At 38.3% G+C, this 133,469-nt stretch overlaps 1 protein-coding gene across 3 annotated transcripts; it reads right to left on the bottom strand.

Annotated features, from left to right (window-relative positions):
* Positions 1-13,028: 13,028 nt before the first annotated feature.
* On the bottom strand, positions 13,029-84,043 carry Lrrc8b (leucine rich repeat containing 8 VRAC subunit B). Of its 3 annotated transcripts, XM_058585047.1 has the most exons (6): positions 83,915-84,037; positions 38,303-38,357; positions 31,301-31,389; positions 28,607-28,708; positions 23,682-25,846; positions 13,029-17,709 (listed from the first exon to the last, which is right to left on the bottom strand). In XM_058585047.1, exons 5-6 carry the CDS (start codon positions 25,818-25,820, stop codon positions 17,437-17,439), a joined length of 2,412 nt encoding a protein of 803 aa, XP_058441030.1. In that variant the 5' UTR covers positions 25,821-25,846; positions 28,607-28,708; positions 31,301-31,389; positions 38,303-38,357; positions 83,915-84,037; the 3' UTR covers positions 13,029-17,436. The 3 variants fall into 3 exon arrangements, with proteins under 3 accessions (XP_058441030.1, XP_046317343.1, XP_046317353.1); XM_046461387.2 differs by lacking the exon at positions 31,301-31,389; XM_046461397.2 differs by lacking the exons at positions 31,301-31,389; positions 38,303-38,357 and having other exon boundaries at positions 83,915-84,043.
* Between the last annotated feature and the right edge of the window lie 49,426 nt (positions 84,044-133,469).

Genomic DNA, 133,469 nt, shown 5'->3' with positions numbered 1-133,469 from the left:
CAAGAATTCACCCCAACCTCACTAACATTTTTAAAGCAATTGATTAATGAATAGGAGTACAGGCACATTATACAAAATTCAAGAGAATATAAAATCAGAGAAACTGTATAGTTTTGCCAGTGTTTTTGTACACCCATTAGAGGTATTGTGTGGATATTCAAGTTCTGTCTGTCTCTGTCTCTCACACACACATACTCACACACCCCTTCAAATACAATCTACATTGCTTAACAACAGGGTTACATTCTGAGATGCACAGTTAAGAGATCTCATTGTCTGAACATCACAGAATGTTCTCGCACAAGTTAAGATGACTGTGATGTTACCAGGCAGTCTAATCCCACAGGGCTGCCAAAGTTTATAATTTATTTTTGACAGAGACATTGTTATGTGGCACCTACCTGTACTCATTTAACAAATATACACAATATTCTGTTGTTTTTACTGAGATACCCCCCAAGCTCTAAGCACTTATAAAGAGTTCTAGTTTAAGAATATTGATTTTCCTGAGGGGCATCTTCTTATGGGCTCATGCTGGCTATTGACTTTGTTGGTGGTAAGTATGTCTAAGACTCCAGGGAAGTCAATAATCAGGTACAGGGTCTGAAATATGGGAAAGAAAAAGGATCAAGGAAAGGGAGGTAAAGCTTATGAGTACCTATTTGTGTCAGGTGTGACTCCAAAAAAAGTTTAAGTGTGCTATCTTAATTTTCTCAGCTAATTTGGAAAAGCTTTATTATTTTTCCTCATTTTGCAGAGGAGAAAACTGAGGTATAGAAAGATTATGTGACTTGCCTGGGGTAACAGTTGGAAAGTTGAGGAGGCAGAATTCAGACGCAAATCAGACTGAAATAAAAAAAATCCCAAGCCTAGTGACTTATACCTGGGGAATGGACAAGAATATCAGATCCCAGGAGGGCAGACAGTGGCTGAATTCCCAGTTGCTTTGAATCCTTTAGGATGGGAAGGGAAATTAAATCAGAAAAACTAACATTTATGGTATCCAAAACTACACCAAATAGGCTAGTCGACAGCCCTTCTCTGTCTCTGCATCTCTTCAAACATGTCAACTCTTGATTAGGACACATTTTAAGTGGTCATAGATGCCATTTCTGAGACCAGCACACAGTGATGATGGCATTTGTTGGAAGGCAGATGTTCTGCACTGGGAAAGACCTTAGTCTATCTAGAGACCTCATTTCTGTGACTCAGTAAAAATCTATGATAATCACTTGGGTACTCACTAAGATTCTTGTAAATGAAAATTCCTAAATTAAAAAAAAAAGTGGATGTATTCTTCACTAATGGTGTTATTACTAACGGTCTTCAACAGTCCAAGCCTGTTAGGGCTTAAACAATAGGCACTTGTTTCTCACAAGTTCCAGAGGTGGACAAGTCCAAAATCAAGGTACAGCAATTCATTTCCTGGCTTGCAGATGGCTGGCTTCTCACTGTATCTTTACCTCAAACAGAGCAGGGAGGCATAGGTAAGCAAGCTGTTAGTAACTTCTTTTCCCCCCCACCCCTTATGATTCATCTAAGCTTAAACACTCCAAGGTCCCCTCCTACTACTATCACATCAGGGCATAAAGTTTCACATATGAATTTCTGGAAGATATAAGCATTCAGTCTGTAACACTAACAATAGTAAAAATAATGCATTCAGACAGAGCTTAGGTGTTAGCAAAGCAAATTCACATCAATTACCTCATTTGAACCTCAGGGTTGTTATCTGTGAGCTAGTTATTTTTATTTTCCCTGCTTTACAGATGAGGAAGCTGAATTGAGAAGCATTTGGTGATTCTCCCATGGTCACATGATAAAGTGGCACTGGTGGCATGCAAATTTAGGTCCTCTAATTCCAAATCCTGTGTTCTTGCAGCTGCATTAGGAACAGGCCATCTGCCCCTCATATTATCAGCAGAAGCAACAAAGAAAGAGCAACTACTGATATTTATTTAGTACTGTGTTATATGTCCGTCTCTTTGAAAATATTATCTTTTGTGGTAGATACTAGTATTTTCTTTTCTATCCCAGAGTAAATCTGAAATTATTAGGGTTGAATAACTTTCCAAGATCAGATAGCTGGTACACGATAGAATAAGTATTTGACCCAGGTCTGGCTGAATGTATGGATTATGTTCTCATTAAACTGCTCTGCTACAGTGGCCTTTAAAATGAAATGCTCTTTGAAACATGGTATGTAAGATGAAAATATTGGGCGTATTTATCAAGATTTTAGTTAGAAATGGATTTCTTGCCCTTTCAAAGCATTAGTGTCCTACAAAGTACTCAATTGAAAGTCCTATTTTTCCGGCACCACAGATGGAGGACAGATGTTTCTTTATACTCTAAAAGGTCCACTCTCTGTGGCTGACTAGAATGAGATTGTATCTTGTTCTGAATGTTTCAGAAAATGGGCATCAGGCAGATCATTTCGAATGAAAGCCAAATCAAAGGAGTGCACATATTCATGAAAAAACAAAAACCCCAACCAACAGGATGTTATTCAGTGGTATGAGCGAGAACTTTTCATTTCAGAGTTCATTTTGAACCCAGACATTTTCAGATGCATCCGCCCTGGGACTCAGCCTGAAGACGGAGAATCACATTTGTGTCTGATTGAGAATTACGTGATGGGCGAGACAGGGTGGGGGTGCTGCAGGTTTGTGTCATGCACCATTGAACTTTATTTTGGTGAGACTCAGAATTCCTTGGAACATGGACAGAAACTTCTCTGTGATTTAATTTGATTATTCAGATGAAGAAAAATGTTCAGTGAGTTCAGAAATGTTATATTGAATGTCTAAGTATATATTTTAAATACTCTTTGGAAAAAAGTATTCTTACCTCTAAGATGATTTTTCAGGTTTTTTTTTTTTGTTTGTTTGTTTGTTTTTTGTATATGAAGAATCATGATTGCAACACTTGGAAGTTTTTCTGGGCAAATAGGTGCACTCTTCCTGCACTTGTGTTTTGATCCAACTTAATTCTGGGTTAGGAAGTCTATTTGTAATCTGCAGAGAATTGTAGCATCGTAGAGCCTATAAGTGATCTTAGGGTGACCTAATGCAAGTCTCCTCACTCTGTTGAAGATAAACCTGAGGCCCAGTGAGGGTTAGTGACCTGTTGGATTCAAACTAACACAGCTGAAAGAGCATTCCCTGAAGGCCTAAAGGACCCTTATTCAAAATGGTGTTTGCAGGTTTGATTGAGGTTTGATTGAGGTTTTGCATAGTATTTAAGGACACCAATTCTGAAATCAGATGTGGATTCTATCTCAGATTTCTTTGCTTATTAGACACGTGCCATTTCCTTTAGCAAATCACTTAACTTTCCCAAACCTCAGTTTCCTCAGCTGGAGAATGGGTAAAAGATTTTCTTCCTTTAGCCTCATTGTACCTACTGCAACATAAAAGAGTGGACTCCAGTTATTCCTTCCTCATGCCATTTCCTTTAATGACTTCTCATTGTTTCCACCTTCTGTTCATAAAAGAATCTACTAGCATAAATCTACTTGCCCTTAGGTGTTCTGGCTAACTCAGTGGCCAGGACACACCTTGCTAATGACAGGCTGTCCGGCTTTCACTCATTCTATACCTACAATATGTAGTACTACACTTGTTGAAGGGATAAAGTATGAATAAGATTTGGTTTCTGTTATCAGTTTAGTGAGGAAAAATTAATTAATACCCTTACTACCTTGTTGTAAGGGTTAGGAATAAAAGCAACTAACTCCAATTTGGGGAAAGGAAGGTGGTCAGAGGTGTTATAGATGACATGATGTCTCATCTTAGTGTTGGAAAATGAATTGAAGTTTGACACATATTTGGATAGGGAAGGAAGGGACTTCTGGTAGAGGTGGCAGCCTGGGCCATGTCATGGACTTAGAAAGGCCAGTGGCATGGAGGGATGCCCTATAGCTCATGGTGGGCCTGTGGGAATGCATGTGGGAAGTCCAGTGCTGCCTGGAGCATTTGGATTCTTACCAGAAGAAAACCACTGGGGTCAGGTCACATTGCTACTTTGTGAAATCCCACAGGGCACAAAAGGGCAAGAACATTCACATTTCCAGGGAGTCACATGTAAATGGCTATACATTAGCCAAGATTTTATCTTCAAGGCACTGAGTCTCAGAGCCTCTTTCATACCAGGTGTCAGAATGAAATGTCAGTGGGGTTACATTTCTACCACTGACATCATTTCAATCTTGTCAGCTTGAATTTCTCTTTCTTTTTTTCACGTTTTTTCCTTTCTCTCTTCCTCTCTTCCAAGCTTCTACTGTCTATAGTTACAAGAGACAGGACATCACTCTTCGATTATTCTGCTGGCTGTGGTGAGAAGAGGCAGGGGTGCTCATGGTACAGGGTACCAAGAGGGCTCTGGCTGCCTTCCTTGGTTTTGGCCCATGAGTGGGTGCTGGGAGAGTGTTTGTTAACAATGGGGCACCAACACACCCCCCGTTTGTACCCTGATTTGGCTACCTGCTGCTTCCAGGGAGATGTGGGTACCTCCCAGGACATAGCTTGTTCTTTGTAGCTGTTTACTGGCCAGGGCCCTTGTGTTCCTGATGGATCAGATTCTTCTTTTCTAGCTCACTACAGGTTTTTTTTTTTTTTTCATTTGGAAGTGAATATCTCCTTCAAATATCAGCAAGTTGGGTGGTTGGGTATTTATGAAGAATCTTAAAGCTGGGCGTGAGACTTCAGGTGGACATGGATACTGTCTTCAGCATCGTCTAGTCAGGGAAACAGACATTAAAGAAACAGTAGTTACCTAAGTGATTAATACCTCAAAGCATAGTGCCAGTTGCCATGGTAACCTACTATAGAGGACCTAAGTAATCATAGACCTGGTTGGGAAAGTGCTGCACTGAAGATGCGAGTATTTATACTGAGAACAGGGTGAAAAGGAGTTAGCTAGACAAAGAGTGAGGAAGAGCCTCTAGGCAGAGAGAAATGCATTGCTCAGATGAAGGTGGGAAGGGCTGCCTTTTAATGAGCTCCTACCATCTTTGGAGGAAAACTCATTAGAGTTAGCCTGAGGTGAGCATCACCACCTGCCCCCCAAGCATACATTACCTCATGGAGTATTGCCAAGAGCTCATAAGTTTTGTTTGTTCCCATTGCCCCTAAATGCCTTCAATACCTAACACAGCATTTGCTTGGTAGTCACTCAGTATTTGTAGAATAAAGTTTATATTTACAGAAAAGGACTCTGAGGCTCAAGGATATAAGGTAGCTTTTGCTGATGAAAATAGGACTCTGATATAGCTAGGAGATGAATGTTTTCCTGGCAGCCAGTTGACAGCCTGGCTGTATCCAAGGAAACTGTCTTGCCTCCTCTTCATTCAGGTACAGCAGAGTCTAGGCCCAGGCCTGGAGTAGTCCTGGGCTGGGCAGCAGCGCACAGAGGCAGTGCTTAGCACACAGCTCCAAGGTAGTGCACTGCACAGCTAAAGAGCCTGATGGTACATATCCTGCCCTGAGACCTGAACCCTGCAAGGGCCACACCCAGAGTCCAGGCAGAAGCTGACACTTCCCAGTTTACCCAAGCCTGGAGGTATGTTTGTCTAGCTAGGAGCCCATTAGCTGACCTGACACTTGGCCCCAGAGCCCCATAGAAGAGAAACCCGAGAATTTCAAACTGCAGGCATCTGTTTGTCCAGGTCAGAGCCTGGGCAGGATGCCAATGCTACAGGGTCAGCCTCAGCTTTCAAGTTTCAGGTTAAAGCCCAAGTGGGCAGAGCTCCTCACAGGTCACCTGATTACCTGTACAACCTTGGGACATTTCTCTTTACTGTGAACTGTAACTTGAGCATTGTACAGGCCCTACTGGGAGGGTTCTATCTGTTCTGCCCTAAATATCTTCTCTTCACTGTGTATTTGTCTTTCCTGATGAGGAGGCCCTATGGAACTGTCCTTAGGATAATTCCATCTTTCTTCACTTGCTATTATGCTTCAGGTTCTTTAGTGAAGAGTTTTGTTCCTGTGTCACAAAAGTGAATCATTTCAAAAGCTGAAAAAAGAAACGTATGACACACTCAAGCTCTTAAGAAAATTACTCAGTATTAACCCTGATCAACACTTCCCACTCACTCAGCGGGAGTTGGAAGGCACCCTAGGGAATATCTAAACCCACCTGCTAGCTGGGCTCAGGACTGGGACCCTGGCATGCTAACAAAAAGGCAGATCACACAGGAAATGGCAGGATCACAGGGGCTGGTGCTGAAGCCCAGCCCATTTTTTCTCCTTCTGTGAGACTGTCTCTAGAGTCTTGCCATGGGCACTGACAGATTCCCTGAGTCACAGCTCACCCTGCAAAGTGTGTGACTTTTCTCCAGGTCCTTCTAGTCATTGGCTCAGTTGGGGCCTTCTCAGATTATCGGACACAACACCATTTGGCTCATTTCCAGCCTTGTAAGAAAAGCCTCTGTGGACACTCTCCTGTAAGCTTAGAGAATTTACATTCGTCACCAAGAAGAAAAAAGAAAAGAAAAGAAAAACTAAGAAGGGCCAATTTCTTTCATCTTCTAGGAAAAAAAAAAAAAGATGTGATTATACAAAGTCCCAGCAAAGTCACTTCCCTCTATCAGCAAAGCTCAGTAGAGGGGCAAGGAGACCCGCTCAGCGCTGCAGAACCCCTGCAGCATCGAGTCTTAGAGGCAGATGAGCCAGGTGACTTAAGGTGGCCTGACATGCCTCGTGCCTGGAAGAGCCAGCGTTGTGAAGAACTGGGGAAAATGCCACATGAGCCAGTGCTACGAGCAATGAGGTGTGAGGACATGGACTAGGCGTCCTCCCTGCTCAGCTATGCGGTCAGCCAGGAGGCAAAGTAGGGCCACTGCGACATCGCCGGAGGAACACAGCTTCTTATCTGGAACATGGCACAGATTCAAGAAGGACAGCATAACTTGTCCTTCTTCCTCATGCCCCATCAGGAGCAGCAGAATGAATTTAGCCCTGAATTGTGATAGGAATTCATTTCGCAAGTCAAAAATGTCTGCCAGCATTTTCCTATAATAAATCAAGGAGCTCAGGGAGTTAAACAGTAACTTCCATTCTCTAATAAAACCCACACTGTGAGGCTCAACAGCAACCCAAAACAAAACGACACAAAGTTATTAACAGCTCTTTTTAATAAAAAGAGTCTTTATCCAACATCACCCTCAGGGTCAGAAATCCTGCACAAAACTCCTTTCTTCTAATGAGAGCAAATGTGCTTGTAGATTTAGGTTAAAACATTAAAATAAAAGCTATGCATGTTCAAAATTAACCACAAAGTTTAAAAACAGTCATTTGGATGACATTAATTTATAGTAAAGTATGTATAAAATTGTGTGTGCGCGTGTGTGCGCAGGCGTTGATGGGTGTATCAATCCTTTCCCAGAATATGCAGAGTCCACCCATCATAAGGGAGAGAAAATTGGATGAGATGACAATATTTTAGGCTGTGCTTACAACTCTACCACTTGTGCAACATATGGCCTTGGCAGTATAGAAAAAGTGGAGATTTGGTGCTAGTCTCTAAGTCAAAATGTGGCTCTGTCATGGACTTGCTATATGAAATAATAAATAATCTAATATGCTTCTTTACCTTTGTGAGCCTATTTGTCATCAGTAAAATGGAGCTTGTGCCTACTTAATATGCTTTAAGCTTTACTGACATTATTAAAACCTGTGGCAAATGCTTTGGCATTTCTCAATATGGTAAGTATTGAGGGTGTCTCTTTTTTTAAAAAAAAAAAATTTCTTTTTAGTTGTTGATGGACCTTTATTTTATTCACTTATTTATATACGGTGCTGAGAATTAAACCTAGTGCCTCACACATGCAAGGCAAGTGCTCTACCACTGAGCCCCAGCCCCAGCCCCGAAGGTGTCTCTTACAGAGCCTAGTTTGCTTATAGGTGAAATTAGAACAAGAGCCTAAAGTGTTTTGGGCCCAATAATGCACAACACTGATCAGGAAGGCGTCATAACTAAAATGAATACAGTTCGTGAGAGAATGCACTGGACCTGGCATTCTATAGAAGACTGGGCACTAGGCTTGACTCTTCTTCGGATTTGGTTAAAAGCATAGTCTTTGCTTTTCATAGCCTGCCCAGCAGAGTGAAAAAAACACCCACAGATCTGGGTACTGTATCCACCTCCCTTGGTTGTGATCTCCAACAAGCCTCTTCAACTTTCTTAGGGAATTATTATGGTTCTTTCCTGTTGGAAAGTTCTATGGTTCTAGAACTACATTAGAGGATGAGGAGGAAAATAAAAGGTATGTGAAGTGACCCTTCAGCTCAGAAGACAGAAATTTGGGTAGATTTGGAGCAGGAGGATGCAGTAGGCAGAAAGAGAGCAGAAGAGACCATGGAGCTCTGAAAACCAGAGTTTTTTATTTTTTTTATCTGTCCTAATTAGTTATACATGACAGCAGAATGCATTTCGATTCATTGTACACACATGGAGCCCAATTTTTAATTTCTCTGGTTGTGCACGATGTAGCATTGCATCATATGTGCAGTCATACATGTACCTAGGGTAATGATATTTATCTCATTCCACCATCTTTCCTGCCCCCCTCCCTACCTCCCCTTTGCCCAGTCAAATTTCCTCCATTCTCCCCATGCTCCCACCCCCCCCTTATGGGTCAGCATCCACTTATCAGAGAGAACATTCGGCTTTTGTTTTTTGGGGGGATTTTCTTACTTCACTTAGCATGATATTCTCCAACTCCATCCATTTACCTGCAAATGCCATAACTTTATTATATTTTAATGCTGAGTAATAAATAGTCCCTTGTGTACATGTACCACAGTTTCTTTATCCATTCATCTGTTGAAGGGCATCTAGGTTGAAAACCAGAGTTTTTAAAACACCAAGGTGGGTATGAAAGGAGAAAATTCTGATGCTAAATAATCAGCTAAATCTATGTAGAAAAAGGCATGCAGATATGTAGGTTGAATATGACTCCTGCCTCTCATGAACAGTTTTGAGACCTTGGGATGGTTATAATTTGAATGTTGGATGGATTGATACATGGAAAGCCCTAGAGTATCTGGCATTATAATAGGTGCTAAGTGAAGTTTCTTTTATCCTCCATTGTATTACTTCCTTCTACAGTGATGGTCTCTAAGCTTGAGGAATATGAGTTAAATGGTCAGATTTTTTTTAAAAAATTCATTCTTTCTTTCTCAATTTGGAACCATGAATGAGGTCCATAATGTGCTTTGTTCTGCCTTGATATCACAAGCAAATTTTCCTTAGGCTTCTTAATGTGAACTGAATCAAGTTTTCTTCACTTGGCTACTTTTTTAGGTTCTCCCTTTTTGTAGAGTATGTGCCTGAGCAAGGGTCAATTTAATCTGAAAAGGTTAGCTTGATTGACTTGGAAAAGTGACTGGTTACTGCTCTTTTTCCCCTTTCAAGGGATATGAGCACTTTATGCATTATAATAGGCCTAACAAGGCAAGGATGGAAGACACCCCTTTTTTTCCCTTTGGGGAAAAACAACCAGGAGATGCCCTTCACTCAGGTGGCACTTGGTCCCCCCTAGTGGTGCAATTCAGAAACTCCAGGAGAGAAACCTTTCCACCTACTTTTCTCTCCCCACTCCTCTCTCTCTCTCTCTCGAACTTGTTCCTGCTCTATCTCTTTTAATTAGAGCTTGATAGTTAAACATTGTAGTTGGGTTCATCCGAGCAAACTCATACATGCATGGAAATTGATTTCAGTTCATGATCCCCCCTTTTCCCTCTGCTTTTTCTTTCCCTCTTTTCCTTCCAATCTTCCATTCCCTCTCCCATTCTCCTTCCTTTACAACTGATAGAAGAAAATTAGGCTCAACACTCCATCATGCAGGTGCTGCCTCCAACTTCCTTAAAAAGACCCCCAAAGCACAAGAAATAAAACCAAGAATCAATTAATGGGATGTCATCAAACTACAAAGCTTCTGCACAGCAAAGGAACCTGAAGAGAGAGCCTACAGAATGGGAGAAAACCTTGGCCAGCTATTCGTCCAAGGAGGGATTAATATCCAAAATAAACAAAGAACCCCAAAACCTTAACATCAAACAATCCCCCCAAAACAAATAACACAATCAAAAAGTGGGCAAAAGAACTAAGCAGAAACTTCTCAAAAGAAGAAACGCAATGGCCAACAAATATGTGAAAACTATTCAGCAATTCTAGCAAATCAAAACCACATTAAGGTTTTGTCTCACTTCAGTCAGAATAGCAATGATCAAGAATGTGAACAATAATGCATGCTGGTAAGGTTGTGGAGAAAAAGGTACACTCTTACATTGTTGGTGGAACTGCAGACTAGTACAATCAAGAGTGGAAATTCATTAAAAACAACCAACCACCACCAACAATCTAGGAATGGAACAATTGTATGACCCACTATCCTACTCCTTGGCCTTTTCCCCAGAGATCTAAAATCAGCATACTACAGTGACACAGCCACATCAATGTTTATAGCAGCACAATTCACAATAGCTAAATTATGGATCAACACAGATGCCCATCAATAGATGAATGGATTAGGAAATACACACACACACTCACACTGGGATGGGGATTGGAGGGAGTGAATCTGGAAAGGGAGAGCATAGGGCCAGGAAAGAAAGGAGAAAGGTGCTGGGAGGGGAGAGGGGAGCCCAACAGTTGTCAGACCTGCTCATGAGGACTGGGAGAAGAGATTGTCAGTTGAGGATATTTGACAGAAATGCTGTGAGATGTGAGAACCCCCCCCCCCTATACCCCTGATCCCACCTGTCCTTCTGATCAATCACATTTAAACTCTACTCTTGCTAGAATTTTGTTTCTGAAGAAGGGAATAAGAAAATAGTTCATATAAAGGTCCATGATTTTTACTAATAGAAGTCCTGTTTTCTCTTTACCAAATATTGAATATTCACGTTTTTAAATGCAGTGTCAGATTCTTAACCACTCAGGGAACTCACACCTGGGCTGACCCTACTGCTTGGGGCTTTGTGTTTCTAACACTTAATTTTAAGTGCTGGGAATTGAATCCAGGACCCCATGTGTGCCAGGCAAACGCTCTATCACTGAACCACATCCCCAGCCCTATATGCATCTGAGATGTCCTCCCTGAGATTGAGGGATAACAAATTCTCAAAATCTTATAGGGTAAAGGGGTTGTATTATTTTGTATGACAAAACTAAATGTAAGAGCAAGAGATTGGGATATTGTGGTTTAGCACCATATCAGGAAAGCCAGGTAGGGCTTCAAAACAACTATTCTAGAGTCAGATTTGCTTCATAATTCCACAGGTATTTTACCTATAGAGTTGAGGTCCTTATTCCAGAGGTAAGAAGGTTGGCTAAGATAATTGTACACATTGATAAAAAGCCCTTCCCCTCTGCCTGTGAGGGTTGTGGGGAAATGTCACTGTACTTGCCAAATAAGTAATGGATAGTCTGTGTAAGAGAGATTACTAGGAGGAACACAATGTGGGACCTGCAGAGAGCTGGATAGAATGGGTTAAGAAGTGAACAGTGAGGAAATGGGGCTAGGCAGGTTCTTTGGTGTTAAAAAAAAAAAAGCAGGAAAGTAGGAAGACTCTGTTGCTCTGTTGGGTAAAGCAAGCATGAATGTTATTTTCCCAAAAGAAGGAACCTGGAGCTGTATTTACTTCCTAGTGGGTGCTGCTGGGTATGCTTCTGATTGATTTATACTCCTTTCAGCAGCAGAGGGAAGTAGAGAGTAAAAAATGATATGGGCCGAGAACAATAGGCAAGTGTAAAAAAAAAAAAAAGCATAAAAAATTCAAGGTATTCATGGAAATACTTTTGGAAATCTCTGTAGCAGGCAGGCCACACTTTAAAATCATTGGTGATTAAGGGGAAGACAGACTTCAAACTCGAGACGAGAGAAAGATGAGAAAACATTGGATGAAGAGAGATTTGTATTTTCCATGAAAAAAATGGCTTTTTTTCCTGGATCCATCTTTGGCATGTGGCCTCTTACGTAAATGTGAAGCTCAAGTTCAAGGGCTGACTTTGTACCTTTTCAATAAGATGCTTTTCTCTAGACCTCGGAGATGAGGGGGACTGAGAATACCAGGCTGGAACAGAAGAAAACAGAAGCAGAAATCAGAACAAAATCTGCAGCTCCAGAGGAAACCCTGCCTTCCATGGTGCCCACGCAGCCTCTCTTCCTTAGTCAAGCCCTTAGTCACATTTCTGAGGATCCATTTTGAAAGAAGGACCTGAAGGCTGAGGTACACAAAGCCACGATGATTGCTGTCTGTGGGGGACATCGTGCATCCTCAGGCTGTTGGTCCAGCTCTCAAAACACCTACTATTCCCAGGAAGCCTGCTGATGCCTTTAGACAGGCATCTGCATTTCCTCCATGTGCTTCCATTCCCATGGCATCGGAGGTGGGGGAACCCCTTGCTTTAAGTATTGCACTTTCAGGGAAAAATTAGAGTTAAGTTCCCTCATAATCTGGTTTGGTATATATGTTTTTCAGCAGATAAAAATTCTGGGTATCAGCTTCCTAATGTGGACCTGAATCTGTGTGTGCTCAAGTGAGATTGTTTGATCTCAAATATCAAACCATTATGTGCATATTTTATTCAATAATTCCATTGTCTGAGTTTTACTCAATCTTCTCAGAATTGCTTCTCTTGCAGTTATTTTTTCTTTATCTGGTTCATTATTCAGTGTTGAACTAACACTAATGACAGAACGAACACCAATAAGGGAGGGAGAGGTAAGTTGACTTCTGAGTATTTGTCCCTGAAAAATTCCACAGAAGAGCACTCGGAAACACGGAACCTGCATGAAGGAGGCAGAGCCCCATCCCTCTCCAGACCCCCAGTTAATTCACCCCCTTTTCAGGTGCTTGCTATTTTGTTGAATATTTTGAAAACTCACAAGTAAATCCAAAAATCTATCTTTCTGTACATAGTAGCAGTACTGTGCAGGGTAGCCTTGGATGAGATGGGGAATTCCTTTTTGAACCTGGGCACTGACAAGTGAATGCAGGTAAAAATGAGTACAGTCAGCTTCTTCCAGCATTTATTTTCATTTGCCATTTATTTTTTATTTACTATAAAAATTGAATATTTATTACACAAAAGTACTTTAGAAACAGTAAAATTTACCAAAACCTACTGAATCAAGGGATTCAGTAGGAATTTAAACCTGAGGGCCAAAAAAGTTGAACAGAATCTTATATTTTCTAATAACTCATTACCAGAAGCAAAAACCAATTATATACACATCCAAATATGTGACAAAGATAAAATAACAAATGCTAGATTTTACTGTGAGCTAACAAAAGAAAATGTCTCTACTCAAGATTGGCCCATTATTTCACTAAGAACAAAACATTTGAGGAATTTAAAAAAACTGTCTTGAACAATGTTAACATTTAGGCTGATACACAACGTATGTGCACAAATACATCCATTCTAATTCTATAACCTTTTGTATTTTTAAAACTGCACCATCTCTGTTAGAGATAATGTATACCATGCAAAAAAGCATTCATACTTGTTTTTCTCAGCAACAGAAATAATTGTTAAATGCAAAATTTAAATATGAAGTTTAATTGTAAGCCATCTCAACTCAGAACTTTGGCTTATGTAGTCTGTGTTAATGTCTTAGTGTTGATGAAATTGTTTATGTAAAAAAATGTTGAAAGTAACTGTAGTCCATTACCAATGGTACTTAGTAGATAGCTCCTGCTATTACAGAAGTGATGGACAAGAGACAGAAAGAGACCAATTAAATAGGATTGCAGGTTTTTTTCATTGCTTCAGCATTTCATATCCAGCTAAAGATAAGAAATAATTACCATTAAGGGCATTTTGTAACCATTATTTCATATATATGTCTTCAGAATACAAATCAGGATACAAAACACCTTGTCCTCTCTTTTCACTAGTCTTTCTCTTGTTTCCAGAAAGAAATAAACACAGATACTGAAGCAATGTACAGTAAATGAAAACAAAGTGGACCTACAGGTTTATTTTCATGCTTTTGGCAGGGCTGAAGGATTACGAGATTAGCTCTAAATACTGAAGGGAAGCAAAAAGAACTATCCAGGTATTATTATAGGCATGGGCTTTGCCCCCTTCCAATAAATACATGTTCAGGTGCCACTGAAAATCCTTTAGAACTAATATATTCTGTTACTATACAAGTACTGATCGAATTTAACAAGGTGGGTGAGTGAAGAAGGCAAATAAAATACCTTTTATGAACAGGGTGTTGCTAAGAGAATATAAAAAGATGAACAGATAATTTTATTGAAATAATGTCAAATCCACAGAATTGTTCGATTATTTTAATGAACCCATCAATATTATGCAGTATTTTAATTAAACGTAGTATTTGAATCATGAAACACTTAAAGAACAGAAACAAAAATTTCTCCATCAAACAATGTTATGCAAATAAACCAATGCAGCACACCTATTGGGACTCTTTCACAGCACTGAGATCCTGAGGATCTCATTTACCCTGTTTTAACATAAATAATAAGTGACAGTAAAATATGATGACACTCAAGGGGGAAATGTTAAGACTGAGAGCAAAAAATAAAAATATAGTACCTATGTGACACACAGATATACCCTGATGTAGGTTAGGGGAAAGAACACTAAATCTTTGCAGGGATGATCAAAAAACACTTAATGGTTTTCTTTTAAATGTCATAAACTAATAGAACACTTAAGTTGTGAATTTTTAAAAAATTGCTATCCTTCAATTAATCTACAATCTCTTGCAATTTTGGAAAAAATATTAAATATATCCAAAACCAATAAATTACAATTTGCACTCATGGAATATGTGTGTCTCTGTGTCTGTGTGTGCATGCAAATAAAATGAACCAATGCTATTTTTAGTACAAGTAATAAACGTTTTAAACTTAATTCTCTATACTTAGATTTTGGAAAATACACTCTTGGAAATCAAACCCAACTAAAGTCTCGTAATTATAATCTAGCAAACTTCATTTAAAAATTCTCTTAAGTGAATATCTATGCTTGCAAAATAAAGATCTGCTCCAACAATGTAGTAAAGGTGGTATCAACACCGTATTATTTCATAGGTCAAGCAGTGGTGTCATTGTTTACTGTGTCAGTACTGTGTTGTTTCAAAAAGCTACTTAAACATTGATGTATAAGATTTAAATAAAAAGACATTTGAAAATTATGGCATCAAGAGCAACAGTTTGCACCAGTAACTATACCCTAGTATGTGGAAAGTAGCTTATGTATTCATTATTGGTCCTGGGAGCAATTTGCTTGAATTTATGTAAATGAGGAGGAAGATTTAACCAATGGCTTTTGCACTTGAATGGAATCAATGACTAATCCTGCAGGAGTTCTAGTTTGTCAAGTGAATGGTAGCAAATCTGAATTTTATTTTGAAAATACTTCCTGTAAAAGAGGATAAGATTTTTTAAAATACCAATTATGGCTAATTGTGTGGCCCAAATCAGTACATATGACAATTCTATTGGTAAGCACTAAAATAACCATCAACTCACATTTTAAGAAATAAGAATAACAAAACCTTGCATATAGTCAGAATCTGTGAAGTCCTAGAAGAAAGTTTGATCATTATGCCTGGTTCCCTGAGAACTTCAGTGTTCTGGTTAAAGGCAAGTTTTGGTAAGAAGTATATTTTTACACTGTTCCTTCCCATTCAGAATAAGCAATAATGTATGAGGCAGCTTTTGGTGCTCAGTATTCTTTACAGCTAAAATTTCATTTAATGTGAATAATTCTTTTCTCTGAACTTCATTCAGTCCAGGCATGTGCGGCAGATGAGAGAAACTGTATTTACTGTACTTTAATATTTTAAAGACTCATTTTCATCTTTCTGGAACAATGCAAGGAAAACATATACTGCACACAATTTCATGTTTACAGTACCCTTTACCCATCATGTCTTCCAGTTTTTTTCTAGATGCAGTTAACAGATTACTTCAGAGTTGTATCCAAAATGAGGTGGCATCATAATGCTTAGACCCATTGGAGAAAAACATATTAAAAATGTACATTTCCCAAAAGTGAGTCAGTTGATTTTATTCATTTAACATGATGCACAATAATATAAGGCCAAACACAAAGCTCTTTATAAAAAGGAGCAAAATGTATTCCAGAAGAGTTAAAGACATGAGATGAATTTCAGTTAAATGGATCTTTGTGAGCTCGGAGAGCTCATCTTAGACACTGAATAGATGCTGAATGTTTTATTTTATAATCATATCTCGAGATCATGCAGATGGAGGAAAAAAAAAACATTTTGCTTTAACATTTACTAAATCCCTAACAAAGTATTTTGAAATCAATTTTAAAATCCAAATCTGTCCCTCTCCCCTCTATCACAGTTTTTGTAAATAACTAAGAATTGTACCCGTACAATTACACAAAGACTAGGGAAGAGAAGGTAGTTGATGTGGCCATCCTCTCACAAGGAAACCCCCCGAATATTTTAGGGCACAAAACACAAGGCTTTTGTTATCCAAGAGTAATTAGTTGCAGAGTACAAAAACATTTTGGAGCAGAGTGCACAAAAACTTGAGAATCATAAACAGCCCAAACCAAGTATCATTAGTTCTTAAAGAAATGCTATGTTCTCTGTACCTTACAAAAATTATTCTCACAGATATGGAACCCGAGACCATACAATAGAAAATATTTATATATTTTATATAAAAATTTTTAACAAATAAAAAAAGGCTTTGATGATAGATAAGAAGAAATTTTCAAGAATTCATTAATTTTCAGGATGCCCTGAGGGTAACATGTCCTATGTACCCTGGCTCCCTGTTCTAGGCAAAGGCCAAAGATGGGCGTTTTCTCAGGGATCCTCATGGTTGATGAAAGAAACCAGACTAAGGAAGACTTAAGCAAGCTGCGAAAGGAAGTAACAATTAAGCCAAAAAGGAATTCTGCCAAGCATAATATACCCTGCCTCAAAAAAAAACAGTAGGAACACAAATCAAAGACAGTGGTGCATTTACATCAGGGAAATTTATACTGATGAGTTTTTATAGTTGTGGTGATAAATATCAAAACAGGAAGTCAGTTAAAACAGGTGTGCAAATAAAGAAATGAAGATGGGAGGAGGAGGAGGAAAGAAACCTATACTATCCTAAAGGGAAAAATTGCAAAGTAAAGATTCAGTAATTTCACACTCCTCAACCCATCCTCAATGGGTACTTCTTACATCTTAATAAGTTAAAGATCAATTATTCACAAAGTTCCAGTTCAGTGTTTATACTTTTTACCTGTTTAACTTAGGGCAAGATATTGAGTGGCTTTAATAAGATATTTGGTTAGGATGCATCACAATTATCACCCATGTTTCATCTTTATAACTTAGGAAAGTTTATTTCTCTTTTAAGCCCTGGGGCATACGTTTAAAAATGCCTTTGCAGCACAGGTCTCTGATCAACATTTATCTAAGCAAGTCTGCAAACGTTCTGTCACAGGGAGAGGAAGAGTATTGAGCAAACTATCCTCGACGATCAGACAGCTCCGTTTCAGGGCCTGACACCCTTCCAGCTCTGGAGGCAGCATTTCCAGGTAATTACCAATGAGCTCCAGATGAGTGAGGTTCGACAGCTCACCCACATGAGGGGACAAATCCGTCAGGCTATTTCTCCCCAAGAATAAACACTGTAGCTTCTTACACTGAAACAGTCCATCTGGCAGTGTCTCGATCTGCAAAAGAACAAAAACAGCTGGTGAGATTGGGTTGGATGGTGTAGGATAGTACATTCACTTGCTAATGCCCTAGCTACCTTTCCTGGAAACATGTCTGCAGGCTTCTAAGACACACATATTAATGGCAATAAATATGAGGTAGCTGAAGGAGAGAAAGGAAAATTAGGGTAGGGGTATCCCATGGAGCCAGGACCCAAATGTGTAAGCCCTGCTGTGCATGGGTGGGCAGCTCATTGGGCTCTGACCATCCTCACAAGAGTCTTAAAGAAAACATACTTCCATCCTCATTGTGCCCAGGATTAAAAAAAAAAAAAAAAAAAAAAAAGCCGGTAACTCAGGAGAATCATAATTATTCTTGAGTTCCAAATCAGAAATAAATTATTCTCAAGAGTCCTTGTAAAGATGAGCAACATCCTTGAAAACATCCTAAGGGCAGACACAAGGCTATTTCTTATACTTTTCTTTTTTCCTATCCACAGCCCTTTTTGAGATAGGGTCTTGCTAAACTGCCGAGGCTGGCCTCAAATTTGTGATTCTTCTGCCTCAGCCTCTTGAGTTGCTGGGATTACAAGTGTGTGCCACCATACCCAGTTCTCTTATACTACTTTTCTCAGTATAGATTGCAATTTGATTCTGTTTTTAAAAGAAGTCTATAGAAGTAGAGACAAAAACATATAAGATAGACATGTACACTTCAGTTCCTTCTACATACATACACCTCTGAATGTTTATCTTTCTTCCTGTTCTCTGGCATGGTTTCAGTTGAATAATTCATGTAACAGAGAGGCAATTTTAAATATGAAAAATAACCTGCAAACTAGGTCAACTCCTAGAGCTGCTCCACTTGACTGCTCCCCTCTATGGTGCATGGGTTGTGTGTGAGTTTCTAAGGGCACCACAGTGCATATATGAAGTAGGGTTCATTTTGGAGAGACCTCCAAATGAAGTTGAGCTCACATAGTCCCTTCAACTCATCACTCCACTGAGGGTGGGTTTGGGTCAGACTGCTAGACTAAATACTTCACCTATAATATTCCACATATTAGCTGGGGACAAATGACATCTATAAAACACGGTAGGTTCCTGGGTACAGGAAGTGACTTTGCTAGATATAGGGGCTTCCTGCATCCTCTGATGGGCTAATGCATACTGACTGGGCCAGTTCTGTTGGCAGGCAAGCTTCTGGAGCCATCCAGAACTCTCTTCTTAACAGGATAAATACTTTTCAAATGAACTTAAAAATTAGCTACAGTGCACTAAAAAAGTGTTCATTATATTATATAATAAGCTCCCTTTCCTATATAACTAACATATATTCAGTGATGAATATCCTTAAAAGTAAATCACCATTCTTAAGACCAACATTCAACACAGATCATCACTGTAAACACCAAATAGTAGGTATAAGCAAAGGAGAGTTATCTATACATTTATTCATTTCTTCTCAAGAGCAGATGCATACACACACACATACACACACACACACATATTTTAACATGGAGAGAGAGGAAACAGAAATGACAGAGACAGAAGAAATGCAGTTCTTTTTTAAAGCAACCCCTTCTGCTCAGAGACACTTGCAGCTCAGAAGCAGGGTCAAGAATGTACATGTGGAGGAAGATATTCAGGCCTGTGCTGTGTGTTCAGGGGTGAGGGTCCCTGTTGGTACTTAAGTGAAAACAGGGAAGTCTTGGCTCATTTGTATTCAGTAAATATGTGCTGAGTATCTCATATAAGTAAGTGCCAGGCTCCTGGCAAGGTGCAGGGGATGAACTTTTGAGCAAGACTGATGGCCTTCCAGAATATTCATCTAAGGCAGGCTGCCATGAACATCTCAAACTTGGCTCTACTGACATTTTGGGTAGGATGATTCTTGCTGTGGGGCTGTCCTATGCATTGTTACGTGTTTAGCAGCATTCCTGCTCTCTACTCCCCAGGTCCAAGAACCAACAATATCTCCAGAAAAATGTCCCCTGAGGGAGAATGAGTACCCCCACCCCCAATTGAGAAGCATTGGTTTAATGGGAGAGAAAAACATTAAATGATTGCACAGTTATTCTGCAATGGGTGGGATAAAAAAGAGTGCCCTGACCTGAGTTGTATCGGGGAATCCCAGGCCTTCCATTAACTTCAGATTGCCAGCAATTGCTTAATGGGACTGATTTCCTACTGGGTGATTACCCTGAAGCCATGCCCTCACTCTCTCTGTCTGCCTACCTGCTCTAACACATTCCCACCTAACTTCTTTCAAATCGCCGAATCTGTGATTTTAGTGGTCTTTTCATTGCTCACTAAAGGAGAAGGGCTTCACAAGGTAGGGGAGTGAGCCTTTGGGGCTAGAGGCTAGAAGGTCCCTCAACAGAATTACTGTAAATGAGTTGGGGGCTGTGGCTGGGGCACCCCCTCCCACTCCATGTCAGTGCCCAACTGAGGAGAAGGGCCTTAACTCACCAACTTGAATTCAACTTTCCTCAAGGAAGCTGGGGAACTTCTTAAGAAACTCTCCTTCAACTCAGGAATTTTATACTGAAAAAAACCTGCTTACAAACTTTAAAAAAGAGTTTGCCTTGAAGGTTATATATTTTTGCCTACATCAATAAATTTTATAAAAATGTTTCATATCATTAATTTATACCTAGTTCATTTAGTATGTTCCTTTCCTAGACTTTGACACATGAGCCAGAGAGGAGGAAGTAAGTATCCTACTGGTTTCCTCTCCAAAAAATGAGAAAAATTTATAGACCATTAGGGCGATGATAAACTTTATAAACAAAATGGTGTTTGAAAGCAAACTATAATATATAATATAAACATATATAAAATAAACTGAAAAAACTAGAAAAACTAATGGCTACAGCTCTGGCAACCAAATGTCTTCAGCAAAATGGACTGGGGACTCTAGTACAAATTATTCTCTTTCTCTGTCTCCATTTGCCATTGATTATTAAATATTCCACTGTGTCCCAAAGACTGAGTGGGACTTTCCTTCAGAATCCTTCTCAAGGTTAGATTTTCTTTCTTCCTTTTTTTGGAGGGAAGTGGGGGTCAATGCCATATACTACCTCAGGACATGTTCTTGTTTTCTTCTATTCTTCTGTGGTGCTGGGAATTAAACCCAGGGCCTTGCACATGCTAGGCAGGTGCTCTACCACTGAGCCTCACCTCCCAGCCCAGCACATAGTAACAAAACCGATAAATTCAATCATTTCAAGAAACAAGGCTCAACATTTCCAGTTTTAAGTAGTGATGTCAAAACAACAAGAAGCACTGTCACACTGTACCATAGAGAATTTCTATGTGATTCCCTTTCTGGTTAGAGTTTTGAGTTCATAAAAGGTACATAAATGTGGAAGTTGAAAGACCTGGGTGTAAAGTGCAATGGTTTGGAAGATTGAGCACATCTAGTTAAATCCCTCTCCCCACCTTGTGTTTCTCCATCACTATTGATGCCACAATAACCTGGTACCTCTGTCACTGGGAGAGGGATGGATCCTGCCTCTTCCTCTCTCACCTCACACTACCACACACACACTGCTGTTGCCCATAAGGCATCTTTGAGGTAGATATACTTGAGACATAAGCTCAGGGAAACAAGAACTGGAACACGTGGGCTCAACACCAGCTCCATCCTGGAAGCTTCAGACCTAGGTCAATCAGTCTGAGCCTGTTTCCGTGTTAGCAAAATAAGGGCAGTGGCCTAGAGTAGGGGTTGGCAAAGGTTTTCTTTAAAGGACCAGAAGAATAAATATCCTAGGCTTTGTGGACCTAAGAGGAAAACCTAAAGACATTATGTAGGTACTTATGTAACAAAAGAAAAAATTATATGCATTTTTAAGTAATAAAATTCAAAATATAACAATTACGCATATATTTTTTGTAATATAGGCCCAATAATGAAAAGAATTGGATTTATTTCTGGGCACTAAAATTTGAATTTCACATAATTTTCATGTGTCATGAAACATTATTCTTTTTTGACAATGTAAAAACAGGCTATGTGCAGATTTGACACTCAGGCCATAGGCTTCCAATCTCCAGACTAGATCAACAGTGTTCCTCTAATATATGAATCTTTGTCTCTTGTTTTAAAATCTACATTCCTACTTCTAAATCATAACTGGTTAGGCCTTTCCATGGGGTTTTGCTTCTTGGTTGCCCTCTCCCAGCCCTTTCAAGCACACAATCAAAGCCTCCTTTGAAGGAACCAGTTCAGACTAACTAGCACTTTCAAGTGTCACCCTAGTGACTGTCAGATGAATCAAACATGAACTAGGCGGGCAGACTCCCAGGTACTCCCCATTCTGACCCACTCCGCTATATGCTCTTATCTCTTATTACTTCTGGGCATCCTATTGCAATCCCCTGTGCATGACCTTTATCTTTCTACACATAGCCCCCATCCAGCTTTTCAGGGTGTGTTTCATAGAACATTCCTCCCACAAGTTACTAGGAGAAAGGTGTCTTGCTCAAACACATTTGGCAGATGTTACACACCATCTCTCCCTCTTGGAGAAGCGTAATGTATTTCACATGTTAAAGGTACTGAGGAACACTGCAGCAAAAATATGATTAAGAAAGGAAACATTTAATTTTTTTTGTAATTTTGTTTTGTTGTTGTTTATGGTAACAACTATTACATCCTGTGGAGGAAACCCTGGCTTGCCTTGTCAATGAATACCTATCACCAGGGCCACCTGGGGGACTGCCCAACACTGTTCTGTGTCTAAAGAACTCTCTGAGACTTGGCAGAAATCAGAGCTTACTTCCCACTGGAGAAACCAACACCACCAGATTCTCGTGTCCCCAGCTCTCTTATAGCTAGTATGGGTGTTCAGAAACCGTGCCAATCAGGTGTTCAGACTTGAATCCTGAATTGGCTTCAAAGCCTTGTAATCTAAAGATCTCTCATTTATCTTAATGGACTCTCCCCTTTTACTTATAAGTAAAGTTTCTGGTTCTAAAAAATCGGCATGAATTTTCTTCTCATCTCCCCATTTTGCTAACAACTACAGTTTTCAAAACCAACGTCTGATGATTATGATGTTCACTAGCCAACTCCATGCTCATAGCTATGTTTAGCAAAAAGAAAATGTGAATTACAAAAAGACTAGAAGATAATACATTTTGGGGTGGGTTAGAAGAAAATAGCAGTGCCCATTTTTCAAGTAGAGGAAGATCGGTTTCATCTCTTGGCAAGCCTGATTTATGTTCCCCTTCTCCCCATATGGACATTACCCTCACTCCCTTGCTCTTTGGAGTAGCAGGGATTTTTTCCTTCCTCCTTCACATTTTAACCTAGGAAACTACTCATTTATTTTGTTTTTTCTTGTTTCAGTGAAGTTACATTTTCCTTAACTTGGCTGTACTCTTGCAAATTATGGTTCATTTTTATACATGGATGCTGGAAAAAGCTTCCAAGAAGCCCCAGTATTGCATTATAGAGCCAGGCCTTTCATTTTGAATTGTCTTTCTAGATATTCATACAGATCTTGAGTCTTTTTTAACTGCCTTTCCAGAAGGATTTATGAATAATTCATAATCTTAGCATTTTTAAACAAAAAGTTACTTGGATGGCAGATTTGGAAGGCTGAAAATTAAACTTTCTGTGTGCTCAAGACAAAAAGTAAGCTCTACCACAATTAGTAAGTTTAAAACACTGTAACTATGATGTTTCTATAGAAAATGGAGAAAGAGAATAAAGAGAATTAACATTTGTCAAGCAACTATCATGTGCTAGAAACTGTGCCAATGTGTATATTTTATCATATAATCTGCATGACAAATCAAAACTTAATATAAGAAACTGATGTTCAGTGTTTTTGTAAATTGTCTAAGATCACATGGGCTGGGGCTCAAGCTCACAGAATGTTTAATATGTCATAAAGTCCATTTTCTTCTTCTATGTTACAAACTGCAAGCACAGCAGAGAGCCTCAAAAGACTGGCTGAATAAAGGATGGATTTACTTACATTGTTGTTGGTCACAGCAAAGTACTGCAAATTACTCAGATACTGGATTTCTTCTGGAATGAAGGTCAGGTGGTTATAGCTTAGATCCAAATAATATAGTTTGGTGCATAGAAAAAGCTGCAAGGGCAGATTCTCAATATTATTATGATCCAAAGAGAGCTGCTCTAGGTTAGATAATGCTCCGATCTGGGCAGGAATATAAGCAATGTTATTGTGCCACAGTTTTAAGCAGGAAAGATTCTGAAGATGCTGAAAGCTAATGATCTCTTCCACAGTTTTAAGGTTATTTTCCTTTAGGTCCAACTCATGCAAATTGTTCAGGCTAAAAATGGAGTGTGGAATGCGTTCCAGGTCACAGCTGATCAGTTCTAGGCTTTTCAAATTGACCATCTTTTTCAAGTTGTTCAGCACAACCAGTTTGCTTCCTTCATTGTCAAGGGACAGCTTCTGCAGTGAAGGCAGGAGGTCTGTGACCACCTGGGGGATCCGAGACAGGCTACTCTTCAAGTAGAGGGTCCTCAGGTTTTTTAGGTCCTGAAAGCCCTCCAGCTGCATGGTACTCAACTGCTCTGGGAGAACACAGCCTGACAGGTAAAGTTCCTTGAGATTCTTCAGGTGAAATACCCAGCGTGGGATTTTTCCCATTTCAGTAAATTTCAGGCGGAGGATTTTTAAATTCTCCTCTAAAAAGGCCAGTGCAGGATGGTCTACCACCAGAGATGAATGGTATATATGAAGCTCCTTGAGGTTGACCAACTGCGAGACTGCAGAGGGCAGTTTGACCTCAGGGATAAGCTCTAGGCTGAGCACTTCCATTTCTGTTAACTCGAACACATTGTCTGGAAGACCACTGAGCATAAAGAGATGCAGCTCTATCTTGTCCTGGGAGTTTTTCACAAGTTTACTTTTCAGTTTCTCAACCGTCCATTCGTTGTTAAGGTTGATCTGCTTCAGTTTGTTCTCACTGACCTCTGACAGGAATATGGAGAAGCGTTTGGAATAAAGTGGATCATACTGGTCAGCCAGATGGAGGATGAAGGCAAAGTCATTCTTGACGTCCGGGATATCACTGTAGTTGCTTTTTTCTCTTAACGCCTCAAAGGAATATTGCTTCAGGGAACTCCTCAGCATCCACCATAAGCTATAGGAGGAGGTGAGACCGTATAGTATTACCAAAATAACATAAAATGAAGCCAGGACTTTAAATATTTCTGCCAAGGAGTAGACACACTGGTAGCGCTTATATCCTGTAAAAGCCTGCACGTCGATTGAACAGTCAATTTCAAGAGTAATGTAGGTCAAAAAATATGGAACATAAGTTATGATAAGGACAAACAAAATGACTTTGACTATTATCTGCTTCAGATACACCCGGTAAATGATGTCCTTCTGCTCCACGTGCAGACGGAACCTTTTCACTTTCTCAAAGATGGCTTTTGCCTGTTCACCTTCCTTCTTGTCCAGGACACTGGAAGTTGGGCTTTCTATGCTGGCTGACTCCAACCCTGACTGTGGGTAAGGCAGGGACTGCTTGGTGGAGTCAACCTCAGCTGAACACCCTGAGGACGAAAGCAAAGTCTTGGACTTGGAGACTTTCAGGGGCCTCACTGACTGTTCAGCCACTGTTTCTGACAGGGCGCGGGTGGTCCATGGAGAATCGAAGCACTTGTGAAGGATGGCCACAAAATGCTCCAGCCTGGAACTGGTGCTGGGGTAGTGAAGCCAAAAGTTGCTGCAGGCTGCAAAGATAAGTGTGTGCAAGAGCACCAGGTAGGGGAAAAACTTCGCAAACCAATGGAGCTGTTTCTCGTAACAGACTGCATCGATGTAGGAGTACTGTTGTCGGTGGAGATCATTCTGGATTCGGAGGGGGAGCGGAAGCAGTGTCCCAGAATTAGAGGATGTGTTCACGCTGGCTTTCAGGAGGTCCCAAGGCACAGCGCAGTGATTGTCAAATTCCACTTTGCATGGGAGACAGCACAGGACCCTGCTCTGAGTGAGCTGGAGAGCTCCGGCCAGCACAGCCACCAACAGCATGATGAGGGTGATGTAATACCAGAAGACGTCCCACCATGGCTTTAAGATGTGATAAGATGACTGGGCGTCTGCTAAGCATTTTAGCTCTGTTAGTGTAATCATGACTCTCCTTTGCACGAGTACAGAAACTGGTGAGGAAAAGAAAAGAAACACTACTGAAACAAATACTCACATGTACATTTCATTCTAATGCCTGTATGTACATTCCCTACCCAAGTAGATTTTTAGCTCAAGGCTGATCATGGGGCACATGAACCTTCTGGTTTCATTTGAAAACACAGGCCATACCGACCCTGCACTGTAAAGTCCCTGACATGGGGGCTCATTTGGTGATAGGTAGAGTGGATCTGTAAAGAAATTTGGGGGTAGTTCTTGGGGCAATTATTTAATTACCTCCCTGGTTTAAACTCCAGGTTGGGTTACTAAAATCCAGGAGCCATTTTTTTCTTGTTTTCTTTTTTTAAGTGATATGGAACAAATTTTCTTGTGCTACCAATTTCTAATGGTAACATTCCATGTTCTCTAGAAGGTCTAAGTAAGCTCCTTTCTGCATGGCACCTCATGTCTGGAACATCATTTATAACCTAAGTGTTGTTCTAAACACAAAAAGGAACTTTTTTTTTTTTTTTTTTTTTTTTTTGTGCAAGGTTGGCTTTATAAGGGTTTCCCTCTTTGGCTTACAGGAATCTACCCATTTCTTCCCAAACTGTCACCGAATGTATCATCTCCTTTCCTCAGCTCTTGCTTTACAATTTAAGTATATGAGTATTTAAAAACACCATATTTGGGCTGGTGATTTGGCTAGTGGTAGTGCACTTGACCAGCATGTGTGAGGCCCTGGGTTTGATACTCAGCACTGCCCCCACCCCACCCCGTCTCCCCAAAAGAAAGAAAGAAAAACTGAGTATTTAAAGTTGGGAAATAAGAATAATGATTGAAAAAGGAACAGGGAAGAAAAACCCTGTTAGAATACTCAATCCTCGGGATTCAATACATTTTCTACTTTATAGTCAGAACAGATTCAACTTCCTCGGCTTGATAATGTGGCATGTTTAATGTCATAATGTCGCAGTGCTAACAGATAAGTGATTAAGGCACACTCTATTATTATTTTTGCCTTTAGAAAAACAAGACACATTTTATATCTGTACCTTGAAAAGGATTCAGACAGTTCTCCTGAGAATTTCTGTTTAGCCACATTTGTATAAATTGTTTAAACAATTGCTAATTAGTAAAATCCAGACCACCTATAAGTTGGTGCAGAATAAGATAAAAGGAAACATTTGGAGCTTATGAAGTGTCTGATAAGAAAAAGAAAAAAAGAGACCATGGTAGCACTGTTGCTGTTTGCTGGAGAGTCCAGCTCTAATTGTGCTCAGGGGCTGCTCTTGGCTTTCTTTTTTTTTTTTTAATATTTACTTTTCAATTTTTGGTGGACACAACGTCTTTATTTTTATGTGGTGCTGAGGATCGAACCCAGTGCCCCGCGCATGCCAGGTGAGCATGCTATCGCTTGAGCCACATCCCCAGCCCTGCTCTTGGCTTTCTTGAGTCTGATGTTTCTTTCCTGGGCCTGAGTTTCTTGTTAGATAACCTGTTACCTGTAGCACCCTCAAAAGAAACCTTTCTTGCTCTCATGGGAGACTAGTTCCTGCCTTTCAAGGAATCCCATCACAAAGGCATGCTGTTAATAAGCATCTTCTCTTTTGCAGGTCTGAACTTATTCCTGACCATCTGACTCTGAGCCCTATTCCTTCATGCTCTCTACCTTTTGCTAGAAATCCCATGATCCCTGATTTTAATTTCTGAACTGCAGTGCCACTTTCTGCCTATATTCTCTCTGGGCATTTATTGAATATATGTATTCCACTTCCTCCTAAGCCCTGTGACTTGATTATATAACTTCTCCAGAGCTTCCCTCCCTTACTCTAGGTTAGTGGGTATGACTCTCAATTCCTCCCATTCTGCATTGCCCCCACCGTGGTTAACCATAATTGCATGTCAAGACAAGACAAAAACCAAAAACAAGAGGATTACATGAGATAAATATGTAATTGTGGACTTAGACCCCAAAATACCATAAGCATGATGGGTGGGGAGAATAGTAGAAATATTGCTGGATGAAAGAACATGTTAAGAATATCTATGAATTTTAACTGACATGTATGCATAATTTCAGCTACTTGTATAATAGCTATTACGCTAAAACAGTGATTTATAGCCTTTGGCCACATTAATTTGTGAACCCAGATAAAAGGGTGACAGGTCTTTTGTGCCTGTCTGGTGAAATCACACCTGGAACTTAATGCTCAGTTATGGGCTGAAGACAGAAAAGGCAACAAAATCATCAGGAGCTGCCATCTAAAACCATTCTCGGCAGAGGGATACAGGGAATCAATGACATTCAGCTGAGATAAAGGATGACTAGGAAAGATGAGAACTTATCTTTACATTTTTGTGCAATTACCTCATGAATAAAAGAAATAATGGATTTGTTTCAGATGCAAACTGGGTGGGTAGAAGATTTAGAGAGTTGCTTCAATTTGTTGGTAGAATATCAAATCTTTGAAACAGTTTAGCTCCCTGTCACTAGCTGGGGCTAGATGAATAAAATGACCATCCCTCGGGGATGCTGTAAAGGAATTTCTTGCAATATATAAAGAGAATGAACCAGATAATCTCTAAGGGCTTTTCCAGCTCTGAGTTTATGGTGACATATTTGTCCTCTAAGGACCTGAGAATTAAATTCTTTTATGCAACTGAAACTGTGGAAGAATGAAACAAACAGTTCAAATAATGATAAAGGTATTTGGCAGACAACAGAGATTTACTCAACAAGGAATACTAGCCAACACTGACCAAAATAATTATTAAGTATTTATACTTACTAAAATGGGAAAAATGAATCAAATAAATCAGCTATGCTTCAATCAGGGGGTCTACACCTTTTGAAGTTTCTTAGACACACCATCTCTGAGTTTGTCTTCATTCTATGAGAAAGCATAAGTATCTTGAAAGACATATATTCATTCAAATGAACAAAAACATTGCAGAAACTGTCTTTCCAGACCCTCTCCATCAGGAGACATGATATGGCCAATAGATTATCATAGGTTAGTTTACTTTCAACTCAGAGGCACATCCTGGCAAAGCTGTATATACCAGTCCCCACCCATACCCATCAGACCATGTTCATACCCTGAACTCCCTTTTCAATTACAGAGTAGTTTCTACAGAAATTTAGGTCCAACATGTTTTAAAATTCTGTATATATAACACTTAGCTATTCCCAAATAGTTTGCATATGTTAATTTCTCTCATACACAGTTGGTCTTATTTGCATTTCTCAGATGGCTTGTCAAACCATGTAATTTCTGCACTCTAATTTAAAACCACATTTCTATCCAAATATATATACTCCAAAAATTTAGTCTACCAGTTTCATTAGAAAAAGTCACAAGGCAAGAAGACTTTCTCATACACAACTCAGAAATATGGCTAAAAATTCCCTGAATTTGTTATTACATATATTAGTATGTACATAGTTTTTTTTTTTTTTTTTTAAATTCGGTAGGTTAACAAAAGCCATTCTCTGCATATACTACAATCACTTGTGACAGATGAACTGCAGGAAAACTCTGAAATGCTATATTAAAAAAATTGAGTCTGAAAAAATATATTTTTAGTGTCCATGGAAACTCAAAAAAGTTGCTGGGAAGGTTTTATTTTCCCTTAAGATTATATATATATATATATTTTTTTAAATAAAATATTATGTATTTGAATTCTAGCAAAGAGTATTTGCCCCAAATTGTATGGGGTTAGAAAGCTCTATTAGAATATCAGACAACCTATCTGTGCACTAACTCAGCACTACCGGAAAATAAATTTACAACATAACAGCATTTAGAAGCAGACAGCAGGATAAAGACTTATGGAGCACTAGGGTGGAGTTCAGAGGTAGAATGTGTGCTCAGCAGACATGAGCCTTGGGCTCAATAGCCAGCACACACATATGCACACTCTGATTGTGACACACTTTACATGCTCTTCCACAGAACTACATCTATAATTTCCAGAATGCTACTCCCTCATCATGATGCTCCTTACACAAGTTTTCCTTTAATATTACAAATACATTTCCTACTTTATAGGCAGTATGTTTATGAAAGAGAGATATCAACCTCCAACTAACAGTAACAATTTTAAATTATCATAATAAGAAACTACTATCAATCTACCATTGAACCACTCCTGAACATGTTTGCTATATTCATTCCATCTGAAAATGAATTGGAAAGGACTTTCCTGTTTGCCTTTTTAAAAATTATGTACTTTTCCTGTAATCACCTAATTCAGATTTCCCTTGATGAGTTCCTTGTCAATAAGAGCAAATAAGAATTTATTGTTAGTGGAAAATACCTTGCTCAAAGCAACAAAACCATCAAAAAACAACTTCAATTGGAACTTACGAACTCCAACCCTGAGCCTTGTCAATGTCATATCACAAGGTAATATCTCAGTAAATCCAATGAGCTGTGCTGAGGTCTGTTTCTCAAAAGCTGGAGAAAAAGTTATAGAGCTCTTCCCCCAACATCCACATTGTAACTGAGTTCTATTATAATCTTGAAAAACAAGGATGCAAATGTAGTTTACTGCAACATCTCAGTTTTATGGATACATACCATGTAACCTATTCTCTTAGCATAAATATTTTTCTACTAAATATTTTTACTGAATTATCTAAGACTTAATATTTAAATACACAGCAACTTGATTAAAGGATACATGAAAACTTTCAAGCATTCTTACCTATCAAATGCTGCTAATTTTTCTAATTGAAGTACTTAATTGGAATTAGAGCCATTATACCTTTTAATACAGTTTGCATGTGCCCTAAACATTTTCCAAACCATATTTTGGCAAAGAATGAGGATTCAATCCAAATGAAATCCCTATTTCTAATACACAAATGCACTAAATTAGTTCAAAGAAATTATGTTAAGAGTACCAGATTTTATGGTCTTAATCCCATTCCTTTAGCTTTTAAATCTCATTAAAAAATCATAAAAGCTTTTCAAAACACATGAATTCATCTGACAATCTCATCCCAAAGTCTCTAAGACTGGAACAACACCACTCAACTTAGGCATCTTTATTTCCCAGTAGACCTTATTTTACTTTGAAAGCATTTCCAAAATAACCAGTGAAAAAATAAATAAATGACGATCAGATGGTATTTAGAGTCATTGTATGCTGAGAACAACATGCTTTTTCAAAGATCTGTCCTTTGATCCCAGAAATCCGGGGTTCCCTACACTACTCTCACTGAAACTTGATTTAAAAAATACCTTACATTCTGTCAAAACTATAACTATAATTTAAATTTGCCTCTTTTTATTTATCTCCTTAGAAAATAATGTATCTGTACCTCTGAATTATTTGCCCCTCTTCTTTATACTAAAATAACCCATTTAACTACACTTCAGAAATCTGAAGCCCAGCATTTAGCATTTTGCCTGTATTTATGTGATCACTAGTAGCAAGGATACTTGATATATCTGTTCCCTTATGTCCCTTACCAGTTCCTTCAGATCTTGTCAGTACACAGACTTTCAGATAACAAACATCCTTTCCAAACTTGGTCATAGTTTAGAGACCTAGAAAGAAACTAAGAGATAGATTTATCTGGTAGAATGTTTCTTTAATATTAATGTCCATAAAAATTGTGAGAGCTTATTAAAACAAAAAGTGAGCTTGCCATGGTGCCAAGGATCTCAGCTACTCAGGAGGCTGAGGCCGGAGGATAGCAAGTCCAAGGCCAGCCTTGGCAACTTAGCAAGACCCTATCTGGAAAACAAAACACATAAAGTGATAGGATCCTACCTTCAGAGTTTCTGGTTCATAAGGTAGTTCTAACAAATTCTAAATTGGTTGCTACTGGTCCAGGGATCACCTTTTGAGAATCACAGTTTTGAGAGAGCAGTTTTCAACTTTGGCTTCACATTGGGGGCACTTTTAAAAGAAACCTAATCACAAGCCCTATCCCCACAGAACAATCCAAGTGGTCTAGGTGAGGCAAAAATTTTCCTCAGGAGGAGAAAACTTGTAAAATAGATTGGCAATAAATTATCTGGGGAAAAAATGCATATCTTTTAAATCTTCTTGGCAATTACACTAGATGTCTACAATGCTCCATTCTCTCCCAACTATAGTTAGAGCTTCAGAGACTCGGGTATGTGAGGAGTAGAATAATGAGTCACTGGCAGGACAGACTGAAGGAGGAGGGACTAAAAAGTCTGAAAATCTGTTTCAATATGGGGTAAAGAAATAATATGTGTAAATTTTATAATATGCTTGAAAAGAAAGCAAAGAATGAAATAGTCACTGCTATATTTTGGATCTTAAAAATCTTCCAAAGGCCCTGTGTCAGAAGTTAGATCCCCCACCTTGGGAGGTGGTAGAACCTTTAAAAAGTGGCTCCTAGGGCTCAATGGTAGAGTGATTGCTGAGCATGTGTGAGGTACTGGGTTTGATCCTCAGCACCATATTAAAAAAATAAACAAGTCTCCATCTATAACTATGGGGAAAAAAAAAGTACACCTAGAGAAAGTAAGTCAGGTGAGTGGGTGCGGGGGAATGACCTTCAAGGGGATAATGGGATCCTGGACCCTTTGCTGTTTCTTGTGGAGAACCGTCCATGGGCTGTGAATGAACTACATCAGTATCATAGCCTAGTGAATAGGAGAATCTGGTGTCTGGGAACTTCCAGTGGAAATTTCTTTTGGCCAGGATCACCCAAACACATGTGACCCTATTCAAGCTCTGCCCCAGGTCCCACACAGCACAGGACATGGGGTGTCCTGCTGTAGCCACACAGCCTCTCAGAGATGGGTGTGACCTGCCAAGATGCCAATCAACCTGTTGCTGCAAGACATCAAGAAGCAAGACTCCACCCATGAAGCCTTATCCCTGCCTTTGTTGTACCCCTTTTAAATAAATCAGGGGACCATTTTCTAATTGTCCAGCTTCAGCTCCTGTGTGGGCTGGGCCTATCAGATGCTCTCCTTTAAAACTATTTTTCTGACTCTGTCTTTCGTTCTCCACTAATTATTTATGACTTATTTTCTCCCATGGTCCTTTTTCCCTCCTACACAGGAAAAAAGACACCCTGGTGAGGCGCTGGCAGCCTCCCCATAGTTTCTCTCTTTCACTTCCTGGCCATGATACCATGAGCAGTTTCCTCCGCCACATGCTCTAGCCATGATGTACTTCCTTGCAATAAGGCCAACTGATCAAGGACTGAAACCTCCAAAACTGCAAACCAAAATACTCTTTTCTTCTTTTTTAATTGATTATCTCAGATGCTCTGTCACAGTAACAGGAAGCTCACTAAAATACTTATTATAAATTAAAATTCAATACCATGTAACAACACTGGACATCTGATGGAGGTCCAGAGTGGGAGTCAAATGAATTCCAATTTTGTTCCTATGCTAATATAATACCTTACAGTTTTGTAGCATGTGGTGCATAGTAAATACTTATACAATAAATATAATGTACAAAAATGCAAATTATATGAAAAATTTCAGATATTTATACATATTCTAAGATGATAAAGACTTTGAGCTGGCCCAAGTGGTGAAAGAGTGGCTAGAACTCAGTAGTATATAGATGGAAGGACTTTTGATTAACTGTTCAGCATATTCTGCAATTTAATGGCTTTAAAAAACATTAAGGTTTTATTTCTTGAGATTTTGTTGGGGATTCTTGTATTTCATGGTGTTGGCCAGCACAAAGATGGCTGGAAGGTCCAAAATGACCTCATTTGTTCATTATACTGCTGGCTCATAACTTCTTCATATGAGAGTCAGTGTGGTGCTTTGAGTGTCCTCAATGAACATGGTGGCTGGATTCTAAGACAGTGTGTTATAAGCACAAAAATTAAAGCTGTGGACTTTTTAGGGCATAGCATTTGAAGTTACACAGTGCTGTGTCCATGAAAATCTATTAGTCAAGGGAGATACAAGGCCAGCTCAGATTCAAGGGGATGGGATGCAGAGAACACCTCTCAGTAGTGAAATGACGAAGAATTTGCAGCTATGTTTAATACACTACTATCCATAAATAATTCCATAAATCTTCCATAAATAACTTACATCTCTTCTCCACAGAAAGCACAGTAGCCCTCTCCCCCAACATTCATATACCATCACATCAAATTCAGGCTTAAAGGCCAGGCTTGTGTCTTATAAATCAGGGCAGCATCCTTAAGATTTTTAGAAGCCGCTCCATGCAGCAGAGATATCTAGGAGGTTATCATATAGGGTTTTATAGCTGTGTCCTTGCTTTTATTTTCACCTTGAGACCAAGTTTTGCTGGTAATAGTGCTCTGGATCTGATCTTTGGACCTGAGACCATTTCCTTCTTTGAGTATCTTTTGTTGAGTAGAGAAGGTTGCTAGGAATAAGAAACAGTTTTATTTCCATATCTAGAAAATTCTGGATTGGAAATATTTCCTCTAAAGTCTGCTTACAATCTGGACAGTTTGTTCTTTAATGCATCTCTTTCTTGCAAAACTTTGATCATAGGTGGTTAAAAAATGAAGTTATTAGTTGGTGCTTTCAATATTCTGCTGAAAAATCTCCTACCCTAGATCCACAAGGTTGTTAGGTTCATTTTCTATGTGATTTGTAGGTGATGGTTCAGCCAATTTTCTGCCAATAAAACATAAGAGTGCTATTTTATATCCTCCAATAGCAATTTCCTCACTGACCTTTATACACCATTAATACTAGTTTTACTACCCTTCAGACCTTCACCGCTTCCTTTTCCCAAAGCCAATGCCAGATGTTTTGTTATGGTAGTACCTCACTTCTAGGTACCAATTTTTGGTTTTACTTATTTATTTTGTGTAACAAGCCATACCAAAACTTAGTGATTAAAATAATGATTCGCTGTATCTGATAATTCTGTAGGATGATGAGGCAGTCTCATTTCGCTTGGTATTCATTGGGATGCTGGGGTGGCTAGAAGGTTCAACATGCCTCTATGCCACACTGGTACCTGGGCTGCCTGCTTGTTGCAGGGCTCAACTTGTGCTATTGACTGGGCCCTTGGCAGTCTCCGCATTGATTCTTTAGGCTTCCTCACAGCAAAGGGGAGGTTTTGAGAGGGAATGTTCTATGCATACAAATTCAGAATTTGCAAGTCTCTTAAGGCCCAGTCTTAGAAATTACTACACCCCCACTTCTGCCACATCCTGTTGATCCAAAAATATAACAGAGCCAGTAGAGAGTCAAAGGCAGGGAAACAGATGGGAGGAATTGCTAAGTATTTGCAGTCACTTTTAATTCATCATAGGATGCCATAAACATTTAAGTAGCCAATGGTTCCTCAGTAAAGTAGTCTTTGAGGAAAATAATTTAATGAGTGAAAACCAAATCTCTGTCCATATGAGGAAGGATCATCAGATGAAGAAGAGTAAAAAAGGACAGAGAAGCAGAATTAGTGAGGTAAAGAAAAAGCAAATATTTCTGGGGCACATAAATCTAATTTCATGGAAAGAAACTGACATAGTCAAATTATAGAGGGAAGGCAAAAAATAGAAATGTGTCACTACTATTTAGCAATTTCCTACCCCAAACTGTAAAGTAGAAATGGGTCTGTGAAACAATCATACACAATATTCTAAAGAGTATGAAACTCTCTGAAGCCCCAGGAGAAAGTTATTGATAATAAACTGCAGAAAAAAATAAATAAAATAAATAAGTAAGTTATAGAATGAATTAAGACCATAGGAACAACTCTAGAAATCCTAGTGGAATCTGAGTTCTTCTGAACTTCAAGGAACACCATTTCACTTTTCTTGGTTTCTGGTGATAACAGAATATATCATATATCTAATTTAGGTGAAAATTTTCTTTTTAGGAAAAGACCTCAATATGTAACAGTTACATATTGAAATATTTATACCAGAACATAGCTTCCAGTAGCTGGATAATTCTTAGAAGGTATTGAGGCTGGGGTTGTGGCTCAGTGGTAGAGTGCTTGCCTAGCATGTGTGAGGCACAGGGTTCGAGATTCTCAGCACCACACATAAATAAGTAATATTCTTAGAATGTATAAAACAGAAGCCAACATCAAATCCTCCAACTTTCATGGTTTTAAAAAATACTTTCCGACACCCCACTCAAGTAAGCAGGCCATAATAAAGTAGGGCCAAACCTCTCTGCAGTCTCTGGGAAACCACACCATAGCATTCCATTTCTTCTCTTCAGACTTCCACAGGTGACCTACCTGTCCCAAGAGCAGAATTATATGTTCTATTTAATCCAGGAAGACCCCATTGAAAACAGGGTTCATTTTCTATAAATAAAGAAACAATTTCAGACGCATTTTAGTGGCTTCACTATAATCATGGGCTTAGAACTAAGGGTCCTAATTTGAAAAGATCTGGGAGCTTAGTGGCATACATTTTAGATACCTAATTAGTAATAGGTCTTCCCATAAAACAAATGTAAAATTGTAAATAGTTGGAGAAATTTTCATTAAACTATAAATTTAAATGAAAGACATATTTTAGCTTTTGTCAGATCTAATAATACTTAAAAACATAATGTTTATTAATTGCAGAGGCTAGATACCACGAAGGCATACGAAAAGAATATTGTCTCGAGTCATCTGTGGGCTGTGTGTGCACTGTGCTGCACATTGTAGCCTAACAGATAGGATAATCTGGTGTCTAGGAACTTCCAGTAGACATTTCCTTTGGTTGACTGCCCAGAGTCATTGTGAATTTCTATTCCACTCTGCCATGTCCCACACAGCCTCTCTAAGATGGGTGTGACCTGCCAAGATGTCAATTAACCTGTTGACTGCAAGACATCAGGAAGCAAGACTCCACCCCTGAAACCTTACCCCTGTCTTTGATGTACTCCCTTAAATAAACTACAGGAGCCATTTTCTAGTTGTCTAGCTCCCATTCCTGTGTGGACTAGACTATCAGGGCTGTCTTTAAAACTATCCTTTCTGACTTTGTCTTTTGATCTTTTCTAATTATTCTAGACTTTAATTTCTTAGGAGGCTTATCCCTCTGAGCAGTCAAGAATACCCTGGTGAGGTGCTGGACACCCTGCGATAGAATATGAGGGCTTCTCTCTCCTTTCCCAGGATCATGATCCCACTGTAGAGAAGAAATGCATAGTTGAATGTTGTATACCACCTAATACTGTCATTTCAGTGCCCAAATGAGTGGGATGATGGGGTAAATCTAATAAATATTACATTTGGTTCTACTCAAATGCCCAGAGAATAGCTGGAACATCACTGAACGGCATCATCAACCAAAAACAGAGGGAGATTTTAGTCTGTTCATGCAATAAATACTTAGAAAGCCTGTTATGTACCAGGAGTTCTAAGAGTTAGAAAAATAAAGCTGTGCAAGACAGACCAACTCTTTGCTCTTTTGGATTTCACTGTTGTGAGGGAAGAGACAATAACTAGCACATAGCACAATACAGATCAAAAATGCCATAAAGACTAGAAAGCTGCTGTAGACCGGGGGTCTGGGAAGCCTCTTTAGAGGAACTACTATAGATGGAGAATGAAACAAAGCCAATCACAGGACAAGTAGAAAAGGCTCATAGACGAGTAAAGATTAGAACAGAAGCCACTCTGGCTGGGATGTCAGGAGCCTGGGGAAAGGAAGAGAGTGATAGGTTTCAGCCTAGGGAAAGAGTCTGTATAACAAATCCAGGAGTGATGGAAGAGCCACAGAGGGTCGGTCAAACAGAGGGTCAAGTAGAGGGATGGCAAGAGATGTTATCAGCTTTAAAAATTTTACAGTCAATTTGAAGAATCAGCATGGAAATATGGACATACCCAAAAATTCAAAGGATTTTTACCTTCATCTATAAAAAGAAGAGTGTTCAAAATGTAGTAGGTAACAGACCCACTATCCTCACCGCTGTTCACCTGGGCGATATGTCCAGAACTGGGGGGGTGCTTTAAGACACATGCTGTAATCACAACACTGGAAAGCTGTGCTATTTAACACCATGCACACTCATCATTCATCGTGTCAAGGTCAAGAGCCCTGCCACAGAGCTAACTTAAGGTTAATCTTGCACAATTAGAAGAAGAGTTTCTGCAGGAAGCACAGAAGATAGGGCTTGTTTATTTCTGATTTTGCCTACCCAAGGAAAGCACGGCCACTCTTTATTCACAGAAAAATGATGTGTTGATTCTATGCATTAAAAATGCTACCTAAGACAAAACTCAGGAGAGAGGGACTTAATTCCTCAGACCTTTAATGTCAAGAAAGTGACAAATACACCCCCCCCACACACACACAGGTATACTTTCCTGCTTGCAAAACCCACAAAGGACAGGAAAATGACATTTTTATTAAAATACATTCTAATTTCAATTTTAGCTTCACTGGTTTAAAAACACTAAAATGATTTTACTCAAAACATCTATAAGAATATCAATCTCTTTCTGTACTTACTTGCCCCAAGCTACCAACCTAATTGTAATTATTTTTACCATGTGTTCACAATTCAGGATGTTAATCTTACCCTATGAATGCTGGTCAACCAGAAACTCTGCAATTAGTTTCAATTTGAGGAATTCCTAAAGAGAAATCATAAACATATTGTCATATTTTATGTATCAGAGGACTACAAGATAATTTATCCACTTATATGGTTCTAATTTCTAACATATATTATAATTATATGAAACAAAGATGAAAAAGACAACTTCTTTAAAAAGTGAGGGGTGTTAAAGACATCACCTTCGGGTCCTCTCACAAAAGTTGTCGACTGATACCCAGGGAGAGAAATCACATCCCAAGTTACACATTTAATCTCAGCACAACAGTAATTCACAAAGCATCCAATTTTTAGTGGAGAATGAAATGAGTATTATTGCTGAGGCACCAGTCACTTTACTATAGAAAACTTCACTGAAAACATGTGTACTTCTTAGGATACACAGGGGACATGGCAGAAAAAGACTGGGTGTCTACGACAGTTTTCTCCATCCAGCTTTGACGTTGATTTTGTTGTTTGCTTACCCACTATTTTTGCAGTTACACCATTGTTCAATCCAGTGGCACAACACTTAGGTCTGTGTTTGTCTCCTATTATATATTATGGGCTTTCCTGTTGTTTAAGTTTCTCTTAAACATCATTTTTGATAGAAGCGTGATAGTTTGTACATGGATATGTCATAGTTTACAAACTCTCTTCCCTACTGATCATAGATTCTCTTTCTAAAATTACTAACAATGCTGTCAACATCTCCATACTCTGTTCATGTGATTTCTTTTACACAGAATTCCAAAACAAGAGCACTGAGTCAAAGAGCATGAACCTTTTAAGCCTCAAATTACAACAACTTGTTTTCCCAAGAAAGTTATACCGATTATCTTTTTTGCAAACAATATATCACAGCATCCTCGATAGATTTGAGTTATCACTTAATACTCCTCACCAAAATACACACACACACACACACACACACACGCTCAAAAGAAAACAAACAAACAAACAAAAAAGCTTTGCCAATTCCACACATGAAAAAAACGACCTTACTGTTGTTTTATTTTGCATTTCTTTGAGGTAGGCTGATCATTTTCCATCATGTTAATAAATGAGTGTCAGTCCTCTTTTCTGTTTAGATTTAAGGCCGAGGAATATTTTGCTGAGAAGATATAAATGTAGAACTTAAAGAAAGTGCTCATAATGATTACTTGTCATCTCAGGGGGAAGCCATGGCTGTCAAGCAAGAGGAACAACACAATGTGGCTCTGTTTCTTTATACAGGCAAAAAATGAAATCATTCAAACTAATTTTAGAAACTGTAGCAAAAGTTATCCTCTTTCTTCCTCCTCAGAAGAACACAAAAGTACCAAGCTGGAAGAATGAAATGTAAAAATACTAAATGGCAAAGCTTCTCAGAATAGAATAAATCATCCATATTAGGCAGGATAAAAAGAGGACAAAGACCGTCACAGCAATTCTGACAGACCCAGCTGCTGAGACAGGCGGCTGCTTCAGTGGCTCTCCAGCATGCTATGCTAATGAGTGTTACCAAACTAGCTTACTCTACCCCCCCACAGAGGCATTTTCTTCCCAGGGGCAGGACACATGACATGTGCATTTTAACTTAAAAAGTCAATTCTAAGGTAACCTAAAAATGTGTTCTGGAAGATTTGCACATAAGAAGCATAACACTAAAAATTTCCTTCTTTTTTTAAAGAGCTCCTTTCCTGAATTCCCAATAAGGAAATCTCCTAAGTGACTAAGGATTAAGGATAGCAGGTGACAATCTGCTTTCTGATAGAAAAACAAAAGGGCCCAAGGTTTTCACTGTGAAAGCAAATGAGTTTAGATGTTCGTACTTCCTTCTGGTAAATAGAGATAGAGGAGGTGGACCAAACTTACACTGAGATAGAGCAAACAATTACTGGAATCTGAGACGAGTTTTCCATTTGTGTGTTTGTCTTACTGTGAGGTTACATAAAATCTTAGGAAAGATCTAGCAAGATGTCAAGAATCTTTTTGTTGTTGTTGTTCATTTTGAGGTGCTGGGCATGGAAACCCAGGGCCTCACACATGCTAGATAAGGGCTCTACCACTGAGCTACCACCAGACTGAAGTCAAATGACCAGTAATGGGTAAATGTGAGGTCCTACAACGTCACTTTGCAAGTCTGTTCTGCCTGGAGTCATAGCAATATTGTACTCATTCACTCTGCCTTGTGCTATCTATGTTTTAGGCTTTAAGTTACATAAAATTAAAGTCTCCCCTATCATCAATTTGAAAAATTTAAAACCAAGAACTTAAAAGAGGGACTTTCCACTTCATCATCTGTTCTATTCTGGAATTGCCTCTACAAGCCACTCTGACCATCACAGACTGAATTCATGGCTCCCCTTTCTCTGTTCCAGGGACACATTTACAAATATTTCTCCCACACTACTTTATGGTATTTGTTAAGCTATTGCCTCAAATCCTTGAGAGCTGGGGCAGTGTCTTTCTTATCTATATTCCAAGGATCTATCCCAGTGTGTCTTTCCAGGGCTGGATTAAAGAGTACTGAAAGTGACTGGGGGGCAAGATAAGGAATCTGGCTATTTTCTTAGGATCAGTTGAGATCCTGGGAACTGGTGTAAGGGGGAACTAGAGGGGGTTCTTTGGCTAGCCTCTTTCCATACAATGTGTGGCTTTTTCTCTTTTTAAAATATTGTGAATAGCTGGGCGTTGTGGTATACACCAGTAATCCGAGTGGCTTGGGAAGGTGAGGCAGGAGGGTGGTAAATTCAAGGTCAGCCTCAACAAATTAGTGAAGCCCTAACACAAAATAAAAAAATAAAAAAAGGGTTGGAGATGTAGCTCAGTGTTTAAGCACCCCTGGGTTTCATCTCTAGTAATAAATAAAAGTTGGAAACAAATATTTAAAGTATAATGGTCTAAAGTGACATTGAATCTTTAGCTGGCCCAGAGTAACAAAAGATTAGCTTACCCTAGGGAGCTCCCATATCTGATTTTGCTCATGTCAGCACCATGTATATTCAGTAAGTCGTGTTGAGTGAATACATGACCCAGACCAGGTTTCATTACCCAGTTAGAAACCAGGTGAATGGAAGAGGACTAGCTTTCAGATCTGTGAACAGAATTGGTGCCTACAGACTGTGGGACTGGAAGGGTGACAAAAAATGTGGTAGGGACAGAGCCTCAGGTGTTTTCATGACCCATGGCAGGTGCAGAGATCAGCAGCAGAGGTTAAGCCTTCATACTTTAGGAAGAAGAAAAATTCATACTTGCCAATTTATACACCAAACATGACATCTCACATATCTGAATGTAGGACTGCTGTCAAATTCAGCATGACTGGCTGCTTTATAATGACTGCCAGTCATTTTGAATTAGTAATGGACCACTGGATAAATGCCACAGCATTTCTAAGTGACCTTAATATCTTAGTAGTTTATGATTTCAAAACTACTTTTTGCAACAGCTAGTCTTATAATGCAACAGGAATAAGGCTAAGATAGAACTAGCAAGTTATCACCCAAATGAGAATGTAATACATTGTACTGTTCTATGCTTGCTTTTTGTCCTGTTTGCTCCTCCTGAGATCATAAGCTCTGGGAGGGCAAGGATATTTCTTATCTTCTAAAGCCTGCCACATATTAGATGCCCCATAAATATTATAATTCCACCATGCCATGAGCTATGATCAAGCTGACAATACTGCAACATATTTTCAATAATTACCTGTGCATGACAAGGGGTGGTGGGAAACAGAGAGGGGAAGGCTAATATTTACTGGGTACTAGGTAAGGTGAGGTGGGTATTATGATCTCAGCTATGAAGGAGAGAAAGCTGATGAGGATCAGAGGAACTAAGAAACTTGCTCAAGCTCATAAGCAAACTCAGAATTCACACCAGTTCTGACTAAGAGCCATCTGCTACATGGCCTCTCCAAAAGCTATATAAAACTGAGTTTTTATATAGATTGTGACATCTCTCTTTTTTTAAATTTCTACAATCCATCTTTTAGAGAAAAACAGGAGACAATTTAAAAATGAGATTTACGCTGTTTTCTTCGTCATTGCTCAGTATAGTGAAGCAGAATAAACAAGAGCTTCTTCACCCTGCCTGCCTATTAAATAATTAAGACTGATGTGATATTTAGCCGGGGCAAGGATGCATCCTGCTACACAATTTCACAGAGAAACATTTACCCACCAATTTGATAACAAGATGAATAACTTGAATTTAATCTATATTTAAATGATGTTTTACATGGCTTTTCTTCCTGGTTTCCACCAGGAAGTTAAAATAAATTAACACAATATCACCTAAACATGATTGTATTTTTGAATAGCTTAATGAAGGAGCATACCTTCTGTATGTTAGTTACTTTGTTAGCCTTAGATTTTATTCTGAATAGCATTTGAGAGACCCAAAAGAGAGGTCAGTTGAATGGATAAAGGCAGAATTCTGTTTCTGTCATTTACCACCTGTGTTTGATCCTAGCTATGATAAGTATCAACTTCCTCATCTGTAAAATAGTAATAATGATGGCTTTTACCAAGTGGAACTGTTTTAAGAATAAGGGGATTATAAATCAAATGATTAGCACAGGAGCAGTTTCTAAATAAGCACTTGAAAACAGTAACTTATTAACAGAATAGTGTCATTATCTAAAGTTGGTCCTTTAGGTTAGCTTTCAAGTGTTATCATGTGAACAGAAATCAGAAACTTGATATTAAGGAGTTTGGTTGTCCACGTAACTTAGTGATTTCCAACCTTGGTTTGCAATATATTTGAGTCCAGTTACCAGAAAGTGCTGTGAAATATGTCAGTTTTCTCGATTGTTTACTCTATGGACCATAGGGAAGATAAAGTGTTGTGAAACTAAAACAATACGCCAATCCAACATTTAAAGAGAGTTAACCTGTACAACGCATCACTTTCTGATACAATATCTGCCAGCCCAGTCAAGACTTCTATCACAGACAAGTCAGACTTGACTAGTACCGACCCAAAACAGGGCTGTTTCAAAAATTTATAATCTCAGTTGCATAACAATATGAATGTGCTTAATGCCACTGAATTGTACACTTACGAATGGTTAAAACAGTAAAATTCGTGTTTTATCTATTTTATCACAAAAATCTATAATCACGGAAAATTTTATCGCTTTTAAATAAACAAACTGAATTATACAAATCAAATAGTGGGTCTCAGTGTCCTAGAAGAGAGGCTAACACATTAAAAGACTATTTTAGTGTGTCAAATTTGCTGTGTGCATGAATCATAGGTTACTAAATAATAAATATTTAATTATCAATTTTATTTACAACCTTCAATTAGAAGGATTTGATTAGAAGAGATTAGACGATTCTCCAAATTTGTCCAGAAAAGGTTTAGATCTTCTTTATTGGATAAATAGCCATATATGAAGCTAAGACATTAAGAAATCTTCTAATGACTATTCAGATCAGCACACATGCAAGGTATTTTTTTCCTTCACCACTGAAGGACCCATGTTTACCAAATTTAATAACTTTAGAGGGATTTGAAAAGTAGATGATGCTCTGGTTTAATCTTTTTCTTCTTAAGAGGTCAGTCTTCTGGAAGGCATCACGGACAGTGTGTGACGGGTAGAGGAGCAGCAGCTGGTGATGATGCAGACTGTGTGTGTGTGTGTGTGTGTGTGTGTGTGTGTTAGGAAATGGTGAAGAGAGCAACCATACTCCTTGGCTTTGGCCTTAGTCACAGCACACCTACTTATCCGGTGCTTACATGAAATGAATAGATCAGTCAGTCAATTCCCAAGACTTTCATAATAGAACACTAATTTTTGTAGGATTGCCTGGTTATTTCCTTGCTCTCTGGATATGTGGGGTCAAAACGCCCACCCAACACAGAAGTAGATAAAGGTAGTGAGAAATATCAGATGAAATGGCTGCTTCATCTCCCTGTGGAACTGTTGGAGAGTTATGGGAATGTAGCAATGTGGTTAGAAGTTCACATGAAGTAACCATCCCTGAGGCACAAGACCATGCCTCTCTAAGACCTCGCCTCCAGATTTGTTGTTAGGAGACATGACAACATCAAGTGATGGGAAAGGTGCTCCTAGCCTCTCCTGGTCTCTGCTTCATTGGGTTTTGGCACCTCTTTCCCAGGAATGCTAGCATTTTGACCCTGGAAGGCCAGACAGGGTGGATTATGTATTTTGTGACCACAGTGATCACTGAATAGGAAAACAGGATGCTTCACCTGGTGGCCTGCTGTGGGCTCTCACTCAACCTCACAAGTTAGGCCACCTCCCGCCTCATCATGCTACCTGAGCCACAGATTTTGATACAGTTTGAACTACTGCTGCGAGGGGAAGAATCCAGGTGTTTAAAGCTTCTGGTTCTCTTTCCATTTCATGTCACTGGAGTCTGTGCTTGGGGCATCTTTACAGAAGTTTTCTTTACTTCTTGGTCTAAAGCAGTCATTGCTAATCACAAGTTATTTCTGGGTATATGTAGAGATTGCTCTACTTGCTGATCTGTTGCTCTATAAATGTTTTGGAGCTGCTTTAGGTAAATGCAAACTGCTCAATTTTTATTTACTTATATTTTCATATATTTCGTTCCTAAGCCTCAGAAGCAAAGTGCTGACTCAATTCAGTCTTTGCTTTTCCAGGTCCCCCCCCCCCCCCCCCCCCGCCAGTGACTGGCTTTCTATGGTAGCAGTAAAAATGTACACTGGAGTGAATCCCAGGTCTGCCTCCACCACCATCTGCATGGGCTTAAGTCCAGGATTCTAAATTTTCAGAAACACAATCATACTGGCCTACCAGTTGATATTAATGGTAGAACAAATATTGTGGAAACACTTTGAAATCATTACAGTAGCAAACGTAAAGGGGAGCTTTTGTAAAGAAAGCTAATTCTTTTGCTGGTAAAGTGATTTTATTGGACATTGTTTAGATTGAAGCAAAGTAACCCAGGAAATGAGCTTTATTTATATCACTTTGGTTCCAAGGAAACAAAGCAAAGTGTTACAAGGTCACTGACATTCATAACATTTAAGACCTACAAAGAAGTCAAAAGGAACTCCACCCCACCCTCCAGGCCTTCCTTGTGTTACACCTAGTGCTCTATCACTGAGCTACACCCCCAGCCCTTTTTATTATTTTGAGACAGGGTCTCACTGAGCTGCCCAGGCTGGCTTGAACTTGTGGTCGCCTTACCTTACCTCCCTCCTTACTGGAAATACAGGTGTGCCCCACCATGTCCTCCTGCCTAAAGGAACTTTTAATAAAGGCTCAGGGGTCCAGGTAGAAGAAATACATGGCCCCAAATCAGAGAATGAGTCATCTCTTTCACTGTGATAAAGCACCCTGAGAACATTCTTCTCTGGAACTGTCTACCTTTCAATAATGAACTACTTACAATCCTACAAATAGGGCCTGAAAAAGAAAAGATCAACACCCACAATCTCTGGCTCAAAGGGCCAGTGACGTGGCCGTGCCTACCTACCCAACCTAGAGAAGGCCTTTTAAAACATTCCAGTGAGCCAATACTGCTTATCTCTTCCAGCTCCTATTTTTCTTAGAAGCAAGTGTGGGAAGTGAAGCATTAGGTAAGAGCATTAAGAGAGAAACAGGTCAGTTTTGAAAGAGTAAGGGATTATGCCACTTGTGTTTCTGGTAAAATGTCCACTTTCATGTTGGTGTTATACCATTGCCTCATATTTTCACCTTGATTAAATGCTGCAGGTGATCAAAATCATGGGCTGCCATTTGCTCCTTAGCTGGAACTGAAAAAACGTTGGCTTTTATTTAGGGTAAACAGCATGCAATCTTTTCTTTCTTTCTGATACCATTCTCTTTGACATCGACTAGCTTTCTTACAATTCAATCATATTTTATACTAACTACTTGGAGTAAGCACCAGACTCCACAAGTTTAAGGGCTCAGTTCCACAAGGCTGTTCATGCTTCTGGTGCCAGTCACAAGTCTTGGGTGTCCAAGCTTTCTGAAATTCTGTCTGACTGCTCTACAAATATGGAATTGCCATAATCCTCTCTTCAAGTCTGATAATTCACTAGAATGACACAGAATTCGGGAAAGCACTTTTGTTACCATCACCAGTTTGTTATAAAGGATGTAACTCAGGAAGAGCCCAATGGAAGAAATGCAAAGGCAAGATGCAGGTGCTGGGAGGAGTAGTTTTTCTACCAGCTCCAAGTGTGCTAACCTCTGGGCACTTTCATGTGGACCCAAACCTGGAAGCTACTTGAATCCTGTTGGTTAGGGATTTTTATGGAGATTCCATTACACACAGGCATCACTGATTAAGTCAGTGGCCACTGGTGATTGGAACTCTCCAGTTCCTCTCCTCTTCCCAGAGATCAGGATGAGACTAAAAAGTTCCAATCTTGGAATCTCATAAACGACTCTGTCTAGGGGGGTTCAGCACAAACTCAGGTATGGTTGAAAGGGACTCACTATGAATAAGGAAAAAAGCTCCTATCAGGAAACTCCAAGGAAGGAGCTCTGTGCAATGGAACTGGGAATAAAAACCAGAAGTGTATTTCTGGTTTCACTACATCACAGCAGGATCTGCATAAGAAGAGTCCACAGGAGGGCTTACAACTCAAAATGGTGAAAGAGGTTCCAGGAGGTTCACTTTGAAGGTCAAACTCACACTCAAGGTCATTGATGCCTGAGTCAATGACTTACAAAGTACTTCTTATGGGATGCTTCCTTGATCTCTGTCCAGGGCTCTTCACAATATACCTTTGAAGCTTCCTCTCCTTCCTTCTGTAGCACTTATCAACCACATATAAGCAATTGCTCAATTAGAAGTTTCTTTCTCTCCCATTGAGCAATAAACTGTCTAAGGTCTGGTTTGTGTGTATTAAACTCATCATTGTATCCCAGGGCTTATCATGCAAAAGCTGCTATTGCACAATAAATGAACATACAAGGGTTAAAATTAAATCCCCCTTTCTTGGAGCAAAACACAGTAACTTCTTATGATCTTTACATCATCTTGCAAGACCCATCTACCAAACAAGGTGACAGGTTGGTTTTCTGTTGCTTCAGAGTTCAACAGGACTCTGTAGCTTCACTTGGTGCTAGTGAGAAAAGAACTTATGTCCTCTCTGAGAATTTAAAGAGTTTTGATGGCTTTCCAAAAGGCAGAAGCCACAGTTTCCATCTGATAGTTTTAACACATGACTTCTAAATCAGGGTGGGGCTTTGTCATGGCTCAGTGACAAATTCAGCTACACAACATGCATAGTCTCCTGTGAGTGACGTAAGTTTCTTTTTTGTGTGAAGCAGTTGAATTTAAGACTATTTCTTAGCAACCAAATCCGAAAGGCAGAAAGACTGTGCCAAGAAAGCTAATGGTATGTTTTTTCCTGTCTTCTTTTTCCCCACCCCTCACCAACACACAAGAAATATTTTCCTATTTATATTTGACAACACCATTTGTTTTTATTGTGGAGAGTTTTATCCACTCAGGAATGGCAACAACTCAGCCCACTTTAGTTGAAAGGAGGTAGAAATGAAGAGGGCCCCAGGTATCACCAAGGTGAGGCAGAGATGCTGCATGTTGCATCTGTTGTGACATTGGCTGTACTCAAGAGCCATGGTCAGGATTCTTCTGGAAGCAAGGCAAAATTCCAGGTGATGAAGGGAATCGCAAAGTGTTAGACTGAGACCTGAGCCCCCAAAGTAACCTATGCTTTGGGGAAAACAATTATAGATAATATCATCATATCTTAAGGAAAGGAATGACAATCCCTGTATAGGAGTCATGAATTGAACCAAGAGAGGTATATAGGATTTGTAAAGGTGGTGGTGGTGGTGGTGGTGTGTATGCATGTGTAAAGAGATAAAGAATAGATCACTTGGTTAATAACGCAGCATACAATATTTTATGTGAAAGAATGAAACAACTAATACAGTAAGAGAAACCAAAGCAAATTGAAAGGAGTTAACATACATACATATGGGGGAGTAGAAGTTTTGAGACAGAAATGACGAAGATAAGAATGTAAAGTAGATTAGGGTAGCATACTAAAGTCTCAAATGTCAATTTAAGAATTTTTCAGGATATAATCCAGGCCCGGAACATAATAGGCACCTGAAAAAATTATTGTGTGGGGGGTAAAAATGTCACTTTTAGTACTAACCAAGTTTTTTATGAGCATAAAAGAATTCAGACTTGATCATATATAAGGTGAAAAATCACTGAAGGTATGTGAACAAGGGAATAATGGAAAAATACATTTAGGGACATATTATTAAGAAAAACATCAAGAAGAATTTATTGGAAGTAGTTTTAAGATTGAAAGCAGTAAGCCTAGTATATCTGAATACCTTGAGAAATAAAAAATAAATGAACTTCAAAATAAAAATCTCAAGTAGAAATACAGTCATACTATGACAACAAGAACAAAATAAAAATAAAAACTCCAGATTGGCCACTAAAAATGCAACTGGACAAAGCAATTAGATTTTGAGGAAGCAGGCTTTTCCTGAGTCTGAACCAACTTTTTCAAAAGAGAAATGGATTTGATTTGTGCTTTCGAGACTAGAATATAACTGAGCACTTGGGTGGAATTAAATGTTTTTATGGTAAAAAATATCCACTTTAGGGTCAATAGCCATATGTTTCATGCAGTGTTATAACAAACAAGAATAGTCATGAAAAAATATGCACAAAATGGCACCAGAGCTATTACTGACCATGCTAAACACACTGTAACTAAACCATCAACATAAGAGTACACTGGGCCCTTAATCATTGGAAAAATAATTAGGCATTATGTCACTCACCATGCAATCAAGCCTCTGTTTAAAATCAAATTACAATTCTTCTAATTATGGACCAACATTTCATTTTATTTCACAACTGTGCCTAATCAAACAGTTCTGTAGAAGAGATGATTGCACCACAAGGTAACTTAATTAATTTCAGTGCCAAAGAAATCTTTATTTTTCTAAGAGTGCAAGCACTAGTTTCGATGTTAGAAGTTCTGTTTCTATAAAAGTTACTACATGAACTAAATCTAAATCAAACCAAAATGCTCTCATCATTATGAAACAATCTTTTTCTCTCATAAACATGCTATTTAAATATTTCCCAGCAACAGGCTTGTGTGGACAAACCAGGAAGTGAAACCAAATATGATCACATTGTGAAAACCAAGTGAAATGAAAGAATACATTTGGAATTGGCTGGGGCACTATTAAAATTTCATTTAAAAGTCCATTCCCTTGGAAACATCAATTTAATCAAAGCAGTAATAAGAGGAATTTCAAAAGCATAAATCTTCATTTTGTTGTTTGGCAATTTCCCCCATCTTTTATGCAAATATCCTTTCCTGTAGCCTGGCTGGCTCATCTGAAATATGAGCACTCATCCAATGCATCTGGCAACTAGAGAGCAGGGTGAAGCTATCACATGCATGCTAGTAAATCTGCTCTGATACAAAAACAACCGTAATCTTTAATGGCTTGGTTTGGAGGAAATGAATCTTTTGCTTCTCAGGTAATAGGCCAATACCATTCCTCCTGAATGTTTTGCTGGAGTAAGTGCCACATCCTTTATTTTACTGTAAAGTATAAACTCCTTAAAAACAGCTCCAATATTTTACTGTTGGGTTACTTTTAAAATTAAGACCCTATGAACCAGACACAGTAAGTTAAAATAAATACCTATGATTTTAAGTGTCTAGGAATATGTTAAACAGGAGCTGGGGTTGTGGCTCAGCAGTAGAGCACTCACCTAGCACGTGCAAGGCACTGGGATCAATCCTCAGCACCACATAAAAATAAATAAATATAAATAAAGGTATTGTGTCCAACTATAATTTTAAAAATTATATATATAATATGGTTAAACAGAACTGGCTATTGTTTAATTTTTCTTCTAAGATGAATACTAAACAGAATCATCAGTTCCTGGGCTCCACTACCATACCACTTATTCCTAGGAGGTTAGGTGCAATATACTCATGTAAATATAAAATGGATTCTATTACTGTTTAATATTATTCTTAGTTTTAAGATTAAGTGGAATTTGAGAAAATTTAATATTACATACAGTGCAATATCTATACATACATTTCTTAATCTTAAAGAAGGTAGTTCCTGAACTATTCGTGACTTCAGCATTTGATCAGTAGCCCATATCAGAGACTGCACAAACACCACGCAAATATGAGCACCACTCTGCAGACTAAGGACACACCCGGTTGCTACATATCAAAATGAAGTTTAGGAGAACAAAATGCTGGATAAATATAAGCAGTGACTTCTACTGGCCTGTGTATGTATGTGTATAGACATACCCATAAAATATGCAAATCATGTGCCTAGTAAATTCAATAAATATTTAAGAACTTACTCTCTGCCAAGGACAGTGCAATTGCTAAGAAAGTGAGCCAATTCTATTGCTTGTGCTGAGGTAGAAGGAGTCAGTACTGACACAGGCTGGCACCTTTTCTCTGGGTACCTTCTTTTCTTCCTGTCACTCTCCAGCTTTCTTTATCAAATACTATACAGAGTAAAAACATGTATTTATTCAATTCTTTTAACAGGGAGAATTTATTGAGCATTTGCTAGGGTATGAGCTAAATATGACAAGAAGTGATATTTCATCTTATATCTACCCTTAAGCTAGGAAGAGGGGGTTTATGTGCCAAATGAACAGGGAACAGGAAGATAGATATCTGAGGAGTAAATGATACAGCTGAGTAACTCTGAACACTGGTATGATGTTTGAAGTACATGAAGCATCTTTCCATAAATAGTTATTTAAATTATGCCACTGACTTTAAGATAAGGATACCAGGTCAGAGAGAAGACATAAAGTTGCCAAAGACACATGGCTAGTGAGCAAGAGCTCCAGCCCAGAACTCTGACACCAGGTAGTTTCCCAACCATTCAAAGCTACTGACCCCAAGGCTAACAGTTATAGGTCAGGAGTGGAAAAGCAGCAGAGATGACGTGCCTCTGAGTCTTTAGGGATATACAGGAGCTGGAGTGCAGAGAGTCTAGATGAGGAAGGGCAAGAGTAGAGAGTTTCTGAGACGGGAAGAGCAATCAGGCAGCAGGCCCCACTGAGGATCTTCATGGCTGGCAGATGACTTCAAATAATTGAGGTCTTGAGGACATTCAGAGCTCATGACTCCAGAATGAAGGGTATGCTTGACTTGACTCACAAAAGAGAACATTGTAGGAGCATCAGCCTGGCAGGGCATGGGAGATACACCAGGCAGAGGCAGAGACAATGGAAGCAAGGGAGCCCAGAAAAACCCTGCTGCAGTAATTCAATCATAAAGTCTCGAGGAGTGGAACAGGGGAGTGTCCATGAGAATAACCAGAAATGACAGAATTTAGGAAGAGCTATGGAAAGTCAGTATTGGTTGTTGGGAGAGATGAGAAAAGGAAAGAGGAGTGAGGTGGGTTGGTGTAAGGCTCCATCTTAAAGTGGTAGTTACTACTCCAATGTTCAGTGGGAGACCCACGAGCAGGTTGGTGAATTTCTTCTTTCACTTTGAATCAAGGCTAATTATTAACATGGTTTTATACCTTTATTAGGGGCTTGGCATAGTTAAGTTTTGACTGAGTATTGCTCTAGAGAGTGAACCTCGTAGGAAAACTGAAGATGAAATGAAAAGGTGCAGTGGTGCATGCCTGTAATCCCAGCAGCTCGGGAGGATGAGGCAGGAGGGTAGCAAGTTCGAAGCCAGCCTTAGCAAGTCAGTGAGGCCCTAAGCAATTTAGCAAAACCCTGCCTCAAAAAATAAAAACAAACAAACAAATAAATAGGGGTGGGATGTGGCTTGGTGGTTAAGTGCCCCTTGGTTCAATCCCTGGTACAAAAAAAAAAAAAAAAAAAGGCTTGGAGTTGGCAATCTGGAAAAAAACAACATTATTTAAAATGAAAAATTACTCAGCTTTAAAGAAGAGTAAAATTAGGGCATTTGTCAGTAAATGGAGTTGGAAAATATCATGCTAAATGAAATAAACCAATTCCACAAAACCAAAGGCCAAATATTTTCTCTAATATGCGGATACTAATTCACAATAAGGTGGGGGGCATTAGGGAAGTGTATGTAGCATTACCTTAGATTGGTAGAGGGAAGTGATGGGAGGGGAGGGGATGGGATGTGGGGATAGGAAAGATGGTAGAATGAAACAGACATTATTACTATATGTATATATGTGACTGCATAACCAATATGATTCTGCAACAGTCTGCACACTCATATCCCATCTATGATTTATCAAAGTGCATAAATGCATTCTACTGTCATGTACAACTAATTAAAACCGAAATAAATAAATAAAAATGAAATAAATACAGCCTTAGTCCATCTCTTACATAAAGGAATTCATTTAATATTTTCCATTCTAAATATTTCCTTTTAAAGGTAGACAATTCATCTTTTTTTAATGAAATCTGAGTACACTAAAATATAAAGTCTGTATGTTATAAACTATAAATGTACATGTACACATGTATGCACACAAGTGTAAACACTTCTTGGAATAGCTTCTGCTTGGCTGCCCAACTGGAAGTGAACAGTACTGGAAGTACTGTTAAATAACTTCCAATTTCCCAATTGCAGGTGCTCATTGCCTTTCTGATCATGAACTGCCCATGTCTTTACAAAACCTATAAGAGCATATTTTTCATTTTACTTCAGTATTAAAAAACTACTCTCTCCCCCCAAGCTACTTTGACTTTAATTTGTGCACTAAACTACTGGTTGTAGAAATTGTGAACATATTTACTGTATTGATGGGGTTAATAGAACCATGAAGAAATTTCGGAAGTGGAGTGTTTTATTTTTTTAAAAATACCAATGTCTTTTCTTTGCTAGTTTTAATAGAGTTGGAAAATGTATCTTTGGGGAATGTAATTCTGACGACTTCTTCCTGTTTTGTTTTTCTCCACAGAATTTATCTGTTTAATGTACTTTAGTTATTTATTCTGTCTATTGTCTGTCTCACCTGAAAGGCAGTAAGCTCCAAGAGAACAAATCTCTCATCTACAGGGTTCACTAAGGTCTCCCTACCACCAAGGTCAGATAGCAGGGGCCTGGTAAATATTTGAGTCAATTATGATCCTGTGATCATTCTAATTTGAGAGCTTAACATGTGCATTTCCTTAGTAATTATGTTTCAATCTTCATGGTTCAATTTAATTTTGAACCATAATTTCTATTTGTATTACCCAAAAAAACTCTTTTAGGACCCATAATATAGTGCATGCTACAAGGCACTTAAGGTGGTTGGTTAACAAGGAATTAAATGGGGGAGAAACTGCAGCCAGGTGTGATTCAAGAGTTCAGGTTCTCTGGTGATTTCTCTAAGTATCTTAGGAGGAGTTGTAATGGTTCCTCCCACCCTATGCTGATCTCTGGTTTCTCTGATCTCAATTTCTATTTGCTGCATCTGTTTCAGTCCAGGTTTCCTTTTAATATTTTGATCCCAGGTGGTGACCTGAGTTTGACATCTGTTGTTTTCATTGCTTAAATTTTTGACTTTTTTTTTTTCAGTGTGGTTAGAGAATGTATTCTAAGCCTGTATTTCTACACAAACCGGAGACTCACATAATTAAATGATAAGGTAGATATTCTAGATTACTTTCCCTTCAAGGTTCTTGATGTCCTTCTCTGTCCCCATTATGACCTAATCATTTCCTTATCGCACAATTCCATGGGATAATCGCAGTGACCACTGTTGCATTCATTACTGAATACAGTTTTTTTTTTTTTTCTTGTCAACTGGGTTTAGTTTGTATGAATTATTATGTAGTCAAATACGAGATGGTACTACTATCATATTCCAAATGCATATTAAGGATGAAACTAAAATGTCAAACTTAGGAAAAAAGGGACACAGATTAAGTAACTTATGCTACAACTTTTCCATTTGATGTCTAAATATGTTAGAAAAAGTTGTGCTTTTGCTCTTTGTGAAATGAACTTGATATATAATGCAGGCTATAATTTTTTAAGTCATTAAATTGTGACTAACTTAATTCACAGGTCAGTAGTTCCAAATATACCAACTGTAACAGCAAGGTAATATTCAGAAAGGTTCTTGCCATCTGTACAAAAGACAATTCACTTGACAGCACTCCTTTCTTGGGCTATGACTCAAATCAGCTAGACTGGAAATAAATCTAAAGGGTACACAGCTGTCATGTAGCCATGAGTAGCCTACTGAGCAATAACTTGATTCAATTTTCCCTATTTGTATGACTGTCTTTGCAAAGAGGATTGCAATCCAACAAATGCATTTTCTCTCCTCTGTAAAGAGAGAGCTTTTTAGTGTCCCAGGGAGGGCTCTATCGGGTACCTTTGACCTTATGGGTTTTATAAACTGCACATAGTGATTTATGAATTATACAAAATGAGAAACTGATCTTTAAACTCAATGATCTGTGTGAACTAGTTACAAAATAAGGGTTTCAAATTTTGAGAATAAGATTTTATCAAAGGAGAACTGGCACCAAAATCTGAGGAACAGACAAACACCAGATGGAATTCTACCCATGTCTACTAGGTGTAGGCAACTTATTTCTTTTCACTGTAATTTGTCTTAATTACTATTTTAAATTTTTTTTTCTTTAAGAAAACCTCCAACATACAAGAGTAAGCCAGGAATGGTGACATGGGCCTGTAACAGCAAACTACTTGGGAGGTTGAGGCAGGAACATCCCAAGTTTGAGGTCAGCCTGGGTAACTCAGTGAAACCTTGTTTCAAAATGAGATAAAAGAAACTCCCTGGCAGAGTGAAGGAGTCAGAGTCTGATATCCACGGGTAATTGCAGCAGCAATCAAGAACCCTTTTAAGAAGAAAGGAGCTTGCATCTGCTGCAGCTTCCTTGTTCCTCCAATTTATCCATCCAAGTCACCATCCTATTGGATGGTGCTTGCCCATGCTCAGGGAGGGTCTCCACTCCAGTTTGCTATCCCACATGCCAATCATTCTAGACACACCGTCATTGACACACCCAGAAGCCTCTTAATCTTCTGCACATCTTAATCCAATCAAGTTGACAATTCAAATTAGCCATTACAAGTTCACTGCTGGTCAAGTTGATATTCAAATATGATCTTTACAGCATACTTAGTCTCCAAATAAACACAGTAGCAAAGTCATAATTCTGCCTAACATATAACAATCCTCTGTAAAACTGAAAATGTACTAGTTCTTTTCACAGAATAGAAGGAAAAACAAAAACATTAAGTACTGCTGTTAAGTCAATCCATATTACAGGATGAACAACAGGACAGTAACAAACATGGCCTCTTAATGCATGTGTAAATGTGCACAAACATATTCTTAATGGAATCTGGAAGAAATATCAATGGCAATTACATTTCTGTAATTGGTCACTGTGGCCACAGTTGGTATTTATGACTACCTTCTTCTACTATCCATTCTGTATTCCCTCTACTTTCAGCAAGCACCTCAGCATGTCTTGGCTCTTTACCTAGAGGTGTGACCCACACCTTTATTCCTGGAGGGTCTGAAATGCCTGGATTGGGTTGTTATAGTTTCTCAATGACCTTAATAAAAGGACAGGGTAATACAAGAGAATTTAGGAGGAGCTATGAAAAGTCAGTATTGGTTGTTGGAAGAGATGAGAAAAGGAGTATGCTTCCTTACCTCCATTGTGGAGTAACAGTCCAATGTCCCCTTGGTAATCTGGATCAATCACCCCTACCAGTACCATAACTCCTTTCTTAGCCTGTTGACTCAGAGGCATGAGGAGATCAAAGTGGCCAGAGGGAAGTCTTAACTTCTAGTTTAATGAAATCATTGTTGTACCTCTCAGCAGAAACATTCCTCCTTCTGGAAGTAAGACTTATAGGCCAGAAGAACATAAGGTTTCAGGGACAAGCAGCAAAAACTTTGCTAGTGAGTTACTTGGGGTAGAAACCAAGGGCATTTGGGCCAGTTCTTCATGCAATCTCCTTGTTCCTTTGGATCCTGCCTGTGCCTGACTAAGTAGGTACCACTTTCACTTGATGATAGAGTGCTGCTATGCATGTCCAACTTTATGGCTTGGTGGATCAGACAGGCAGTTCAGGTCACAGAGTAACCTGGTAGCCAATGGTCAAGTGTTCAGTTTCCACTAAGGCCCAACAGCAGGCCAAGAAATGTTTCTCAGAGGGAGAGTAGTTGTCTGAAGCTGATGGCAGGGCCTAGCTCCAAAATTCCAATGGCTTCCTCTGTGATTACCTATGGTGGCCTGCCTAAGGCTCCAGACAGCATCCCTATCTGCCTCTGACACTTCAAGTACTATTGGGTCTGCCAGGTCATATGGCCCAAGTGGCAGAGCAGCCTGCACAGCAGCCTGGACCTGTTGCAGAGCTTTCTCCTGTTCTGGACCCCACTCAAATCAAGCTTTTCTAGTCACTTTGTAGATGGGCTGAAGTAACACACCCAGGTGAAGAATGTGCTGCTTCCAAAATCCAAATAGGCCCACCAGGTGTTGAGCTTCTCTCTTACTTGAAGGAGGGGCCAGATGCAACAACTTAGCTTTTATTTTGGAAGGGATATCTCAGCAGGCCCCATACCACTGAACTTCTAGAAACTTTACTGAAGTTGAAGTTCCTTGAATTTTAGTGAGATTTATTTCCCATCCTCTGATATGCAAATGCTCCACACCCAGCAAGTTGAGCATGGTAGCTGCCTCTTTCTCAGCTGGTCCAATCAACATAATGCCATCAATATAATGGACCGGTGTAATCCTTGTGGAGGAAGAAAGTGCTCAGATCTCTGAGAACTAAGCTATCATGCAGTGCTGGAGAGTTGACATACCCCTGAGGAAGGACAGTGAAGGTATATTGCTGGCCTTGACAGCTGAAAGCAAATTGCTTATGGTGGTCCTTATGCACAGGGATGGAGGGAAAAAAAAAAGCATTTGCCAAATCAATAGCTGCATACTAGGCACCAGGAGATGTATCAATCCACCCAAGCAAAGAAACCACATCTGGTACAGCAGCTGCAATTGGAATCACCACCTGATTTAGCTTATGATAATCAACCCTCATTCTCCAAGACCCGCTTCTGCACAGGCCAAATAGGAGAGTTAAATTGGGATGTTGTGGGAATCACCACCCCTGTATCCTTCAAGTCCTTGATGGCACACTAATCTCTAATCCTTTCAGGGATGCGGTATTGCTTTTGATTCTCTATTTTCCCAGGTAGAGGCAACTCCAGAGGCTTCTATTTAGCCTTTCCCACCATAATGTCCCTCACTCCACAGGTTAGAAAGCCATTGTGGGAGTTTTGCCAAGTGCTAAATATTTCTATACTGATTATACATTCTAGGACTGGAGAAATAACCACAGGGATGAGTTTGAGGGCCCACTGAACCCACTGTTAGTTGGATCTTGACCAAAACACCATTGATTGCCTGATTTCCACAAGCCCCTTTTAACGGAGAGCCACAATGACATTTTGGGTCTCCCAGAATCGATGTGAATTCAGAGCCTGTGTCTAGTATTCCCTGAAAGTTCTGATCATTGCCTTTTCCCCAGTGCATAGTTACCCTGATAAAACAAGGTCCCTTTGGGGAAGGATGGGAGAAAGATTAACAGTAAAGATTTTGAATATTGTACCAAGGTCCTTCTCCTCAAGGGGGCCTGGCCTCCCCTTCATTTAAAGGGTTCCAGATCTGTAAACTGACTCAAATCTGGGAAGTAGTTGAGGGCCCATGATTCTCTGCTGTTATGATCTAGCGCAGACTTTTGTACATTTGTCCTGGAATTTTTCCGCTTATATAAATAAGAATTTGGGGGTTTCCCACCTATGTGGCTTCTGGAAACACTAAGATTAATTAGCCAACACCACAGATCTACATGAGTCAGGACATTTTGTCCATTTCTTTCCGTTTGCTGTCCATTATGATAACTATGACCACCCTGTCTTTGGCAACTGAGGGTTGCCATTTGGCTCCTTCTTCCCCAAGGTCAAATTACTCCCATCATAGTTAAATCTCCCAACTGATTGCCTATAGTTCCCACAGTAAGGTCTGGCATATAAAGAAGAGCAATGACAGAGCTCTTCAAGGATGCTGGTGCTCCCCTTGAAATTTGTTTCTTATAGTTTTGGTGAAGAGCACATCTTCTGGACCTTCCCAATATGGAGGAGAAAATTGTACATGACGGATCCACTCTACCATTTCAGTCTCTCTGAGCTTCTGAATTCCTTCATCAACAGTAAAACAAGGGGTGTCAGGCATTTCCAACTTGTCACAGTGGGCCATCCTTGGATTCGTACTTCAGCCAACCACCCAAACTATTAATACCTTTTTTTTTTTTTAATACAGTGAGCTATTACATTAAATCTAGAATCTATGCTTAATAGGGCAACATTAATAAATTCATCCTGATCTAATTTTATGTTTCTTCTACCAATCTCCCACACCCTTTAAATCCATTCCCACACATGTTCCCCAGACCTCTGTGTGCATGAATTAGAAATCTCAAGAAGTTCCTTCAGAGTATAGCTTAAAACCTCATGGGTCACACTCTGTTCCTCATCTCTAGGGTTCTGCTTAGATGTGGATCCAGTTATAGGCCTGGAGGCAAAAGTGGGTAGTGAGGGTGGGTCCCAAAGACAATCAACATTTTCATGCTGAGCAAATGAATCAGGCACAAAGCAGGATTAGTTCCCTATGGAGAGGATAGAAAAGCCAATTCCACAGAGGGTGGGGTAGGGACTCAACAACTTTTGGCAAAATAAACTCCACAGAGGGAGTTTATCAACAACTTTTGGCAAAATAAACTCCACAGAGGGTGGGGTGGGGACTCAACAACTTTTGGCAAAATAAACTCATCAGAGAATGGGAGTTCAATGATCCCAACCCCTTCAGGCTCCTCCCAGACAGCATCATCCCATTTGCAGGATCTCATTCTTTTTTTAATATTATTTTAGTTGTAGATGGATAATCTCTTTATTTATTTATTTTAAAAAAGATATTTATTTATCTTTATTTAAATAAATAAGGATATTTATTTATTTATTACATGGTGCTGCAGATCAAACCCAGTGCCTCACACATGAGAGGGAAGTGTTCAACCACCGAGCTACCACCCCAGCCCAGGATCCCATTCTTTTCCAAGTAGCTCCTCACTTTAATGGCAGACACCTTTTGAGGCTGAGAGTTAAACTTGCATCTTAACTCAGGCAATTGCAGGATAAGGGTTTGTGTTTGGTTTTCAACAATCTCAGCCCCATGACTGTGAGAGAGAGGTTTCTCCTTCAGAACACACCAAGCAGCTTTCAGATCAGTTATGCGCATCTGCAGCTGAAACTAAATTTCTGAGCTCATCAATCTTCTTTGTTACTTAGTCCAGTGAAGCCAGAATCAATCAACATCCATCATCATATTTCTTAGTTTTCCAGAAATGTTCAAAGATATCACATAGAGTCACTAAACTCCTTGCTTTTTACAAGTGGCGAACTGCGAGTATCAAATGCATTTTCTTTACATACTTCTTCAAACAGTTCACACAATGGATTATCATTGCTCTCCATAGTACCAGTAGGAGAGACTCTGGCAACCTGAGGCCTAACCAATTTAGATAGTCAAATCCAGAAACCACAAAACCAACTAAGGAAACTCATCCTTACAATTCTGTTTCTCTAGAACCACTCCTGGTATCAACTTCTGTATTAGTCAGGGTTTTCTAGAAGAACAGAATCAACAGGAAGTATGCTTATAAAAAGGGGATTTCTTAGATTGGCTTGCATGACCTGAAGTTGGATAGTTCACCTGGCTGTTTGCAAGCTAGAGAACTGGAGGAACCAGTAGCTGTGCAGTCCAAGAGGCTAAAGCCTCAGAACAAGAGGGATCAGTGGTACTTACCCCAGTCCAAGACTGAATGCTTCTGGAAACTCCCTGGAGAATCACTGGCAGAGTCTGCTTCGGAAGAGTGAAGGAGGAAGAGTCTGATATCACCAGGCAATCACAGCAGCAACCAAGAACCCATTTGTATTACTTCCTAATTATTTTACTATAGTTTTCTTGCTTCTATACTTTTGGTGTTAATTGTATCGAATGCATCTGTGGAATGGAGGAGCTTGCATTTGCTGCAGCTTCCTTATTCCTCCAACTTTTATTCCATCCAAACCACCATCCTATTGGATGGTGCTGCCCATGCTTAGGGAGGGTCTCCACTTCAGTTTGCTCTCCCACATGTCATTCTAGACACACCCTCACTGACACACCCAGAAGCCACTTAATCTTTGGCATCTCTTAATCCAATAATTCAAATTGACCATTACCTCTACCAAGGCCAATTTCAAACTACTAAGCTGATATCACTGAACATGGTGTTAAAAAGAGAGGCACAACAACCATTATATAATAGCGCTTTCATTCCACAGATGCATTAGACACAATTAACACCAAAAGTTTAGATGCCAGCAAATTATAGTAAAATTATTAGGAAGTAATACATTTGAGTATTTTAATACTGTAATTTTAAGTTTTTTATAATTTATTAATGATTGCGTTTAACACCTGGCTTGCAAATTTTCTAAAAATATAGCCATTTTCATATGTCTATGTGTATTAGCTTTAGCATATTAATGATTAATTAACAGTTTCTTACTGTTATTAACCATCCAAATTTCTCTGGCATGTCTCTCTCCCTCCTTTTTTTCCTGCTAAGCAGGAGAGAAACATTTAAGCAGGAAAGGAGAGGGAACTTCATGTCAGAAAGCTGCTCCAAAATGTTAGGATTTCCAAATGGTTCAGTGCTGTTTTCTGTGTATAACTCAGTCTGCTGTGAAGGTCTGTTTCCAGGTTAACTTAGACGCCCTCATACATATGTACCTTCATGGCATCAGGGAATCATAGTAATGCTTTTATTGCCCATTCTGAGGCTCCCAAGAGGAAAAGTTTAGAAAAAATAAAAACCAGGAGAGGGATGTGGAAGAAGGAAAAGTCATGCCTGTTCTAGGTGGAAAACCATAAGCTGATGGATTCTAAGAGAATGAAGATGGCTGTACCTGATATACTGGTAGTACCCACCAATGAAGCACAGTTTGCAAAATGTCCTCTTTAAATGTGCTTCCAGAACTGAACACAGTACACCAGATGTGGGAGGGCCTGAGTAGATGGTACAATGGGTGTGACCATCTTTGACGAGGCCATGCTGGACTGCAGCTCCACCTTGAGCTCATGGTCAAGCAAAACTCTCAGGTTGGACCAATGAATTTATGCCTCCCAGGACTTGCCCAGACTCCTGGGTATACATTCGTGAACTGCCTCCTATCAAATCTGGTTCTGGACTCTTTTCAACATCATTTCCCACCTATGCCTTTGAGCACCATCTACCCACTATCCACAAAATATACAATATGCCGTTTTTATTTTTAAAAATTGTATTGGGAAAAATTCCTAACACATAAATAACAGCATGAGAATCCCCCACATGCCCTTCATCCAGCTCCATCAATAATCAACTCATGCCACACCTGTACTCCGTTTGTTTTGAAGTGAATCTTGAATGGATCATTTCATCCACGATTATTTCAGTACTGCATACATCCTTTCCTGCTCTAAATATTTCCCTTCGACTACTTTCTTTACCTTTCAAATCCTATCTCATCCTGCAAGGGCCAGCTCCTTCATTTTCTACTTCATTGCTATTCTTGTGTTCTTAAGACACTCACAATGTGATTGGCCTGGAAAGCAGGGACCTCTCTGCTCACTCACTGTACATACAGTGCAATAATTCATGCTTAGCAAGAAAGGCAACTAATGGATGACAACTTGATTTTATAAAGTTTGTTAAAATGTGGCACAAAATTTTAAGCATAATGATCAAATTCCTTATGTGGAAATGTTTTAGGAAATGACACAAGACAGGGTATGCAACAGTGTGATGGGGTAGAAAGAACACTGAACAAAGAGCTCAAAGGCCTGGGCTCTTGTCCTACCCTTTTCTTTAGATGCTGTTTGGGGTATATCACGTGGCTTCTCTGGGCCTACTTGTAAAATAGTAATGAACTGCAGCCATGCTCTCTCAGTAAATTATCAGAATCAAATGTGATTATTTATGTAAAGATGGTTTTGTAATTGATGTACCCCATTACTTGAAGAAATAATTGGCTGGATCACTAGACAACAAGGAATCCCATGGCTCTGGATGCTAAATGTATGAAGAAAATAAATTAAACTTCACAAATGAAAAAAAGGGACAATGACAGATAATACAGAGATCACATGGGATTCATGACAAAGTAAATCCACAGAAGTATAAAAGCATACCCAGTGTCTTTCTCAGACTCAAAACAACTAAGTTATAATAACAGACAACTGAGGGATCCTTAACAAGAGAATACAAAGGAAATGATGCATATTTTTCAGCTATGTAAGACAAAATCTTGTTATATTAAATAAATTGAAAGGCAAGGCAAAATTCAACTTGTGATTTCTTCCCCAAGTAAAATGGCAGAATCATCCAATAAAATGGTTAGAGTTCTGAGTTTATGCTCTCCCAGGACATTCTCAAAGGCTTTCATTTCTCAACTTTGCATTCTGCTGTGCTACACACAATCATTAACATTAAACTGCAAATGCCTAGTGCAATACACCAACACCACTTAAATTACAAAGGAATTGAGGTCTCTTCTTCCTCCAGCAGAAAAGAGAATGGATGAATTTACAGAGTGTCTATTTGCAAACAGCACGGCTGGCTTCAGAACCACTCTGTGAGAGATCTGCACAGGCTTAGCCTATCTAAAACACCTTCCTGGGATTTTATCAACATTATTCTAGGTTTTCTTATAAGTAAATTAAAAACTACAAACATTGGAGAAAGGCTTAAATTTTATAAAACTCTGAATAATCTAGGCCAACATAGGAGAAAGGGTTTTTCAATTTTGGACCTTAATACGACTTAGCAATAGTCGATAAAAAAAACAACAGCTGCTGAGCCTGGTAAATCCAAATGAGATTATTAGGTCAGAATCAGAAATACACAGAGAACATTTCAAAATTCCCAGCACACTGACAATAAAATACCAAAACAAAATCTCATTAGGGAAGGAAACATTTTGTTTAGAACTTTATTTTTTTTTTTTTTTTCCAAATAAGGCTTCATGGTGGGTAACATTGCTGAGAAGTTTCTGGAAAGGAAAAACACAAAAGAATCAAACACACTATGTAACAGTTTTCTTTCTCTGATCTCCTTCATACAAGGTAACTGTGTATCCTTACGTCATAAATTTAGACATTTAAAACACCATGGCTTGTTTTTCAAAAACTAGATCATATTGGCATCATCTGCAGGGATATGGATGTGTCACTCAGGCCCTTTGATCTCAGAGCCTTCATCTGTGAATGGCAGAGAAATATTCATATTTACTTTTCTCTGCTCAGGACCTAAAAATTACCCTCTGCACACTCATAAAACCATTGATTCTGATAGCTTGCTGAGGATCAAACACTCTCAGGGCATTTTAAAATACAAAGGTAACACAAATGACAATGTCACATTATCCTTCTCAGGGGCTGCATGCTGCTGCCCTGGAGGTCTGTGATGAGAATTATTAGTGGAAAATTTCTGATTAAAGTGGCGCAAGGGGCAGCTGGAATCGGCAACAGTCGACTGGGCAGTCAGCTTCTCTGGTAGGGATAATAGTATCCTAGAGGTAAAGAAAAGAATGGCTGTACCAGAGACTGGGAGGGTGGAGGACTTGGGGAGATGCAGGTTTGGGATACAAAGTACAGACAGATAGGAGGAAGTCAAGGGGTCTATTGTTCAGCATGCTGACTCTTGTTAATGTTGATACATTGTATTCTGGGGGGAAAAGAAAGAAAGAAAAGAAAAACCTGACTGACAGTGGATGCTAAAAGTTCTCACCACAAAAGTGGCAACTATGTGAGATGCTGCATATTTGAATTAGCTAGTTTCACCCATCCCACAGTCCATATAAGTGGGACAACTCTAATGTAAACTGTGCAGATGCACAGTGACATGTCTGTCATCCAAATGTCCTACACAAGAGGAGTTTACTACACGAAAATTCCTGGGCACTCTACCTGTTCTTTCCTTGCTTCGCTCCAGAGGTCCTGGAGACCTCTGATCTGACTGCCCCTATGCCTTCTTTCTAGAGTCATGTAGTCAGTGTCATTCATTATGTAGATACTCCAGGATGGGATTCTTTCACTGAGTAAATGTGCAGTTGCAATTCCACCACGTCTTTTTGCAGCTTCATAGCTGATTTCTTTTTGGTGCTATATAATACTCCATGTGTGGATGTACCACAGTTGTTTACCAGTTTTAATGTTTAAAATTCTTTTCCTTCTCTTTCAATGTCAGGTTTTCTCAATATTGCTTTCCCTTTTCTGATAGCCATGAGAATGTCATTCAGACTTCCTGTGACAGAGAGGTTTTAAAAAATATAGTTAAAATGTGCAATTTTACAAAAAAAAAAAAAAAAAAATCTGTATTTTCCTAGTAGCAATGAGTGTTGTATTTTTAATCGGTTTGGTTAAAGTTAATTATTGGCAATCATAAAGAAATCCAAGAAGAAAAAAATTAGATCATATTATTATAATAAACTTTCTCTTCTATAGATTGCTTTAAGGAAATTGCCAGTGTTATTGATTTTGTTATCATGTACAAGTTTTAAAACCTCTAACAAATAAAGAGTTGTACCTTCTTCGAGAACTTTGAGTACTATTATCCCATGGGTAATCAATTAGTATAAAAGACTTCCAGGTTATTGTCTACATATCTCAAAGTATGGATGGAAATTATAAAGGACCGTAAGGGTTTTTCCCCTACTCCTTATCTCATTGCTGAACAAGGTTAAATTTCAGAAACTTTACTGCTCTAGTCCTGGGACAGCTACCTTTCTTCCAATTTGCCTGCAGTGTTCCTATTTGATCAACAACTATACAAATCTATTTTTTCTATATTAAATAATTTCACTCTACTTTAACAAAGAAAAGGTTAATTTAAGCATAGTTAGCTGAACTGGGAAATTATAAAATGTCAAAAGATAAAACAGGTAGAAATTTTCCTACTATTTCCTTTCCCTAATAGTTCTCTAGCTTCCTGGAAGATAATGAGCAGTCCTGCACAGAGGAATTCCCAAGTTTTAGCAGACTTTACCTGTGCAAAACCAGACTTGATTTTTCCATAGAGCAAGCACAATTTCTCCCAAATGTCTTTTTTCATTTCCAGCTAAAAATATTTACAAGTCCAGAGTAAGGACCCAAAAGAAGTTCTCCATTTTACTGATAAAGCAAATGAGACTGAATTATATGACTTACTTATCAGAGTTTACACAACTAGTAAACTTGAAATAATAAAACTGGCATCAATGTGAATAATCCTCAGATAAAACTGAGGGGGTAAAAAAAAGGCAGCCTGGCTGGATGGAATGTACAACAAAGTAAACACGCATGCATTTATTCAATGATTCACTCTGTCATTAATTAGTGGCCACTACATGGTGAACGGCACTGGAGAATCAACAGTGGCAAACGAAATGAATAACTTCACCATAGAGCTGCTATCCCTTCTCCTCACAGAACTTACAGACTGGTGATAGAAACAAAGATTAATCAAATAGCTAGTCAATTATTTTATTGCAATCATATGTGTTACAGATGAAGGAGGGCAGGTAGAGGGACCATCTTGCAACCCTGAAGTTCAGAGAAGCTACAAAGAAGGCAGAGGCTGGGCCACTGTGAAAGCCATACCACAGAATTCAAAATATTAGTCCTAACAGATCAATCTCCTTTACTAGGTCCTCATCTAAAGGGGGGTGAAAGTTCAGCAAATAAAACATAACTAGAAAGTCACAAAAGCAAGATACATTTAGGGCCAGCAGGTCTCTGTCTCAGTCCTTCTTCCTGGTACATGAGAATGGCCTTGGGTTAAGTTCAAGTTCAAATGTTACCAGAATTTTAATCCCTTTAAAAATAAAATCCAGGGGCTGGGGTTATGGCTCAGAGGTAGAGCGCTGGTTTAGCACGCATGAGGCACTGGATTTGATCCTCAGCACCACATAAAATAAAATAAAGATATTGTGTCCACTTATAACTAAAAAATAAATATTAAAAAAGTAAAATCCATGTATCACATTAAAAAAAAAAACTAAACCACAAACAAATTATGTGATGGTCAGTATCAAGAGAGCAGCTGTTAAAATGGTCAGTAAAAGCTTATTCTTGGTATTGTCAGTCCTTTCTGCTCTCATGAGTATACAAAGTTGGCTACTTCAGTCACATGATGTAGTAGATACCTACACAAAGAGACTGAGTCTGCTGAGTCTGCTGGCTATCCTTTGCCTCCACTTCAGTCAAGTTACACAATCTCCCAGAATGCTAGCTTCTGAATTGGTAAAAAACTCATTCTACCTGGCCTATTTTCTACCTTCACATTGATGATAACATCAAAAGCAATGGAAACTACCTCTGCCCAGAAGGTGTTCAGAGAATAGTAGTTCACAGAAGAGGAAACTCCTCACAAACACAACCTCTGTTCTCCCAGCCTGAAACCTATCCAGTACATCCACAGTTTTCTAGCCTCCTGGAAGATAATGAGCTGCACAGAGGGACTACCTGGTTTCAGTACACCTTGCCTGTGCAAAAGGAGCCTTCACTCTTCTCAAAGATCAACCACTATTTCTCCAAATCCTGTTTCATTTCCTGTCAGAAAACATTCACATTTAGGAGTGATGTGGTATTTAAGGTTGTGGTTAATGCCATGTATTCTCACTCTGGTAAACTAATACACAAGTGAGGATTTCATGGAGAACAAAATCCATTCCTTCCCTGAAAAAGGATTTGAAGATAAGAAGTTATAATAAAATTAGTAAAATCTCAGTAAACATAGTTGACTTAATTATCATAGTATAAAAGGAAATATTTAATCCTATGACATTTTCTCCCTCAAATATTTTTTATATTACTCTCCTCTATTCCATCTCATGGCCCCCAACATGATCTCACTCACCTCCATCACATCCTTCATACAGCTGCCATTTTTATTGTCCCTAAACAACTTTGTCACCACCCTCTACTTCAAAAACTTCCTGGACCATTCCCAGTCAAGCCCTATGCTGTTTACTGGTCTAAAACTGCACCTCCAAGCCCACCCCAGGCAGAGGCTGAGCCAAAGTCAATACGTGTGTCCCAAATCCCACTCCTCTGCTCTCCTTCATTCATGCCACCAAGAGGAAAAACTGACCTGGGCAGGGAGAAATACTCCATGTGGGTATTTTTTTTTTTTAAATTCTAAGTGTGGCATTCATTCCAAGTATAATTCAAATCAGTAATAGAGCCACCACAGAAAATAACAAAGTTGAAAAATATGGGTTCATCAGGTAAAAAGAAGCCAAATGGATAAAGTTAGAAGAATTTAGACCTGGAAGGAAGTTTAGGACCTCATAACATAATACAATAGGCCAATGAATCAATCAGCCTGTTTAGGTCTAAAAATTTGAATTGTGGACAATGACTTTATATTCTAAAATATACTTGTTATTTTAGATTGTATATTCAATCTAAACAGAAAAATATAAGCAATATAAAACTTAAAAATAATGATAAGTTTCAAAATAATTATACAGAAAGTAGAACTGAGTAACTGAGATGCTTTATTTAATCTTTGGGAAGTTCACTAGGGATATCTAGGAATATAATAAAGAGGTAATATATGAAAGAATGAATATGCATGTAGAAGGTTAAACACTAGGTAATTCCTGTATCTTATGGATGTCATTAATTTTCACAATATTTTAATGTAATTCTAAAGCAAATACAAAATAAGCATGCATTAATTGACTACTTATTTTTTTAAAATTAAAAGAAAATCTACCACAAGTTAAATGCCTTGAAAAGGGGGAACTTCTAAGGTGGCAAATCTTCTCTAGTGAAAGATTAAGTTGAATGGTGCAAATTCGAGCAATAGAATTAATGACTGGTAGCCAGGCAAGATGGCACATGCATGTAATCCCAGTGAATTATGAGGCTGAGGCAGTGGACCATAAGTTCAAAGCTAACCTCAGCACTTAGGTGAGGCCAAGTTTCAAAAGAAAAAGAACTGAAGATGTAGCTCAGTGGTAGAGTGCCCCTGGAGATCAATCCCCAGTACCAAAAATAAAAATAGGAGAGGGGAGGGAGAGAGGGAAAGAGGGGGGAAGGGGAGAGGGAGGGAGGGAGGGAGGGGGGGAGAGGGAGAGGGAGAGGGAGGGAGGGGGAGGGAGGATTGATAATCTTTAAAAATGTCCAATATACCCTTTTATGTAATATGCTTCAGCAGAAACATAGGTTCTTTGCAGTGTGTTGACTATTATTATGGTGCTAATTTTTCTACCACATCCTCTTCATATGCTCCTATTGATCTTTCTTCATCTTCATGATTCCTGGGTCTCAAAGAAAGGAGTGGTGAAGTGTAGGAAAATGGGAATAGCAGGATCCAAATCAGCCCATAGTTCCAGTACCCCTCCCAGTTGGGCTGGTCTGGTTCTGCCACCAATAAAGAATGCCTGAAAGAGCTAGATCCCTTTTCAGCATTATAAACCATGCAGGAGATGCTTACTACATCTGCTTTGTTCTCTATTTCTGTGCTGCCTATTACCATAGTAACAAGGCACACAGATGAAAAAGTAGGCTAGAAATTCCAAAAAATGGGGGTGGGGAGAGAAATATAGGGGAAAGGGCCTTTCACTGATTGAGAGAAAAGGTAAGAATTTCTTCGATTAGAGTCATCAGTGAATTAAGGAGGGGGGGGGGAGAAGAAAAAAGAAAAAAAAATATGAGGTTTTCTTTGCATTTATAAGAATAACAACAAAAAAATCAGTCTAAAAGCTCAATAAATATCAATGTTTAGAGGAAGTAGACTTGCTAGAATTCTGAGATTTTAAAATTAGAAGTATTTTACTAGAGAATCTTGAAGATGCAAATTAAAATCTTTGAATAGCAGCTACTTTGGGAAATCATGATTTAATTCCACAGTGTGGATGATTACTACTTAACAATTTGAGTTATTTTGTAATAGGAAGAGTTGAGACATCTTTAGGAAGTCTGGTTGGAAAGATAAGTTGCTACAATGAATATTTTCCTGACAGTGACTAAGTTTATCTCCAAGTTGTATCAAATGTCTCCAGAGGAAACTGCTGGGTAGGGAGGATTTTTGATTCACTCTAAGACAATCACTGCCTCTGTAGAAAGAGGGACAACACTTTTCCCATCTCTTGTCATTCTGCTATCTGTACAAAGACCTTGAAAGTCATAGCATTCCCTACCCATTCCTTAAAACCATGGAGTGCCAAGTTTCAGCCATGAGGAAAGAGAAGTATCCCCACTTCTAGTTCTCCATTTCTTGGCATTTTTCTTTCTTGCCATTAGCCTGATATTTTGTTTATATTTTAGTAAATGGGAAAAGAGCCACCCAAACCATCTCCCACTTGGGGGAGTTTTACTCTACATAAAATGATGCACATCCCAGGTCATTCAGGCTGCTACAGAAAAATGTCATAAATGGGGTAGTCTGTAAACAACAAATGTTCATTTCTCACAGTCCTAGGACCTGGGAAGTCCATGTCAAAGCCCTGGCAGATTTGGTGTCTGGTGAGGACTCACTCCTTACAGTGATTCCTCACTGTTTCTTCACATGGAGGAAGGGGCAAACAAGCTCCTTTGGATCTTGCTGATTTGGAAATGATCTGGGTGCTCCCCTGAGGCCCCCATGGTAAAGGCTTGGTCCACAGGGTGGCAGTATTGGGAAGTGGTGGAACCTTGAAGAGGTATGGCCTGGTGGAGACCATTAGGTCACTGGGGGTGTGAAGTAGATCTTATGCCACCCTTTGGTAGTTCAGTAGAAAGCCTGGCTCCTTCTGCTCCTTCTGCCTCCAGGCTAGAGTTGTGATCCTTCCTTTGTACATGTTCAACCATCCAAAATGGAGCCAAAGCCTGGGCTATGTTGTGTGGACTTTCAGCCATCAAAACAATGTGCTAAACAAACCTCTTTTCTTTAGGAAAATTCCTGTTTCAGGCATTTTGTTGTAGTGATAGAAAACTGGCTAATGCAAGCCTTTGTTTTATATGGCACCAGTATCATTCATGAGGACTCCACCCTCAAGAGCCAGTCACTTCCCAAGGCCTCACCTCTCAACACTATCGCCTTAGGGGTTAGGTTCCTACCCATAAATCTTGAGAAGGACACCAACATTCAGGCTATAACAGAACATAAGAAATAGGAGCTGCTTTAGAGACTATAATTGTTTTAATTTCTGTCAACAAAGGTCAAATTCACTGACCCCCAATCTTTACAGAATGTAATGCTTTAGCTACTTACACATTTTAATGAACAAAGCAGTGGAAAACTCTCTGGAAATCTTAGGTCCTTGATTTAACCACTAAATAGTCATGACATTGTAGACAATTTTTACTTTGCCTTTCTCAACCTTAATGTCTTATCAGTAAAAAGAAATGACAGAACTAGAACAGAGGCATGAATGTGGAGAGGGTTTCTAAGGATGATTTCAAGGCATGTTAAAACTGTATGCATGTGATTACATGTACATTCTGGAAAAGATCCTCAAGGATACCTAAAAGGAATACTACTTAAAAATCCATCTACTCTGTCGGATCTCTTCCACATAACTCCAGCATACCATGACTTGAATCAACTTACCCGACCCAAAGTCTTAGAGTCAGAATCAGGTGAGCATCACATGAAGGACTTCTCACAAATGTCCCCCAGGAATGCTGTCCCTGGCCACCCAGCTAATTCCTACCACTAATCACTCTCCAGTCCTTCATGCTGCTTTATTTTTCTTCATACCATCTATTATATGACATTATCCCTTGCATTTGCTTATTGCCTAGCTTCCCTCCCCTAGGATGTTCAGTGCATAAACAAAGGATTTTTTCTGTTCTTCATCATTGGATTTATTAGTCCCAGTACCTGATGATGCCTGGCATATATTAAGTGTTCAAAAACAAAAACTATTGAATAATTAATACACACACACACACATTAAATGAAACACATCAGAACAAAGACTCAAATATGATTATTTTTCTTTTTAAAAAATCTGGGTTCTGCTATGAGCCACACTTTCTACTAGGCATTTTACAAATATATCTGTTTCACTTCATTTTCATATTATTTCTTTCAGTCAAGTTTCCCAATTGTGAGAGCCTTTTATAAAATAATACATCTGTGAAAAGGAGTCAGGCACTATATTGTAGAAAAAGCTGCTTTATCTAGATTTGAATACCAGATCTGCCACTAAGTGTGAGGTTTGCTAAGCAAAGCTACATAATAATATCATATTATACCCCTATGATACAAATGGGGATTTGTATCATAGGGGTATAATACTTGCTCCATGTATTACAAGTTATCATGAGCATAAATGTGAGAAACAAAAAACTTGAGTGTGTTAGAAGTGACACGATGTAATAGATGATATCGTGTAGGTTCCTATAAAGTGTTTCAGGAAAGACTTGCTATAAGCTGTTGAGAGAAAGCAAAAGAGCAGGGACAGTTGCACCATATCCTCTCATGGAGGGCCAGAGCCTCCAGAAAAACTTGGAGTAACTGGGAGGTTTCCAAAGAAAGGCTTTCCACTCAACAGGACAACAACCAGGTCAACTGCAAACTATGCTCAACTCCTCTCAGACTGCATTTTTCCACCAAGAAAAATAAATGTCTCGTCTAACCTGGAGCCAAATATTTTTTTTTTAATTTTTTATTGTTGGCTGTTCAAAACATTACATAGTTCTTGATATATCATATTTCACAATTTGATTCAAGTGGGTTATGAGCTCCCATTTTTACCCCATATACAGATTGCAGAATCACATCAGTTACACATCCGTTGATTTACACATTGCCATACTAGTGTCTGTTGTATGCTGCTGCCTTTCCTATCCTCTACTATCCCCCTCCCCTCCCCTCCCCTCCCCCCCCCCCGCTCCCCTCCCCTCCCCTCCCCTCTTCTCTCTCTGCTCCCTCTACTGACATTCGTTTGTCCCCCTTATATTATTTTTCCCCTTCCCCTCACTTCCTCTTGTATGTACTTTTGTATAACTCTGAGGGTCTCCTTCCATTTCCATGCCTTTTCCCTTCTCTCTCCCTTTCCCTCCCACCTCTCATCCCTGTTTAATGTTAATCTTCTTCTCATGCTCTTCGACCCTACTCTGTTCCTAGTTACTCTCCTTATATCAAAGAAGACATTTGGCATTTGTTTTTTAGGGATTGGCTAGCTTCACTTAGCATAATCTGCTCTAATGCCATCCATTTCCCTGTAAATTCTATGATTTTGTCATTTTTTAATGCAGAGTAATACTCCATTGTGTATAAATGCCACATTTTTTTTATCCATTCATCCATTGAAGGGCATCTAGGTTGGTTCCACAGTCTAGCTATTGTGAATTGTGCTGCTATGAACATCGATGTAGCAGTGTCCCTGTAGCATGCTCTTTTTAGGTCTTTAGGGAATAGACCGAGAAGGGGAATAGCTGGGTCAAATGGTGGCTCCATTCCCAGCTTTCCAAGAAATCTCCATACTGCTTTCCAAATTGGCTGCACCAATTTGCAGTCCCACCAGCAATGTACAAGTGTACCCTTTTCCCCACATCCTCGCCAGCACTTGTTGTTGTTTGACTTCCTAATGGCTGCCAATCTAACTGGAGTGAGATGGTATCTTAGGGTGGTTTTGATTTGCATTTCTCTGACTGCTAGAGATGGTGAGCATTTTTTCATGTACTTGTTGATTGATTGTATGTCCTCCTCTGAGAAGTGTCTGTTCAGGTCCTTGGCCCATTTGTTGATTGGGTTGTTTGTTCTCTTATTGTCTAATTTTTTGAGTTCTTTGTATACTCTGGATATTAGGGCTCTATCTGAAGTGTGAGGAGTAAAGATTTGTTCCCAGGATGTAGGCTCTCTATTTACCTCTCTTATTGTATCTTTTGCTGAGAAAAAACTTTTTAGTTTGAGTAAGTCCCATTTGTTGATTCTAGTTATTAACTTTTGTGCTATGGGTGTCCTATTGAGGAATTTGGAGCCCGACCCCACAGTATGTAGATCGTAGCCAACTTTTTCTTCTATCACACGGCGTGTCTCTGATTTGATATCAAGCTCCTTGATCCATTTTGAATTCACTTTTGTGCATGGCGAGAGAAAGGGATTCAGTTTCATTTTGTTGCATATGGATTTCCAGTTTTCCCAGCACCATTTGTTGAAGATGCTATCCTTCCTCCATTGCATGCTTTTAGCCCCTTTATCAAATATAAGGTAGTTGTAGTTTTGTGGATTGGTTTCTGTGTCCTCTATTCTGTACCATTGGTCCACCCGCCTGTTTTGGTACCAGTACCATGCTGTTTTTGCTACTATTGCTCTGTAGTATAGTTTGAAGTCTGGTATCGCTATACCGCCTGATTCACACTCCCTGCTTAGCATTGTTTTTGCTATTCTGGGTCTTGGAGCCAAATATTTTTACATGTTACAATTTATAGACTCCTTTTGGGAAGAAATTAGCATTCTTAATAAAATCTTAAGCATTTTTTTCCAATAGGATTAATAATTGTTCTTAAAAAACAGTTATCTGTTAACCCAGCTATCAGTTAAGAGTTTGGTGATTTTTTGGGGGGGAGGGGGTACCGGGGATTGAACTCAGGGTACACAACCTCTAAGCCACATCCCCACCTCTATTTTATATTTTATTTAGAGACAGAGTCTCACTGAGTTGCTTAGTGCCTCAAAGTTGCTGAGGCTGGTTTTGAACTTGTGATTGTCCTGTCTCAGCCTCCCAAGCCACTGGGATTATAGGTGTGCAACCACAACACCTGGCATGTTTGATGATCTTTAACTGAAGTTCTTTTTCTGTAACAGTGAGTATCAAAAATATGTACAGAATAATTTCTGTCTGTTCTAGGAGAGTTTGTACATGTGTTCTTAAAATGGATGATGGTGATAAAACACTTTGTTATCCATTGTGTATAATGAAAAGAGTAACGTAATCTAACCATGCTTTTTCCCTACTGAATGCCCCTGCCTACCAAAAGGAAATACTTAAATTGATATAAATGTGGGGACATTTTACCCTTTAGAGTTGATAGCTAGGTTGAGAAGTGTTATTTTTGTCTGTTTTAGCATTCAAATGTGCAATCTTTAAGTGAGAGTAAGAGATTTGGAGGTATGTTGTAGTAGGAAAATGTACTACAATGGAACATACTTTCAAATCATAAACTAACACTTGCCTAACAGCATGTCCTTCAAAATACCTGATGCATGGTCTTCCTTTTTCCCCTTTCAAATTCCTTCTTTTCCCACATTACAAAAGGGCAAACCCTCATTTCTCAGTAGTTGGTTTATAGTGCACTGTCTTGTGGGGAGTGCAAATTTCAGGCCACGGAGCAAAGGGTCATTTTGAAAGACCCATAGGGTTATAGATGTTGAGAAAGTGAAAGACTTCCATGACAGAGAAGCAAATTCTTTCGGGAGTGAGAAGAAAAGTTTCCATTTCTTTCCTTAGAGCAACAATGAAGGAGGACCTAATCAAGTTATCAGTCAGTAGAACACTGAAAACCATTTTTCTGATCAGTCTGTGGTTTAAATGTGACGTTTCCCCCAAAAGCTCATGTGCTGAAGTCTTAGTTCTCAATGCAGCGATGTTCGGAGGTGGAGATTTGGGGAAGTGATCATGAGAGATCTGACCTCATGGATGGATTCATCTATTGAGGGATTCATGGCTGAATGGACTATTGGAGGATGGTGGAAACTGCAGAGGTGGGGTCTAGTTGGAAGGAGTCAGGTTCTTGGGGGTGTGCAGTTAGGAATTATATCTTGTCCCTGGCTTTCCCCCACCATGCCCTTTTCTGCAGTGATGTTCTGCCATACCTCATGCTCAAATCTCCTTTAAGTTGTTTTTCTCAGGTATTCTGTCATAGCAATAAAGCTGACTAATAGCATATGATCAAGAGTTTAAACTATAGAGTTGAATTTCACTGTTTTATTCCCTAAACTTATTTATGAGGCAAGATTTCTTAAGCACTCCAGTTTTTTTTAAGCATTTGTTTATTAAGTCTATCTTATTCTCACAACCAATATTTACCTATGCATAAATAAACTATGTTTAACTCCCTATAACTCTCATTCAAGAGATGTTTTACCAGTAAAATTTCACCTATGAGTAATAAGCATAAACATTTTTAACATACTTGTTGTTATGATCAGCTGTATACTAGTAAATCATAGTGCAATCCAAAAGAAATTTTATTTACTATTTAGGGCTTTATTGTCACAAGCACTTAAAAAAATTAACTCTGTGCATATGTGTATGTGTGTGACTAGAGTATAAAAGATACTCAAGAGAAAACTTTCAAACAAAAGAATCATATATTGGATTAAGTTTTGAAGACGGAGAGGAATAAATTAGTTCTATGAACAAAAAGAACTATATAAATCTGCTGAGTTTTGTAGAAAAGCTTGTTGTGTTTTTTACATAGATGATGATAAATAGCAAATCATTTTGACATTTAATTTAGTTTCCACTGGGTTCATTTAAGAGTTTTTTTTTAAATCAATATTTATATTGTCAGAAATGTCACCATTTACAAATATTTAAACTAATGATAAACTTTAGCTATTAACTTAGAAAATTAGTATAGCACACAGCTTTTCACAATTCTTTAAAGGGTACTCAAAGGAAAATGGAGGTACTGTTTTAAACTCCCTGTAAGCCAAGAAATGACCATCTAAAATTCTGACTTCTAATGGAAAGACAAAGACACAAATTATTTCAGAAAAGTGCAAAAGTTGCCCTCAGCATCCCTTCCAAGTTGCTAAATCTGGAACTCTGAGCCCAGTAAATGTTCAAGAAACACTATCTCACTGATGAAGTATTTTGGCCATTCATCTGATACCTATTAACAGCAGGTATAATATATCTTATTAATTCTAACCTTCCAGGGGATATTCTTTCAAGTCTTGGTCAAATAGGAGTCAAAAGTATGTTATTGAAATAAAGCCCTGGAGTGGGTAATATATATGCTGAATTTCATTCCTAATTCTCTCTAGATATCCACTTATTGCATGTCCACAGTACATTAGGTCTGAAGCCCAGTCCAGGAAGCCCAGCAGATGAACAAAATATATTCTTTATCTTGAAGGAACACTCAGGAGGAAATGGAGGTGTTCTCTGGCATAGGCTCAAGGATTGGGAAACATGGCTCAAGGCAGCACAGAGGCAAGAGTGAGGGGCTCTCGGGAAGAACAGGCAGAAGGCAGAGTCAGAAATGGACTTTCAGAAGAAGGACGTTTGAACTCAGTCTTGTAAGATGGGCACAGGTTTGACAAGAGGATCCCTGATAAAGGAAGGAATACAACAACCAGGGAGTGAAGCCATTTGGCTACCTAGAACCTTTTCCCTTGTACTGCAAATAGTTCAGGATGGCTCAGTATGGGGCTATAACTGTATCCATGGTATATGCACTGGGGATGAAGAAATGACAGAGTAGCAAAAGGTGAAAGCGAGGAGTTACTGAAGCCATATGGAGAGACTTTATTATATGATATACTGCTGCACTCGGGCTTGCTCCTTATAGCAAAGGGCACCATCCCAAAGCATGACTTTAGGATGAGATTTGCCTTTTAGAGATTACTGCAGTGTAGACATCAATTTTATGGTTGGAGGAAGGAAGATAGGCAAGACTACAAACTACACTATCAGCCAAAAGACAATTATTCATGCTCCTAGAAAAGCCTCAGGCAGCAAAAAAGAGGCTGGGTGGTGAAGGGAGGACCTGAGGGATGTGTCTCTAGACTCATTAGTTACCAATAATATAAAGCAGGGGTATAGAAGAGAAGAGGCGAGGAGAAGCCCAGGGTGAGCTAGTTCTGGGTTAGATAATTGAGTAAATAGAATTGCTATTTGCAAAAATACAGCACCTCCAGGAGAACAGCCAATTACCAGCAAAGAATGATACAGCTCTCTTTCTCAGATGTTTCTACTTGGTGTATCAAAAAAGTATCTGTATTTAAAGTTTGCCAGTATAGCACAAATACATTGTAAGAGAATTCAATTATTCCTGAATTATGTAGCTCTTTCCACAGTATGATACTGCAAAGTTATATATTAGATACACTCATTTTAAAGGTGGCTCCAAACATTATGAAATGCTTCCTTTGGAACAGTGGGTCCCTGACTGGGGGCAGGCTCATCTCATGTCTTAGTGCATTTTAAACCACATTCCTCATTTATTTGGTGAAGTAGATGGCACAGGTATTAACATCCTTTATGACCTGTGAGGTAAAATTACTTGCACCCTATTACATGTAGTAGTTTGTAAGCCCACTGCAGAGCAGGTCAACAAAAGGGACCAAGTCTTTGTTTTCTTGGAATTTATCTGCTGGTGGAGGTGAAGGGAAAGGTGTGGTTACATTACCTAAGGTAGCTAGGAAAGGGACAGCTAAGATCACATTTGAGTAGGCACTCATCAAGGAGAAGGAAGTAGTAGGCACATACATAAGAGAAGAGCTTTCCAGGCAAAGGGAACTGCATCTGAGAAGTTCCCAGGTAGGAGCAAAGCTTGATGTACCCATTGGGGAGGAATTCTAAATGCTGGGACAAATGCAGAGCAAGAAGTCCAAGTTACAAGGGCATTCCTGGGAGGGTGAAGGTGAAAGACTTCTGGCATCTTAGGGCTGCACTGGCACAGCCTGAGTTCCCTTGGGGTAACCTGCAAAACCGACCACTGTTGCCAACATGGTGCCTTTGAGAAACTGCATGATGACTCACATTTGGAAGACAAGTCACAGCTCAGTTAAGGACTGCCTATTTCGGTATTGAAATGGGGCCAGGAACAAACTCATTTAGTTTTGCCTAGAGAGATAAACTTTAAAAATCTTTAGATGAACAGAATTCATCTTATTGCATCCACTCTGATCAAGAACTAACCTGCAGTCTGAGGGCTGATGGCTTTGTCCCAAAGGTTCAGTCACGCCATACCACCATTGGTGGGAGACATGGAAGAAGAGCTTCTTCCAAGGCTGTTATAGGGATTTAGAGATGCCACATTTCCCCACAGTCTCCCCCCCATTAGCTCAGCTGGATAGGGCAAGGGGAAATGACACCCCCCTGCCAATGGTACACCCCTGCCAAGCTGAGTTCCTATTTACACAAACCTAAAAGTTATAGAGGGATGGGGTGTTAGGCTCCTCATTGGCTTTGAGAAAGGCCATCCTAGGCATAGTAGTCCAGCTGACCCTTTGAAAACATTGCCCATACCTCCCACCCTGGGGTCATTTTCCATTGCTGCTTTATGAGCTACCTATTCTTCTGCAAACTGTCTCTTAACAGTTTTTCCCCATTTGGCTACATGGCTTCAAAATAAATTTGTGAACGGTGATGCAGATCAACTACTTGATTCTCTCAGTGTGGCACAAACAACACTGTAACAGAACTAAATCATTCCTGAGTTATATAGCCCTTTTCACAGTTTCACATTGCAAAATTATATATTATATGTACTTATTTTAAAGGTGACTCCAAACATTATGATTGCCTCCTTTGGAATAGTGCTGTAAACCTGCAGGCCCCTGCCTGGGGGCAGCTCATCTCATGTCTAAGTTCCTTTTAAACCACAAAACTCCTCATTTAGTTATTGCAGTCACTGGCCAATATTTTGTTCCTTAAGTCACCATTTCCATATGCTTTAACAGCACTTGTATGTCTCCTTCCTAACAACTTTCACAGTGGCAACTTTCATGTGTATGCAGTGATAAATTCTCCTGTCTCTCTCAATATCTTGCAGCCTCCATTAGGGTAGCAATCACATATTCTTGCCTACTGTTGCATCTCTAGAATTTAGCATAATGTCTGACACACAGTCAGTGCTTAATAAATAACTGCTAAAAATACTATGAAACATACTCAATAGTGGTAATGGTTAGTGTCTGGGTATATTAGGCAAAAATCATTCAAATCAAAGATGAGGAAGGAGAAAGCTTGGCTATTCTTGTTTTTGACAAAAGGTATAGAACAATTTTGCTACTATTGGGGTCATAAACTGATTTTGGAGACAATTCTAAAAAGTTTGACTAGAAAGTCAAATACATTCATTTGACTGTGCACAAAGATGACCAATTTTAAAATGTAACTAAAAATAGAGTAAGAGTTGATTTTTTAAAAGTTTCACACAGGTTAGGCCAAATTAAAAAGGAAAAGCAATCATTTCTTTTATCAGGCATGATATTAAGTACTCCATTCCCCCCCCCCCCACTTAATCCCATCCCAGTTCACAGATAAGGAGATTGAGAATGCACAGTGAGTAAGTGACAGAGCCAGGATTTGCATCTAGGTCTGTTTTATTTCACAAGACATGCTTTTAATCGGAGCCATGTTTTTAAGCTAAGAAATAAATGCTAACAGGGAGTGATAATATGTTATTATCTGTCTCTCAAACACCCCCTCCTCTGCCTCCCATGACAAGGTACAACCCTATAGTCTGGAATCATCACCATTTGGGGCAAATGCCCAAATATTTAAAAAGGATTTGAATGTCAATGATGTTTCATCAGGAAAACAGGATAATTTATAAAAAAATCAATGGGAGGAATATGAACTAGCATTTTGTGTTTGTTAGTTTTTTGTTGCTGAGACCAAAATACCTGACATGAACAACTCAGAGAAGAAAACATTTATTTGGAGCTCACAGTTTCAGAGGTTCAGTCCGTGGTTAGCAGATTCCTTGCTCTGGGCCTGAGGTGGAGCAGAACATCATGGCAGAAGGATAAAGGAGCCAAGGACAAGATATAGTGAAAGGGCATTCCCCACTCACATGAACCACTTCCTCCAGCCATGCCCCATCTGCATGCAGTTGCCTCCCAGTAGTTCATTCAAACTACTTATCTATCAAATGGAATAATCCAGTGATGAGGCTATATCTCCCATAACCTAAATCAATCCACTCTGAACATTATTGTATTGTCTAACTCATGAATCTTTTGGGTACCTCAAGTCAAGAAAAGAGAGATTTAGAATAACTGTGGTGTTTGAATACCCCCAAATTCATTTTATCCTAAGCTTGTGACCTCCAGACCATGTTTTTAGTTAGGAATAAGACTGTATGAGTAAAGGACAATATTTCCCAGACTCTGATTCAGGAAGTGAGAAGAGGCACTAGGTACTACACAATGAGATACTATAAGAATATGATGATTTCTAGGAAATTTCCTTAAGAGACCATAGGTTCTTGCCTTTCCCCTCTTCACCACTTTCTTATTTCCTTCTTCTACTATTGAGAACTTGGATGTGATGGCTAAAACTTCACCTTGGATCATGAGGTAGGGGCTCATCTTATGAAAGATCCAATAAAAGAGAATACAGAACTAGGACCCATGTCTAGATCATCTGTTTATAACTTTTACTTTTAATGTGAAAGAGAAACACACATCACTTGGATTAAGCCATTGTTCTTTGTGGTCTTGGTAACTGGTAGTTAAAGCTAACTAATCCAGCAACTAACCCAAAGTGAGGACAGTTCTAGTGCAAACCCATCAGTTTGCAAAGTTCAAGCCCTAGGTAAAAGCCTGAAGAACTCCTGGTTCTAAATAAGAATAGTTTTATTTATTTATTTTTTAAAGTATTTTGAAATGCTGAAAATAATTTGACAGAAGAAAATAAAAAAAGTTTGAATATGCTCTCAATTTTGCATATGTGAAAAAGAATCCAAAGGAACATGCTACTTGGCCTTAAAGAATTTGGTCTCCATCAGAGATGCTTAGAGGAAGCTCTCAGTCCCCTGCATGGAGCTGGAAACAGAAGAAAAAGAGAAGCTGTGCACTGGCAGTTTCCATTAAAGTCCTACTGCAGAAGAGTGGGCATTGCAGAAGGAAGCTGTGCAAACGAACACAAGATGAGACAGACAAGAAGAATTACAAAGGACTCTGAAATTGAAGAAGCAGGAGATGAAGTTCAAATATACACAGCCTGGAAAGGGACAAGCAGAATCATGTGACCCATATCAAAGACAGCATAAAGGCCAAAAAGGCAAAAAGGAAAGGTCAAGGTTGAAGCCCTGACAACTCATTTTTTATTCATTTCCTTTACTCTGTTCACAATAGCATTGAAGGAGTAAATTTAAATTGTGTTGCAATTGAGTAGAATCCTAAATGAAAGGAAGTCATAGAACAGGGAGTTTATTATTACCCTTTCTTTGATCGTTCTCAGTGAATGGCAGTGATAAGAATTTAGGAGAAACATTCAGTGATTGGAGTTAGGCCTAGTTTTATTAAAACTCAATCTTAATGATCCAAAAAAGAAGAATAGACTATCATGTCTACCAAAGGCATTATTTTACACCCCAGCTAAAACTAAGTCACTATCAAGCATGTAGGAAGTTTAGAGAATAGAGATGAGAAATAAAAATGAAAGAAGGCAATAGCAATAAAGGAAGTCAGCAACATGAAAACAGACATGACACAAATTAGAAGGCATTTTATAAGTGGCTAAATTAATTCTCCACTGTGCTTTGGTTTCCAAAAATTCCTTTTTTCCTTTTGGGTAGGCACAAGTCGAAGTTGTTTGCTGGTACCTCCAGTGCTCTGGAAGTGGGTACAAGCAGTGAGAGATGTTATACTGAAGGCAATGCAAACCATTCCACCAACTGGGGAGTAACATGACATAATCAGAATGTATTAATTTCTAATAACATCACTGGATACTAGAAAGAAGCTGGGATGGAGAAATAACAATAAAATTTGAAAATTCAACTTGAAAGAGACTAAATGAAAATCAGGCACTGGATTAAATAGGCTATTTTTTTTTGTATGGTTTGTAGAGAAAAGAGGAACATACATATTTGAAATTTTAAAAAACTTGCTTATATGTAAAACTGGTTAAAGTCAGCATCTTCTAAATTTTAAAATATTTCCCCCTTCAACTTCAGAAAGCAAAACACAAAATGACAAATCTCAGGCCCCTACCAGAAAATACCAAAATAGATCAGTCTAAAAAACTCTGGACAACCTAGTATTCTTTTAAAGTTGTATTCATCAGGGCCTTTTATTTTAATTGATGTTGCTGTTTTCATTCTATAGATTACAGTAAACTTAATTCTAACACACCTTTTTTTTTTTCTTTGAAAAGTGGGTATTAAGAAAAGTGCTACAACTCAACTGTGCACCCAATGACAGATTAATCCACTCCACTCCCTGAATGAAGGGCCCTCTTTTAAGCTTAGAGCAGTATCAGACATGTTAGAGCTTATAATCTTAAATCATACAGACCTAATTACCTGGGGGATTAACTGTCATTTACATTCTCTTCAAGAGTGGAGCTGCTGACTAGGAAAGCCAGGGGCCAAGGAAAGTCACCTTGACATCCACAACTCAGACCATTTGGGGTTCTCAGGAGGAGTAACCTGTGCACAGATGGGTACTAGACTCGTTAATTAATTATACTGTTCTTTTCTGTATTTTAGCTGTACACCTAGACTTGGGAGACAGCAGTCTGGTAAAGACACATGCCACTTAATTATTAGTAGTAGAAGCCATAGACAGTTGAAGCGCTGGGACTGGACCCAGGGCCTTGCCCACACTAAGCGTGGTGCTCTACCACTGAGTTACACTCTCAGCTTCTAATTCTTTTCAATACACGCTAAACAAATAACCTATTTTAAATTGATTACATGTTTACAATTTAAAATTTTTTTATGCAAATATGTTTACAGTAGAGGTTTTATGTGTATGTGAGTGTGTGTGTGTGCACACACACTGTTTTAGGCAGGGTGGATTATTCAAGAAAAAACAAAAACAATGGTTTTTGTTTTTAAATTTAGGTTTGTCCTTTGGGGGGGTGGGGGACAGGCGGTGGAGTATTGAGAGAGAGCCTTTCTGACACAGAGAAAAGTCTTTCACAAATGACATCTGATTAAGGGCAACCTATGGACTTTGGGAAGTCAGTTGAGGACGCAGATTAATGAGCCAACTCTCAGCCTCCTCCCTTCTGCCCTCTCAGCACCTGCTCAACTACAGCTCAGGAGAAAGAAACTCTGAACGTCTCTCTTAATGGGCATCAGTTGCCCCCTACTCCTTCAAACGGAAGAACCACGAATATCACCAAATTACAGACGAATACCAAGTATCCAAAAGCATAAAATGTTTGCCAACAAGCAGCGCCAAGGCAGGGGCAAGTGAAAACAACCAAATGTAGACCCTTTGAGGGAGTTTAACTCATCTGGGGAGAGACCCCAGCCTGAGAAAGCAGAACCTTTTCCCCGGGCGCCCCGACGACTCACACACAGGTGCAGAGCCCAAGTGCTGGGGCAGAGAGGGGATCGACTTGGCGCGGCTGCCCACTCCTCCTGCCCCAAGAGACCCCAGCATCCAGGAGAGGTCCTTTCAGGGGTAACGCTCCCCTCTCTCTCAAAGGCAAGGGAGCAGTGAAGCCCCCACTCATCTCTCCGGCCGCGCCACCTGCCCACACCCTCGCTTGCAGGTGAGGCACGGACAGGTAACCGCACCTGCTCAGCCAACCCCACCTGCTGCGTCCCCTTACCCTGCCCTCCTCCGCCTTCACCACCTGGGTCGACTCGACTCCTCCTTAGCGAGCCCGGGTGTCACGCTCCGACCTACCTGCGCGACTCCAGCCCCGGGCGCCGGCGCTCTCCGCAGCGTGCGCCCCGCGCCTCTCCGGGCGCGCCGGCGGCGGCCCTGCGCCCGCACTTTCCCGGCTGCCCGGGGCTGCGGACTCAGCGGGAAGCCCAGGCGCTGCCCGGCTCGCCGCCTCCGACCGGCTCCATTGTGACGCGTCGCGTTCCGCCGGCCAATAGGCGAGCGGAGGAGCGAACCGCTGACTAAGTTCGCGGGCGGAGGAGGAGGGGACGGGGCGGAGGCTGGGAGGAGGCAGGGTGGAGGCGGCGGCCGCGGCGGTGGCAGTGGCAGTGGCAGCGGCGGCGGAGGAGAAAAAGGAGGAGGAAGAGGCTGCGGCCGCTTGGGTAGCCGCTCCTGCTGCAAATTTTTCAGCTGCCTGAGCCTGAGTGTTTGCCCGGCTTTGGGACTGCGGGGGCCGGTGACTCACCCTAGCTGCTGGAAACAAAGCGCAGCTGCCATCTCCTCAAGCGCGCCATGTGGCGGCCCCGGCCCCCTCACCCAGCCTCGGGTCCGCAGGCAGCTGGGAACAGCCACACGTTTGGCTGCAGAACTGGAAAGATCGGGGCTGTAGAGGCTTGGAGGGAGAGGGGCTTAGGGCTGTCCCCTAGGCGCGCCTAGCAACTCTGGTAGTACACCTTGTGTCGGGCCCCGCCTTCTCACGTGTAGGTCTAGGAGTAACTTGTTATTTACATAACGCTTGCTGGGCCCTGGGGGAAAGGTTGGGTGCAGCTAGTTGCAAGCCTTGGTCTTAACTCACAGAAGTCCCTTGATGGTTCTTGGTTCCCTGCAGGCTTGGAAAGATTGTAGGGCAGAGCGCTTGGTAGAGAAGGTTTCCACTTGTACCAAACTAAGAGGCTAAATTAAGTTAGATTCTGGGCCTCAGGTATCAGTTACCTCTTTCCAATGTCCTTTCCTAATGATGAGGAGGGGACAACATGGTAGAGCGACCATCCCTATACTCATAAACAGTATTTTACTGCTTATCAACTGCAGGTCCACCCTATCTGCGGCCCTACCTGCTTCCTTTACAGTTTGGTGGCCTTCAATTTGAAGAATAACCATGTACCTTTAAAATTTTGGATTTAATATTTTTATCTCAACCACTCCTTATTCTATTTTCCTTCTACTCCTTTTAACCCAGACTCTGCCCAGACTGATTTCCAGTATAATGATTCAATAAGACAAGATTTATATCTGTTAGTTGCTATGGTGATCACATTACTATTTAAAAAAGAAAATGTACAAGGATCTCCCCAAAAAAAAAATTGAAAAAAAAAAAATACAGCATTGGGACCATCTGATCAGTTTGTCTAAATGAGATAAGAAGATGCTCTACTGAGTTATCTGAGACTGAATTGTGTCCCATAGAGATGAACTACAATTTGAATCATTTTGAAAGGTAATAAGAAAGCTGTCTTTGTATTGCTTCTCTGTTCCTTCCTGTCCACCCTATTCTAGGTTAGCAGCTTCTTTTTCCTGAATCTTGGAGGAAACCCTGAAAGAACATTCCTTCATTTGGTCACTCAAGTTTTTATGGAGTTGTGTGTATGAGAGACTGTATACACAGATCTTTCAGTCTAATTTAGATTTGGGTGTGATCCTCAAACTGTTTGCCACCTGGAGAAATAAAAAAAAAAAATACGTACTTATAGTTATTAAACCAGGGAAAATTTGCCATAAGAGATACAGATTGTAAAACCATATCATTAAAACTTGAAAACATCAAATTCTGCATCTGTATCTTTGAATGGTAAGGGACCAAACATAAATGGATAATCCCCTTACAGATCCATAAACAGATAATCCATCCTTCTATCACAGCAATATAATTACTTATGTGAGTTAAATAGTTACTTAGCTTATTTGGAGTCAGTCCCCTCATCTATACAATAAGACGTTATAAACTACATGATTTGTTCTAAAGATGATATGAATAAAAAGTGACTACTATGCTTGCTAATCCAAGTTATTATTAGCTGGAAGTTAAAGTGGCAGAGTTCATTCAAATTTTATTATCTCTGGGTAAACCTCAGATATGTAGCTTTTATTTTTTTTAAATTTTTTTAGTTGTAGATGAACACAATATCTTTATTTTTATGTGGTGCTGAGGATCGAACCCAGTGTCTCATGTGTGCTAGGCAAGCACTCTACCACTGAGCCACAACACCAGCCCCAGAAATGTAGCTTTTTAATGTGATTCCATTATTTTATTCTAGTTTTCATTAACAAAATTACTTTCCATAATGACACCATTTATTACTGACACTGCAGATAGGATTTATGAATTTGTGATGTTGCATTCAGGCATACCCTTCTGAAATTTGAGCATCAAATTGATGTTTCACTTGTTTTTGGTTTTTTTTTTTCTTTTCATTTTATGGTATGCTTTAAGCTTCTGCTTGTATTACAGTGAAAAGAATAACCTCAAACTTTTAAAAATACAATGTGTATAATATGAGCCCATAAAGAAAGCATATTTGGCAACCCAGGGTAGATTTTGTAATGAGAATGTAATTGTTTGACTGTTTGACTTCTTATGCCTGTGCCCAAGTTTCCCATTACATTGTAAGCTCTTTGAAAACAGGATCTGTGGAACCCTGGAATATGTTCAGTCCTTACAAGAGTATCTGAAATTCTCTGAGGGACTATGATCAATTTATTTTGGTAAACAAAAATCCCAAAAGACTTAGATGCTATTTCCACAGCCAAGTTTGTCCAAGTCTAAAATAGTGATTTAAATTAGTGATTAAAAATTGCACCATGGATAAGCCCTTATTATGTGCCCAGTGGGTGGTAGACAGCATGGGCAGTACCCAGGGAGCTAAAACTTGGTCCCTGACCTTGATATCCCACAACCTAGATGAGCACAGAAAACAAGTGCTTCTTGTGGTCAATGAGACAGAGCAGTGAGAAAGGGAGTAGCAAGAGAGAACCTCATGAAGGAAGGGAAACTAAGTTTTGGGGGAAGAGAAGGTTTGAGAAGTAACTCATCCTGTACTTTTGACTTATCTGCCCAAGACATTGTCTTAAAATGACAATGGACGTTCGGGGCTTTTTTTTTTGTCATGCTGAGAATCTGAAGAAGAAATGTAAATAAAATTACTCTGCTTTCTTCAGTATCTCAAGAATAGTTGGTAGGGTTTTTACTTTCACGTGATAAATGAGAAGAGTAGAGACAGCTAATGCCCTCAGTTCCCCTGTACAATGACACCAGCAAAGTCACCAGTGATAGAAATGTAATGATTACTGCATTTGTAATTTTGTAGCTGAATTCTATGACCCACAAGAAGTGATCACATAACTCCTGGGATTGGCAAGTCTCTCCTGGGTGGATTCCCTAAAAAAAAAAAGAAAAAGTCTTTGAGTGATATCAGTATTAAGCTATGCTGCATGTGGCTGCCCTGATAAGAGTTTAGTTTTCTCTTAATCTTGAGAAATTTTTATAATTAATAGGAGATAGAATATTAAGAGTTCTTATCCATTTCAGTATTCTACAAATTCTTTATAATGAAAACTCCCATTTTTTTTTTACATTAAACATTGAATGTCCACAAAGTACATAAGAAATCTGGAGATCTGATAGATGTGAAGGAGAATACCAAGATAAAGAGAATAATTTATTTCTTTTTTTTTTTAAAGCTATGATACTCTGATAGTGAAAGTGGTATATCCAGTGTGCATATAGCATCCTAAAGTGAAGGTGAGGTTGGGTTAAGGAAGGATTGTACTAATAATTGTACATATTACTTTTAAATCTGGTTTCAGCCTCAAGGTTCAAGGTTCTTATTTCTACTGTGTCAGGTCAGAAAAAGAGCAAAATTTAGACTCCTTTTGCATTCTCAGCAACTTTCACAGATTCCCCAGGTTCAGCTGTATATGACTGAGCACATTGTCATTGATGAAGCATTTTTATTTATTTATTTTTGGTGAAAGAGTTCACCATATTTTTCTGACTTTTTCCATCTCTTGGTTACAGTGGTTTAAAATGAGTTTTCCTTGGGCCTGGGGTGAATTCTGAGAATAATCTCTGGGAATGAGCTCAATGATGAGAATTTTGAAATAGGCAGGACAAACTGGATATTGCACACGTGTTTGGAGTAAGGTAGCTAGACCTATAAGTCCAGACTGCAATTGTGCAAGACAGGCTGTACACTTCTGAGTTGGTCCCCTATCATGGTCCTAGCCTGAAACAGTCACAGCTACTCTGTTCTCACCACCCACTGTGATGAGTTACCCCATCTGCCCCTTCCTTATCAGATCAGTGCGTGAAAGTGACCCTCCTTTGAATCCTTTTCCTTAAAAGAAAACATCAGACCAACCTACATGTCCTTCAGTAGATAAATAGATAGGGAAACTTTGGTATGTACACACACACACACACACACACACAATGGAACATTACTCAGCATTAAAAGAATAAAATCATGGCATTTGCAGGTAAATGGATGAAGTTGGAGAATATAATGCTAAGGGAAGCAAGCCGAATGCTTTCTTTGATATGAGGAAGCTTACTCATAATGGTGGTGGGGGGGAGCCGGTTGGAGGAACTTTAGATAGGGCAAAGGGGAAGGAGAGAAAAGAAGGGTCAAGAGGGTAGGAAAGATGGTGCAATGAGTTAGACATCATTACCCCTAAGTACATGTATGAAGACACGAATGGTGTGAAAATACTCTGTGTACAATCAGTGACTTGAACAATTGTGCTCTATATGTGTAATATGAAATGAATTGCATTTTGCCATCATGTATAACAAATTAGAATAAATAAATTATTTAATTAAAAAAAGAAAACATCAGTTCCTGTAGTATGATGCCTGGCATCCTCAGTTGATCTGTCTTCTGGGAATTTGTCCAAATATTTCTTTGAAAGTTTCCCATGCATCCCATTTAAAGAAAACTGGCTATCATCTGGGTCACATATTGGAATCCACCACAGAGCAGCCAAGCAGTGGTTGATTCTTTCCTTCTCTTATCCATAAAAAGGAGGTGACTTCTAAGAAAATATTGCAAATGAAGCCAGGCAGAAAGCCCAGAATTAAAGAAGTCACTGATGTTCCTGTGCTCTGTGGCTGCAAATAGCCCCAAGGAGTCCTGCAAGTGACTGCAATAGGACTTGCTGGTATCCCTGCAAGGCATCACTGTGTTCCCCAAATCTTGAAATCTGTGCAAGAGGTTTCTTGGTGCCATGAAAGTGACTGTCCCCTGAAGTTCCTCATAGTGAACCTTTCTGTCTCTCAGATTTTAAGTAGCCCCATTTTTTATTTCCCCTTTTTTCTCCTCAGCAGCTGTGCTTTGTTTTTGTGGCCTAATGTAAGAACATCTGTCAACTAGAAACCACATTAAATACCGGGCTTCATGCTCAACTAAGTTGATTCCCAAAGAATAGGAACTGGTACATCTCTGGTAATTTATTAAGGATTTAAAAAATAGTTGGAAAAATAAAAAGTTCCAGAATATTTCTAAAGCTGGAGAAGAAAAAGATGTGTGCTAGAAAGAAAATTGGAACTTGGGGTTTCCTGGTAGCTCTTCTGGTCATGGGATTTAGGATAGGTCATTAGCAGTCTAAGCAGAACTTTGTTTTCCAGAGTCATTTTGTACACCCATGCGGGCTGTGTAAGAAGACAGCTTGACTGTGGCTTGCTCATGTCCTCTGGAGAATGCTGTGAAACTGTGTTTCAGGAGGGCGATATCACAGGGATAAGTGGGTCTTTAGAAACTGGTCTGGTGTTTTACACCTAGTAGATATTTGTTCCATACTGAATGAATGAAATTAAATGAGGTCTGGGACTTCTGGAGCACATCTTTCCCATCATGTGTATTCTGAAGTCATCTCAGGATTTAACTCCCAGCTCTGTCCCCATTAATTATCATGGATATAGACTTGTTCTTACTAAATTGAAGTAAAAGACCAAGGCTTTGGAGTTGGGAGGGAGGACAGGACACAATGAGAGATGACAAGAGAGTGATATATAAGTACCAACATTTGCCAAAAGTAATGTTTAAAATGTACTTGTTATAAAATTACAATATTTGCCATGACTTTGGACATATTCATCTTTTTCTAGTAAATTCATAACCACATTGGCATTGGACTCCCTTTTCATCTTGGATGTCTTGTGACTTTGAAGCACTGCAGTATTTTAATATCTCATTGATAATTATATTTTGCTTTTCAGCATATTATTTTCAAGTATTATTGACTAGTGGATTGGGTTTGGAATCCCAATATGGAAACTAAGATGACTAGTTTATATAATTTAGATTAGTTTAGCTAATCTAAGATAATAAGCAAGTCTAAGGAAGGTCTAAAAATCACAACTACCTTTAGCAATAGCACCTATATATAGCATGGATTCTAAAGTGAGGTTATCTGATTTCAAACCTTAGTATTCCCTTAGTGAGCTGTTTGGTATTTGTCAAATTACTTAATTCCTCTGTGCCTTAGTGTTCCCAGGCACTTAGTAAGTCAGTTGTGTGTGATATCAACTGTGAATACCATCTTGGGTAAATCACTTGGGTTTACAATTTCCATCTATAAAATGAAAGTCTTTCACTAGATTATCTCTAAGGCCCTTCTGAGCCACAGTTTTCAAACAAGACAGCCATGTATTTTTCTAAATGTATGTATGTGGTTAGAGATAAAGAAGTGGACAATTAGTTAATAAAATCCTTCCTTGATTGATGGCAGAAGGGGGCAATTGGTAGATTGAGGCAGGCTCCTTCACCAGATTCTAAATTCTTTAAGAAAGTCTTTTCCCTATATATCCCAAGGTCTAACACAGTATGTGGGGACTGTGGGTAGTCAATAAATGGTTAGTTAAAGAGGAACAATGTTCCAAGATATGTGGGGATGTGAAGGGTGGTAATTGCTTTCTAGGTCTTTTCTAGCTTCAAAGTAACTAACATAAAATATTTAAAAAAACATTAGTGCTCTCTGCTGGAGATCTTGATACTGCAGAAATTCTTAATTGATCTCCCCCTTCCTTCCTTCCTTCCTTTCCCTCTTTCTTTTTGGTACTGGGGCTTGAACCCAGAGGAATTTTACCACTGAGCCACATCCCCAGCCTTTTTTTAAAATTTTGAGACAGGGTCTCACTAAGTGGCTTAGGGCTTTGCTAAGTTGTTGAAGCTGGCCTCACACCTGCAATTCTCCTGCCTCAACCTAATTTGCTAGGGTTACAGTTGTGCGCTACCATGCCCAGCTAGTTGATTAATTTCTTTATGGAAGATTCTGATTTGTGTTTAGAATTTCTGAATTTTAGAAATAACTTATGGCAGATAGATTTATTATGCTGTGTTGCAGGTACGGATTTGGTGTTTTATCATTAAGAATGACATGATTCACATGCCCAGTCTCATTTCTTTATCTCATATTTCTGTCCTTCCTTCAGAACTAGTGTTTGTCCGTTTCTTTTCAAGTGTGGTATTATTTCTTCTCATGTAAACAAATTGAGAGAGACAATGTTATAATAAAATATCAATGTTAAGAAAAGGGACATGCCTCAGAATGGTAGAAAACATTTTCAATCATGTATCTGATGATGTAATTGTTCCCAGAATGTATAATAACAATAAAAAGATGAATATGGCAATTAAAAATAGGAAAGGGAGAGGATTCTTGGAAGACAGTGAAATGGGAAGCATCAGGTATCCTTTTCCCTCTGTCTCCAATTGCATGGAATTCTGGAATCTTCTGAAGGTTTTCAGCTGCCTTGAATAAAAATTTGGGGTCATTTCTACTCTTAGTACAGTGTCAGCTACACCATTTCCATTGCCACCCCTCCTCCCTCATGGCAGGCAGCTGTGCCTGTGTTCCTAGAAAGCTTACCCACAGCCTGTGGATGCACTGTTCTCTAATTATTAGGGATCTGTGCTGTGATTCCTAATTGATGCTTCTGATGACAGAAGTACAAAGAGTTGGGTGGCCATTGATGTTATACCTCCCCACATTGCTGCTAGACCCTAGACCTTTGGTGGAGGATAGCTGCAGGAAACTCAAAGGACCAGTGCCCTGTCATTTTTTTCCCTTTGCCTCTTTTGTGAAGTAATCACTAAAGAAAGTGCTGCAACCTGCATGGTTGAACCCTAGGAACTAGTGAGGGGCAGTGGGGGATTAATAAAGACAACAAAACAGTTAGAGAAAGCTGGGACCAAGTGGGATACTGATCTCTGATGGAGGCACAGTGACCCAGAGCTAGCTCAGAACATTCATTATATAAGGCCTCACAATCCAAAGTTAAAACTATAAGGATATTGTTCTTTGTGTACTAAAAAGTTACAAAACGATTCACATTTTTGTACCTAGTCTTCTGTTGCAGTGTTAGGAGCATCCTGTTATTATCCTGTTGCACCCAGGAAGCCCATTGTCCAGAGTTTGCAAAGCAGACAAGCTTGAAGATTGCAGCACTTGCAAGATATTGTGGTTATCTTGTTATGCTCAGAATTCTCTATCGCCAATACCTAATGTCTGAACACAAGGTCAAGATTGTTATTGTTCCTTACCTTTGCAAAGAACTTGCTAAGGTAGGGCTTGACCATAGCTCCTGAGCAATCTTGTCCTGCACCTTTGCACACAAAGTTCCCACAGCAAAATGCAGCCACAGCTCTGAGGCAAAGACCATGATTCAAGTTACCACTCTTCACAGAACAGGTCATTCAAAAGCAACTTCATTTATAGAGAAAATTAGAAAGCGATCACATATGATCAGGGGAAATCACAGAAAAGACCTGAGAAGACATTGAGGCTGATTCTAGATACAATAACAACCAAAAGGTTGAACAAAAACAAAACTAGCGAAGCCTGAGGAAGGGTGAAAATCTGATTTTCAGAGTGTTCATATTGTTAGAATCAAATGCCTAGTTTTAATAACAACGAAAAATTCACATGATACAAAGAAATAGAAAAGTATGGCCCATTCAAGGGAAAAAATACACCAACAAAAACTGTTCCTGAAAAAGCCCTGATGGCAGATCTCCTAAACAAATTCTTCAAAAAACTATAGGAAGATGTGGAAGAAGAAAAAAATGTACAAACAAAATGGAACCATTAATAATGAGATAGAAAATCTAAAACAACAACAACAACAAAAACCAAGAGGGGCTGGGGTTGTAGTTCAAGTGGTAGAGCGCTTGCCTAGCACATGTGAAGCACTGAGTTTGATCCTCAGTACCACATAAAAATAAAATAAAGATACTGTGTCCACTTAAAACTAAAAAATAAATATTAAAATTTAAAAAATCAAGAAATTTTAGACCTGAAAATATAATAACTGAAATGAAAAATTCACTAAAGGGATTTAAAAACATATTTGAGCAGGCAAAAGTAATCTTGAAGTCACAACAATGGGAATAACTAAGCCTGTAGAACAGAAAGAAGAATGATTGAAGAAGTGAACAGAGCCTCAGAGATCTGTGAGATAGCATTACATGGATCAATGCATACTTTGTGGGACGCCAGAGAGAGCAAGAGAAGGGTAGAGAGAATATGTGAAGATTACCAAAAGGATAAAATACTTAGGAATTAATGTGGTGAACAACTTGCACACTAAAAAGCACATGATATTGCTAAAAGAAATTAAAGATGACATAAATAAATGGAAACACATACTATGTTCAAGGATTAAAAGATGCAATGTAGTTAAGATGTCAAGACTATCAAAGTGATAGGTATGGACAGATATAATGCAATTTCTGTTTAAATCCCAATGATGTTTTTGCAGATGTAGAAAAACATATTTTAAAATTCATATGAAATATCAAGGGGATTTTTTTTTTTTTTTTTGCTGTTGCTGGGGATCAAACCCAGGGCCTTGTGCATGTGAGGCAAGCACTCTCTCAAATGAGCTATATCCCTAGCTCTTGAGAATTTTTTTTTTTTTTTTTTTAAGACAGACTCTTACCATACCTGTCTTTTATCAAGGGAATCTGAAGAGTATAAACAGTGTTGCAAAGGAGCAAAGGAAGAGCAAAGCTGGAGAGTTCACCCTTTCTGGTTTCATATCTTACTACAAAGTTAGAATAATCAAAGTATGCTGCTGATGTAAAGATAGTCATTCATGCCAACGGAATACAATAAAGAAACCCAAAACAAACACTTTCTTATAAAGTCTGTTTTAGTCAGCTATTTTTCTACTATGACTAAAAGACACAACCAGAACAACTGTAGAGGAGACAAGTTTATTTGAGAGCTCCCGCTTTCAGAGGTCTTAGTCCATAAAAGGCTGGTTCCATTCCTTGGGGCTCAAAGTGAGGCAGAATATCATGGCAGAAGAGTGTGGTGGAGGGAAGCCATTCACATGAGATCAGAAAGCAGAGAAAGAGGCTCCACTTACCAGACACAAGTATATAACCCACAACCACGTCCCAATCCCACCTCCTCCAGCCACACCCTACCACTCAGAATAACTGACTACTCAGTTATTCCCCATTAGGGGATCAATTCACTGATTGGGTTAAGACTCTCACAATGCAATCATTTCTCCTCTGAACCTTCTTGCATTGTCTTTTGGGGGAACATCTCACATCCAAACCATAACATGGTCAAATAATTTAAGACAAAGATGTTAAGTCCATTTGATGGGGAAGGACAGTCTTTTCAACAAATTATGCTAGAAAAATCAGATATCTACATGCAAAAGAACAAAGTTGAATCCTTACCTAACACCATATACAAAAATTCAAAATGGATGAAAGATGTTAAGGCCAAAAATCATCTCTCTTAGAAGAAAGCATGGAGTAAAGGCTTCATTACATTATATTTGGGAGTGATTTTCTGGAAGTAACACCAATGACACTGGCAACAAAAGAAAAAATAGACAAGTGGGACTTTATGAAAATTAAATAATTTTGTGCATCAAAAAGATACTATCAATAGAATAAAAGCATAACTCACAGAAAGGGAGAAAATATTTGTAAACCATGTATCTGATAAGAGATTAATATTCAGAATAGGAAAGATTTCTAAATTTCAAAAACAAAAGTTAACCTAATTCAAAAATTGGCAATGGAATTAAAAAAAAGATACACAAGTACCAAAAAGTACCTGAAAAGTTGCTCAAAATCACTAATCACTGGGAAAATCAAATCAAAACTACAATGAGATACTACCTCACAAGTCTTGAAATGTCTACTATCAGAAAACAATAATAAATGTTAAAGTAAGAAATTGGAACCCATGTGCACTCTTGGTGGGAATGTAAAATGGGAGGGCCACAGAGGAAAACAGTATAATAGTTCCTTAAAATATTAAAAATGGCATTACCATAAGGTCCAGCTCTTCTACTTCTGAGGATATAACCAAAAGAATTGAAAGCTGGGTCTCAAAATGATATTTGCATACCCATTTTTCTAGAAGCATGATTCACAGTAGCTAAAATGTGGAAGCAACCCAAGTATCCATTGATGGGTGAATGGGTAAACAACAATGTAATACATGCCAAGAGTGGAGTATTATTCAGCCTAAAGAGAAAGGAAATTCTGAGGAATGTTATGACATGCAGGTATCTTGAGCACATTACACTGTGTGGAATAAGCTAGTCACACAAAGACCAACAATGTAGGATTCCTCTTAGAGGAGGTACTTGGCACAGTGAAAATGATGGGGACACAAAGCAGCATTCAGGATGCCATGGTCTGCAGAGATAGGGGGTGGGGCATATTGTTCAATGAATACAGCTTTCAGTTTCACAGGATTAGAATCGTGAAGACAGAAGGTAGTGATGGCTGCACAACATTGTGAGTATATTTAATACTACTGAAGTACATCTCAAAGTGATTAAGATGGTAAATTTTATGTCATATGTAGTTTAGCACAATAAAATATTGGGGAAGGATAGGGAACATATTTGAATATTCCCCTATAAAGATCTGCAAAAGGACAATAAACGCATGAATATATGTTCAACATCGTTAGTCATTAGGGAAATGCAAATGAAAACCCTAACAAGATACTGCTTCAAACTCACGAGGATGATTAAAATAAAAAGATAATGATAAGTCTCAATGAGGATGTGGAGAAATCAAAACCCTTATCCATTGTTGAGGGATTATAAATGATGCATACGCTTTGGAAAACAGGTTAGCAGCTTCACAACATATTGAATATAGAGTTTCCATATGACCCCAAAATTCTAATCCTAAGTATGTTAGCCAGTATGTTACATTGACTACGTATGGCCACACAAAAACCTGCGCATGAATGCTCATAGCAGAGTAGAAAAAGCCCAAATGTCTATTAACTGATGAACAAATGACAAATTTGACTTATTCATATAATGGAATATTGTTTAGTCCTAAAAAGCAACTAAATATTGTTATGTGTCACAATATATACAAACTTTGAAAATATTATGCTAAATGAAATAAACTGGTCACAAAAAGCCACATAATACATAATTCAGTTTCTAAGAAGTGTCCAAAGCTGAGCATGGTAGTGTGTTCCTATAATTCCAGCTATTTGGGAGCTTGAATGTAGGAATTGGTAGATTAGCTGGGCAACATAGAAGGACTCTATCTTAAAAACAAAAACAGAAAATCAAACAAAAAAATGAAATGTTCAAAATAGGCCAATCCACAAGAGAAATAAAATAGACTTGTGGTTATAAAGGAATGGGTAGAGGGATAGAGAGGAACTTCTAGTGGGTAAAAGGTTTCTTTTGGAGGTGTTAAAATGTTCTCATACTGGATAGTGATTGCATAACTCTTGAATATGCTAAAATAAAAACACAAAACACTGAAATGAACTCTTTTTTAAAAAAAGTTGAACTTGAGATAAAGCAAGTGCTTAGTATTTTGAGGTCCTGGGGGTTCAATACCTGACACACACACACACACACACACACACAAATAAAAATCGAAGAGCTTAATTTGAGGTATGTGAATTAAATTGCACTATTATCTAAAAACAATTTCAACAATCCTAAGAATCAGGTTTCAGGCCTTAATGGATATTGTAAACCTGAAATTTCACAAATAAAAAGAGCCCTTAGAGAGTTAAGGATTTTTTTTCCACTTAAGTAACAGCCTGAGCTATATTTGTATAATGCCATAATAACTGACAAAGAAGTAAAATTAAAAAAAAATCAATGTAACTTGTTATTTGGTTTTTGTTTATTTCCATTGTGTGAATTGAACCCAGGGTCACTCTACCACTGGGCTATATCCTCAGCCTTTTTTTGTTGTGTTTTAATTTTTATATTTTGAGGCAGGATCTTGCTAAGTTACTAAGGCAGGTCTATAACTAGTGATTCTCCTGCCTCAGCCTTTAGGATTAAAGGTGTGCACCACAGAACCTGGCTTATTTGATTTTATTGAATTTTAAAATTTTGCCTTTTACTCAAGATAAATCATTAGGTATATTAATTTTTTTCAATTAATAGTATAAAAGAATGAATTCTATTTCAAATATCCTCCATTTGTATACTTAAAATAGGCATTGGCCAGAGTTTAATGATGATAAGGAGTAAGGCCTTTAAACCCAGAATTCTGTAGGTACCACCCCTCTGATCGTTATCAGCTCCAGCCCTAAACAACACTAATCTACTTTTTGTGTCTATAGGTTTGCATTTTCTGTATATTTCACATAAATGGAATTATACAGCTTATTTTGTGTCTGGCTTCTTTTATTTTTAGCCCAATTTTCCAAGATTCATTCCTATTGTTGCATATATCAGTACTTAATTCCTACTTTAAATTGAATAATATTCCATTATACCAGTATACCACCTTTGTTTATCCATTCACCAGCTGATGAACATTGGGTTCTTTCTACCTCTTAGTTATTATTAAAAAAATGCTGCTATAAACATTCATGTATTGGGCTGGGTTTGTGGCTCAGTGGTAGAGCGCTCGCCTAGCATGCATGAGGCACTTGGTTTGATCCTCACTACCGCATAAATATAAAATAAAGGTATTGTGTCCACTTAAAAACTAAAAAATAAATATAAAAAAGTTCATGTATAACTTTTGTGTTGATATCTATTTTCCTTTCTGTGGGGTGTATAACTGTGAGTGAAATTGCTGGTCATACTCTTTTTAACCATTTGAGAAACTGCCCAAGTATTTTCCAAAACAGTTGCAACATTTTACATTCCTCTTATAAGAGTATGAGTATTCCAATTTCTCAACATTTTTGCTAACACTTGTTAATTCCTCCCTCTACTGTACCCGGTCTTTTTTTTTATTTTAGGAGTCCTGGTGGGTGTGAGGTGGTATCTTGTTGTGGTTTTGATTTGCATTCCCTGAAGACTAATAATGTTGAGCAGCTTTTGATGTGCTTATTGTTAATTTCTGTGTTTTCTTTGGAGAAATATATGAATCTTCTGTCATAATTATTTGCCTTTTAATAATGGAGTTGTGTTCCTTATATATCTAGATACAAGTCCCTTATAGATATTTTCTTCTATTTTGAGGTTGTCTTTTCACAGACTTATAGTATCCTTTGAAATATAGAATTTCTAAATTTTGATGAAGTTGAATTTGTCTATTTCTTCCTTTGCTCATGCTTTGGCATCCTCTAAGACTTCATTGCTAAAATATAAAGTCACATACATAAACAGTTAAGTTTTTTTTAAAAAAAGATTTTAATAGTTTTAGGCCTCAAAAGTAGGTTGTACTTTCTGTTTGAGTTAATTTTTTGTATATGGTGTGAGATACAGTCAAGCTTCATTTTTTTTTTTTTTTTTGGCATGTGGCTACCCATTTGTTTCAGCATCATGTATTGTAAACACTGTTTTCCCTCATCAGAAGACTTGACATTCTTTTAGAATATCAGTTGACCAGAGACAATATGGATTTAATTTTTACTCTCAATTCTATTTCGTTGATCCATATGTCTATACATATGCTAGTGACTTCATTACTGTTGCTTTATAGTAAGTCTTGCAGTTGGAAAATGTGAGCCTTCCCACTTTGTTCTTTTTCAAGATTCTATTCTGGGTTCCTTAGAATTCCATATAAATGATAGAATTATCTTGCCAATTTCTAAGAAGAAACAAGATGGGATTCTGATAAGGAGTGTGTAGAATATGTAGTTCACTTTAGGAAGCATTACCTCCTGAACAGTTTTACAATCTATAAATATACAATGTTTTCTGTTTCATTTGATCCTCTTTAAGTTCATTAAGTAATTTTATAGTTTTCAGAGAATAACTTTTGAACTTCTCTTGCTAAATTTATTCCTAAATATTATATTCTTTTTGATTAGATTGTGGGATTGCCTTCTTAATTTCCTTTAAGATTGCTCACCACGGTTGGGTGGAAATACATTCACTCTTTCTTGATCTGGTGTAGTGACTGGTCAAATTATTTTTGTGATGTTTATCTACATCCCCTCCCCATAGCATACACACAGCTCCCTGAACTCCAGGGTACACTGCATGGAGTCTCTTAGATTGTTTCTCAGGGTCAAGTTGGGTATATCTGCAGGCATGTTGGGAGAACATTGGTTTTATCAGGCCTCTTTGTGTCTGGTTACCTAATCATATCCATTTGTGAAGCTCTACCAATTGCTGACTAGTTGCTTTTAATACTATAGGGCTAATATTGCTACACAAGAATTCAATTAAATTCAGGATCTTTTGAAGGGATATTTCCTGTGACCAGTGTTTGAGGTGCAAATAGTCTAGAAGGGCTCTTCCAGCTGTTTCTTTCCTCACATTTCTCTAATAATTAGTGGGCTTAGAGTTAAGCCAATACCTTCAACAATTTTCAATAGTCTTTCACCAAAATGTCTATTATTTTTGAGAGCACCCTAGGTCTGAACTTTATATACACTTGCCAAGCCAATTTTTCTAGGGAGGGATTTTGAGCTCTCTATTTTATGACTGCTTTTCCTTGCTGGCCAAATATTGACCCACAGCTCTGGCTGTTGGTGAGAAAATCATGTACTTCTCTCTAAAGGAAAATCAGTTTTAGGAACCGAGTACTCTGTGGAGGCGAGTGTCATTGGCTTGTCTCTCAGCAGAGAACCCTATCTCATTAGTTGGATCAAGGGCAGTTGGGAACCTACTGATGTAAGTAGCACTACCTGGTACCCCAGGTATAGCCTTCATCACATGAGCAGGAGTTGGGGATGGGGTGAAGGGGGCAGAACCTTGTGTATTGGCTCTACCTGTTTGAGGTGGGGTTTCCATCATGAGGAGCCAGAGTTTGGAGGGTGGGTTTAAATAACACAGACTCTGATTTATAGAGTTTTAGCAGATATATGGAGTTTAGCAGATATTTCCTTATTTGCTGCATAGAGCTATTTCTAGAGATTTTAAATGGTAGTTTAAAAATTAATTTTCATCTGCTTTCCTGAGGAATAAGTCCAGTGTGCCAGAAATGGAAATGGAAGAGGAAATTTTGACCAATTGTATATTGGCACTGTCTTCAGCTGAGTGTTTGAAGTATCTTTGGTTGCTAGTGGAAGGCTAAGATGTATTTGTAATGATAATAATAATAGCATTAGAGGATTGGTGACATTGGGGACATGAGTTGCCAAACATTTCTTGAGGGAGGTAGCACATGTCTATAGGATACAACATCTGTGGCAGTTAACGATGGACACTCTAGCCTGGTAATAGGCTGAGAGTGAAATGCAACAGCAGTTGCTATGAGAATCTAAATTTACCTCACAATAAAAATCAAACTAACAGTAACCAAAATAATGAGTTACTTTTGTTAGCCAATTTGTAGAAATGGCTTAAGAACTTTTTGCACTTATTGTGTCTAATGCTCATGACCATATTGTATATTATAAGTGAGATATTATCCCTTTGATTATGTAATGAGATGAAGATGTTACCTTACTTGGTCCAGGTCACCCAGTTTGGTGCTAAAGTTTGGTCTCTGGTGCAGCCTGTCTGACTCTAAGGCTTTCCTCTACAGAATGTACACCTATGCAAAAATTTCAGGAAGAAGTAAAAGAGAGAAAAATGAAGAGAGAATCCAGGAAAGGAAACAGAAAAGAGAAGTAGTGGGCAACAAGCAGGGGCAGCATGAGAATGCCAGGGCAGGTCCAACAACTGTCCTTGGGCCATTAAGTTGCATAAATGCCCTTGGCCTGAACTTTCTGAGGTCAGCCTTGTCCTGACATCTCTTGTTGAATATCATCCAAAGAGTGGGAATTTTGGGAGCATTGCAGATGATTCAATTGCCCACTGTATATGCTTAAATTACTTGATATAGAAAGGAGTAGGGGTTGTTTTCTCAAAGCAGGAACCCTGCCCAATAAATATTCCCTTTCAAGTCAAGTGGCAATGGAGAGACTTCAAGTGGTGCTCCATACCCTTGAGCCCCACTGTGGTTCAAGAGTTAAACATTTAGGTGTTATACAAACATCCATTCAAACTGAAGGCTGCAGTGATTCCTTCAGAAGAAGCTGTATTTTGTGAGTAAAGCATGAAGCTCCTCTCTCTTTAATAAGTGACACTGTGATATAATTATTAAGAAGAGAGTGGAGGAGAACTTACAGACCCAGCTAGACTGGTTGTAAAGTGTGATAAGCATTAACGTCTGTCACCGAAAATATTTGGTGAAGTAGATGGAGCCTAAAGACCATTTCAAAATCTTTGCTTGTTTAGATTAGGTTAAAGGGAAATTGCTATTCAGTAAAACACAAGGCTCCACTCAGATGAGAAGTTAGGCCCAAGCTGAGTTGGTAATTTGTCAGTGAGCATGCAATTTGAGTTAGAAATCACTTTCTCACTTTATCTTGTGTATTCAAAATACATTACCAAATAAGTAACTCTCAAAATAACCTTCAAGGAAGAGCACTGCAACTCCAAATGGTATACCATTTGAACATCAGAAACATTTGAAAGTGTTGATTTTCATCGTGAAACAGTAACTCATCTCTTCTAAAGCAGAAGCTATGATATTAGACCAAGAAAAACTACTGCAATCTGTCAAGTTAATAACTCCACCACAAAATCATAAAGACCCCCTTGGCATATGAATATTGTGGAAGCTACAAAAAAGCATTTGGAGAAAATTAAGCTCTATCGTATTCAAAAGGAATGCTTTCTAAACTTTCCTCTAACATCTGCTTTCTCAATGCCAGCCAAAGAGTGTAATAGGATTAAACCACATTTTTAATCTCTTGGGTTTCACATTGTTTAAATTTGTTAAGCCAGAATATTTTTTTTTAGCAGATGGTATTTCAATCTTTGTTTAATATTTCTTAGAACAGTTTCTAGGAGATCTTAGAACTAAATTTTCCCTAGGAAGTAATTCTGTATGTGTATCAGTGGAAAAAGATTCAGAAATTATAGCTGGCTTCACTACACTTGGGAAGCACTGGTGTTAATGATTGCTATGTGCTGCTAGATGATTGCTTATTACATTTAATTTCTTTTGAAACCACATTAGTATGTAGCTTACTGTTATTATTTTGATTTCGTACTATAACTAGAACAATCTAATCTCTACTTTGTATATAATTTTAATATTAAAGTATTAAACATTTAAAGTATTATGATATTTATTAAATATTGAAATATTTCAATATTTTTGAAGTTTTTCTAATAGTTCTATGTATTTGCTTTCTGGTGTATTACATTTGCAGTGAACTTTCTTGTCAGTGACTCCCCTCCTTCCTCCCTCTCAATCTCCTTCTTCTACTCTATTAGTCTTCCTTTACTGTCCCAACCACTTGACACAAAGTCAACTCTCAGTGAAAGGTATTTGCTCTCTCCATGCTTTCAACCTTATTTCTCCTCTTACTGACACTTAAGTTAATTCAAGAAGTGTCAGTGGCTGGTGATAGTTTGATATTTTCTAAAATCAACAAACAGCCATAAAAAGTCATTAAACAACTACAGAATATGTGCTTGTATCCTATGTTATGGCACATATGTATGCATGTATGCAAACATACACATATGTACACTCTCACACCCCTAAATGCTTAGGCCTGTCCATGGAAGATCGAAATCTAACAATGGTCTTATAATTCTGAATAAGTCAAATTTTATTTTCTTCCTGACAGTAGTTTGTTTTTTGATATGAAATATAATAAACATTAAAGAATACTTCCTTCTAAAGTGTACTGGCATGAATAGATAAATATATAATTATTACCTGGCAAAGAAATAAGTGGGGTTATATTCTACTTTAGGGAAATTATTCATATAGAAGAGAGAAACCTACAGTTATAAAACAGACTATGAGTGGTTATTTAATCCATGCAAGGATAAGTCATAGGAGTCAGTTAGAGTGTGTAATTATTAACAATTAGATTTTTAAATTTTAATTTGTGTTAGTATTAAGTGTATATCTGTGACCATTACAACTGTATACATTTGGCTCAGATCTATCTGAGCTACTTTGTGGAAAATACATACATTTTGATAGAGTGCTAAATTTAGGTCAAAATCCTTTTTAAAAATTTTTGTTTTACTTATTTATTTTTGCTTTTATTAATACATTTATAGTTGTATATAATAGTTGTGCTCACTTTGACATAATCATACATGTGTGGAATTTAATTTACTCCATTTCACCTCCCGATTCCCCCACTTTCCCTCTCTTACTCCTTCCCTCTATTCCCCTCCCTCTATTCCACTATTCTACCTTCCACTAATTTATTTATTTATTTTTAATTTGTGCTTTATAGATACACTGAAATTCACTGTGGCATATGTGTGTGAGGGTGTGCATATATATATATATAATTATGTTACATGCATAATTTTACATATATATATAATTATGCATGTAACATAATTTTGTCAAATTTATTCCCCATTTCCTCCCCTTTCCTGTTCTTCCTTCTTCCCTCTCAATCTCCTTCTTCTACTCTACTAGTCTTCCTTCTCTCCTTATTAGATCTGATCTTACCCTCTTCCCCCCACCCCCCCACCTTATTTTGCTCTAGCGTCTACGTATGAGAGGAAACATTTTAATCTTGATTTTCTGAGTCTGGCTTATTTCACTTTGCATGATGTTCTGCAGTTCTGTTCATTTACTGGCAAATACCATAATCTCATTTTTCTTTGTTGCTCAGTAAAATTCCATTGTGTTCACATACCATGTGTTCTTGATCCATTCCTTTATTGACAGGTACCTGGACTGGTTCCATACCTTGACTATTGAGAGTTGTGCTGCTTTGTGAATATTGATGTGGCTATATCACTACAGTATGATGATTTTAGTTCTTTTGGATAAATACCAAGGAATGGGATAACTGGAATATTTATATTGCTCTCCAGAGTCATTGTACTAATCTTCAGCCCCACCAAAAATGTGATGTGTACCTTATCCTCCACATCTTTGCTTGTTTTTTTTTTTTTTTTGGTGCTGGGAATTGAATCCAGGACCTTGCCAATGTTAAAGATGCCCTCTACCACTGAGCTACATTCTCAGCATGTCAAATTCATTTTTAAAAATTTTAAAAACATTGCATTTTATTCACTTGGGACAGTGAGGGCAGAGAAGAAACAAGTACAGGGAACTAATATTTATTTAATATTAATTTTTCCAAATTTTTGTCAAGTGCTTTTCTTAGCATCCTGTTTAGCCTCAAAACAATTTTTTATGTGTTTCTACCCTTACTTTGTAGATCAGAAAGAGTGGTTCATGGTAACTCATAGCTAGTAAGTACTAAAAACAAGTATAAAATCTTCATCCATATAACTTCCAAAGTTTATTCTTTAAAAAATATATAGTCATTTATCAACCATAAAATGCAAATAAAAAAACTTTGATTTTGCAAGTAAACATGAGCTAAATATTTTTGAAGTCCAAAGGGCCAGAACATTATACTTCTGCTGCATGTGAAATAGTTTTTCTGGTTAGCTAGCTTTAAGGGAAAATAATTTATATTTTTCTAAATTGTGGATTTACTTTTGATTCAGCACTGAAAATTTACCATGCATTAAGAAAATGATTCATTGTATCAATTATAGCCTACTTGCATATTAAATGCTCAGTTTTTATGAGGAAAGCAGGCCAAATACAGGGTTATTATAGCTATTGAAGTCTGTCTTTACACTGCTCTCATCGGTGCTATTCCCAACAATACAGATGGGCTATTTGTTGCCTGGTGCCAGTCTGCAGAAAGATCTGGGAGTGCCACAGATTTGTTTGATGTTTGATCTGGATCTGTACCAACTACCATATGATGGATACAGTCATGCACTTTATCATCAGTTGTCTTCATTAGCACTTATTTCCTCTCTGAGGATTCAGTCCCCACACAGTAGCCCCTGAGAACATCTGGTTTCCTATCGCTGGATGTGGATCTTTTATTAATTGTAGTGTAAGTCAGTATCATTCTCTGGTTCCAAATACCGTCAATATAAATATCTCTTTGTCCCTTATTTATGAAAGGATCGCAGGGTTTAAAATCATAGGTGCATTATGCTGCTGTATTTTATTTAATTTTTGATATGGAATGAATGAAGCCACTCTCTCAGAGTGTGGTGAAAAAATTTTGCCAGATTTTTTCTTGTATGATTTCATTCTACACTAAATTTTCCCTAACCCACCCTGCCTATTCCTGAACTTCTTTTTCTTTTCTACATCTTTTTCAAGACAACCACCTTAGTGTCTAGCACTGCAAAGTAACAGATGTCACATTGTGCCACTTCAGAACACATGTGTTCTGTATTCCTGTCATACTCTATACCACTCTTACCACTGCTGAATACAGACCAAAGATTAGTCAAGCAAAGGGCTCTAGACCTTGGAATGACCTGTTTATTGTTTTCTTGACCCACTCCACCTCCACTTTCCCAGTAAAAAACTCATCAGACACATAAAAGTTCTAAGTAGCATATGGTGACACTGGTACTTTGAAATAGTCTTGTATGCTGAAGGCAAACATAAGAGCATCTTATAGCATTCCAGTGTGGCAATAGCCCTGGATTCTGCCTTATAACCTGCAAACCTTTAGAAGGCCTGTGAGACACAGAAAATGAACTTCGTTGAACTTAACTGTAACCCCCAGATATACTGCTGCCCTCTCTTGTACAAGCAACTCTATAATGGACCTTGAGAAGGAGTCACTAAGATTCCTTCCTTCCTTCCTTCCTTCATACAACTAATATTTGTTGACTCCCTGTTATATGCCAGGATCTGCTGGGAGCTGGAAAAGTTTTAAAAATTTGGACTGGGATGTAGCTCAGTTGTTGAGCACTTGCCTAGCATATGTGAGATCCTGTGTTTGATTCCCAACACTGAAAAAAATAAAAATAAGTAAATGAATGAATAAATAAAATTAGACTACCAGCTGGACATGGTGCTTCATGCTTATAATCCCAGCTATTCTGGAGACTAAAGCAGGAGGTTTGCAAGTTCCAGGCCAGCCAGGGCAACTTAGTGAGACCCTACTCAAAATGTAAAAAAATATTAATAAAAATAAAAGGCTAGGGATGTAGCTCACAGGTAGAGTGCTTGCATAGCATGTGTGAGGCCTTGGGTTCAATCTCCAGTACTGGGGAGGGTGATGGGGAGTGGATAAAAATGTAAACAACCTATGAAGGGCTCACATTCCTTTTCTAGGCAATGCAATGGTGTTTTCTTCTTCTTCCTCTTACCACTAAATTATATTACCAGTATGTGCTTTAATTTCCTCATTTTAAAAGGTAATAATACCTACCTCTTAGGGTTGTTGTAGGAACCCCTGCCCCAAACTCTAATACTTCACACAGTAACTGGAACGTAATAAAATATTAATAAGTGTTAACTCATTATTCCTGGGATTTGGTAGAATGCCTTTGCTACTTCCCTCAGTACAGGCTTCTAGGAGGGGCAATGAGCTTGCCAACAAACTTGCATGGGGCAGCTGGAGCTGGAGATATGTGTTGGGTAGAGGATCTGGCTGGCAGGGAAGCAGAATATACGAGGGTTACAGTCAAGTTCAACCAGGGAAAGAACTGTTACAGAATTGTGAATGAAGTAGCAGGAGTTGTGGCAAAATACAACAATGAAGACTTGAGGGAGATTTGTGGAAGAATCTGAAGGCTTAGTTTCATGGGTTAATACACAGAATAGGACTCCATCTCTTCAGAGGTGACCTATATACTATCCTGGGAAGGAAGTGGGATATAGGTAGAGATCAAGATTTTAGTGATGGGCAGAAGCCAACTGTGAGTCACAGAGGCAGATGCCACAGTTTGGTAATACAGTGAACGCTCAGATAACAGAAGGGAGGCCTCAAGGCAGAGTTCGATGGAGAACAAAGGGAACATAGTGGAATCCTGGGATATGTCCCAGTCCAGGCCTAGGAACCAAGCCAGCTGATGAGCATTTGGCTCTGTACCCAACATTGTAGATAGGGAATAATATGGAAATCAGGAATTGGGCTAAGCTGGATCCAAGGCAAAGCCCTTTATAAATTTAATATTTTATTAATAAAATTAATATTTATTAATATAATTAATATTATTAATATAATATTTATATTAGATTTATAAATGATGAGATTTTAGCTGGCAATGTGTATTGCAGGTTTATCAATATGTGATTAATTGAATATTGTATTCTGTTAATACTGTGAAGTGTACAGGTAACAAAAAACAGATGTGAAGGTGATTTTCCAGTTTTTAAAAGGGACTTTTGAAATGTAAGGCATTGTGGCTATAATGTATAGTCATATTTTCTCATGATAGCAATGAAATGTTCCATTTAGCTTCTTGTTTTTATCACATGCTAACCTGAATAATATTTCCATTAATGTAAATATGACTGGTATATTGAATGAGCATGGTTTGAGAAATGTAATAAGAAAAAAGCAATTTTATTCTTGCCTCTCACTGTCATCTTAAAATATATTCAGTAGGATAAATGTTTTCCCTGCTGCTGGATAAAACCTCAAGGGAACCAACCTCATGACAGGAAGTCCCATGGTTGTTGTAAGTTGCAAAACAGATCTTGATTCGGAAATTAGAACGTCTTGTCTAAATTTTAAACCTCATTTAGAGGTAAAATTCCTTCCCCTTCCCTGCCTGCTCCTATCCTTCCCTGCTCTTAGCCTGCCTGGGCAGAGGGCTCCCTTCTCCTACCTAAGCAGCCTCATGTCTCTGCTAGTACAGAGCTCAGGGAGGAATATAGGAAGAGGAACCTGAAAGCTTTTATTCGACTGGCATTTTTGAATCTGTATTTTTATGCTCTGTGCCTCGTTTTCCTCTCTGGAGCCATCCTGGCTCTGGGACAGCTCACCTGCTGGGCCCCTCTGACCACTCCTCTTGCAGTGTGAGCTTCAGGCTACACTCTGCTGACAGCTGCCACTGCCCCTTAGTGTCTGTATTTCCAGCCTCTGTTGGGATATTTTTGCCATCTCGCCAAAGCCCTGGGTGGGAAGGCAGGATCACTCTCAAAATCATTCCAGGTAGAGATTCTCCCAGCTCTCATTCCCTGTGAAGGATCAGTAGCAGTCACTTTTTGATGGTTCTGGCCTGATCCCTTAGCCCAACAGCCACCATTTTCCATGCGATCCTCAGACCTGTCCCACAGAAGACCACAGCACTAAGTGCAGGGAGCACCTATCCAGGCCTGCAAGTTTCTCCTAAGAGACTTTGTCACTCAATTGAAGGACAAAGCTCTCTTCAGTAGAAAAAAATTTGTTATAATGCCACCCTATAATTTCACTCAACCTTTTAGTTCATCAAAGTGGGTGAGAGGTTTTAAAGTTACCAAAACTGGTTCTTATGATACTATTTGAAAATTTACATATGGTCTGATATTTCACTTTGAGATTAGGTATAATTATATCTTGATGCCTGAGACAAAAATCCCATTTGATATCCTATCCTATAGCAAAATGCATCAATGAAACAGGTTCTCAAAAACATGTGATGATTAGGGTACAAGTGGAGTTCGCTGTATACAAAAATCAATAGGAAAAAATATGGATGCTTATCATTAGAAATTCAAGTTCGGGTATCAGCATCTGGTCATAAGAGAATAAGAAAACTATATTTTCTCTTTGCTTTTAGTATATTTGTTATATTGCTATCATCATATCTCTTCTTTCTTTCTTTCTTTTCTTTGGTGTTGAACTCAGGGGTACTGTACCACTGACTACATTCCCAGGCCTTTCTGTTTTGTATTTTGAGACAGGGTCTTGCTAAGTTCCCGAGGTTGTTCTCATACATGATATCCTCCAACCTCAGCCTACTGAGTAGCTGGGATCATGGCATGTGCCACTATGCCTGACTTTCCTTTTAATTGTACTAGATTTTAAGGTCCTGGAGAATAAGAATATTTTTCTTTTCATTCGTATGTGTCTATCATAGTTTCTGCAATACTATTAAGCTCAATACATAATTTAAACTAAATTAAAAAGATATGGGGTTCTACTTGGAGTGGTTTAAGAATATAGTATTCTTCTTCTGAGGCATGTAATCAGTGAAATATAAAAACACCATTGTACTAGTTAATAAAGACAAAATAAAACCTAGTAAAAATGATTTAAAATCCACCCTTAAAATAAAGTGGCTTATAAATGCTAATCATTAATTCTATTATGCCTTGTGTCTGGCAGTACCATCTCCCCAGATGTGCCATCAAAATGACCTAGAATCATACATTTGTCCATCCTGTTGCTCAGGGGAGTGAAATCTGTGCTCCTGTGTAAGATTTATTGGTCTCATAGTCCTCAACAAGTCTTAATTTGTTATACATATAAAAGGTAACATATTGAGCTAAGGGAGTATTTGAATCGAATTATACTTTTTGTTTCATTAGCCATGAAAGGTCATAGAGTAATAGTAGCCACAGTAGGAAAAGCGTGGAGTCTGTTTTTGTAACATCCTTTTCTTAAGCATCTAAAAAATAAAGAGGGGCCTAGTCTGTTGTCCACTCATGTGTCTATGAATTCCCTCTGTCCCATTCAGCCTGTGTTGATGAATTCCTCCTCTATTGCTTTGTGAACAATTACCTCAAAAACTTATCAGCGAAAACAGTGAACATTTATGGTCTTGCAGTTTCCGTGGGCCCAGAATCTGGGAGAGGATGGGGAGGGTGGTGGTGCTGTGGTTTAAGGTTTCTCATGTGTCTTCAGTAAAGGTATCTGTCAGGCGTGGTGTCACCTGAGCCTTGCCTGACCTGGAGAACCTGTCAGCTGACAGCTGTGGCTGCTGGCAGGAGGCCCAACTTACTCCTCACAAGATCTCTCACAAGGCTGCTTCTGATATGGTTTCCCTCAGAGAAAGGGACCGAAGACACAGAAAGTAAGCACTTACCCAAAAGCTGCAGGCAAAAGCTGCAGGTTTCTACTACCCTAATCTCAGAAATGAATTCTGCTGTTTCTAGTATATTCATATCACCATCGATTAGTTATCAAAATTCAACCCACACTCACTGGGAGGAAATCCTGCTTTTCCTACCGAAGGGAGCAGAGTCAAAGAATTTGAGGACATTCTTTCAAAACTGCCAGAGGTAACATGCTGACCAAAGAAGATGGTTTGTTTTTCAGTTGTCTGACTTCAAGATATTTAAGAATTATTACAGACAAGGTATAGACATGATATCTTAAAGAAATTTCACCCCCACCTCCCCACCAGAAAAAAAAAAAGTGAAGACTTAAGTGATCTCAACCACAGTAAGGAAGTGGTCATTAAGTTTACAAAATGACTCAGGAAAATAGAAAAAGAAAAAGATCTTGCATCAGTGGCTATGTTAGAAAGCATCGACAGCAATGAGCATGTTTCTGCACAGGCAGTGAAAATAGACAAGTCCTTCTGATGGCTTTCTCTGTGACTTCTTTGGATTTGCAGTTGAATAGTATGTGGTCAAAAAATTCTTACCACCTACTCGACATTATAAATACTCCTGATCTGTTGATTTCTAGCTGACTTTGAAAAGTTAATACATTTCAAGCTAAATGACTCTTTTATAGATAAAATTTATGAATTTTTTAAAAAGGAAATGTCTAATGACATAAACCCCACAATTAAATACGAAGAACATGAAATAGACACGTACAGTGATGCCTTTTTGAATGGTATATGATTGTTACAAACCTTTGACAACCATATATTTCACTTAAATTTTTATTTTTTTCTGCACAGAAAAAAATAAAATTCTGGTGTTGGTTCAATAAGTGTATAGGTAACACCCAAGGATTGTAAAAGGCCAGAGTGATTCCAGAATAGTTCTGTTGTTATATTTCATTCTGGTAGGAACTGGAGTTCATAGAAGAATTGAGAATAGGAGAAAGGATCTTTTTTCAGTTTTCTCTACTATATCCAGATGGACTGTTTGTATTGAATTGAGTATTCAACATTAAGGATTCTATTTAGTATTTCTAGTACACAGTACTAAACAGAATCAATAAATAAGTACTGTCACTGGTTATTGTTTAGTCCTAACTTACCCTCCTTGGTGCCAAGTAGAAAATAATACAGGATTTGGAATAGATGCAGTCTAGTGATGATGCTGCTGATGTTAGCAATTTCCTTGTGGTCTTAGGCAACCACAGATCCTGAAACCTTGGAATAAGCCTGCTCTTAACCTTCTATAGCCTTCTTGTGGCCAGAGTGCAATCTTACAGAATTTAGTTCTGCAAGGATTATTTCTCATTGCTTACTTGTTTCTACAACCAATTCATTGGAAATGGGAGTTTAATATTATGAATTCATATACTTTATGTGTTCAACAATAGTAGAAATCAAGACATCCTTGTAAACACTAATAGGTTGACGGATGTTACTGTTGTTCTCCTGTATCTGAGTTCATGAAAGAATTCAAGGCATGTTCTCTTTCTTTTATTCTCCAATGCATGAAAATTACAAGCAGAAATTTAAGAAATTCCTATATATGTATTATATGTATCAACATTATAACCTTGAGTCAGGAGAAGTGGCACATGCCTGTAATCCCAGCAATTTAGGAGGTTGAGACAGAGGATTGCAAGTTCGAGGCCAGTCTCAGCAATTTAGAAAGGCCCTAAGGAATTTAGTGAGAACCTGTTTCTAAAAAAAAAAAGACTGAGGATATAACTTAGTGGCAAAAAAAAAAATACCCCTGGGTTCAATCCTTAGTACAACAAAAAATTGTATGTGTATAAAATCTCAATGATTTCCACTAGCTGTGCAATTATCAGGATATTGGGTTCTAACAACTTACAGATGTCAGAAGTTGGTAATGTCCCTAGATAAGTAAAGATGTCTGATGGTGATATGCAATGATATTGAAAGAGGGACTTACTCGGCATCAAACTTAAAAGTCTGTGACTTGCTCATTTGCTAAGAGGTTTCTAAAATTATCACAGCAGATGCAACAAATCATCATAAAATTTTTGTGACTAAAAATAATTTGTATAACTCATAGAGTTCCTGTAAACTCTAACAAACAAAAGGAAAGAAATAGTTTTTCTATATTTCTATGTTTAATTAAATTAAGCATTAGGATTAAGCACAATTCAGAAAAATGGACAAATTATATAAATGCTGAATTCAATCCACTCTTACCTGTGAGGTCACTGGGTAGAATATCACCTCCATTCCTACCTCAGTCAGTGCATCCTTTCTTTTTTCTTCAAAAGTGTACATTATACTACTTCTTAGCTCATTTTGGCTAGTTTAAATTTTTGTATGAAAGGAACCACACAGTTTGTTTTCTTTAGTATTTGGCTTCTTTTGTTCAACATTATGTTTAAGAGATTTATCTGTCAGTGGTAAGCAACAGTTCTTTAATTTTCTTTTGCTACATGGTCTTCTATTTTATGAATATAACTTATGCATTTAATGTTTGTGACATTTGAATTGTTTCCAGCTTAGGGCTATTAGACATAGTGATGTTATGAAGAATTTTGAATATGTGTTCAGTTGCCCATATGCATAGATTGCTGATAGCTATACTTCTAGGCATGGGTCTGCTGGACAAGACTGGCTTCACTGATAGGCAACCAGAGCAGGTACCCGGAGCTTTATGCTCAGAAGTGCCCTGAACTAGGGTTCATGCTCTGCTATTGCAATCTTAAAATTCTTTATCGTGAAACCTGCATTTTGTAGCTGGAGTCTGGTGGAATTACGAGCATATGCATAAGCATAAGCTTAGGAGCAACCACAATATGCCTGTTCACAGCTCCTGGTGGCTTTGTTTGCATATAAAAATACTCCACTAGGAACAGAATTCCAATGGATCCACCCTTCGTGGGAGTTCAGCAAGACTCTAAGCCAGTTGAAGAGAAATGTTACATTTACAGACTGAGAAAGCAGGGTGCTGACAGCCTTGAGAGGCCACAATTTCATGAGAATCAGATCCTTCACCACATGCAGAGCACAGTCAATGCCTTCTAAGAAGTACAAATTCCTTTCCTGGCCCATCAATTAACACAAAATGATGACACAGAAGAAAGGGAAGATGGGGCAAACCTTGCTTTCTTTCCTCTAGTCCTCTTTAGTGACCAGGAAGTGAAAGGTAGAGAATATGGCTGCATTGTGAGCCATGAAATAACAACAGGAAAGCTTGTTTCGTGCAGTGTTTCCACTCTTGGTAAAATACGTGCACACACATGTGATTTAAAATCCAACCTGTGCAATTTAGGTCATTCTGCAAATGCTTATACTAGTAACTGGCATTTCACAATTCAGGGATCAATGGTTAAAATTCATGCTAATAATTAAAAATATTTTTTACTCAGTATGGCATTAAATAGCAAATTAGTAGCACCATGACAGGTTGCCAAAGAGAGTGGAAGAAAGGAAAAATCTTTATGTTTAGTGACTTAAGCAGCACTATTTTCTTGCTTGCTTTTTGAACAGGCTCTGTATTTTTATTTTGTATTAGACTTGCAAATTATGTAGCCAGCTCTGCTGCATAGGTCACTGGTAGGCATGACTATTTTAGTAAGTAGTCTTTTAAAGTGGATGCTCTGATAGCACTCCTCCACAGGGCATGGACGTTCCTGGTGTGTCATATCCTTGTGGACACACTTACTGTTGTTGTCAGTCTTTTCAGTCTTATGCATTCTGGTGAGTCCTTTATGTTTCCTGATGACCAAGGAGATTCAGGACTTTGTCTATGTTTATCGCCATTTTATTATTTTCTTTTGAATTTTTTGTCTTTTTTGGCATCCATTTGCAGGGTTCTTCACATACTTGGGGTGTGCACTCTTTGTGGTTTTCTGGATTGAAAATATCTTCTCCCACTTTTTATTATCTTAATAGAGTCTTCATGAACTTAAACTTATAATTCCAATCTCGTCCAATATAGTAATCTTGTCCTTTATAGTTTTGCTTTTTTGTTCCTGTTTGCTTTTTCTTTCTTTACTCTGAAACTCTTGATTTATTTTTGCATGATACCTCTAGAAGCTTTGTTTTACTTTTCAAAATATATCTACAATCCTCCTGGAATCAATATTTGTTTACAGAGTAAGGCAGAGGTGAATGATAATAGGTATAGTAAATTTCAATTTTGCTTTCTAGAGGAATATATTGGTTTCATCTAATACATTTTATATCTTTCCACATCTACATTGAATTAATCTAGCACCAGCTTTTTCCAGGTGCTCACAGTGACGCCTTTTAGAACAGATGTCCACGTGCATCTGGGTCTGTTTTGTGTGCCCTTGGACTTGGTCCATTGATAGACTGGTTTATCCTGGTTCCAGTATCACCTAACCACTGTACCTTTAGCTTCATAATGAAAAATTTTACTGTAGATTTTTAATCTTCCCAAGTGTCCTGTTTGTTCTTGGCCCTTTCTAGTCTCATTGAACTTTTAGTATCCACTTGAAAATTAACATATATACACAAATCCACCGTGATTTTTACTGGGATCACAATAACTTTATAGGTCACTCGGAAGTTTCTGTCTTTGTAGTTTGGAAGATTTCAGTCCCTCAATATAGTCAGTATGGTTTTCTTAAATATATCTACATACAGTTTTATAGTTTTCCATCTAGCTATCTTGTACATCTTTAAAATTTCTAATTAATTTAAACTAAATTTAGTCTTAGGCATTTGATGTTTATAAATTTATTTTTTTCTGTGTTTTCTTGGATATATTCACAAATAACATGTTGTAAACAGAAATAAATTGTGTTTTATGGTATTGAGCTTAAGTATGTTGCTTAGCTACAAAATCACTATATATATATATATATATATATATATATATATATATATATATATCATATAGTTTTTGTTTTATGTTTTGAGTATTTGAGTATTTTTACATTATTTACAAATAATGATGCTTCTGTATATCATTTTTTTTCCTTTTTCCTTGTTTTATTTTGCTGGCTAGGATCTCTAAATATGTAGATTAGGTATGCTTATCACATTTCTATTCTTGGATCCACTATTGGCATTTAATCATTAGGTAAATGATTAAATGATTTCTGTAGTGATTTTATAGGTACCCTTTGAAATTATGGAAGATACTCTCTCCTTATAGTTTGCTGTATTAAATTATAAATAACCATTGAAATTTCTGCATTTATTGAGATGATAGCTTTCTTTTATTTTGTCAATGTGAAAACTTTATGAGTTGACTTTAAAATCTTAATCAAGCTTCATTCTTTTTTTTTTTTTTTTGAGAGAGAGAGAGAGAGAGAGAGAGAGAGAGAGAGAGAGAGAGAGAGAGAGAAATGCCTTTATTTATTTTTTATGTGGTGTTGAGAATCGAATCCGGGTCCTGCCTGTGCTAAGGGAGCGATCTACCGCTGAGTCACAATCCCAGCCCAAGCTTCATTCTTAATTAAACTTCATTCTTAATCTCAACTTGGCTCTGATATATTATCTTTTATAGTTTATCTGATTTTTTATTCTTATTTTGTTTGGGATATTTGCTTTAAAGGTCATCGATAAAAATGATCTGCATTTTTCCTTTTCTATAACATATTGAGTAGAATTTGCTTTCTATAACTTTTGGGCCTGCAGGTCTCTTTGCAGAAAGTATTTAAGTTATAGACACAATTTCCTTAATTATTATGGGACTATTGAGGTTTTTTTATTTGCTCTTATATTGGTTTGAGAAAATTTTGCCTTCTAGAGGAATATATTGATTTCATCTAAAGTTTCAAATTTATTTGAATAATACTTACCATAATATTCCCTTATATTTGAAAGTCTTTATGATCCATAATGATGTCACCTCTTAAATTTACAACATAAATTTTTAGACTTTTTGCCCTTCCTGACTGTATGCATATTTCTCATTTTGTTTTTTCTTCTTCCTTTTTTTTAAAAAATAATTTCTTTGGGTTTAATTTGCTCTTCTTTTTCTAACTTTTTAAATTAAGCATAATTCATAGTTTGATTTTTAGTTTTCCTAATGTGCATCTTAACTTTACAAGAGCTTGATTTGTATATTCTGAAAGTTTTGAAATTTACTATACCTCTTATTATTCACATTAAAACATTTTATAATTGCAATGTCCTTCTTGGTTCATGAGATATTTATTTTAATTTTAATTTATTTATGTATTCTAATCAGTTACACTTGACAGCAGAATACTCTTTGAATCATTATACCCAAATGGAGCACAATTTTTTATTTCTGTGGTTGAACCCAAATTAGGGTCACATCATTTGTGCAATCATACATGTACCTAGGGTAGTGATGCTTGTCCATTTCACCATCTTTCCTACCTCATGTTCCCTCCCCCTCTCCCCTTTACCCCATCCAAAGTTACTCCCCTCATCTTATGCCCCCCACCCCCATTATGGATTAGCACCACTTCTCAGAGAAAACATTCAGCCCCTGTTTTGGTTTATGGGGATTATTTTGCTTAGCATGATGTTCTCCAACTCCATCCATTTACCTGCAAATGCCATATTATTCTCTTTTATTGCTGAGTAATACTCCATTGTGTATATATACCACAGTTTATTTATCCATTCATCTATTGAAGAGCATCTAGGTTGGCTCCACAGTTTGGCTGTGAATTGTGCTGCTATGAACATTGATGTGGCTGTGTCCCTGTAGTATGCTGTTTTTAAGTCTTTTGGGTATAGACCAAGGAGTGAGATAGCTGGGTCAAATGGTGGTTCCATTCCAAGTTTTCTAAGGAAACTCCATACTGCTTTCCAGATTGGACTGTACCAATTTGTAGTACCACCAGCAATATTTGAGTGTACCTTTTCCCCCACATCCTTGTCAACACTTATTGTTGTTTGTGTTCTTAATAACTGCCATTCTGACTGGAGTGAGATGAAATCTTACAAGTAGTTTGAATTTGCATTTCTATAATTACTGGAGATGTTGAACACTTTTTCATATATTTGTTGATAGATTGTATATCTTCTTTTGGGAAGTGTCTGTTCAGCTCCTTAGCCCATTTATTAATTTTTTTTCAGGTGTTAAGGTTTTTGAGTTCTTTATATATCCTGAAGATTAGTTCTCTATCTGACGTGTGTGTGGCAAACATTTACTTCCAAAATGTAGGCTCTCTGTTCACCTCATTGATTGTTTCTTTTGCTGAGAAGAAGCTTTTCAGTTTGAATCCATTCCACTTATCGATTCTTGATTTTATTTCTGGCGCTTTAGGAGTCTTGTTAAGGAAGTTGGGGCCTAATCCGACATGATGAAGATTTGGGCCTACTTTTTCTTCTATTAGGCGTCAGGTCTCTGATCTAATTCCTAGGTCCTTTATCCACTTTGAGTTGATTTTTGTTTATTATGAGAGATAGGGGTTTAGTTTCATTTCGCTGCATATGGATTTCCAGTTTTCCAAGCACCATTTGTTGAATAGGCTATTTTTTCCCCAATGTGTGTTTTTGGAGCCTTTATCTAGTCATGAGATATTTATAATGAGTATTTCTTAAGTTACAAATAGTGAGGATTTCACTCTATCTTTGTACTACTGATTTCTAGTTTAATTCTACTACAGTGAGAAAATATGCCCTGTATGATTGCAACTTTTGGAATTTGTGACTTGACTTATGGTTTGATAAGGGTTCAAAAAAATAAGCACAGTAGTAGGGTGCAGTATTTAGTTTGTCAAACAAGTCGTTATTATGTGTTTCTGTCACTGTAACAAGTACCTGAGGTTATCAACTTACAAAAAGAAAAGGTGTATTTGGCTTCCAGTCTAAGAGGTGTCAGCCCACGACCAATTGTCTCCAGTGCTTTGGGCCTGTGGTGGCATATCATGATAAGGGCATGTAGTAGAGCTAAATGGCTCACCTCATGGCTGGCAAGTAAAATAGGGAGTGGGAGGGGCTGGCATCCTACTGTGCCCTTCAATGGGCACACCCACAGTGACCTGAAGACCTCCCCCCCAGGCCTTACCTCTTGAAGCTTTTACCACTTCCTAATAGTAGCACACTGGGCACCAAGACTTTGCCATATGGACTTTTAGGGGACCCTTAAGATCCAAAGAATGGCATTATGTGGTTCAAAACTTTTCTAAATTTACTAATACTTTTGCATGATTTTTCTAGATAATAAGAGATGCATGCTAACATTTACCACTGAGCTCGTGGATTTATGCATTTTTCCTTGAAATATAGTCAATTCTTGCTGTATTTCTTTTAAGCCTGTATTATTGTTATTATATATATATATATATATATATATATATATATATTTAGAATTGTTGAAATTTCTTTATATATATGCATATATATGTAGATATGTGATTTTTTAGTTGTAGATGGACATGTTATTTTTATTTATTTTTATGTGGTGCTGAGGATTGAACCCAATGCCTCACACGTACTAGACAAGCACTTTACCACTGAGCCACAGCCTCAGCCTTAGAATTGGTGAAATTTCTTGTTGAATAAATTTTTTTTTTATCACAAAATGACCATTTTTAATAGAAATGTGTTCTGTCTTAAAGCTTACTTTCTGATATAAATATAGCTATATTAGTTTTATTTTGGTTGGAGTTTTAATGATATACCATTTTTCTATCATTTAAATTTTAATCATTCTTTTATTTTGAATAATTCTCTTATAAACAAAATATATTTGTGTTTTTTATTTGATTATTAAGTCTAACACTCTGGCTTTTATTTGCATTTACTATTTTATTTTGTTGAGATCTTAAGTTTCTATATAATAGAAGATTAAGCACATTATTTTTAACTTTTAGGTTTTTAATTCTGAAAGAATACACATAACAAAATTTACAATCATAACTATTTTAAGTGTGTAGTTCAGTATTATTAAGTGGGAGTTTTTTTGTTTTTGTTTTTGTTTTTATACTAGCTCTTTCAGGGACTGATGTTCAGCTTTAACTATATCAATCTGAAAACTAATTGGTATTACCTTATTGCAGAGATTCTACCAAAAAACCACATGTACTCTCAGGATCCTCAATACTTGGCAGGTCCTGAACCCTAGTTTTGCTTTCTTAATGATGAAATCTGTTTACATCCATATCAGTTTCTCAACCTCTCACTTGTCTTTACAGAAATTGACAGATACCCCTGTGAGAAAAGTAGCCTCATGTGCTTGGTTTAACTCCATGCTTTTTCTTCTCTCAGAATTAAGCCACCTGACTTTTCTCTATCTCTTTAGTGCTCTGAGTCCTTGAGACATATGTTTACATTCCTCCCACCCACCACAACCTCTTTTAGTTCTCAGTGGGAAGATTGGCTTGATTACTTTGTCACTGATAGAAGTGGATGACTGGTTAGCATGACTTATTCTTTTATTGAATGTTCAAAATAGGCTATGCTCTGTATAAAGTAATCCATTTTTATAACTAAATGTGATTCTCATTTTGAGTAAGAAAAGACTCTTGAATAAATTAATGAATTTTGGAGACTTCAAATTTTATTCTTATGGAAAATTCTCTATTTACTTATATGAAGTCCTTTTCCATTGCTATAGTTTGGATCTTAAACTTTCCTCTGTGTTGGAAGGCTTGGTTGCCAGTCCTTAGCACTATCAGAAGGTAGTGGAATCTTCAAAATGTGAGGCCTAGTGGAAAGAAATAGATCACAGTGGGTGTGCCCTTGAAGGGGGTGTTGGGACTCCAAGTCTTCTTTTTACTCTCTCTGCTTTCTGGCTGCCATAAAGTGAGTAGTTTCTTACACCACAACATACTGTGCATTACAGGCCCAAAGTAACAGGGCCAAGCTACCAAGGACTGAAAGCTCTGAAATCAGGAACCAAAATAAACCTTTCTTCCTTATAACCTATTGTTTCAGATATTTGTGACAGTCACAGAAATCTAACACAACTATGCTTATAACCTGCTGTATGTAAAAGTATTTTAATTGCACAGATACAGTTGTATTATTTATATTCTATTTGTAATTTAAAGCTTTACATAAGTGTTACTTTTATCAAGATACCTTTTCTGATACCTCTAGGCAAAAAGGTTGTTTTTTCTTTAGGACCCATTTAATTTTAATTATAAATTCTTTGTAACCATCTATTTTATATCTCTAGGTATTTTATTTCCACTAACTATATGATTTAAACTTTTTAGAAAAAAGATTGTGCTTTGCCAAAATGTGTACATTTCAAAACATTTAACTTATTTTGTATATAATGAGAATTTAATATGTATGTGAAAAAAAATAAATGACTAGATGAATGAATAACAAACAAGGATGCTGGAGTGTAAAGAATGTTGATTGGAATAAGAAGATGTAGGTCTATGTTTCAACACTGCATTTGGACAAGCGTTCCAAAGATTTTCTTGGTGTCTTCACTGGTAAAATTGAAATAAATTTCTACCTTAAGAAGTTTTGAGGCTTAAAAATAGAGTGTATCTTAACATGCATTGTAGAACTGCTATAGTTTGGATCTGGAATATTTTCCAAAGGCCACCCTGGTGCTGTTGGGAGATGGTGGAAACTAGTGGGAGGCCTGCTGGTCATTGGTGGAGGGTTCTTAAAGAGGATAGTAGGACCTTTCCCCTTCCTCTTTTTTACTTTCCCACCATGTAGTGAATGGGTTTCCTCTGCTCCACCCTGACACCATCATGTGGTCCCTTGCCACAGGCCCGAAAGCAATGGAGCCAACTGAACATGGACTAACACCTCAAAAATCATGAGACAAAATAAACTTTATCTCTTTTTTAAATTGATTATTATTGTTATTGTTATAGTTAAAGCTTCGTCCCTGGGTTTCATAAACTGACTTCCAGACCACTCACGTATAATTGAATCAAGCCTTTATTGAAGCACACCGGTGGCGGCTGACCAGAACATAAAGCTGTTCCTCTGATCAGCCCTGAACAATTGCAAGAATGCTCCTTATAAGCCTGAAAGCTGCAAGAGGGACATTTGGGGGTCCAGCCAATGCAAGCAAGCCAAGTTACAGAAGCGGGAGAGTGCAGTCAGGCGGCAGGATGCTTTGCCAATCACAATTAGCCCAGTCACCCCAGTTACAGAAACAGAGCCCTGTTACCCTAGTTACAGAAACAATGCCCCATTAGGTAGTTCCATGTTCTTAAAGGTTTCTATAGCAAAAGGAAAAGAACATTTTGCCCTGGACATGACCCTTCTACTTAGTTGTTTTACAAAATGGAGTTATCAAACAAAATGGAGTCACCTTTGCTTGACTATCACAGTGTAATTATTATTATTAGGTATCATTTTATAATATTGGAGATCTGACTAGTACTAGAAAAATTCATAAATATAAGATAGTCATTTCTATTTGAGAAACCTGTGGGAAAGGGAAAATAAAAAAATAGCTAGGAAGGCATAAAATATCATGCGACAAATACAGAAGAATCTTTTGGTGGGGAAGTAGGGTAGTGAGGACAGAAATTTGACTTTGTATATTATGCACATTTTAATTTTGAACCATACACACATATAAATTATTAAAAATAAAACAAATTATAATCTAAGAAATCATAGTGTATTGTTAATATTTCTTGTTGTTATCAAAGAACTCAGCTCAGCTAAATAGTTAAAATAGATTAAGATTCAGAACGTGACTTAAACGATTAACTTTATAAAGACTTAGTTTGTGAATTTATTGCTTTGCTTTTTATGTTTTAGAAATTTCTTTCATTTTAACATTTGTTCTTTAACTCAAAGCCTAGAGAACATATTGGTTATTTCTAAAGTTAATTGTATGATTTAGGTTTGTTATATTATTATCTAACTAGATTTGGATTGGTCAAAATGCTACAGGTTTAAGGAATATGAGCTTCCATGTCATTTAATAGAATTTGAAAATGTTTCCTGATTACTCTGCTTCAGATAGATTGATCTTTCTTAGAGCATCCAGCAGGGATGTGCAGCCACTCCTGCATCCTTGGTGAGGACTCTCTCCTCCTGGGCTCATCCTGCAGCACTGTCAGGGCACTGTGATGTAGTGGGTGTGGATGGGAACACACTTAATCAACCAGCCACCCTAGTGACAAGCGGAGCAACACATGAGGCAGACAGATGGCTCTTTCCAGATTTTTCTGTCAGGTGTTCTAAGTCAATGGTTTGGGTATTTGCAATATTTCTTAATAATCAGGCACCTTTCCTAGCCTTCAATTTCATATGTATTCTGTCCATTTTTACTTCCATAAGATGTCTATGGGAAGAAAGTTGGGCTATGAAATCCAACACTGGGGAACACTGTTCTCTTCACCATTTCTTCTAACTTTAGTGGAGGAGGGATGGAATCTAAAGCCTCCACTAAGGATGGAGCTCATCTCTGGAGCTCATTTATCTTTTTCCCAGGTTGACAGGAGTAAAAAAAATAATATTAATCCAACCTCACTTTTTCTCCAACTATTATGATTTCTGAGTTTTGTTTGGCTTTTAAAATTCTCCTTTTTAAGTTCTCCAGCAGTGAATTCAGTTTATGATGTTTTAAACAAAATAAGCTGAAAAGGTTTGAGAGGAATAACTTTCTCTTCATAATTTGCTTAGGAATCCTTGCTTTTTAATCACATCTCTCAAAGATTCAGGTATTTTATCATAGTCTTTTAAAATTTAGTATGTACAATTGGGGATAAATGGGAAGTTTGTCCAGAATTTTGCAATTTTCAAATATGAACAGCATAAATAAATCACATGGCATTATAGCAAAAGATTTAGAGTTATCACTAAGTTGCATTTTAGCTTCATTTTGAACAACTGAGAGAGGTTATAATTTCATGAATTTTGATTCTGTTGCTCAGTGTAAAATACATTAAGAACTATTTTTTTAGGTGTTTCAATTACCTATGGTTTATGGTCTGAGGTGGTTTATTATACAGCAATAAGCAACTGAAACAAGTGGCAACAATAACTATATGACTACTCATTTGATCATGATTCTGCAGTCTGGGTAGAGCTCTGTAGGGATAGCTTCTTTGCTCCATACGGTGTTGGACTCTTGCTGGAAGGTCCATGAGCTTCAATTACATGTCTGGTGCCTCACCTGGGGGGTGGCTGCTTTAGTGGTGGATTGGCTGAGCTTCCCTCTTTTTCTTCCAAGTCTCTTATGTCAAGAGCTCCTCCCTTCATTCTTGGTATCTGTCAGTCAAGCCCATCATCTTTCCACTTGTGCTATTTGCAGATTCTTAAACGCTTACAAAACATTAAGACTTATAGTTGATTCGAATTCCCTAAAAGTTCCTGTGTTGAAAACATACCTCAAACTTAAATGATAATGGTATTTGGAGATGAGGCATTTGGGAAGTAATCGGTATTAGATGAGGTCATGAAGGTGGCCTACATGGTGGCATTAGTGGCTCTGTGAAAGAGGGAGAGAGACCTGAGCTGGCACACATACTCTGTCTTGCCATGGGCTGTCCTCTGCTGTGTTGTGGTGCCAGATGCCTACCAGATGCTTGTGTGGGCTCTTGGACTTTCAAACAAACTTCAATTCTTTATAAATTACCTAGTCTCAGATATATTCTTATAGCACCAGAAAACGACTAAGAACATAGTTATCACTGAATTGGATAAAAATAAACCTTTGCAGTATCATCAATATGCCCATATGACAGAGAGTTTAAGTGTGTAGCTGGCCCATGACAGAGCTAGGATTCTAATACATATCTTCCAACTCTAGAATCTATGTACTTTGAAATGATTCTACATATTTAAAAAATTTGAATGAAATATTTTGGTAACATTCTTTCAAAATGTGACATTCTAAGATTCTTTAGCAGCTTTTCATAGTTGATTTATGGTTTATTTTAAATAAATGAGTCATTAATTCATAATCAAAGTTAGCTATAAAATTGATCAAAGAAATTCATCAACAAATACATCTATTATTAAAGAAAATATTTTAAAAAAATCTTTCTTTTGGCTAGTGAGTAGTAAGATTTTGAAATTAAGATTATTCCAGTTATAACAAGCTGACACTTATGTTGAGAAACTATTTTGACTACAATTTGTTTTTACCTATGAACTCTTGCAATAAATAACATGCAAAAAAATCACATTACAAAAATCCTCTTTCCTTTCTCAATTGAAACCATGATACAAACTTGGGATAAAGTGATTTATTTTTTCCCTATTTGTTATTTAAAAATATAAATCTATTTTTATTCAAGTATTTTGATACCAGTATAAAAATGAATTCTGTAGCTGGTCACTGTGGTGCACTCCTGTAATCCCAGAGGCTTTGGAAGTTGAGGCAGGAGGATCATGCGTTCAAAGCCAGCCTCAGCAAAATAGAGGCTCTAAGCAGCTCAGTGAGATCCTGTCTCTAAATAAAATACAATAAGGATGGAGATGTGGCTGAGTGGTTGAGCGCCCCTGAGTGCGATCCTCGGTACCAAAAAAAAAAAAAAAAGTGAATTCTGTAAATAATGATATAGGTATGCTTTAGGGAAGAAAGCTTAAAATTTTCGGGTTCTGGTTTGTTTTTAGAACCCTGCATGGGGTCCACAAGGAGCTTGGGTTGCCATTTCCTGAGTTGTAAAATTTATATCTGAAGCAGATGGGCAAAGTGTGTTTCCTGCATATTACAGAATAAATCCCTGCTTCCTGATGTTTAAAAAAAAAGAATTAACTTGAGAGCAAATGGGGAAGTTATTAATATTAAGCAAGTGGAGATTCAATTCTGATTCTCAGAATGTGCTTCAACTCAGCAGTCACATCCGCTATGAAGGGAGGATTCTGGGTTTTTTTTCAAGTGAGTGAAAATATGCCCTGCATTTTAGAGAGCAAACAATAAACCCAGAGACTGCCACTCAAATTAAGGAAGCATATACTCATTTATTATTGCAAAGAAGACTTCAAAATATTTCCGATTCTTATTCTGACTCCTTTTGGATCCATGAGTTATTTAAAATATTTGGACATTTTTTCTGGTTACTTTCCATTTTTCATTTTAATGTATTGTGGCCAAAGACATACTCTGTATGAATTAACTGTATGGAATGTATTGAGAATTGATTTTGAGGCTGTTATTATAGGTATTTCTAAAGCTTGAGAAATACTTTTCTTTTTCTCAAATTAAAACATCTGTCACCGTGAAACGAATGATCCTCTTTATTCCCCTCCTCTGGCTATGTCTTTTCCCCACTTCCCTCTTCTTTCTCTTTCCTCCTTCTCTCTTTTGCTTTCACACACTCCACATAATACTCTAAACAAAGTAAAAGAAGTTGCCCTTTCACTTATGTAGAAAAATTAATTCAACCATCCTGAATTAAAATGTAATGATTTACAAAAACTAGGTCAATTTTCTAGGAAAAAAAGGGCCAGCTTATCTTTCCTGTAACTCCATCTGATGGCCCCACTCAATTTGTAAAATTTGTTTTTAGAGCTGGCTTCTCCTGACACAACTCTTCATGGTGTTTGGTGATAGGGCTGCCAACCACATCATATCTTTACTTGCCCATATGGCATGAGAAACCACTTGTGTGACTTGTCTTGATACAACACTTTTTCAGAAAAATTGGTTTGAATTTTTTCTTCTTGAAGCAGGTTTAATATCATATTGAGTTTATTTTTAGTAAATTGATTCTTCCCTAGCACTGGGATGCAGTGATGTGATCTATGGTTTCAACGCTAGCTGATGGATCGGTTTCTGCCCTAGATACTGTTATTGATGACCTGAACATCTGCTAAATTGTCTTTCAGAAGAACTACTGATTAACAACTCCTCTCTAACTGACAATATAAAACATATGTTTATTGAGCCCTCAGCCTGTGCTGGGCTTTTATAGAAATATATTTATTTCATGGAGGTATTTAGTCACTGATTTGTTATGGGAGTTCTAGCCAAACCTTTAAGGAAGTAGTTAAATTGGATAACACAAATGGTGGGTGCTCAAGCGAAGCTGAAATATTTCTGCTATTTGTATATTCTTAAAAGCTTATAAAACACTGAGACTTGCCAAATCTTCAGGAAGACAGGTGGCAGGTTTTATAGTTGAGGTCTTTCAGTAGAGGGAATTGAAGTTTAGCAATGTTAAATGACTTGTTCATAGTTCTTTAGAGGTAGCAGAGTACTGGGGGTTAGTGGAAAAGAACAGTGCCAGAGAGACCTGAATTCAACTTTCACCATCTCTGCCATTTTGTAATTCTGTGATGTTAGGTTCTTTAAGTGTATCTGAGCCTGTTTCCTCTTCTGCCTTGGTTTGTTGTAGTGTTACTGATAGGACTGAGTGAATTAGTATGTGTGGAAGAGTCCTTAACCTAAAAAGGGTTGTGTGAGTGCTAGATGCTATTATTTAAACTTTGGGGATGAGAAAGCTCACTTTCCTAGACTACAAGGTTTTGAACCAGACATGGCTGGTTTAACTAGCATGTGCTATGAACCTTGAGTATGCCACTTGACGTCTCTGAGTTTCTGTCTTTTTGATAGTAAAACATGTATCATAATAGGACTTTCCATGAATATTGACCAACATGACAGAAGTGAAGCATGGAGTCTTGAGCACCTGGCTTGCAAGAGTCACTCTATGAAAATGGAGGCTGTCTGGCCTCCGTCCGAGTGTCTGTGTTAGATAGCACTGTCTTGTTAAGAGAACACTTGAGTTTTTAGTCTAGTGTGTGGGAGCTGAAATGGATTGTGCAGTCCATTTCATGGATGAGGAATCTGAGAACCAGAGAGGAGAACCAACTTACCCAGGTCAAAAAGTTAAGGGCAGAGTTGGAAATTTATCCCAATTCTGATTTCAACCTCAATGCTCTTCTTTTTACTATATCACAGCAATATCCATAACATTCTATGTATCTTTCCTCACCTTGTGAAAATCTTTGTTAAGAACTTATTAGCATATGTAGATAGCATTGCTAAAGCAATTGAATCACACTGGAACTGTTCTATATCAGAAATTTCCATGTATAAGACTTTAAGCATAGAGAGGTTCGCTTGTGTATCTTGCACTATTCTCGGTGAGAAAGCCAGCAGGGCTCTCTGCCTGGTGTTCACACCTGCACTCCCTTGGAAGCAAGTTACCCACTTTTAATATCTACGTTGTATTTGACATCAAACTCCCTGCTGCTACAACTCCCGGGGCTTACCTGTGCTACTGCAAGATGTAGTGGGAAGAGCTAGTACTGAGGCATCAAGAGAATGATCCCATTGGGATATTGAGCTTTAGTCCAATTTGAAGGGGTTTGCTGAACAGTGGTAAGTGTCTAACCTAAAACTGTTTCAAGAGTAACCTATCTTCTTCACATGTTTTGTCTTAGGACCGATTAGTTATAACATCTATGAGGCATTGTTTACCAGCAGCAGAGAACTGAAATATAACTAGAGATGGAACAGTTCAGCTCTAGATGCTCTGGTTTCATTATTCTCTGTTTCCAAGTCCCACTTTGCTATTCTTTTCAAAGTCTCTTCCAGAGCTCTCAGGGTGGGGATGATGGTCCTTGCTATTGTTTTCCTTTATTCTTTTTCTTTTTGTTTTTTGAGGTGCTGGGACTGAAACCAGAACTCTGCACATGCTATAGGCAGGTGCTCCATCATTGAGCTAAACTCCTAGCCTGAATGTCTTGCAGTCCATTTTGTTCCATTGTCCCAGAGGTAGAATGTGTATGAAATGCGTATAATATAATTTGTATAATATAAAAAAAGATTCTAATTCCAAATGGCATTAACTAGTTGTTGGGCCTATTGGAAGCATACTGACCACCTCCATGATGGCTTTAAAGATCTTGAAGTGAGTTTAAAGTACTTCTAACTGAATTAGATTCCTGTTGCTGCTGCAGTAAATGATCACACATCTACCAGCTAAGACATCACAAGTATATTCTCAATTCCAGAGGTAAAGACTCTGAAAGGGATCTTATGAAACTGACATCCAGGTGCTGGTTTCTTCTGGAGGCTTCATAGGAGAATCTGTTTCTTGCCATTTTCATGTCTAGAAGGTACTGCAGCTCTTGGCTGTGCCCCTTTCCTGACATTGCTCTCATCTCCTTCTTCCTCCCATCATCCTCTCTCCTACTCCTCTCCCTGACTTTTCCTACGTGGTTCTTGTAAGGACCCCTTTGATTGCTCTGGGCACACCTGGATTATCCAGGAGAATCTCTCCACCTCAAAATCCTCTACTAGGTCACACCTGTAAAGTTCCTTTCTCTATACAAGGAAGCACTCAGAGGTTTTGGAGATGAGGGCATTGTCATATGTGGGGGACCATTAACCAGCCTACTGTAGTAACCACAGAGGTCAGTAGGAGATGATCAGGGATCGGGTGGGACAGAATGAACTTGTTTTGTTAGCTTTACTTATTTCTTCAATCCCCCTACCTTTTTTTTCTTAAAAAAATAAAAAAAACAACTGAAACTTGAATACAGAGGGTTTTTTTTTTTTTTTTGTATTCTTCAGTATTAGTATACGAATTTCCTGACTCTCTGATCTAGGCTTGATCATCAGTTTTGTTGGATTTTAATTAGTAAGATTAGTAATTCTCATCTCGTTTCCATCAAATTCTCATCATCTCATTCTTCTACTGACTTCTCAACAAATTGTCTCCAATATACTTGCTATGTGTCTTTAGATATAGAAATATTACTTTAAAAAGTACTCATTAGTGTGTACATGTGTGTATTTTTAATTAAATAGGATGTGTTCTACTATAAAGAATGTCTTTTTTCTTACACTCCTTTGTTTTCAAGATTGTTCCATTTTAGCACATTAGCTATCCCCTCTCTAGTGATGACATCTAGGTTGCTCAATGACCCCTGCCACAAATGCACATCCTCTAACATATTCCCAGACATAGATATCATGGCAATTATAGATGTCATAACTATCTCTGCCTGATAATCTATATTTTAAGGGTTGAGGGATTCCACTGATTAAATGAAATTCAACCATATGCCCTATGGTGTGTGATTTTGAGTTTCTTTAGAAAATCTTTCCCACCCCAAGATAACAAAGATGTAGTCTATATTTTTCTATTAGCTTTATATTTATCCTTATACCTTTTGTTCTTGAATCCTAAGCTCACCTTTATATTTGATGTGAGGTAAAGATCAGACTCAATTAGTTCCCATGTAATAATCAAATTTCTTAATATCATTTCACAAACAAGACATCCTTTCTTCACTTATTTGTGGTATCATCCATGATATGATGTTTTAGTCAGCTTTTTATTTTTTTTGCTGCTGTGACTAAAAAATATGTCCAGAACAATCATTGAAACATTGAAAAGTTTATTTGAGGGCTCACAGTTTTGGAGGTCTTAGTCCATAGAAGGCCAGCTCCATTCCTTAGGGCTCAAGGTGAGGCAGAACATAATGACGGAGTGTGTGGCAGAGGGAAGCAGCTCACATGATGATCAACAAGCAGAAGAAGAGATCTCCACTCACCAAACACAAAATATGTAACCCAAAGCTAAGCCCCTAATGCCCCACCCCCTCCTGCCACACCCCATCTATCCTCAGTTACCGGTCAGTTAATTTCATCAAGTGATTAATACACTGATCGGGTTAAGGCTCTGGTAACCCAATCATTTCTCCTCTGAACCTTCTTGTGCCATAGTCTGGCTGGGCACAATGCATGAGCCACTTGTCAAGCAGAAACTAACTTTATATTTAGAACACCCGCCACATCACACAAGCTCTTCAGGAATTCCCTCAGAGCCCAACTGCCACCACCGGCTTCCCACAAGCCTCTCAACCTCCCCCACTCCTCCTGCTCTTGAGGCTGATTGGCTGGGTCCTGTGGGCGGAGCCAAAAAAAGTCCCCCAATGAGCAGCTGAAAGGGTGGGGAAACAGCCCAATGAGCATCACTGCAGAGGAGCCAATCAGCTGGCAGCTAGAAGTTTGCTGGGGCTGCTGTGAGCCAATCATCAGCTGGCAGCTGGAAGTTTGCTGGGGCCCCTTGTCTGTGGCTCTCAACATTCTTGCATCACATGTGATGTTTTGGAGGACATCTCATATCCAAACCATAACACATGGTGAATTGCCATATGACAGAGATCTAGTATTTATGAATTCTATATTTAATTGCTTTGGCCTGTCTGTTCCTATGTCAGCACTATGTGTTTTTTGAAAATATGATGGACATGTGGTATGTCTTAATTTCTCAATTTCTATATTTAAAAGATATTTTTAAGCTGGATGTGATGGCGCACACTATAATTCCAATGGCTCTGAACACTGAGGCAGAAAGATTGCAGGGTTGATGTATGGAGATTCCTTAGAAAACTTGGAATGGAACCACCATTTGATCCAGCTATCCCACCCCTTGTTCTATACCCAAAGGACTTAAAATCAGCATACTATAGTAATGTAGCTACATCCATGTTTATAGCAGCTCAATTCACAATAGCTAAACTGTGGAACCAACTTAGATGCCCTTCAATAGATGAATGAGTAAAGAAACTGTGGTATATATACACAATGGAATATTATTTAGTATTAAGAGAATAAAATTATGGCATTTGCAGTTAAATGGATGGAGTTGGAGAAAGTCATACTAAGCGAAGTAAGCCAATTCCACCCCCCAAAAGGCCACATGTTCTCTCTGATAAATGGAAGCTGATCCATAATGGGGGAGGGCATGGGAAAAATGGAGAAACTTTGGGCAAAGGGGAGGGAGAGGAGGGAGGGAGCATGGGGGCAGGAAAGATGGTGGAATGAGACGGACATCATTACCTTAGGTACTAGAGAAATTAAAAAGTTGTGCTGCAATCGTGTACAATGAATCAAAATGCATTCTGCTGTCATATATACCTAATTAAAGCAAATAAATTAATTTAAAAAAAGATTGCAGCTTTGAAATCAGCCTCAGCAACTTAGTGAGGCTCTCAGCAACTTAGTAAGGATCTCAGCAACTTAGAGAGACCCTGTCTCAAAATTTAAAAAATGAGAAAAGAGCTGGAGATGTGGCTCAGTGTTTAAGAGCCCTTGGGTTCAACACATGGTACTAAAAAAATTTTTTTAGGTATTCATGAACTTTTATTTTCTTCATATCCAAAATTTTCTGAGGTCCTCTAAAGGTCCTATTATAATTTTGATTGAAATTCAATGAAAATGACATACATAATCTTTGATTCTTGGCATTGTATGAGATATGAAAAGAATTATGCATAAATATTAGCTATTTCCAGCATTTACTATAAGTTATGAAGGGATAAATATTATGTATATGTATAGGAACTGGGCAATATATGAAATAAACACTGAGGTTTTTGCATAACCTGCAATAAAGATGAATGGTTCAGTACTGTGAGAATATTTCTATTGCCATAAAATTAACATTTACTCAGTACTTCCTGTGTCTTTTATGTGCAGACACAATTGCAAATGCAAGCTCCCAACTCCAGAGATTCTGTGGTCTTTGGTCTTTTCCACATCACATGAATCCAATGGGCTGTTAATTTTTTTCTGGTGTGTTTCAAAGCTTTAATCCTGGAACAATAGACTAAATGTACCATTATTCAATTGTATGTCTATAGTTAAATTTTCATTTCACCATGCAGCTGCAGTAAATTAAATATTACCATGAGCACAGCTCTTTGCCTATCTCATATTGTCAGTTCTCTACTTCTAGGAACAGACATTCTGCAAAATGCAACTGTGGAAAGGGCCAGCCCAAAGGGTTATTATCCTTTTTTTCCTGTATGTTTGGCCTGATAAAATTTCTTGGTAGTCCCACTGGCCTTTAGCATTCATCCTTTCATATAAGTCTGAGTCCAATTCCTACTTAGATGCTCATTCTCATGTTACTCTCAGGTCTTGGTTTTTCCTGCTTTGCCAGTTGGTTCTATAAAGGTAATCTGAAACTCATCAAAACAAAGATGAGTGAGGTTTTATGAATTAACCTTCTAGAGATATTTGCGTCCATTTCTAACTTATAAAGACATGGAACTGCAAGTTGGGCTATGATCCCTTCCTTTTGGGACCCCTGAACTTTAATTCATATTCCACTTGTGCACAATCTTAATTTTAGAACTAAGAAGTCCAGAAAAATAAAAACCTTTTTGAGTATGTTGTCATTTTTTAAAAAAGCATGTCACCACATTGTGTCTAATACCTACAAAATCCAGTGTGATCACTGTCCCAGTTCAGCACAATTGCTGAGGAGCTGAGCTGTCCAAGAGCAGAGCAGAGTCCTTGGAAGGCTGGGTAGCTCAGCAACACACATCAGCTCTGCTTGCCCAAAAGCCATCTGAGGCATGAGGGAAAGCCCTTGGATTTGTCCAAGGTAATAATAATCACCTATGAAATATGTTTGCAGGCTGGAAAGTGTCCAGCTTTCTTGATGAAAAATGTTTATTTAAACTTTTAAAAATGTAACCAGTCACAGAACAGGCTTACTCCAATTATATCACTAAATACTAAAGAAGCTTCACCTGACTCTGATGGAAGTTCAGCTGTAAGAAATATGATGATTGTTTTCCATTGAATTTTACTCAAAATAATTTCCACTGAAAGCTTGGGGAAAAAGCTTAGGTCAACAATTATTTGGTTCTTAGTTTCTACCAGGTGCACTGAACTTTCCAAAACCAAGCTGGAGTTGTAAAGAGTCAATGGGAAAATGAGGCAAGAGTCACACTAAGTTCAGTTCATGATTTGGAGTGTGCTTCCCAAAACTTCTGTCTCAGACTTCCCACAGGGTCATCAGGCAACATTATTAGCAAAACTGTATGATGTGTGGGTACTGGGGAAACCTCAGCCATTCCAAACATGTCCTGACTGTGACATGAATGCATTTCTCAACCGTGGCTCAGGAAGAAAGCAATCACACTTCACAGCAGATTTTGAAAATGCATTGATTGCTTCTTCAGAAAGTCTCAGAAAGCAACCTCAGGAACTGAGTAACTTCTACTCTGTCCCTTCCAAGTTAGTTGACAGAGGGAATGTCTCACTTTCTTGACAGGCAGCATAATGCCCAGCTCTGCCTGCTCCTTTTCCCCTCCTCCCAAGCCTTGGCAACCACTATCTTCACTTTTGCCTCCATAGTTTCGTTCTTTCCAGGATATTATATAACTGCAAATATCCAGTAGGTCACCCTCTCAGATCTGGCTTCCCTCACTTAGGGATATGCAGGTTTTGCTGGATTCAGATTTCTTTACCTATTCCTTCTACAACTTTTGTCCTATGACCCTTAAGTCCCTTCCTGTAGACTTGTGTCTTCATACAGTTTTTTTCCTGAAAGCAAGAACTATTGCTTCTGAAAGCTCAGTGTACTGCTTGAAAATCCAGCTTGTCACACATAAATTCAGTATATAAATATTATTGTTTTTTTTTTTTGTTGTTTTTACTCTTTTCTGAGTTCTATAAAGAGCACAACTCTTAAAGGAAACCCTCGTCTGCCCTCTTGTGGATATCTACTAATAACTACTCAC

Source organism: Marmota monax, unplaced genomic scaffold (assembly GCF_021218885.2).
Source record: "Marmota monax isolate L192 unplaced genomic scaffold, Marmota_monax_Labrador192_F-V1.1 WCK01_AAM20220418_F8-fsc00070, whole genome shotgun sequence".
Classification (NCBI taxonomy): Eukaryota; Metazoa; Chordata; class Mammalia; order Rodentia; family Sciuridae; genus Marmota; species Marmota monax.
Note: the sequence above shows the minus strand (reverse complement) of the source record. Positions and strands in the feature narration are given on the sequence as shown.

What these genes read in the sequence shown, in the direction of transcription:
- Lrrc8b (XM_046461397.2), bottom strand. Translation starts at nt 25,820, where the DNA reads ATGATTACACTAACAGAGCTAAAATGCTTAGCAGACGCCCAGTCATCT. An exon ending in TTGCTGTGACCAACAACAAT is followed by an intron (nt 17,710 to 23,681) that starts GTAAGTAAATCC and finishes GTTCTTTTGCAG; the next exon opens with ATCGAGACACTGCCAGATGG.